This window comes from Phyllobates terribilis, unplaced genomic scaffold (genome assembly GCF_046119375.1).
Source record: "Phyllobates terribilis strain yellow unplaced genomic scaffold, ASM4611937v1 Scaffold_10__3_contigs__length_209671492, whole genome shotgun sequence".
Classification (NCBI taxonomy): Eukaryota; Metazoa; Chordata; class Amphibia; order Anura; family Dendrobatidae; genus Phyllobates; species Phyllobates terribilis.
This window is the reverse complement of record NW_027362770.1, coordinates 70,617,094-70,761,272: the sequence shown is the minus strand read 5'-3', so window position 1 is coordinate 70,761,272 and position 144,179 is coordinate 70,617,094. Positions and strand designations below refer to the sequence as shown.

Sequence of the window (144,179 nt, the reverse complement as noted above, 5' to 3'; positions counted from 1 at the left end):
GAGGATACAGTAGGTTAGGATAGAGCGGGTCGTGCAGCGGTATGGTGGAGCGGTGGTTACTGCAGGTTGTAGGTTTGTCAGAAGAGGTAGGTCTTCAGGTTTCATTTGAAGGTTTCCACAGTAGGCGAAAGCCTGATATGTTGAGGTAGAGTGTTCCAGAGTAGGGGGGGGATGCACAGGAGAAATCTTGTATGCGATTGTGGGAAGAGGAGATAAGAGGGGAGTAGAGAAGGAGATCTTATGAGGATCAGAGGTTGCATGCAGGTAAGCACCGGGAGACTAGGTCACAGATGTATGGAGGAGACACGTTGTGAATGGCTTTGTATTCCAAGATTAGGGTTTTGAACTGAGTCTCTGGGTAATGGGAAGCCAGTGAAGGGATTGACAGAGAGGAGAGGCAGGGGAATAGCGGGGGAACAGGTGGATCAGTCGCATAGCTCCCAACTGTCCCGGTTTCCGCGGGACTGTTCCTCTTTGAGGGCTCAGTCCCGCATCCTGTCATGGCTCAGCTGTTCTTCCGGCTGTGGAGGGTGGTGGGGCAGGTTGCGGCGGTGGAGCAGCGGGCACAGGTAGTAGCCGGCAGCTGCAGCTACCACATGTGCCCGCTGCTAAAGAAAATGAATATTCACTCCTCTCCATGCCCATGGGAGTGGAGAGGCGTGAATATTCATTCTCCTTAATAGCGCACACTGTCAATCGCAGCCGCCGGCTTCCTGCTGCGGCTCCGCGATCCTGTGTGCCTGCTATTAGAAAGAATGAATATTCACTCTTCTCCACTCCCATGGGCGTGGAGTAGAGTGAATATTGTTACGGGTCCGGATGGTGGAACCACTGTGCCGTGGTACAAGGAGGGACCAAAGGGACGTAACTAAGTGCCCACCCGGACCGACCCTGGTTACACGGTGGCTTAGTCCACTCTGTGAACCAAGAAGGGACCGGGAGGGTGGACCAGGTACTACTCTGGGACCAACCTCGTGCGAAAGAAGGCGACTCCCACGGAGCTGACAGCTGAAGCTGACAGGCACGGCGGAGGACTGGCAGGGCAGAGAGACAGACAGGCGGTAACAGCTGGTAGTCCGGCAGGCGGAGGAGGTGCCATTTTGGAGGAGGTGCCTTAAATAGAAGCTGTCATCTGGCCATTAGCCAGGGACATATTAGGATGGCGCACATGGCCCCTTTAAGAAGCAGGGAGCGCGCTCGCACCCTAAGCACAGTGTCCGGGGATCTGCGCGCGGTGCACGCACCCCGGGCATTCACAGCCAGTGGAGCGGAGGGCACCGGACCCGGGCCACGGCAGTAAGGGGATCTGCGTCTTTGCCAGGCAGGAGGCAGAGACGCTAGCGCTACAGTACTCACCTTTATGCCCCCTCTTCTTCAAGCCCGCAAGAAATTTTTCCAGAAGAAGAGGAGCATTAATGTTCTCCCTGGGTTCCCATGACCTCTCCTCAGGACCAAACCCTTTCCAATCCACAAAAAAAAAGGTATTTCCTCTTACCCTCTTGGTAGCCAAAATGTTCTCTATCTCAAAAACGTCCTCAGCGCTGACTGGAGCTGGAGCAGTACCCAGAGAAAGGATTGAGAACAACAGGCTTGAGGAAAGACACATGGAAGGAATTGGGGATCTGTTACGAGGCAGGAAGTTTCAACTTGTACGCCACTGGATTAATTTGGCACAGAATCTCAAACGGACCAATGAACCGCGGACCCAACTTGTAAGAAGGCATCTCGAAATGAATATACTTGGAGGAAAGCCAGACCTTGTCCCCTGGACGGAATAGAGGCGGGTCCAGACGCCTCTTATCAGCATATCTCTTCATCCGCTCATAGGATTTTAGCAATGCCGTCTTAGTGTCCTCCCAAATCACCAAAAAGTCTCTGATGAGGGACTCCGCAGCAGGATTGTCAACAGAAGCAGAAACAGGAAACGGAATATTGGGATGCTGACCGTACACCACAAAGAAAGGAGATTTAGCTGAGGATTCACTCACATGGTTATTGTAGGAAAATTCGGCCCAAGGTAGGAGCTCCATCCAGTCGCTATGATGAACGTTGACGAAATGCCAAAGGAAACTAGTGAGGATCTGATTGATATGCTCAACCTTACCATTCGACTGAAGATGATAGGCCGAAGAGAAGTCCAAAGCGACATTCAGCAGCTTACATGTGGCTCTCCAGAAGCGTGAAGTAAACTGAACCACTCTATCTGAGACAATATGGAGAGGTAAGCCGTGTACACGGAAGATGTGAAGGATGAAGTCTTTGGCTAGCACTGGCGCAGAAGGAAGACCAAGAAAGGGAATGAAGTGAGCCATCCTAGAGAAGCGGTCAGCGACCGCCCAAATGACAGCACAACCAGCCAATACAGGAAGATCCGTGATGAAATCCATTGTGATATGTTGCCAAGGAGCAGAAGGCAAGGGAAGAAGAAGAAGTCGACCAGTCGGAAGTTGTCTAGGTATCTTGTTACGGGCACAGGAAGAGCAAGCAGAGACAAAATCCGCAACGTCCATGTGAAGAGTCGGCCACAAATAATGTCAGGAAAATAGCAGAAAAGTCTTCCTCTGACCGGCATGTCCAGCCAGTTTGGAAGAATGACCCCAGAGTAAGACCCTCCTCCTATCCGGAGCTGCCACAAAGGTCTTACCAGGAGGAAGATGAGACAGGTCAAGCGGGGCGACAGTCATTATTCTGGAGGGGTCAATGATGTGCAGGAGTTCCTCACCTTCATCGGAAGACAGGAATGAGCGGGAGAGTGCGTTTGTCTTAATATTCTTGTCAGCTGGATGGAAATGGAGAGTGAAGTTGAAGCGAGCAAAGAATAGGGACCATCTAGCCTGACTAGGATTGAGTCGTTGAGCGGATTGCAAGTAGGAGAGATTTTTGTGATCCGTATGACCACTGGGTGCAAAGCCCCCTCTAGCAAGAACCGCCATTCCTCCAATGCTAGTTTAATAGCAAGCAGTTCTTGATCACCAATGGAGTAATTGTGCTCCGAAGGAGAGAAGAGCTTGGAAAAGAAGCCGCAGGTTACCATACGCCCAGATGAGGAATTCTGGGTGAGAACTACTCCGGCCCCAGAGGAAGAAGCGTCAACCTCCAGGAAGAACTGCTTGTTATAGTCAGGACAATGAAGCATCGGGGCAGAGGAGAAGGCTTGTTTCAAGGATACAAAAGCGTTTTCCGCCTCGGGAGTCCATTCCTTGAGGTCAACTCCTTTGCGGGTCAGAGCAGAGATGGGAGCTGTCTGGGAGGAGAAATGAGGAATGAACAGGCGGTAATAATTAGTGAAACCCAGAAACCACCAAATAGCCTTCAACCCCTCCAGTCGGGGCCACTTAAGAACTGCAGACATCTTTTTGGGATCCATCTTAAGCCCGGTCTCTGAGATTATGTACCCCAGGATGGGAAGAGAAGTCTGTTCAAAGACGCATTTCTCGAATTTGGCATACAGACGATTCTTCCTGAGCCTCTGCAGCACCTGTCGAACGTCTCTTCGATGCGAGGGCAGATCAGAAGAGAACACCAGGATGTCGTCCAGATACACTACCACGCACAAGTACAGAAGATCTTGGAAGATATCATTCACCAGTTCTTGGAAGACTGCCGGTGCATTGCAGAGTCCGAAGGGCATCACGTGGTACTCATAGTGGCCATCCCGGGTGTTGAATGCCGTCTTCCACTTGTCACTCTGGCAAATACGGATAAGATTGCACCACGGAGATAGAGCTTAGTAAAGACCTTGGCACCCTTGAGGCAGTCAAACAACTCAGAGATGAAAGGCAGAGGATACTTTTTTTTGATAGTGATTCAGGCCCCTATACTCGATACACGGGCGAAGAGAACCATCCTTCTTCTTGACGAAGAAGAATCCTGCTCCAGCCGGAGAGGTGGATTTCTGAATAAATCTCCTAGCAAGATTCTCTTCAATGTACTTGGATATGGCTCGGGTCTCGGCCACCGACAGGGGGTAAATTCGACCTCGGGGAGGTGAAGCACCAGGGATGAAGTCAATAGGACAGTCATATGACCTATGTGTTGGTAGTGTCTCAGCCTCCTTCTTGTCAAAGACGTCAGCATAAGACCAGTAGGGTGCCGGCAAGCGGGGCAAATTTGCAGGAGTGGACGGAGGTCAAGCAGGACGGACAGTAACCAAGCCGGTCTTGTGACACTCCTGACCCCAACGGAGCACCTCTCCCGAACTCCAATTCAGAGCCGGCTGTGTTTGAAGCCATGGAAGACCAAGCAGTAAAGAGTGGGAGAGGCCGAACAGCACGTTGAAGGAGATTTTCTCAGAGTGTAGCATTCCTACCTAAAGAACTACAGGCTCGGTGACAAACAAGATGGATTCTGAAAGAAGCTTCCCATCCACGGAGGAGACCGCTAACGGATCCGCAAGACGATGAATAGGGATTTGATACTGCTACACAATGGCCTGTTGGATGAGATTCACAGCGGCACTGGAATCCAGATAGGCAGTCTCGAAAACGTGTGTCTTACCGCAAGTGATCGATATAGACAGAGTCAGAGTTGGAGAGGAAGAATTTTTGCCCAGGATGACCTCTCCAAGTGATCCTAGGCACTGGGGTTTCCCGGTCTCTCTGGACAAGCGCAGATAAGATGTTCCGGGCTTCCACAGTAAAACCATCATCCCTCAACGCGGCGGGCCTCCTGGCGAGACTTGCCCATATTAACCTGGTCTACCTGCATAGCTTCAAGGGTCGAAGGCAAGGTGGAGGCCTGTAGAGAGACTAGCCTTTGGAAGGTTGGTGCAAGGCGCAGAGATTTTCTCTCATGGATCACTTCCTTAGAACACTCCTGGAACCGGACGTCGATCTGAGTGGCCAAAGAAAGACACCAGGTCGTCCAGAGAGGTGGGTATGTCACAACCGCAAGTTCATCCTTGATCCATCCAGAAAGGCTCTCCCAAAAGGTAGACACCAGGGCTTCGTTGTTCCAGGCCAGTTCAGATGCGAGGGTACGGAAACGCACAGCGTACTGGCCTACAGTGAGACTCCCTTGGCGTAGATGAAGAAGACAGGAGGCAGTTGAGGATGTGCGGCTTTGTTCATCGAAAATCCTCCGGAAGGTCATGAGAAAAGCCCGGAGGTCAGACACCAGAGGATCCCCTCTCTCCCAGAGGGGGTTGAGCCACGCCAATGCCTTTCCATTGAGATGCGACATGATAAATGCCACTTTAGCCCGGTCTGAAGTGAACTGATGAGCCATTAGCTCAAAGTTCAACGTGCACTGGTTGATGAAGCCCCGACATAGAGTGGGTTCACTGCCAAAGCTTGGTGGAGCAGATAGTCGGGGTCCTAAGCTGGATGTCACAGCGTCACTGGGTTCAAGTGCCACCGAAGCGGATGCCGCTTGGTTAGAGGCAGACACAGCCGGGGTGGACAGTGCGTCCAAGCGGGTGTTAACAGTCCGCAGATAGGACAGGATCATATCCTGTTGAGATCTCTGGCGGGAGACCTCTTGGTACAGGTCAGAGAGCGAGGGAGCCTGAGAGCCACTGGATTCCATAGCCTGTGCAAACTGTTACGAGTCCGGATGGTGGAACCACTGTGCCGTGGTACAAGGAGGGATCAGAGGGGCGTAACTAAGTGCCCACCCGTACCCACCCTGGCTACACGACGGCTTAGTCAACTCCATGAACCAAGGAGGGACCGGGAGGGTGGACCAGATGCTACTCTGGGACCGTCCTCGTGCGAGAGCAGGCGACTCCCACGGAGCTGACAGCCAAAGCTGACAGGCACGATGGAGGACTGGCAGCACAGGAAGACAGACAGGCGGTAACAGCTGGTAGTCCGGCAGGCAAGCACGGCTGGTAGTCAGACTAGCAGGCACGGCTGATAGACAGGCTGGCGGGCACGGCTGATAGACAGGCTGGCGGGCACGGCTGATAGACAGGCTGACGGGCAGCATGGTGACCTGAGAACTGGAGAGGCCGTTTCATGCAAGCAAACAACACCATTGCACAGGCACCTCCATTTTGGAGGAGGTGCCTTAAATATCAGCTGTCCTCTGGCCATTGGCCAGGGACATATTAGGACAGCGCACATGGCCCCTTTAAGAAGCAGGAAGTGCACGCACATGCGCCCTAAGCACAATGCCCGGGGATCTGCGCGCAGTGCGCTCACCCCGGGCACGCACAGCCAGTTGAGGGGAGGACGCCGGACACGGGCTGCGGCGGTAAGAGGATCGGTGTCTCGGCCGAGCAGGAGGCAGAGACACCGGCGCTACAAATATTCATTCTCTTTAGTAGCGGGCACAGAGGATCGTGGAGCCACAGCAGGAGCGCGGCCGCTGCTGTGTGCGCTATTAAGGAGAACTATTGACTCCTCTCTACGCCCATAGTACTGGCGTAGAGAGGAGTGAATATCCCCGCAGCTCACCTAGGCATCTGAGGGCACATTGTAGTGACGTCATGCACTGCTCAGATGCTGACATGAGCTGTACTCGTGTTCTCTCACTCTCTATTGAAAGAACATGCTGTAAGACTTTCAGGTGGGGTACTGTAGGTGGTGGAAGTTGACCACAGGTGTTACACCCTGGTAATGGCTGGGACCAGTAGGAAGAGATAGAGGAGTCTGACTCTTGTGGAGCGTAAATAAAGGAAACACTGTAAGGGCACAATTCTGGCTGGTGTGATGCTACTAGCCTGACAATCCCTTTGTCCCCACCATCTCTCCACTATTTCACCATTCTGGATTCTGTACAGTAAGTATAACACTTGCAATGTGTATATGCAAAAGCCCATGCAACTCTCTCAATGCTAGTTTCCATCAGTGTCTAAAGCACACAGATGATCACTAGACCTTAGGGCTAGTTTCAGGTCTTCAATTGGTGTCGTGGTCGTATCAGCTTAGGCTGGTCTGCATGAAGCTTACTCATGACCTCGCTCTACTGGTTATTTTATCTTCTGTTATTAGGGCAACTAGTTAGTCATTTTAAGGCCACATTTGGTCAGTATTTTACCTTGTAAGCTAAAACCAGGAGTTGGACAGTCAGAGGAAAAGTATAATAAAAACACGTCACCACTTCTGTATTTATCACCCACTCCTGGTTTTCGCTTACAAATACTGATGTAAAATACTGACTAAATACTGAACCTGTGAACGTGGCCTAAAAAATACACTCACACTTGATTCTTTATTATTTAGTCTTTATTCTACACTATTAAAACAGCTGTTTATCTGCAAAGCTGTGCGTCCGTTAGCACTGCAGTCAATTTGAAAAACACCAATTTTCAGTCAAAGACCATGATCGTGACTAGCCATGTTGCAGGCCTCACGTTAATAGCAAATGAGCTTTTAAACATAAGTAATTCATATGTTATCCATAGACAAATATTAACATGAGCTCAATTCCTGATGGGACTTATAAATACTTAAGTGAGAAGTGTACATTATAATGGTAAACAACAAAGGTCAGTATTTCGGTATGAAACTCCACCCCCCTAAGTCTTCACATTCCAAATCTAAAAATGGAAGTGCTATTTGAAGAAGAGCATACGCATTCCAGTCCAATGAAAATCAGTTCATAAACAAACCTTTTTTTACTAGTTTTTCAGTAACTAGTATATTAGATTAGGAACAAGCCTTACAAATGGACCCATCTGGGTTTATACACCAGTATATTCCATTAACGAAAATTGATTCAGTAAAATAAAGGATTTATGTGAAAATGAGAGTAAAATAAGAGAATCATGCGTCTCCTTGACATGGTTAACCAGTTCAAGACCAGGCTATTTTTCCTCCTTCCTGATGAGGCAAATATATTTTTTTCATACATGCAGTTTAAAGCACTGTAACATTTTTCCTAGTTTGCATATTCGGATAATTTTTGTATCTTTTTTTCGTTATAGATGGGGCTTCATATCTATGTTATTGTAACACTTTTTTGGCTGATATCGGGCAATATAGATAGGGAAAATAAAGGAAACATGTTTTTGTTATTCACGTTTTTAATTTTTTTTATAGTCATGTAGAACAACTTAGATACATTTAAAAATGTTAGCGATAATTTATTGGATAGGTATTTTTTTTTCAATGTTTCAGGGCTTTGAATTGGCAGTGTCTTTTTTTGTTTATTTTTTACCTGCTTTTTATTTGTTTTTCATATTTATTTATTTTTAATCTATTACACAAAGTGTGAAAATCTTTGGGTGGGATTTCAATACTTAAAGACTTAACTGCAAAGTAGAACGCAGACTACCTGGACATTTAGAGTCTATGAATATTCCTGTAGAAATACAATTTAAGCCACTAAGAAACATTTGTGTGTTTTTCTGTAACCCTAAGTTTGCCTCCTCTATATATCAGAATGAACTGTCTAGGCATTATAAAAACAGGGAAGAAGCCAGAGGAATTAACTCCTAATGCTTCTATCCTGTTCTTATGATTGCAACTATCATGTAGAATAAAACATGAGGAGTATGGGAAATGAGGGGGAGGGAAGAAATTAGAGGAGGCTGAACTAAAAAATGTCAAGCATGTGATGAAGCAGGAAAGGATGTATGAGCTCAGTAAGTGGGGAAGAATGAGGAAATGAGGAAGTGCCGGGACAGAGAAGAGAACATTTCAAGCATTCTGTAATGCCTACACCTATTCCTCAACAGTGGCTGGTCATTAATGCTGGCTTTTAAGAAGCTGCAGTGTCCAAACTGCCTTGAAGCCATGGATGTGAAACGCATTCATGTTTGGTAGCTGACATAATCTGGGTCCCACTAATATAATTATAAGCAGTATTTCTTGGAAGTGGTGTTAGCCTTGGCTGACATTAGTTACTGCTTGTGGCATGTGGGAACGCAGCTAATGGAGGCATTTTAGGTACGGTACATCACAAATGTATCAGCGCCTGGAAATAGTGATGAGCGAGCATACTCGCAAGTACTCGGTACTCGCCCGAGCATCTCAGTACTCGAGATGCTCGGAGCTCGCCGAGTACTTGCGAGATGCTCGGGCGGATGCTCGGGTCCCCTCCATGCAGGTGTGGCGCTCTTTGGAGCGCCAGTCAACATGCAGGGATTGCCTGCCACTCATTGTAATGCCACAGCCATGGTGGTTGTGGCATTACAGTTATTGGCTGGCCACACACAGCGTCATCAGGTCTATATCAGACCTGGCGCTGCCATGCTCGTCACAGTCACTCCGGAATCAGGCAGAGTAGGGAGAGGTGCTGCTGAGCTAGGGAGAGATTTGCTTGGGAGACAAACAGTCCTTCTGAGGACCAATCCATCTGCAGAGATATCAGGCAGACAGTATATATAGGCAGGCAGTGTATATAGCAGACTGCAGTGCATATAGCACAAGAGGCTCCATTCCAGTTCTGCCTTCTGCTGTTAGATATTTCTAGATAAAGGCCCAGGTCTCATGGGCCAGGAATACTTTTTTTGGATCTTAATACTCATTATTTGCTTATATGCAGACTGCAGTGCATACAGCACATGATGCTCCATTCCACTTTTGTCTGCTGCTGCTGTTACAGATATTTCTAGAAATAGCCCCAGGTATGAGGGGACAGAGATATGGGATTTTTTTTTATCTTAATCCTGATTACTTGGTAAAAAGCAATCCAGAGAACACAGTTTTTCTGCGCCATTTGCTTGTTAGCACTGCATAATACAGCCAGGTCCTTCCCATATTACAGTGCTAAAAATCCAGCTATTTAAAACCGTGTTTTCTCCGTCACACGGATCACATATACGTTTTCAGAAAATACTGCCATTTTTGGCCTACATTCAAATTTTTTTTCACTGTGTCAGCGAAGGTTGTGACACCGGTTTGCTGTTCAAAATAGTTACCTACAGGCCTGGTATTTAAAACTGTGTTTTCTCCATCACACATACGTTTTCCGAAAATACGCCGTTTCTGACCTCCATTAAAAATTTGTTTCAGTGTGTCAGTGAAGCAATTGGCACCAGTTTGCTGTTCAAAATAGTTACCTACAGGCCAGGTATTTAAAACTGTGGTTTATTCGTCACACAGATCACATATAAGTTTGCTCCAAATTCAGTCATCTGTAGTAAGCGTGGAAGATATTGTCCTCCATTTAAAATGGGCAAGGCACATGCAAAGGGATGGGGAACTGGACGTGATGGTGCTGGTGCATGCAGAGGCCGTGGGCAAGCTGAAATTGTGCCACAACAAACACCAACATCTTCTCGCCCGACCTTCCTGTCCCAATTCCCAGGGGACCGCAGCACACCACTATTGAACCCAGAGCAGTGTCAAAAGGTTGTTGGTTGAATAGCGGATAATGCTTTCAGTCACTTAGCCACTACCACCACCCTGTCTTCCACACGGTAAAGTCTCAGTAGCCGTGAGTCTGGACCACATATTCCTCACTCTGATTCTCCTTCCTCTCACCATGCCGAGTGCCCAGAGACAACTGATCCCACACTTGGACACTCTGAAGAGCTGTTTACTTTTCCATTTATAGATTCGGGCCTCTCGCCCGGTCCACTTGAAGCGGGGCAAGAGGAGATCACATGTAGCGATGCCCAAATATTTGAGCAGCCACGGTCACACGAAGGCGATAGTGGGAAAGTGTCACAAGAGGTGGACGATGATGAGACACAATTTCCAGAAAGTCAGGAGAAGGACCAGGGTGCGGAAGTGGAAGACGAGGTGGTGGATGATATAGTAACTGACCCAACCTGGCAGGAGGACATGCAGAGCGAGGAGAGCAGCACACAGCGGGAGGGAGGCAGAGCACCCCAACAGGCAGGAAGAAGCAGTGTGGTGGCCACAGACAGAAGGCAGGCAACCATTCCCCATAACACCAACACGAAGGAAGTTGCCAGTACAACTGTTAGGTCTTCCTGAGTCTGGCTGTTTTTAAAGACTCTGACAATAACCCCAAAAAAAGCCATTTGCACCACCTGCCAGGCCAGCATCAGCAGGGGTGGCAAAACTAGCAGCTTGACCACCACCAGCATGATCAGGCACATGGTAGCAAAGCACCCGACTTTGTGGGCCGAACCCCATGGTCCAGGAACAGTGTCTGCGGGTGGCACCATTGCTTCTTCCTTTTGGCTGTGCTGGACTTCAATGTTTGACTGTTTCTCTAGCCAGGTGCTTCTGTGCCTTTCTCTGTCAGTTTGCTTGGTCCTTCTGTGACCTCTAGTACTTTTTGTCAGTTTGTCTTTTTGTGTTTTTCAACTACTTTTCTGTTTAGGAGGTGTCCCATTTTTGTCCCAGTCCTTATTTCTTTTAGGGACCCCTCCCTTAATGCTATAGGTCTTCGTTCAGACTAGCCGAGGACTAAGGTGGGTCTGTTCGCTAGGAACAGCCAGCCTGCTACATCGTAGGGATTCAGCTTAGTCTTACTGTAGGGACAGCTTTCCCCTATCTTTCCTTAATTCATGTTGCAGATCATAACAAATAGAAAGCGATCAAATATGTAATTTGCCCGAAAATGGTACCAATAAAAAGGTCAACTAGTCCCGCAAAAAAACAAGCCATCACATGACTCTGTAGGCAGAAATATAGAAAAATTATAGCTATCAAAATATGGCGATGCAAAAACTTGTTTTTACAATAAAAAGTGTCTTTTAGTGAATGACAGCTGTCAATCATAAAAGCCCGATATAAATCAGTAATTGCAACGGCCTGCAGAATAAAGTCGTTTAATCACTGATACTGCTGCCTCATTATAGTGAATGGTTGTGTTAGGGTTGTGTTAGGGTTAGGGCTAGGGGTGTGTTAGGGTTAGGATTAGGGTTGTGTTGGGGTTAGGGTTGTGTTGGGGTTGGGGTTGTGTTGGGGTTAAGGTCGAGTTAGGGTTACAGTTAGAATTAGGGTTGTGTTAGGGTTGTACTAGGGTTAGGGTTGTATGAGGGTTGGTTTTAGGGTTGGATTGGGGTTGGGATCTTTTCAAAAGTAAAGAAAAAAAAATATGATGATATGGAAACTTGTGTTGAGCGCAAGTGCTCGCTACTTGAGTTTGCATAGGGTGCTCGGGTATGCACCGAGTATCACAAGACCTTGAGTAACATGCTCGAGTCTCTGCCCCATATGTTTCAAGGCGGTTATAAAGCTAAAAAAAACACGGGGATTGCCTGCCATACGCGAGCAATCCCTGCATGTTTTTTTGGGTGTCTAACAATCGTGAAACATGTGGGGAGGGGCCTCGAGCATGTCACTCGAGCACCCACGATACTTGGTGCATACCCAAGTACCCGATGCAAACTCAAGTAACAAGCACTTGCGCTCAAGACTAATGACAACTTAGTCAATATGATGACCTAATGTTATCAAATTCTGTGTCATACCTCTGGGTTCAAAAAGGTCACTGTACCCCTTGATAAAATCCTTGAGGAGTGTAGTTCCCAAAATGGGGTCACTTGTAGGGGGTTTCCACTGTTTAGGCACATCAGGGGTTCTCCAAATGCGACATGGTGTCTGCTCTTGATTCTAGCCAATTTTGCTTTCGAAAAGTCACACAGTGCTCCTTCCCTTCTGAACCCTGACGTGCCCAAACAGTGTTTCTTCCCCACATATGGGGTATCGGCATACTTAGGAGAAATTGAACAACAGTTTTTGGGGTCCATTTTCTCCTCTTACCCTTGTGAAAATAAAAAATTTGGGGTTAAAAGATCCTTTTTGGATCAAAAGTCTGATTTTATTTTTATTTTCACGGCTCTAGGTTATAAATTTCTGTGAAGCACCTGGAGGTTCAAGGTGTTCACCACACATCTAGATCCCTGAGGGATCTAGTTTCCAAAATGGAGTCACTTGTGGGGGGTTTCCACTGTTTAGGCACATCAGCGGCTCTCCAAACGCAACATAGTATCAGCTAATCATTCCAGCAAATTCTACATTCAAAAGTCAAATGGCGCTCCTTTAGTTTCAAGCCCTGCTGTGCGCCCAAACAGTAGTTTTCCTCTATATATTGGGTATCTGCATACTCAGGAGAAATTGCAAACAAATTGTATGGTGCAATTTTTCATGTTACCTTAGTGAAAATGCTAAATTTTGGGATAAAAAACATTTTTGTGGAAAAATTTGATTTCTTTATTTTCACGGCTCAACATTATAAACTTCTGTGAAGCACCTGGGGGTTCAATGTGCTTACTACACATCTATACAAGTTCCCTGAAGTAGTTTCCAGAATGCTGTCACTTGTGGGGGTTTTCCACTGTTTAGGCACATCAACGGCCCTCCAAACGTGACATGGCGTCCGTTAATTATGACAGCTAATTTTACATTCAAAAAGTCAAATGCTGCTCGCTCCCTTCCGATTCCTGCTGTGCGCCCAAACAGTGGTTTTACCCAACATATTGGGTATCGATGTGCTCAGGAAATGTTGCACAACAATTTTGGGGGTCCATTTTCTCCTGTTGCCCTAGTGAAAGTAAAAGAAAATGGGTTTAAAGTAAAATTTTTGCGAAAATAAGTTCAATGTTTATTTTTTCCTTCCACATTCTATTAATTCCTCTGAAGCACCTGAAGGGTTAATTAAGTTCTTGAATGTGGTTTTGAGCACCTTGAGGGGTGCAGTTTTTAGAATGGTGTCACTTTTGGGTATTTTCTGTCATATAGACCTCTCAAAGTCACTTCAAATGTGATGTGGCCCCTAAAAAAAATGGTTTGGTAAATTTTGTTGTAAAAATGAGAAATCACGGGTCAACTTTTAACCTTTATAACTTCCTAACAAGAAAAATGATGTTTCTAAAATTGTGCTGATGAAAAGTAGACATGTGGGAGATGTTATTTATGAACTATTTTGTGTGACATGAGTCTCTGATTTAAGGGCATAAAGATTAAAGTTTGAAAATTGCAAAATGTTCACAATTTTTGCCAAATTTCAGACTTTTTCACAAATAAACATAAGTCATATCAAATAAATTTTACCACTATTATGTAGTACAATATGTCATGAAAAAACAAACTCAGAATCACGTGATACATTGAAGCGTTCCAGAGTTATTACCTCTTAAAAAGACACTGGTCAGAATTAAAAAAATTGGCCTGGTCAGGAAGGTGAAAACAGGCTTCAGGGTGAAGGGCCCCCACATTAGCTCCCATACTGTATGAGGGCCCCCACAATATATGATGGCTCCCACATTAGTCCCCAAACTGTATATTGGCCCCCACATTAGCCCCCATACTGTATGAGGGCACTCCACAATAGTCCCTACAGTATATGATGACCCCCAAGTAATCATTCATACTGTATGATCGCCCCCACATTAGTTCCCATGCGGTATAATGGCCCCTATACTTTTAGGTGCCCCAACACTAGCCCCAAAAATGTATAAGAGCCCCCCTCCCAACTGTATGAGGGACTGCCATACTCTATGATGCCCCCACAGTCACACCAAAAGTTTTAAGCAAAATAAAAAACTTTATATATTCACTTAATCCAGGATCCCAACGAGCACACTGGGAAAACCAACGTGTTGATGTCCCTGCACTACCGCTTTCAGCCACGGCAGGAAGATGCAATAGCCGAGTTGCCGGTGCATGCACAGGGCATCAGAGTCCCAACGTGGCACGATGAAGTATCTACGCTGGGATTTTGACCTTCCTGTGTGTGCAACGGCATCTTGGTCATTGCATCATCCTGCCGGGGCTAAGAGCGGTAGTGCAGAGAGATCGTCTCTCCCTTCTTTACAACAGAGTTTAACTGTATCGGCGTGCTGCAGAACCTCCCCCATAATATACAGTACATTGCTGAAGAACCTCCCCCATAATATACATTGCTGCAGAACCTCTCCCATAATATACATTGCTGCAGAACCTCCCCCAAAATATACATTGCTGCTGAACTTCCCCCATAATATACATTGCTGCAAAACCTCCCCAATAATATACATTGCTCCAAAACCTCCCCCATAATATACATTGTTGCAGAACCTCTACCATAATATACATTACTGCAGAACCTCCGCCATAATATACATTGTTGCAGAACCTCTACCATAATATACATTACTGCAGAAACTCCCCCATAATATACATTGTTGCAGAACCTCCCCCATAATATACATTGCGGCAGAACCTCCCTCATAATATACATTGCTGCAGAACCTCCCCCATAATATACATTGCGGCAGAACCTCCTCCATAATATACATTGCTGCAGAACCTCCCCATAATATACATTGTTGCAGAACCTCCCCCATAATATACAATGCTGCAGAACCTCCCCATAATATACATTGCTGCAGAACCTCCCCCACAATATACAATGCTGCAGAACCTCCCCATAATATACATTGTTGCAGAACCTCCCCCATAATATACATTGCTGCAGCCCCCATAATACATTGCTGCAGAACCTCCCCCATAATATACAATGCTGCAGAACCTCCCCATAATATACATTGCTGCAGAACCTCCCCCACAATATACAATGCTGCAGAACCTCCCCATAATATACATTGTTGCGGAACCTCCCCATAATATACATTGCTGCAGCCCCCATAATACATTGCAGCAGACCCCCCACAATAATATACACTGCTGGGGCTCCGACAACAATATACACTGCTGCGACCCCGACAACAATATACACTGCTGCGGCCCCCACAACAATGTACACTGCTGTGGCCCCGACAACAATGTACACTGCTGTGGCCCCCACAACAATATACACTGCTGCGGCCCCGACAACAATGTACACTGCTGTGGCCCCGACAACATTATATACTGCTGCGGCCCTGACAACAATATACACTGACTGCGGCCCCCGACAACAATATACACTGACTGCGGCCCCCGACAACAATATACACTGGCTGCGGCCCAACAATAATATACATTGACTGCGGCCTCAACAACAATGTACACTGTTGCAGCCCCGACAACAATATATATTGCGGCAGCCCCCACAACAATATACATTGCTGCAACCCCCACAACAATATACACTGCTGCAGACCCTTATAATATTAGCCCTCCAAACAGCCCACCACAGTGCACAGTACATACCCTGCCCCTGTGACCACCTGTCACTACACATCCATCTTACCAGTAATTCACAGGCCAGGAGCTCCTTGTGAAGCATGAGGGAAGCTCTGAAACAGCACAGAAAGGAGGCAGAGCCAGCAGTCCTGCTCCGCATGGGGCCTGGATTGCAGAGAGAGAGGCAGCCAGGAATCCCCTCCTCTCTGTGACAGGACGTGGCCACGCACAGCGTGCTGCGTAGGCACGTCTGAGGCGACCAGGCAGTAAAACTGAAAAGTACAGTGCCGCCCAGTGCCTGATGAAGTAGCAGGCGGCCCTAAACAGCCGCTGAGTGACTGGCCCGGGGGGCATTTGCCCCGCCTGCCACCCCGGCCCAGCCCGCCACTGATCGTATCATTCTGGAAATTCATACCATTGAGCTGCTTTGTATTCATAATTAGAATACAACACATTTCTCTTAATAGGATTTTTTTTTACACTTTCCCCCTCTCGCAGGACAGCTCACCATTTTGATTCCGTGAGGTGTAAAACAACTTGTATAATTTTTGTGTGTATCTACAGTGTTTAGTTGCATCAGAATATGCATTATTGCCTATGTTGATGTTATACATTGCCTTGAAAAAGTATTCATACCCTGTGAACTTTTCCACATTTTTTCACCCACAAACTTAATTGCATTTTATTGGGATTAATGTGATATACCAACACAAAGTAGCAAGTATTTGTGAAGTGTAAAGAAAATGATACATAGTTTTCTAAATATTTTAAAAATATATACAGTATCTGAAAATTGTGATGTGCATTTGTATTCCTTCCCCGAGTCAATACTTTGTAGGACCACTTTTCGCTGCAATTACTGTGGCAAGTCTTTTGGGGTATGTATCTATCATTTTTGCACATTTAAGAGCTGACATTTTTGCACATTCTTCTTTGCAAATTAGCTCTATCTCAGTGAGATTGGATTGAGATCATCTGTGAACACCAATTTTCAAGTCTTTCCACAGATTTTCAATGGGATTTAGGTCTGGACTGTGACTGTAGCATTCAAACACATTATTATTATTTATTATTATAGCGCCATTTATTCCATGGTGCTTTACATGTGAGTAGGTGTATACATAGCAAAAACAATTACAATAATCTTGAACAATACAAGTCAGCGACTGGTTCAGGAGGACAGAGGACCCTGCCCGCGAGGGCTCACAATCTACAAGGGATGGGTGAGGATACAGTTGGCGAGGGTAGAGCTGGTTGTGCAGGGGTGTGGTGGAGCGGTGGTTAGTGTTAGAACCTTCCTGTTTATTTTTCCATCTTGTGTTTTGCGGTCATGTGACCATCTGCCTTTATATTCCAGCTCTGCCCTTTTGGCTGTGCTGGACTTCAGTGCTGTTTGACTGTTTTGCTAGCCAGGTGCATTTGTGCCTTTCTCTGTCAGTTCGCTTGGTCCTTCTGGGACCTCTAGTACCTTTTTGTCAGTTTATCTTTTTGTGTTCTGCAACAACTTCTCTGTTAAGGAGATGTCCCTTTTTTTGTTCCACTCCTTAGTCCTTTTAGGGACCCCTCCCCTTTATGCTATAGGTCTTCGTTCAGACTAGCCAAGGACTAAGGCGGGTTCGCTAGGAACAGGCAGCCCGCTACATCGTAGGGATTCAGCTTAGTCTTACTGTAGGGACAGCTTTCCCCTTTCTTTCCTTAGTACTTGTTGCAGATCATAACAGTAAGTCCAGCCCAAAAAAACTAAAAGGAGAGAAATTTGGGGATCAGTATGGCTTCCGTCCAGGTTTTGGCTCAACGCTTGCAGGGATTGTCTCTGGAGGTGGCCGAGCTCCAGCAACACGTGAGTAGCTGTTCTGGAGCGCATTTTGTGGAACCCAAGGTAGGACTGCCTGATGTTTTTTATGGTAAACAGCAAGATTTTTTGCCCTTTAAAAATGCTTGTTTGTTATATTTTCGTTTGAGACCAAGGTCCCCTGGGAAAGAATCACAGCGCATTGGTTTTATTATGTCACTTTTGCGCAACGAACCACAGGGGTGGGCCTTTTCTCTCCAACCTAATGATCCATGCTTAAGGTCTGTAGAAAAATTATTTTCTGCTATGGGTCTATAATATGACGATTCTGATCGAATCTCATCTGCTGAGGCAGAACTCAGGCGTTTGAATCAGGGGTCAGGTGATGTTGAAAATTATTGCACACACTTTAGAAGGTGGGCTTCAGAAGTCAAATGGAATGATCCTGCTCTGAAATGTCTATTTCTTGCTGGTCTGAGTGAAAGGGTTAAGGATTTGCTAATTGCATTCCCAGCACCTGAGAATCTGCAGGATGCCATGCAATTAGCTGTTCGTGTGGATAGGAGACTGAGATCTAGGCAGAATAAGGTAAAGACTCCTGTGATGCCAGGTCCTAGTCCTCAGAAAATCTGCTCAGACGGCGGAGAACCGATGGAGGTTGGGGCAAAGTCGCTCCCCTCTCAGGAAAGAGACCGGAGGTTCGCCGAGGGATTGTGTCTTTATTGTGGTAAAGCTGACCATTTGATTAAGTATTGTGAGCTTCGTTTAAGTAAAGAAAAAAAAAAGGTCAGGTACGTCCGTATAGCTTGTTTACGCTCTGCAGGAGTATTTCTTTCAGGGAGTACTACTTTGCAGGAAAATTTGATTGAATTTCAGGTATTTGTGGATTGTGGTTCAACACTTAATGTGATTGATAAAGGGTTTTTGGAAAAACTTGAATTGAAATCCAAACCTTTGTCATCACCTATTTCTGTGATTGCAATTGATAACACTCCCTTGAAATGTATTACTCACAAGTTTGCTGCATTTCCCCTCACTATCAATGGACTTCACCAAGAAATTTTGGACTTGGTTGTATTAAATAATTTACCCTCTCTGGTCGTTCTACGATTGCCTTGGTTAAAACTGCACAATCCTTTGCTGGACTGGTCTACTAATATGATAAAGTCTTGGAGTCCGAAGTGCTATGATAAATGTTGTAATAGTCGCATTAAGGCTGTGGAAAAAGGGGAATTAGCTGTACCTATTGAAGATTTTTGGAGGGTTTTTTCGGAGGAGAAGTCGCAAGTTTTACCTCCTCATAGGGATTATGATTGCGCCATTGAGTTTGTTCCGGGAGCTACTCTTCCCAAGAGTCGCTTGTTTAATCTGACTATCCCTGAAAGAAAGCCCTTGGAGGAGTACATACAGACTAGCCTGGCAGCTGGTCACATTAGACCTTCTAAGTCGCCTGTGGCAGTTGGATTTTTCTTTGTTAAAAAAAAGGACGGGGGTTTACGTCCATGTCTGGATTTTCGTGAAATTAATAAGATTACCGTACGCAATTCCTACCCATTGCCGTTAATTCCTGACATGTTTAACCAGTTAGTGGGGGCCAAGTGGTTCTCTAAGATTGATCTCCGGGGGGCATACAATTTGTTATGAGTGAAGGAGGGCGATGAATGGAAAACCGCTTTTAACACTCCGGTAGGTCATTTTGAGAATCTGGTGATGCCTTTTGGTCTTACCAATGCACCTGCATTTTTTTAGAACCTTATTAATGACATCCTGAGACCTTTGATTGGTAAGAATGTGGTTGTATATTTAGATAACATTTTGATTTATTCGCCAGATCTGGAGTCCCATTGGCAGAGTGTACGTGAAGTTTTGCAGTTATTGAGTGATAATTCACTCTTTGCTAAGCTGGAGAAATGTGAGTTCGCTGCTGCAGAAAATTAGTTTTTTGGGCTACATTGTCTCCAGCGAGGGCTTTCAGATGGACCCGGTGAAGGTTCTGGCTGTTCAGGAATGGCCTAGGCCTATTGGTTTGAAATCTATAAAGAGATTTTTGGGTTTTGCCAATTATTACAGGAAATTCATTAAGAATTTTTCTGTAATTGTTAAGCCTCTAACCGATCTCACCAGGAAAGGTGTAAATACGGTCCAGTGGACTACTGAGGCCATTGAAGCGTTTAAGTATCTCAAAGAGAGGTTCAGTTCTGCCCCTATCCTTATGCAGCCTGATGAGACCAAGCCTTTTTTGGTCGAGGTCGATGCTTCATCGGTGGGGGTTGGAGCAGTTTTGTCTCAGGAGAACAGGGATGGAGTACATCCTTGTGCCTTCTTTTAGAAAAAATTTTTGGAAACCGAACTGAATTATGATGTTGAAAATCGGGAGTTGCTGGCTATTAAACTCGCGTTTTAACACTGGCGTCATTTTTTGGAAGGCGCTAGATTTCCTATTCAGGTTTTCACAGATCATAAGAATTTGATCTATCTGGATGCTGTCAACCGCTTGAATGCCCGTCAAGTTAGGTGGGCACTTTTTTTTTCTCAGTTTCATTTTTCTGTTACCTATATCCCTGGTACTAAGAATGTTAAAGCCGATGCTTTATCTCGCAGCTTCTCTCCTACGGTCGGTGCCGAGGAGGAGGAGAGCATTTTACAGAAAGTAGTTGTGGTGGCGGCATTGGACTCCGTTTTGTAGAATGGGATTCTGAAAGCTCAAGATGATGCTCCATCTAACACTTCCCATGGGAGGTTGTTCGTGCCTAGAACCTTTAGGAGAGATTTGTTTGTGGAGTGTCAGTCGCAGTTTTTGGTGGCCTGGATGGCAGAAAGAAGTCATGAAGTGGGTGCGTCAATGTACTGTGTGTGCTAGGTCAAAGGCTTCACATCCTCCTGCTGCGGGTTGCTTTGCCCTCTGGAGATTCCTAGTGCACCTTGGACACATCTCACAATGGATTTTATTACTGATCTGCCTGTGTCGAGGGTTTTACTGTCATGTGGGTGGTCGTGGACCGTTTTAGTAAGATGTGTCATTTGGTTCCATTCATTAAGTTGCCCTGCGCCAAGACTCTCGCTAAGGCGTTTGTTAAGGAGTTTGTTAAGCTTCATGGCGTTCTCACGGATATTGTTTCTGATAGAGGACCTCAGTTTGTGGCTCGCTTTTGGCGTGCTTTTTGTGACAGGTTGGGAGTCCATTTGTCATTTTCGTCTGGGTATCATCCTGAGTCTAATGGACAAACTGAAAGAAAGAACCAGGATGTAGAACAGTTTTTGCATTGTTTTGTGGCGGACAATCAAGAGGTGTGGTCTGAGTTTCTGCCTCTCGCAGAATTTCCTGTTAACAATCATACATCCTCCTCTGCTGGGTGTTCTCCTTTTTTTTGTTGTACTGGGAGACATCGGTCTTTTAGTTCGTTCTCCAAATTGGGGTCGGCGGTGCTGGAGGAGGAGAATTGTTCCGGTGATTTGGAGAGAGTTTGGACTAATGTACGTTGCAACCTTCAAGAGGCTAACAAGAAGTCCAAGAAGTATTTTGACAGGAAACGTAACGAGGTTTTGTTTACTGTGGGTGACATGGTTTGGTTGTCCTCAAGTAACTTGCGGTTGAGGATTCCCTCTAAAAAACTGGGTCCTAAGTTTGTGGGTCCATTTAAAGTGCTTCAGGTTATTAACCCGTCTGCGGTTAGGTTGGATGTCCCTACTTCCTGGAAGATTAATCCTGTGTTTCATGTTTCCTTGTTGAAAAAGGCTGATGTATCAGATAGGGATGCCACAGTTCCTCCTGTGGTGGAGACGGTGAATATGAAATTTCTCGTATCTTGAATTCTAGATGGCATAGAGGGAGATTACAGTATCTCGTCTCCTGGAAGAGTTTCGGTCCCGAAGATAACTCCTGGGTAAGGGTGGATGATGTCTCTGCTCCTAGGCTTGTTAGAGCTTTCCACAAGAGGTGTCCGGATAGGCCTGGGCCTGGAGGATCCGGAGGATTCTCATAAAAGAGGGGGGCACTGTTAGAACCCTCCTGTCTGTTTTTTCAATCTTGTGTTTTGCGGTCACGTGACCATCTGCCTTTATATTCCAGCTCCGCCCTTTTGGCTGTGCTGGACTTCAGTGTTGTTTGTTTTGCTAGCCCGGTGCTTCTGTGCCTTTCTCTGTCAGTTCGCTTGGTCTTTCTGGGACCTCTAGTACCTTTTTGTCCGTTTATCTTTTTGTGTTCTGCAACAACTTCTCTGTTAAGGAGGTGTCCCTTTTTTGTTCCAGTCCTTAGTCCTTTTAGGGACCCCTCCCCTTTATGCTATAGGTCTTTGTTCAGACTAGCAGAGGACTAAGGTGGGCATGTTCGCTAGGAACAGGCTGCCTGCTACATCGTAGGGATTCAGCTTAGTCTTACTGTAGGGACTGCTTTCCTCTTTCTTTCCTTAGTACTTGTTGCAGATCATAACAGTTAGTGCGGCTTGTAGGCTTGTCGGAAAAGGTAGATCTTCAGGTTCCTTTTGAAGGTTTCCACAGTAGGCGAGAGTCTGATGTGTTGGGGTAGAGAGTTCCAGAATAGAGGGGATGCGCGGGAGAAATCTTGTATGCGATTGTGGGAAGAGGAGATAAGAGGGGAGTAGAGAAGGAGATCTTGTGAAGTTCGTAGGTTGCGTGTAGGTAAGTATCGAGAGACTAAGTCACAGATGTATGGGGGAGACAGGTTGTGGATGGCTTTGTATGCCAGGGTCTTGAACTTGAGCCTCTGGGCAATGAGGAGCCAGTGAAGTGATTGACAGAGGGGAGAGGCCTGGGAATAGCGGGGGGGACAGGTGCATTAGTAGGGCAGCAGAGTTTAGAATAGATTGGAGGGGAGCGAGAGTGTTAGAAGGGAGGCCACAGACTTGGAGGTTGCAGTAGTTGAGGTGGGAGATGATGAGGGCATGCGCTAGTGTTCTTGCAGAGTCTTTGCTGAGGACTGAGCGGATCCGGGAAATATTTTTGAGTTGGAGTCGACAGGAAGTGGAGAGAGTTTGGATATGAGGTTTGAAGGAGAGATCAGAGTCAAAGGTTACCCCGAGGCAGCGAGCTTGTGGGACTGGGGAGACTGGGCAGCCATTAACTTTGATGGATAGGTCAGATGGGGAGGTTGAGTGAGGTGTGGGAAAGATGATGAATTCAGTTTTATTCATGTTAAGTTTTAGAAATGTAGCAGAGAAGAAGGATGAAATAGCGAACAGACATTGTAGGATTCTGGTTAGTAAGGAGTTGATATCAGGTCCAGAGAGGTAGATCTGTGTCATCAGCATACACTGTGATACTGAAAGCCGTGAGACGCTATGAGCTGTCCTAGGCCAAAGGTGTAGATGGAAAAGAGCCAGGGCCCTAGAACAGAGCCTTGAGGGACACCGACAGATAGGGGGCGAGAGGAGGAGGTGGTGGTGTGTGAGTGGGAGACGCTGAATGTCCGGTCTGTTAGGTATGAAGAGATCCAAGATAGGGCCAAGTCTGTGATGCCAAGAGATGAGTCTGTAGTAAGAGGGAATGGTCCACTGAGTCAAAGACAGATGACAGGTCCAGGAGTAGGAGGACGGAGTAATGTCGCTTGGATTTGGCGGTTAGTAGGTCATTGGTGACTTTAGTCAGGGCAGTTTCAGTGGAGTGATGCAGTTGAAAGCCAGATTGTAAGTGGTTGAAGAGGAAGCATGAGGAGAGGTGGGAGGACAGTTCAAGGTTGACGTGTTGTTCCAGTAATTTTGAGGCATAGGGGAGAACTGATATGGGGCGATAGCTAATCAGATAGGATGGGTCAAGGGAGGGCTTTTTGAGGATGGGTGTGATTGAAGCATGTTTGAAACATGGGGAAGACAACAATTCTTAGTGACAGGTTGAAGAGGTGGGTTAGGGTTGGGATGAAAACTGTGGTAAGGTTAGGGATGAGGTGGGACAGGATTAGGAGTTTAAGATTTCTGCGAGGGTGTGCAAGTTTGTGGAGTGGGGATTGTGGACCTGGAGAGGAGAGGGCAGAGAATGTAAGTAGGTGGTGGTCAGAAAGAGGGAGAGGAGAGTTAAAGACATTAGATAGGGAACAGAGGCGGTTGAAGATGAGGTCTAGTGTGTGGCCATCTTTGTGAGTGGCTGCAGCAGACCATTGAACAAGGCCAGAGGAGAAAGTGAGGGATAGGAGCTTAGACACAGATGAGTGGGAAGTGTCAATGGGGATGTTGAAGTCACCTATGATGATAGTGGGGATGTCAGTGGAAAGGAAGTGAAGTAGCCAGGTGGTGAAGTAGTCGAAGAAAGTGGTGGCTGGTCCTGGGAGGCAGTAGATGACAGCCAGTTGGAGGTTGGAGGGGGAGTAGATGCGTACACAATGCACCTCAAAAGAAGGGAGAGTAACAGAGGGCGGTAGTGGGATTTGGGTGAAGGCAGAGTTATCTGACAGGAGAAAACCTACGCCTCCACCATGTTTGCCTCTGGGGCAGGGGGTGTGGGAAAGGTGGAATCTGCAATACGAAAGTGTGGCTGTAGAGGCCGTGTCAGAGGGAGTGAGCCAGGTATCGGCGATGGAAAGGAAAAAAAGCTTGTTAGTATTGAAAAAATCATGAATGTAGGAAAGTTTGTTGCAGACGGAGCGAGCATTCCATAGAGCTCCTGTTAGGGCAACTGGGGAAGCGGGGACTGGGTGGATGGATATGAGGTTAGAAAGGTTTCGAGAGTTTGTGTTAGATCGTGGACAGGAGGTAGAAGTGACTGTGGGGATGTGGTGAGGAGGACCAGGATTTGGAAAGATGTCGCCGGCAGTGAGGAGCAGAGAAAGTGTTAGTAGGTGGGAGTAGGAGAGGGCATGAGGTGGTTGTCTGTGTTTGGAGACACAGGATTGAATGTTGAGGAATAGTTCTGAGGAGAAGGTGAGATGGATGGGGAGGATGGAGGGAGAGATGAAGAGCTCATTACTACGTGTAGGAATTAAGGGGGTTAGTAGAAAGTAGAGGACTATAGGGGAAAAAGTGTAAACTAACAAAAACATTGTTAAGAGAGAGTAAGCATTCAAAGTGTGGGTTACCTGACTCCTGCCCTGACTAACTGCCTCTGAAATAACTGCCACTTATCGCCAAAGACACTTTGCGCAAGAAGATGCGTGCAACTACCGCACACGCATGCACCCCTTATACGCCCACCGATCACAAGCTATTTGCAGTGCATTTTGTATATTTAACAAAAAATTGCTATAATACTAAATAAAATGACTGGTACACTTTACAGAACTATATTAATTTTAATGCCGATCTCTGCTGGCAGACAGCAATCACAGACGGCTCCTGCCAGTGATTCATTGGCTTCTGCAGGGAGAAGCCCCCTGTCAATCATCAGGATGTTGGCAGTGATCTCCCATCAACAGAGCAGCCTGGGAAAAAAAAGATGCTCTGTTTATGTGAAGCAGCAGAATCACATACCAAAGCCTTCTGTGACCCCTCTATGCTAGCACTGGGTAGGACAGGCAGGAAGTTAGCAACAATCTGCCTTTTAGCTGATAGGCCCATATTTAAAAAAAAAGAAACAGTTCCTGATAATCCCTTAGAGTTTTGAAAAAAAAAATCAATTTCTCCTAACTACAGTATTATTACCTCCAATATGTAAAGTATTGAGAGTCTGGACCCCTTGATAAGTGATAGGCCGCGATAAGCACATCCAAATATGACGTATCAATGGCATAACTGCTTTGTGTTATATTTAGTTCTTAAATACCGAACTTACATTTATTGTTTAGATTTTATAATTGTGTTCTAAAATAGTAATAAATATAACAATCTATATCTTTACATAACATTGTTGCATTAAGACGGTGAGGGGCCCAGAAATATTTCTTGCACAGGGGCTCTCTGCAGTCTGTGTCCGCCCCTGCATAGGGTCCTGGGTCTTATATAGACCCGATGACGCTATGCGGCCAGCCAATCACTGTAATGCCACAATCAACATGGCTACGGCATTATACTGAGTTGCAGGCAATCCCCGCATGTTTATTCGCTGTCTAAAGAGCGGCAAACATGCGGGGTGGGGCCCCGAGCATTATCACTATATACGACCAATAGTTATCCTGTGGACAGATTCTCCCACTTGAACTGTGGATCTCTGCAGTTCTTTCAGAGTGACCATGGATCTACTAGCTGCTTCTCTAGTTAGTGCTTTCCTTGTTTGGGATGTTAGTTTAGATGAACGGCCATGTCTTGATAGATTTGCATTTGAACCATACTCTTTCCATTTTTGGATGATGAATTGAGCAGAGCTCCATAAAATGTTCATAGCTTGGGCTATTTTTTTTATAACCGAACCCTGCTTTACTCTCCTCCACAACTTTATCCCTGACCTTTCTGGTGTGTTCCAGGTTTTTCGTGATGCTGTTTGATCCCCATTCTCAAACCAACCTCTGAGGCCTTCACAGAACAGCTGTAGTTATACTGAGAAAAAATTACACGCAGGTGGACTCAATTTACTAATTATGTGACTTCTACCAGCAATTGCTCACTCAGGATTTTATTTAGGGGTATCAGACTAAAAGGGGCTGAATACAAATGCCCATCACAATTTTCAGATTTATATTTTTAAAATAATTAGAACACGAAGTATCATTTCCTTTACATTTCCCAGATGCTCGCTAATATGTGTTGCTATATCAGATAGAATCCCAATAAAATACATTTAATTTTGTGGGTGTAATGTGAAAAAATTCATAAGGTATAAATATTTTTACAAGGAACTGTATATATTATATACAGTGCATTGTGAAAGTATTTGGGCCCCCTTGAACTTTTCTACCTTTTGCCACATTTCTGGCTTCAAACATAAAGATATAAAATTCAAATTTTGGGGGGAAGAATCAACAACAAGTGGGACACAATCGTGAAGTGGAACGAAATTTATTGGATATTTTAAACTTTTTTAACAAATTAAAAACTGAAAAGTGGGGCGTGCAATATTACAACCCCTAGCAAAAATTATGGAATCACCGGGCTCGGAGGATGTTCATTCAGTTGTTTGATGTTGTTAAAAAAAAGCAGATCACAGACATGGCACAAAACTAAAGTCATTTCAAATGGTAACTTTAGGGCTTTAAGAAATACTAAAATAAATCTAGATTAAAAATGTGGTACTCAGTAAGGGTAATTTTTTTCAGACCAAGCAGAGGGAAAAAATTATGGAATCACTCAGTTCTGAGGAAAAAAATATGGAATCACCCTGTAAATTTTCATTTCCAAAACTAACACCTGCATCAAATTAGATCTGCTCATTAGTCTGCATCTAAAAAGGAGTGATTACACCTTGGAGAGCTGTTGTACCACGTGGACTGACATGAATCATGGCTCCAACATGAGAGATGTCAATTGAAACAAAGGAGAGGATTATCAAACTCTTAAAAGAAGGTAAATCATCACGCAATGTTGCAAAAGATGTTGGTTGTTCACAGTCAGCTGTGTCTAAAATCTGGACCAAATACAAACAACATGGGAAGGTTGTTAAAGGCAAACATACTGGTAGACCAAGGAAGACATCAAAGCGTCAAGACCGGAAACTTAAAGCAATATGTCTCCAAAACAGGAAATTCACAACAAAATAAATGAGGAACGAAAGGGAGTAAACTGGAGTCAATGTCTGTGACCGAACTGTAAGAAACCGCCTAAAGGAAATGGGATTTACATACAGAAAAGCTAAACAGAAAAGCAAAACATAAGCCATCATTAACACCTAAACAGACAAAAACAAGGTTACAATGGGCTAAGGAAAAGCAATCGTGGACTATGGATGCCTGGATGAAAGTCATATTCAGTGATGAATCGCGAATCTGCATTGGGCAAGGTGATGATGCTGGAACTTTTGTTTGGTGCCGTTCCAATGAGATTTATAAAGATGACTGCATGAAGAGAACATGCACATTTCCACAGTCATTGATGATATGGGGCTGCATGTCAGGAAAAGGCACTGGGGAGATGGCTATCATTACATCTTTAATAAATGCCCAAGTTTACATTGACATTTTGGACAGTTTTCTTATCCCATCAATTGAAAGGATATTTGGGGATGATTACATCATTTTTCAAGATAATAATGCATCCTGCCATAGAGCAAAAACTGTGAAAACATTCCTTGAAAGAAGACTCATAAGGTCAATGTCATGGCCCGCAAATAGTCCGGATCTCAATCCAATTGAAAATCTTTGGTGGAAGTTGAAGAAAATGGTCCATGACAAGGCTCCAACCTGCAAAGCTGATTTGGCAACAGCAATCAGAGAAAGTTGGAGCCAGATTGATGAAGAGCACTGTTTGTCACTGATTAAGTCCATGCCTCAGAGACTGCAAGCTATTATTAAAGCCAGAGGTGGTGCAGCAAAATACTAGTGATGTATTGGAGTGTTCTTTTGTGTGTTTGTTTTTCATGATTCCATATTTTTTTCCTCAGAATTGAGTGATTCCATATTTTTTTTCCCTCTGCTTGGTCTGAAAAAAAATTACCCTTACTGAGTACCACATTTTTAATCTTGATTTCATTTAGTGTTTCTTAAAGCCCTAAAGTTGCCATTTGAAATGACTTTAGTTTTGTGCCCTGTCTGTGATCTGCTTTTTTTCAACAACATTAAACAACTGAATGAGCATCCTCCGAGCCCGGTGATTCCATAATTTTTGTCACGGGCTGTATTCAGCCCCCTTGAGTTAATACTTTGTAGCGCCACCTTTTGCTGCGATTACAGCTGCAAGTCGCTTGGGGTATGTCTCTATCAGTTTTGCACATCTAGAGGCTGAAATTCTTGCCCATTCTTCCTTGCAAAACAGCTCGAGCTCATTGAGGTTGCATGGAGGGCGTTTGTGAACAGCAGTTTTCAGCTCTTTCCACAGATTCTTGATTGGATTCAGGTCTGGACTTTAACTTGACCATTCTAACACCTGGATACATTTATTTTTTAACCATTCCATTGTAGATTTTGCTTTATTTTTGGGATCATTGTCTTGTTGGAAGACAAATTGCCATCCCAGTCTCAGGTCTTTTGCAGACTCCAACAGGTTTTCTTCCAGAATGGTCCTGTATTTGGCTCCGTCCATCTTCCCATCAATTTTAACCATCTTCCCTGTCCCTGCTGAAGAAAAGCAGGCCCAAACCATGATGCTGCCACCACCATGTCTGACAGTGGGGATGGTGTTTTGAGGGTGATGAGCTGTGTTGCTTGTATGCCAAACATATCGTTTTGCATTGTGGCCAAAAAGTTCAATTTTGGTTTCATCTGACCAGAGCACCTTATTCTACATGTTTGGTGTGTCTCCCAGGTGGTTTGTGGCAAACTTCAAACGAGACTTTATATGGATATCTTTGGATATCTTTGAGAAATGGCTTTCTTCTTGCCACTCTTCCATAAAGGCCAGATTTGTGCAGTGTACGACTGATTGTTGTCCTATGGACAGACTCTCCCACCTCAGCTGTAGATCTCTGCAGTTCATCCAGAGTGATCATGGGCCTTTTGGCTGCATCTCTGATCAGTCTTCTCCTTGTTCGAAATGAAAGTTTAGAGGAACGGCTGGGAGATGTTTAAAACTTGGGAAATCTTTTTGTATCCAAATCCAGCTTTAACCTTCGCCACAACAGTATCTCGGACCTGCCTGGTGTGTTCTTTGGTCTTCATGATGCTCTCTGCACTTGAAACAGAACCCTGAGACTATCACAGAGCAGTTGTATTTATACGGAGACTTGATTACACACAGGTGGATTCTATTTATCATTACCAGTCATTTAGGACAACATTGGATCATTCAGAGATCCTCATTGAATTTCTGGAGTGAGTTTGCTGCACTGAAAGTAAAGGGGCCGAATAAAATTGCACGCCCCACTTTTCAGTTTTGAATTTGTTAAAAACTTTTAAAATATCCAATAAATTTCGTTCCACTTCATGATTGTGTCCCACTTGTTGTTGATTCTTCCCCCCAAAATTAGAATTTTATATCTTTATGTTTGAAGCCAGAAATGTGGCAAAAGGTAGAAAAGTTCAACGGGGCCAAATACTTTCACAAGGCACTGTATGTTAAGAGCCTGGATTCAGAACTGGAAATTCCAGTAGGTTTCTCTGGTAATTGATGTCCGCTGATGTTATCCTCCTCCAGCTGGAGCACAGTACCTTCATATAGTTCCAAACAAAACACACAGTACAAATAACTATTACTGCAAATAATATCATTAAACTAGGTCTAAATAGTAACACCACACCATGACCACTACATTGTGATCAAATATTAATACCTTATTCCTATGGAACAAAACACACTACACAAATACCAATATTACCAATAATATGCCTCTATATACTATCTACCACTACAGAGTGACTGAATTGTATCACTAAACTATTAGACTGTGTGCCCACGATGAGTTTTTTAAGCGTTTCCGCAGTGGCAAAAACGCTGCAGAAATGCTTAAAAAGTGAATGGTAGAAGGCCTGCCATGTTCCCCAATGATAATCCGCATGTGCTGTGTACATACTGCGGAAATTTCCGCTGCGGGGTTATCATTGTGGAAAAAACGCAGCACTACCAATTATCTTGCGGAAGAGCTGCGTTTTCGCCGCCATTGACTTGCATTGAATCGCTTGGATTCAGCATCACTGCATCTGTAGATGCGGAATCCAAGCGTTTCAATGTGCGGATGGTACCCGGGTCTGGAGGAGAGGAGACTCTCCTCCAGACCCGGGTACCATAGAACCTGTAAAAAAAAGAATAAAATAAAAAATAAATATCATATTTACCTTCTGATGGCCCCCTGTGTGCTTGTCTTCATTTGCCGGCGCTGACGTCATTTAGTCATGTGACGGCAGGTCCTTCAGTGTAGTGTACCGCGAGCTGCTGGCAAGCCAGGACGGAGAGAAGCAAGACTCTGGGGGCCATCGGAAGGTAAGTATAGATTTATTTTTTTATTTTTAAACATTCTTTAAGGTTACACTATATAAATCCATGCCGTTTGCATGGATTTATATATTGTGACCAAGTTGACAAGCACTTTCCAAGTGATGCTAAAATCGCTTGGAAAGAGCATGTCAACAGCATGCGGAAATGCATGTGAAGAAAGCTCCACATCCGCATGTCCCTGGCAGGAAAAACGCATGTACAATCCGCATGCGTTTTTTCTGCCAGGGAGATGCAGAAACGCTCAGGAAAAAATCCTGAGCATTTCTGCATCGTGGGCACATAGCCTTACAGTATAGTGGTAATATCGGTCTTTTAATAGTGGCTTTGTTTATTTAGTGAGCATATAGTTGTAGATTATGGCTCTACAGACTGTAAAAGAATATTACAGCACAGCTATAATAATTTAAGGTCCATTTACAATGCACAATATTCATGATAGAGCTATCCTAGTTACGCTAATCTTATGGTAAACTTGCAGTTTAAACAGGCTGACAATCACTCGACGAATAAGCAAAATCTTTAGTCGAGTGAAATTATCTTTTGGTTTGGCCAAATCATCATTCACAGCAGCACATTGTCCCATGTAAACAGAACCTGTAATGTCAAGAGCAACATCATAGTATACGTGCTGAACGATCTATTTCTGATCATTCAGTGTGCATCTGAAGTGGAAAAACGTCTTTTCATTATTTGTGTGTGCTTTTTTGTGTATTTTTTTGCACATTTAATTTTACTTTCTTTGCTTTTTCACTTAGTCACACTCTGGGACAAGAATATTTTTCACTTTTATTGCTGGTCACGTGCATTGTAGTGCTCATGCACTGCAATGCATGAGACATGTCAGTTCTTCACTGACCCAGCTTGTTAGACCCTGCTTGTAGCTGGACCTAATAGGCCACCATTGCCTGAGGTCACCAGATGACCTTGGGGTGCTATGGCAATTATCGACACCCGAGATTACGATCACCAGGAGCCAGTAGTGTAAAGGGGAGCCCCCTACTCCTTTTAACCACTTAGATTCAACTTTCGAGATTGACAGCTGCATGTAAGGGGTTAATCGTCCACGATCGATTCTAAAACTGGTCGGCGTCGATGCCACAATGTGTCAGCTCTCATATACAGCTGTTGACCATAGGATTTTCGCCCACTGGGGTCGCTACACACTTATTCCTCAGTACTGGGAAAAAGAAGCACTAAGGAATAAGGCCCCTTAACAGCTGCCATGAAAAGGCACATCGGCAGTCGAAAACAGGTTAAAACGTTACTCAGGTTAATACTTTGTAGCGCCACCTTTTGTGCGATTACAGCTGCAAGTCGCTTGGGGTATGTCTCTATCAGTTTTGCACAACTAGAGGCTGAAATTCTTGCCCATTCTTCCTTGCAAAACAGCTCGAGCTCATTGAGGTTGGATGGAGGGCGTTTGTGAACAGCAGTTTTCAGCTCTTTCCACAGATTCTCGATTGGATTCAGGTCTGGACTTTGACTTGGCCATTCTAACACCTGGATACGTTTATTTTTTAACCATTCCATTGTAGATTTTGCTTTATGTTTGGGATCATTGTCTTGTTGGAAGATAAATCTCCATCCCAGTCTCAGGTCTTTTGCAGACTCCAACAGGTTTTCTTCCAGAATGGTCCTGTATTTGGCTCCGTCCATCTTCCCATCAATTTTAACCATCTTCCCTGTCCCTGCTGAAGAAAAGCAGGCCCAAACCATGATGCTGCCACCACCATGTCTGACAGTGGGGATGGTGTTTTGAGGGTGATGAGCTGTGTTGCTTGTATGCCAAACATATTTTGTTTTGCATTGTGGCCAAAAAGTTCGATTTTGGTTTCATCTGACTAGAGCACCTTATTCTACATGTTTGGTGTGTCTCCCAGGTGGTTTGTGGCAAACTTCAAACGAGACTTTATATGGATATCTTTGAGAAATGGCTTTCTTCTTGTCACTCTTCCATATAGGCCAGATTTGTGCAGTGTACGACTGATTGTTGTCCTATGGACAGACTCTCCCACCTCAGCTGTAGATCTCTGCAGTTCATCCAGAGTGATCATGGGCCTTTTGGCTGCATCTCTGATCAGTCTTCTCCTTGTTAAAAATGAAAGTTTAGAGGGACGGCCGAGTCTTGGTAGATTTGCAGTGGTCTGATACTCCTTCCATTTCAATATGATCGCTTGCACAGTGTTCCTTGAGATGTTTAAAACTTTGGAAATCCTTTTGTATCCAAATCCAGCTTTAAACTTCACCACAACAGTATCTCGGACCTGCCTGGTGTGTTCCTTGGTCTTCATGATGCTCTCTGCACTTGAAACAGAACCCTGAGACTATCACAGAGCAGGTGCATTTATACGGAGACTTAATTACACACAGGTGGATTCTATTTATCATTACCAGTCATTTAGGACAACATTGGATCATTCAGAGATCCTCACTGAATTTCTGGAGTGAGTTTGTTGCACTGAAAGTAAAGGGGCCGAATAATATTGCACGCCCACTTTTCAGTTTTTAATTTGTTAAAAACGTTTAAAATATCCAATAAATTTCGTTCCACTTCACGATTGTGTACCACTTGTTGTTGATTCTTCCCCAAAAAATTAGAATTTTATATCTTTATGTTTGAAGCCAGAAATGTGGCAAAAGGTAGAAAAGTTCAACGGGGCAAAATACTTTCACAATGCACTGTATGTTAAGAGCTCGGATTCAGAACTGGAAATTCCAGTAGGTTTCTCTGGTAATTGATTTCCGCTGATGTTATCCTCCTCCAGCTAGAGCACAGTACCTTCATATAGTTCCAAACAAAACACAGTACAAATAACTATTACTGCAAATAATATCATTAAACTAGGTCTAAATAGTAACACCACACCATGACCACTACATTGTGATCAAATATTAATACCTTATTCCTATGGAACAAAACACACTACACAAATACCAATATTACCAATAATATGCCTCTATATACTATCTACCACTACAGAGTGACTGAATTGCATCACTAAACTATTAGACTGTGTGCCCACGATGCGTTTTTCAATAGTTTCCGCAGCGGCAAAAACGCTGCAGAAACGCTTAAAAAGCTAATGGTAGAAGGCCTGCCATGTTCCCCAATGATAATCCGCATGTGCTATGCACATGCTGTGGAAATTTCCGCTGCGGGGTTATCATTGCGGAAAAAACGCAGCACTACCAATTATTTTGCGGAAGAGCTGCGTTTTCGCCGCCATTGACTTGCATTGAATCGCTTGGATTCAGCATCACTGCATCTGTAGATGCGGAATCCAAGCGTTTCAATGTGCGGATGGTACCCGGGTCTGGAGGAGAGGAGACTCTCCTCCGGACCCGGGTACCATAGAACCTGTAAAAAAAAGAATAAAATAAAAAATAAATATCATATTTACCTTCTGATGGCCCCCTGTGTGCTTGTCTTCACTTGCCGGCGCTGACGTCATTTAGTCATGTGACGGCAGGTCCTTCAGTGTAGTGTACCGCGAGCTGCCGGCAAGCCAGGACGGAGGGAAGCAAGACTCTGTGGCCATCGGAAGTTAAGTATAGATTTATTTTTTTATTTTTAAACATTCTTTAATGTCACACTATATAAATCCATGCCGTTTGCATGGATTTATATAGTGGGACCAAGTTGACAAGCACTTTCCAAGTGATGCTAAAATCGCTTGGAAAGAGCATGTCAACCGCATGTGGAAATGCATGTGAAGAACGCTCCACATCCGCATGTCCCTGGCAGGAAAAACGCATGTACAATCCGCATGTACAATCCGCATGCGTTTTTTCTGCCAGGGAGATGCAGAAACGCTCAGGAAAAAATCCTGAGCATTTCTGCATCGTGGGCCCATAGCCTTACAGTATAGTGGTAATATCGGTCTTTTAATAGTGGCTTTGTTTATTTAGTGAGCATATAGTTGTAGATTATGGTTCTACAGACTGTAAAAGAATATTACAGCACAGCTATAATAATTTAAGGTCCATTTACAATGCACAATATTCATGATAGAGCTATCCTAGTTACGCTAATCTTATGGTAAACTTGCAGTTTAAACAGGCTGACAATCACTCGACGAATAAGCAAAATCTTTTGTCGAGTGAAATTATCTTTTGGTTTGGCCAAATCATCATTCACAGCAGCACATTGTCCCATGTAAACAGAACCTGTAATGTCAAGAGCAACATCATAGTATACGTGCTGAGCAACATCATAGTATACATGCTGAACGATCTATTTCTGATCATTTAGTGTGCATCTGAAGTGGCGAAACGTCTTTTCATTATTTGTGTGTGCTTTTTTTGTGTATTTTTTTTTGCACATTTAATTTTACTTTCTTTGCTTTTTCACTTAGTCACACTCTGGGACAAGAATATTTTTCACTTTTATTGCTGGTCACGTGCATTGTAGTGCTCATGCACTGCAATGCATGAGACCTGTCAGTTCTTCACTGACCCAGCTTGTTAGACCCTGCTTGTAGCTGGACCTAATAGGCCACCATAGCCTGAGGTCACCAGATGACCTTGGGGTGCTATCGCAATTATCGGCACCCGAGATTAGGATCACCAGGAGCCAGTAGTGTAAAAGGGAGCCCCCTACTCATTTTAACCACTTAGATTCAACTTTCGAGATTGACAGCTGCATGTAAGGGGTTAATCGTCCACGATCGATTCTAAAACTGGTCGGCGTCGATGCCACAAGGTGTCAGCTCTCACATACAGCTGTCGACCATGGGATTTTCGCCCACTGGGGCCGCTACACACTTATTCCTCAGTACTGGGAAAAAGAAGCACTAAGGAATAAGGCCCCTTAACAGTTGCCATGAAAAGGCACATCGGCAGTCGATAACGGGTTAAAACGTTACTCAGGTTTTCTAGGTATTGTGACAAAGTCACTAGCAGAATACTGGAGGGGAGATATGTTTCACTGAGGCTGTTAGCTTCAGTGATGTGAAACATGGAAGTCTTCTCCTGCATAGTATGTGCAGAGAGGTTTAAGAAGCTATATTTAAAAAGGTATGTTTTATAGGTGAATGACCAGAAGTATGGACGGGAGGTCATTCACCATATCTCCACCCCAGGGTGAGATCTGGGGGCTTTAAATAGTCAGCCTGTTCACTCAGATGTTGTTCAGCATCTGGAGGTCAGCTCCAGAGAGAGCAGCTTGTGTTTGTTTCTGCTAACCTAAACTTTGTGGTTTTTAGCTAATCCTGAGTGGCCGGACCCCAGCCGGTGCAAGGACTTTGCTGGACACTTTATTATATTATTTTGCCGTTATGCCAGATGGGCTGTGTTTATTTTTCAGAACTCTACATTGGTTTATGCCTCTTAATAAACCAACTGAAAATTTGGTCTGGTGCCTAGTCGAGGACCAGGTGAGTACCTCTGCTAGAACCCCAGGAAGTGAAACCATAAGAGAAAATAAGAAAACCCTGCTAAGATAGCAAAACCTAATGCTAGCACCACTCACCACCAAGCACATAGGGAACTACAATAAACAGCAAAGGACTGAGCACGGAGCAGGATTATATAGCCCGCCTAATGAACAGATGTTGATTACCTCCCAATCCTGCCCAGACAGCCACTCCCTGCTAGCTTCAACAGCAGACTGGACAAAATCCCACCATTGCTTATTGCCAAACAAAGCAGCGTCCTACGCTACTTGGCAACCAGGGAAGACAGCGTCCCATCTTCCCCGAGCAGAGAATCAGTGAGGGAAACGGTGTACCGTGTCCCCACACATCCCACAACACCAGAACTCAACGCTCAACAAGATTGGGACAGTTTCCCTAAACACGTGGTACCTGCGCCTCCAGGTTTAGGACAATGGCGGCGCTTGCGACTGAAGTAGCGCAGTTCGGATCTGCTCCATTACCAGGTGGCGCACAAAACCACGATTGTTAATATCAACCTATTTAAATCCAAATTATGTGTGACTATAAATATGTATAATTACTACAAATACTACTCATAATGTGAGCTGACTTACCATTCTGAACTGCATATAAAAATATACATCATATCATTCTGGAAATTCATACCATTGAGCTGCTTTATATTCATAATTAGAATCCAACACATTTCTCTTAATAGGATTTTTTTTTACACTTCCCCCCTCGCTCAGGACAGCTCACCCTTTCGATTCCATAATGTGTAAAACAATTTGTATAATTTTTGTTTGTATCTACAGTGTTTAGTTGCATCAGAATATGCATTATTGCCTATGTTGATGTTATACAATGCCTTGAAAAAGTATTCATACCCTGTGAACTTTTCCACATTTTTTCAAGTTACGAGCACAAACTTAAATGCATTTTATTGGAATTTTATGTGATATGCCAACACAAAGTAGCAAGTATTTGTGAAGTGTAAAGAAAATTATATAGTTTTCTAACTATTTTAAAAATATATACAGTGGTGACCAAACGTTTTGCTTTTTTTTTTTCAAGTGTGATTACTTCTGTCTAGTTGTTGTGATGCCATTTTCCTAGTGATGAATTGAAAGTGCATGAAGTTGTCATCATGTGAGACCTTAATTTTAACCAAAATGCTTTTGAATATAGGTATGGTCATTTAATTAAAGAAAACTGACTGCCAAAAGTTTTGCATATACTATTTATTGATCACAACATAGAGAGTAATTCATTGTTTACTATAACTTAGTATTTTGTAGCATAACCTCTTGCTTTAATTACTGCACCACACCGACGGGGCATTGAAGCTACTAGAGTATTCAAGACATTTTGAGAGATCTTGCTCCATTCTATTTGCAAACAATTCATCTTTATGGCTATGGGTATGGGCTCCATCTCGTCGCCCTAACTCATCCCAAAGGTGCTCTATAGGGTGTAAATCAGGTGATTGGCTTGGCCGTTGCAACGGGCGATCATTTTTCTTTGCTAACCAATTTTTGACTAAATTGGATGTGTGCTTAGGATCATTGTCTTGCTGGAATTTTCATCCCCTGTGTAACGGGTCTGGGAGGCGGAACCTCTGAGCTACTATACAAGGGGGCGGTCCTTGTAAGGGAGCGGGTGGCGACCAGGCAGGCAGTCACAGCAGGTGACCGGGACAGTCTCTGGGTGTACGGGCAGGAGGTCACGGCAAGTGACCGGGCAGTCTCTGGATGAACGGGCAGATGGTCACGGCAAGTGACCGGGGCAGTCTCTGGGTGAACGGGCAGATGGTCACGGCAAGTGACCGGGGCAGTCTCTGGGTGAACGGGCAGATGGTCACGGCAAGTGACCGGGGCAGTCTCTGGGTAAAGGGTTGGTACGACCTGTGGCGGCTGATGGTAGACGTGAGCTCCCAGGTGAGCAGGCGAGAGTCTCTGGATAAACGGGTGGTCACAGCATGTGACGGCGGAGCCTCCAGGAAGACCAACAGACAGGCGGCAGATGAGCGCTCCCAGGTGAGCGGGCAGAAGTCTCTGGACAGGCGGGTGGTCACAGCACGTGACGGCAGAGCCTCCAGGTAGGCTAGCAGACAGGCAGCAGATGAGCGCTCCCAGGTGAGCGGGCAGGAGTCACTGGACAGGCAGGTGGTCACAGCACGTGACGGCAGAGCCTCCAGGTAGGCTAGCAGGCAGGTAGCAGATGTGCGCTCCCAGGTGAGCGGGCAAGCTGGTCCATAGACAGACTGACAAGAGTTGGAAGGCAGACCGTCGGACCTCAGGCAAGCAGGCAGGTAGTTGATGTGCGCTCCCAGGTGAGCGGGCAAGCTGGTCCTTAGACAGACTGACAGGAGTAGTAAGGCAGACCGTCGGACCTCAGGCTAGCAGGCAGGTAGCAGAATATCAGGCAGGAATAAGACAGCAAGCAGGCAGGAATCTGGCAGGTATCTGGCAGGTAACTGGCAACGGGACCTGAGGGCTGAAGCAGAGTAGTGAACAGTGCAACAACATTGCTCGGGCACCTCCATTTTGGAGGAGGTGCCTTATATATGGTGAAGTCCTCCGGCCATTGGCCGGGGACTCCTTAGGACGGCGCGCGCGGCCCCTTTAAGAGGGAGGGAGAGCGCGCGCGCGTGCCCTAAGCACAGTGGCCGGGAAGGAGCGCGCGCTGCCAGCAGAGCGGGAGGAGGACGCCGGGCACGGAGCAGAGAGGTGAGGGGAACAGCGTCCCTGCCTAACAGAGGGCAGGGACGCCGGCGCTACACCCTGCCTACTTTGGTTTTACCATGTGGCAGCATTACATTCTCCAGTATATCCGTGTACATGGTAGCATTCATATTTCCATCAATTCTATGCAGAGGGCCAATGGCAGATGCAGAAAAGCAGCCCTAAACCATGACATTATCACCACCATGTTTCACTGTAGGTGTTTTATACCTTACATCAATACGTTTTCCAATTGGGTGGTATAGATAGTGCTTACCATCATTACCAAACAGATTGAGCTTGGATTCATCAGACCACAACACCTTAGTCCAATCTGTCTCTTTACATTGGCTGAGCCAGTGAAGGCAGTGGCAGAGAGGGGAGGCCGGGTAGCGGGGGGACAAGTGGATTAGTAGTGAAGCAGAGTTTATCATAGATTGGAGGTTTGCGAGCGTGTTAGAAGGGAGGCCATAGAGCAGGAGGTTGCAATAGTCAAGACAGGAGATGATGAGGGCGTGCACTAGTGTTTTTGCAGATCCTTGGTTAAGGAATGTACGGATCCAGGAAATAGTTTTGAGTTGGACTCTGCAAGAGGTTGAAAGGGCTTGGATATGTGGTTTGTAGGAGAGAGCAGAGTCAAGGGTTACCCCGAGGCAGCGAGCTTGCTGGACTTGGATAGAGTGGGCAGCCATTGACTTTGATGGATAAGCCTGTTGGGGGGGTTGAGTGAGATGGAGGAAAGATGATGAATTCTGTTTTTTCCATGTTAAGTAGAAATCGAGTAGAGAAGAAGGATGAAATAGCAGACACTCATTGTGGGATTCTGGTTAGTAAGGAGGTGTTATCGGGTCCAGAGAGGTAGATCTGTGTGTCATCAGCATAGAGAGGATATTGAAAGCTGTGGAACTCTAAGAGCTGCCCAGGCCGAAGTTGTAGATGGAGATGAGTAGGGGTTCTAGAACTGAACCTTTGGGGACATCGACAGATAGGGGCGAGATGAGGAGGCGGTGTGTGAGTGGGAAACACTGAATGTCTGGTCTGTTCGGTATGAAGAGATCTAAGATAGGGCATAGTCTGTAATGCCAAGAGATGAGAGAATCTGTAGTAAGAGGGATTGGTCCAATGTGTCAAATGCTGAGGACAGGTCCAGGAGGAGGAGGACAGAGTAGTGTCGCTTGGCTTTGGCAATAAGTCATTTTAGTTAGGGCAGTTTCGGTTGAATCATAAGGTCGGATGCCAGATTGTAACCGGTCAAAGAGGGAGCAGGAGGAGAAGTGGGAGAAACGTTCAAGATAGACATGCTGTTCCAGTAGCTTTGAGGCATAGGCGAGAAGTGATATGCGGCGATAGCTAGACATAGAGGATGGGTCAACGGAGGGCTTTTTGAGGATGGGTGTGATCGAGGCATGTTTAAAGCATGAGGGGAAGACACCAGTTGTGATAGCTTGAAGAGATGGGTTAACGTGGATGTCATAAGAGTGCAGTCCGATGACTTCCACACACCCATAGACTTGAATGGGTATGCAGCATTCGATTTGCGCTGTAAATCAGAGCCTTGATGCAATTTTTTTCTCATGCTCAAATGGTATGTGAAAAAAAACGCTGATCAGCACTGCCCTATAGAAGACTATTGGTACGAGTGCTACCACATAAAACATTGGATAGCACTCATTTGATGTATACGCTCGTGTGAGCGAGCCCTAAATCTCACAGAGCCTAGGCACAGTGAACACAGACAAGGACCCACAATACAAGGTCCCACCGGGAGTTATCAAAAAATGAGCAACATTCTGCCACCTCCTCACTACAGAAAGAGCAAGGCCTACCGTTCCATCACTATCTGGAGCTCATACTTACTGATGTCTACTTTCCCCTTTTGTGGGAAGAAGCAGCCAGGTGCACTCCCTCTGATCAGCAGACGCCTGCGCACATGGTGCAGTGTGGGCATGTCTGCTTTACTGTAATGTGGCTGAGCCGGCACATATATACAACTTAAAGTTTGTGCATATGTGCCAGGCCCCTTGAATTTAAAATAAGCTCTGAAGGCTGATTCTCAGGGAAATCTATGTCCGGCCAATTGATCTTAATAGCTAATTTACGTATTAAGAAAAACGTGGCTTTTTCTAGAATAAGACATAGATTGTAGATATCAAGGTATCATTTTAGTGAGCTTTCTATGACCTACATGCCCATATAGATGGCTTAGGATGGTGGATATTGCTGACAAATTCCCTTTAAGGTACAGTATCTGTCCCCTGGTGACCCTAAATAGCTGCTTGGGAACCAGTCGAGGGATATATGCCCCACTGCCTTAGTCTGCCCTAGTAATCACACTTATGTCTACCTACTCTGGACTCTTTGTAATCACACACAGCTCTGTAGTGAGATTCAGGAGAGCAGGCTGTCAGTCATTATGTGTCTCACACTGGTGATGCCCCTTTCATTTAAAAAAAAAAAAAAAAGCTCTGGAGGTAGATTCTCATGTAGATTTGTGTACAGCTGATAGATCTTAATAGCCCATTTACATATGAAGAAAAATGTGGCTTTCTCTGGAATAAGACAATGGATCGCAGATATCAAGGTATCATTTTAGTCAACTGCCTATGACCTACTCCCCCATACAGACATCTTAGGAGGGATAATCCTACTGACAGATTCCCTTTAAGAGTATATACACTGGTTGATCAATGTGAACTCGATGCTAGCATCACTCATTTCCCAATAATTGGCCATTGTTAACAGTCTGCCAGTTACCAGACAAACGAGAAAAATTCCTCTTTGCAGCACATTGTAATGTGTAAACAGGACATGTGCTGCCAAGAAAAATGAGTCTATGTGAACATAACGATCTTTAACAAACTGCTCTGAATGCATAGCAAATAACTGCTGACGGCTCACAAGTAACCAATTGGTGGTCGCTTAATGCCCTCAGGTCCTGCAGTGTAAGTGCTCCCTTATTCATCAAGAAAGGGGGTGATTGTAGGAGGCTTCGGTCAGCAGGGCAGCATATTGGATCTTTTTGTAGGAACTCTGCATCCAGCTGACCTAAGCTACAGACAGAACCTTATTTACTACCAAAACTAAGAAGGCTGAAGTTATTCCTTCAGGTACAGATTTAGGTGTTTTTAAGGTGGGGGCTACATGGCAGTGTAATGCAGGTGAACGGAGTGCATTGCAGCCCTTAGACTACTGCGACAAGCAATCAGATATTTTACCTCTTGTTGATCATGGTACCTTATAGGGCGCAGTGTGACCCCATTCTCCTACAATGAGAATGTAGCATAGCGATCAGTGCCAATACCACTAGTGCCAAAATCTCTGTGTAGCCCCAGCCTTATGCACGGTATGCATCTATAAGTCCCCATTCATACGCTCAGTATTTTACATCAGTATTTGTGGCCAAAACCAGGAGTGGGTGAGAAATACAGAAGTGGTGATGTGTTTCTATTGTACTTTTCCTCTGATGGTTCCACTCCTGGTTTTGGCTTATAGATCTGGATTAAATACTGAAGGTGTGAACATGGGCTAAGTGTAATAACAGGATGAGAAGTGTCAGTACACAGAGGACAGGGGAAGAATGCCGCTCACACAAGGCTGTTGTGAATAGGAGCTTCGTGTGAACCCCAGCATAGGGCTGCTGTCAGCGGGCTGCACCTTCCGCCGTGGAGCGCTGGTTTCTCTACTTCACCAGTCAGGACACCTCAGGGAAAGAACGGAGCGCGGCCACACAAGCAACCGGCTGAACCGGGGAAGCCGGCAGTGGGAACGCCCGGCCGCCCTGCTCGGCACCGACTAGAGCAAACAAGCTCTCCTCAGATAACAGCCACCCCGCCGTCACCAATCACCGAGCTCCGGGACCCTGCGTCCACACCTTAGCGACGACGTCACGTAACGTGAGCCGCTGCCAGGAGCTCACAAGTGCTCAGCACCTTCTCCAGCACAGACCGGACGGGCGGCCGGCGGAGTCTACGTGCACGGGTAATGTGCTCACACAAGCCTTCCTTCTTGGTGTGCGTGCCGTGGAGCTGGGTGTGGGGACATGTCAGGGAGTGGACGAGAGGCGGCTACACCATGTTATTAGGGACGAGGGCGGCAGCGCGGTCCTGCTGTGCATCTGCTGCTGTGCGCTGGGCGGGTGTGAAGGCTACTGCTTCCTCACAGCAGAGCTGTACTGTGCGAGAGAAGCCGCTGGGCATCCACTGGCAGAGGTAACACGGCGGGGCCGCTGTCAGCGAGGGCGCATACAGACATCACACCGCGGCACATCACACCGCACACTGCCGGCACATCACACCGCACACTGCCGGCACATCACACCGCACACTGCCGGCACATCACACCGCACACTGCCGGCACATCACACCGCACACTGCCGGCACATCACACCGCACACTGCCGGCACATCACACCGCACACTGCCGGCACATCCCACCGCGGCACATCACACCGCACGCTGCCGGCACATCACACCGCACACTGCCGGCACATCACACCGCACGCTGCCGGCACATCACATCGCACCGCACGCTGCCGGCACATCACATCGCACCGCACGCTGCCGGCACATCACATCGCACCGCACGCTGCCGGCACATCACATCGCACCGCACGCTGCCGGCACATCACATCGCACCGCACGCTGCCGGCACATCACATCGCACCGCACGCTGCCGGCACATCACATCGCACCGCACGCTGCCGGCACATCACATCGCACCGCACGCTGCCGGCACATCACATCGCACCGCACGCTGCCGGCACATCACATCGCACCGCACGCTGCCGGCACATCACATCGCACCGCACGCTGCCGGCACATCACATCGCACCGCACGCTGCCGGCACATCACATCGCACCGCACGCTGCCGGCACATCACATCGCACCGCACGCTGCCGGCACATCACATCGCACCGCACGCTGCCGGCACATCACATCGCACCGCACGCTGCCGGCACATCACATCGCACCGCACGCTGCCGGCACATCACATCGCACCGCACGCTGCCGGCACATCACATCGCACCGCACGCTGCCGGCACATCACATCGCACCGCACGCTGCCGGCACATCACATCGCACCGCACGCTGCCGGCACATCACATCGCACCGCACGCTGCCGGCACATCACATCGCACCGCACGCTGCCGGCACATCACATCGCACCGCACGCTGCCGGCACATCACATCGCACCGCACGCTGCCGGCACATCACATCGCACCGCACGCTGCCGGCACATCACATCGCACCGCACGCTGCCGGCACATCACATCGCACCGCACGCTGCCGGCACATCACATCGCACCGCACGCTGCCGGCACATCACATCGCACCGCACGCTGCCGGCACATCACATCGCACCGCACGCTGCCGGCACATCACATCGCACCGCACGCTGCCGGCACATCACATCGCACCGCACGCTGCCGGCACATCACATCGCACCGCACGCTGCCGGCACATCACATCGCACCGCACGCTGCCGGCACATCACATCGCACCGCACGCTGCCGGCACATCACATCGCACCGCACGCTGCCGGCACATCACATCGCACCGCACGCTGCCGGCACATCACATCGCACCGCACGCTGCCGGCACATCACATCGCACCGCACGCTGCCGGCACATCACATCGCACCGCACGCTGCCGGCACATCACATCGCACCGCACGCTGCCGGCACATCACATCGCACCGCACGCTGCCGGCACATCACATCGCACCGCACGCTGCCGGCACATCACATCGCACCGCACGCTGCCGGCACATCACATCGCACCGCACGCTGCCGGCACATCACATCGCACCGCACGCTGCCGGCACATCACATCGCACCGCACGCTGCCGGCACATCACATCGCACCGCACGCTGCCGGCACATCACATCGCACCGCACGCTGCCGGCACATCACATCGCACCGCACGCTGCCGGCACATCACATCGCACCGCACGCTGCCGGCACATCACATCGCACCGCACGCTGCCGGCACATCACATCGCACCGCACGCTGCCGGCACATCACATCGCACCGCACGCTGCCGGCACATCACATCGCACCGCACGCTGCCGGCACATCACATCGCACCGCACGCTGCCGGCACATCACATCGCACCGCACGCTGCCGGCACATCACATCGCACCGCACGCTGCCGGCACATCACATCGCACCGCACGCTGCCGGCACATCACATCGCACCGCACGCTGCCGGCACATCACATCGCACCGCACGCTGCCGGCACATCACATCGCACCGCACGCTGCCGGCACATCACATCGCACCGCACGCTGCCGGCACATCACATCGCACCGCACGCTGCCGGCACATCACATCGCACCGCACGCTGCCGGCACATCACATCGCACCGCACGCTGCCGGCACATCACATCGCACCGCACGCTGCCGGCACATCACATCGCACCGCACGCTGCCGGCACATCACATCGCACCGCACGCTGCCGGCACATCACATCGCACCGCACGCTGCCGGCACATCACATCGCACCGCACGCTGCCGGCACATCACATCGCACCGCACGCTGCCGGCACATCACATCGCACCGCACGCTGCCGGCACATCACATCGCACCGCACGCTGCCGGCACATCGCACCGCACGCTGCCGGCACATCGCACCGCACGCTGCCGGCACATCGCACCGCACGCTGCCGGCACATCGCACCGCACGCTGCCGGCACATCGCACCGCACGCTGCCGGCACATCACATCGCACCGCACGCTGCCGGCACATCGCATCGCACCGCACGCTGCCGGCACATCGCATCGCACCGCACGCTGCCGGCACATCGCATCGCACCGCACGCTGCCGGCACATCGCATCGCACCGCACGCTGCCGGCACATCGCATCGCACCGCACGCTGCCGGCACATCACATCGCACCGCACGCTGCCGGCACATCACATCGCGGCACATCACATCGCACCGCACGCTGCCAACTGCTGCCGCCGCCCAGGCATTCCATGTGGAAAGTTGCACTTTGGGACAGTCTGCAGGTTTCTGGGGTGGCAGATGAGATATTTTGGAAATTGGCTTTTAGTAAATTATGATTCTGACAACAGGTAGCACATGATTCTATGACTAAGGGCAAATCTGCCCAAAAAGCACATGTCCACTGGGAGCCCCCACTGATGGCTTATCCACACTAGCCATTGCTATAGTCACTTCCTAATATCGCTAATTTGATGCCCTATAGCAAACCCCGGCACAGTCCTCCAAGGCTCCTATATTTACAGAGGCCCCCCTTCTGTAATTAGGAGGTAGATATTAACCCCATAGTGACCAGGCCCCATTTTTCATTCTACCATGTCACTTAAAGTGGTGATAACTCTGGAATGGTTACACACAACGCAGTGATTTTATTTTCCTGACACATTGTACTTTGTTAGTGGTAAATTTAGGTCAATATGTTTTGTGTTTCTGAAAATATTTGGATATATGATAAATTTTAAAAAAATATTGCAATTTACTGACTTTGCTTATGTTCTTAAAGCACCACTCCGGATTATTATATATATATATATATATATATATATATATATATATATATATATATATATATATATATATATATATATATATTTTAACCCCTAGAGTGGTGTTACAAATATCTTCCCTGCCCATAGTAAAATACCAGCCGCCATCGTCTGTTCTTCCCAGCGCCACTCCGGGCCTGTTCCGCCATCTTGTGACTGGGAGTCAGTGGTAATGTGCACAGAAGGAGGCCAGCTCACCTGTTGCAGCTCAGTGTGCAGGAGCACGGAAATTTCATCTTGACAGACCTAAACCTTGGCAAGGGACACCGGAGTGCGTCTGAAACGCGTTGCATTATGTCTGTCGTACCTATGACCTTCTCTTCCATGCAAAGGATGTTTTAATCTAAGTTTTTTTTTTTCAATAAATTAACCTTTTCAACCAGAACTGGAAACATCCCATTTTTATCCTTAGCGGTAACGGTCACAAGCTCTCAGTGTAAGTCTATGAAAGCCTCGTTCTGGCTCTCATAGACTTGCATTGAGTTTTGACTTCCAGTCCACCCAGGAAACACTGGAGCTATCCTGCTAGACACAACTAGCTGACCTGGACCGGATTGGCACTGAGAACAGCAGAAGACAGAGGCTGGTAATTATTCTACTACAGGAATGGAACATACATTAGAGATACCTGTCACGGGGATACCATCACAGAGAGGGTCCAGAAGATCACGGCGTCTGGTTACTCGAACTGTTTCACCATTGTTCTAAACCGTGCAGGTTTTCTTTGCTCTGGCATTGCTAGGGTTAAATCAGTTCAGTTGATCTCCTGAAGCTCTCTATCATGGATTTCTTCAGCTGTTCAGTGCTGGCCACTCTCCTCTGGTATATATGCTCGCCACTGGCATTTGGGAATTGCCAGTGATAGTTCATTCTGCCTGGTTTAGAGTTGGAGGAATTGCTCGGTGTTTTGCGGTGGTGTTTGGAGAGTTGTTCTGGAGATTTCTGCATGGAATTTGCGTGTTCATCTTCTCCAATTTGGTTTCACCTTCCTATACCTCCCCTGTGTTCCACTCTGTTCGGTGAGTGTAATTTGTATGATTGTAGGTTTCATTTATCCCTGTCTGTCTTCCCTTGTCTGTCTGGTTAGTGTAATCCTATACACTTCGGCCTCACACCTTCCTGAGGAAGGGGGGGGGGGGGGGGCATAAGGATAAGTCAGGAGCTAAGCAAGGCACCTTCCAGGGAACAGGGATAGACTAGGGCGCCACCTAGTGTGAGAGATAGGGAAGGAGCTCCTTTTTCCTTAAACTGTAAACTGCCCCCATTGCATTGTTAGTGATGCAATGTGCATCGCTAACATGCATTTTTCATTTAATTTGGTGCAAATATAATGAGTATATAACATTTTATATACTTATCCTACCAGCTCATTCAGTCATAGTGGTGTGATTCTCCCATTCAGTCAGGACTGATGCCGCCCACGTATTTGAATTTTGCTCCTGATGAGCGCTGAAGTTATGGGGTGCGTGCGCAGTGGCAGTGAGGCTGTGTGGCTTCCAGCTTGCGCGCGCCGTGAGGCTGTGTGGCTTCCAGCTTGCGCGCGCCGTGAGGCTGTGTGGCTTCCAGCTTGCGCGCGCCGTGAGGCTGTGTGGCTTCCAGCTTGCGCGCGCCGTGAGGCTGTGTGGCTTCCAGCTTGCGCGCGCCGTGAGGCTGTGTGGCTTCCAGCTTGCGCGCGCCGTGAGGCTGTGTGGCTTCCAGCTTGCGCGCGCCGTGAGGCTGTGTGGCTTCCAGCTTGCGCTCGCCGTGAGGCTGTGTGGCTTCCAGCTTGCGCGCGCCGTGAGGCTGTGTGGCTTCCAGCTTGCGCGCGCCGTGAGGCTGTGAGGCTGTGTGGCTTCCAGCTTGCGGGCGCCGTGAGGCTGTGTGGCTTCCAGCTTGCGGATGCCGTGAGGCGCTGTGGCTTCCAGCTTGCGCGCGCCGTGAGGCTGTGTGGCTTCCAGCTTGCGCGCGCCGTGAGGCTGTGTGGCTTCCAGCTTGCGGATGCCGTGAGGCTGTGTGGCTTCCAGCTTGCGCGCGCCGTGAGGCTGTGTGGCTTCCAGCCTCACTATTCATGCACGGGCAGCCGCGTGTCATTGCATCACTAACAACGCGATGGGGGCAGTTTACATAGTAGATAATACATGACAGGTTCCCTTTAAGAAATCCTGCCTTGACAATACCATTACCATGTGAAATTTAAAAAAAACAAACAAAAAAACAGTGATGCTTCAAATATGACAGCTATGCAACACAAGATGTTAATAAATAACCTTGCCCATACATCTACTTAATGTCAACATAATTTTTCTAACGTCATTTTATTTTCTTCAAAGGTTTATTAAGAAATTTTCACTGTTTTCAAAGAAATGTACAAAGCTTGTATTTTTTTATGAACCTATTCAGATTTGAAGTGACTATGAGAAGCCTTTATATTGGACAATTCATCAAAATTGAATACCATTTTCAAAATGGCACCCCACAAAGTATTTAAAACTGCTCTGAGGTAGTTTAACTGTTCCGGTGCTTCACGTGAATTAACTCAAAATGGAATAAATAGAATAAAAAATAGTTTTCTTCTAAAATGTTGCTAACATACTAAAGGGCACCCTATCTGGTAGACCCTGAGGCCATTATTTGACCTCAAATTGCAATACCAACCATTGAGACAACTCAGTTGCTATATCAGGGTGCCAGTTGGGTTAAAGAGGTAGCTCACTCCCTATCTTGACCACTGTCGCTATTGATGGCAACCTCTAGGGGGTTAAACACCATGATCAATGGCAATTCCAATGCTGCAGCATGTCAGCTGTACTGTACAGCTGGGTTATAGGAAGTTTCGCCCCCAGGTACTTTTCGCCCCTATCATTTCGCCCCCAGGAAGATTCGCCCCCGGACGGGGGCGAACTGGGGGCGAAACATGCTGGGAGCGAAATGTACCCGGGGGCGAACTCCTGGGGGCGAAACATCCAATTCCCGTACAAGCTGACACCTCCAGCATTTTCACCCATCTGTGGATGCCAGTCTTTTATTCCTCAGGTTAGTAAAAAGGTGTGTTTGCAGTCATTAAGAGGTTAAAGTTATAAAACCAACACTCAACACTTTCAGCAGTCATCTGGGCACCACTGCAGTGCTCACTAGTCAGTTTTCCTGCTGTTAGCACACCTGCTATTTTTAGATGGACATTTTGTATATTACTAGCTGGCCAAGCCGGAATAATTTTTTATGCCTATATATTGTTCAACATGCTCCAGTGTAATATCTGTGACTTAAAGGAGTATTTTCAAGTTATTAAATTGCTTTAATTAGTTAAACAGCTTTAAAATAAGCAAGTTTCAATTGACTAGCTTTGTATATTTACTGCCATTCTCCTGCAATGTCAGTTTTTATCTTACATGTTGTACAGCTGATTTCCATGGAGCTCCACCACTAGTGCATGTCCAGAACATGGGAGAGTATGCAGTAAATACATTACAGAAGAGATATTAACTCCTAATATCCATGGCAATTCTCTCCAGCCAGTTGTTGATTTTTATACCACAGGTGCTCGCCTTCCCCTACGTCTGTTCCTGACCTAGCTGCTATTAGGCTAAGTGCCACGATGCTGAAATGCTCCGGATTTTTTCCTGAGCGTTTCTGCATCTCCCTGGCAGAAAAAACGCATGCGGATTGTACATGCGTTTTCCTGCCAGGGACATGCGGATGTGAAGCGTTCTTCACTTGCATTTCCGCATGCGGGTTGACAAGCGCTTTCCAAGAGATTTTAGCATCACTTGGAAAGTGCTTGACAACTTGGTCACACTATATAAATCCATGCAAATGGCATGGATTTATATAATGTGACCGAAAGAATGGCAAAAAATAAATATTATACTTGCCTTCTGATGGCGCCCGGAGTCTGTATTCGATCCGTCCTGGCTTGCCGGCAGCTTGCGGTACACAGGTTCTATGGTACCCAGGTCCGGAGGAGAGTCTCCTGTCATCCACACCCGGGTACCATCCGCACATTAGAACGCATGGAATCTGCATGTACAGATCCAGTGATGCGTAATCCATGCGTTCCAATGAAAGTCAATGGCGGCGAAAACGCAGCGCTTCCGCAAAATAATTGGTAGTGCTGCTTTTTTTCCCGCAATGATAATCCGCAGCGGAAATTTCCGCAGCATGTGCATAGCACATGCGGATTATCATTGGGGAACATGGCAGGCCTTCTACCAAGTGTTTTTTAAACGCAAAACACATCGTGGGCACACAGCCTTATATCTCACTCTTATCAATTCTGTAGAATCACAGTCCCAGAAATTCCCTGTTATCTGTGTGCAAATACAGTGATAGCAGTACACTCACTCCAGAACAAGCCACTGATTTTTGAATGTGTTATTGCTGAACTTGTACTGAGTTTTATAGTTCTACTGTTAACCAGGTCTGTTACTTAAAGGGGTTGTCTCATATTAAATATTTTTTAGTTTAGTTAAGCTACAAATTCTTAACCGCAACACCAACAAGTTCTTGAGGCTTTTAATACATTTCTAACAAGCCCACTAGGTTTCCCAAGCAATGCCATATACCTTTAAAAAATAAATAAATAAATAGTTTTTGAAATTGTTTGTTGTTGCATTGAGCACACAGTGGTCCAATGGGCATCTCTGGACCGTGCTCGGCGGCCCCTGTCTTCTTTATGACGTTGCCCTGTTGATATGGATTACGTTTTGTTCTTCATCCACACAGCCGACAAAGCCTCCTGTCTGTGCTTGTGCAGGCTCTCTGCTGGTTGTGTACATCAGTCATAAGTAGAGGGTGGCATTAGAAAGAAGTCCGAGACGGGGCGCCTAGCACGATCAAGACCATTGGACTGTTCGTGCACATTAGATGCCTGTGAGCGGCCAGTGATAGCGCCTATCACAGGCAGAAACAGCAGAGGAAGGTATTTATAAAGAAGCTTCTGTTCATCATAAAAATATATTGCGCTATTTTCAATAGTAGTTGACAACCCCTTTAATATATTGCAATCATATTATATTGCACTGTATCCTTATAATTGCTCATTTTGCCCTCTCACGCAGCTAATTCTTCTCTTTTCCATTTGGTCTATGACTTCATGTGATTAAAAACTGATTAGCTGAATCCTTCTAAGCTCTTTGTAGAAACTGGTATATTTTACCTGCATGAGTCTCAAGTCCCTGCAAATGTCTCGGGCAGGGGAAGATCACTCACTCAGCAGCAGACAGAAGTAGACACAGGTACGCTGTCTCTTTTAAATTTCATGTTTATTTATTAAAGTGCAGCATAAACCAACATTAAGTCCATAAAAGGAAACACAGCCCGCTGGGGAAAAAACAGGAAAACCAAAACAAAATGGCAACACAAAGCACAGTCCTTGTGGTAGCAGGGATCTGCCTGCTCAGAGTTTAGCAACTCCACCTGGTTCAGGTCAGCTCAACACAAACATGTCTGGAGTTTGCCTCCCCAGACTTGCTGAACACTGAATGCCTCAGCAGGCATAGTATTTAAAGAAGATGTCCATTATTTTTTATTATCCCCCCCCCCCAATGTATTCCCCCTGGGCCTATAAAGGTTTTTGTAATTACCTTGCGTTGCAGTTACTGCCTGTGAGCGGTGCTATCGCGATCCGCTCACAGGCATCACGTGCCTGCCACTGATGTCACGTCAAGTGAGGCGTGACATCAGTGACACGGTCCCCGTGGTGGATGCTGGGTTGTGGGCGTAGTTTCCCCACGCGTCACCCTCAGCATTCACCGCACGCTTTCCCAGTGAATGAGGAGAGGGACAGCGTGCGGTGGATTCTGGGTGTGATGCTCAGGGTAACCCTGCCCACAGCCCAGCATCCACCATGGAAAGCAGAAGTCACCCCCGGCTGCAGCCGGAACTTGACGTGGCATCAGCAAATGTCAGAGCCGGCTGCAGCCGGGGGTCACGTGATGCCTGTGAGCGGCCAGCGATAGAGCTGCTCACAGGCAGTAACTGCAACGCAAAGTATTTACAAAAACTCCTGGGCCCTAGGGGAATACATTAGGGGGATAATAAAAAGTATTGGACAACCAATTTAAACCCCAGACCACATCCTGGGGTGGAGATATGGTGACTGGCCCCCCCGCACTATAGCCATTCACAAAAAACTGGCTCATTTAAATATGTCTGATTAACTCTCTCAGCACATATCATGCAGGAGAAGACTTCCAGTTTCACATCACTGAAGCTTAGCGGCCTCAGTGAAATATATCTCCCCTCCGACACTCTGCCAGTGACTTTGTCACAGTACACAGTGCAATATAGTATGATGATTGCAATATATTAAGAGGATAAAAACTTTGATGCGAGTGCTTCTTTAACATGCTCAGTATATGGTTGTATCAGTTTCTATGCTACTGTAACAAGGTCACCGCAACATGCATTGGTAGATTTATATCGTTTTGCTAAAAGGCTCTGATCAATTTAGTTTATTGCATTGTCTATGCTATACTGACAGGCAGCCGGAGGCAGCTTTTGATGGCCTTCTGTACATGGTAAAACTGGAGGCCATTGTTAGGATTCCAACTGCCAAATCTAAACCCATTGGCACTGAATGATCGCATTTCAGGGGTGTTATGGATTGACAGAGAAACTTACTTTCTCTGTCACATTTCTTAGATATCACAGTCCATATTGACCTCGACTTCAAAATGGTTAAATGGTCATTGAAACTTATTGCAGATTGTCTTGTCTCAGCTCCTAAGTTCATGCCATAGATGTCAAATTCAAACACACAGATGGCCAAAATGAAAAACTTGGACAAAGTCACGGGCCAACCAGTATACTGTATAATGGTCCTCACATAGTCCTCCATACAGTATTATGGGCCCCACATAGTCCTCCATACAGAATAATGGCTCCACAAACAGGTGGTGGTTCTGGTGTCGTGGGCTAAATAAAACCACCCTGTGGGCCTGATTTGGCCCTCTGGCCAGTGTTTAACATGTATGCTATAGAGGATGAACCGGATTGCCCTGTTATCCAGATGATCAGGTGGTTGTCCAACTTCTAGCACCCTAAAGATGGTCCATCAATATTAAATCCAAGTAAAACCCTTTCTAGTGCTTCTTCACTTACATTGCTCATTTTGGGGACCGTGTTCAAGTGGTGTATTCTCTACATAAAGATGCAATATTTTCCTTGTGCCACTTTGGTTAATAGAAGAGCGGCTCTGTCCCTGTACTATGCTACCCTTACATATTGCAACAAAGTCTGATGACAAATCTCCTGTAAACCATTATAGTGAGCACAGACCTCTGAGTGTTGATGAAGCTGGAATACAACGCCAAAAAGCTGATGTTTTACAATTTTTTTTTTTTTTTAAGTTTAGCCTAAACAAGGACAAATTAAAAGCATAATGCATGTGTTTGTCATTGGAATAGATTTTCCATAGCCATGTAATGTAATCATTAACTGCTGGCCTCATTCTATGATCACTATTTGCCTAGGTAAAACAGTGCTACACCCAGTACTGAGCAGGTGACTCATTGATGTGTAATATCATTATAAGGCTGTTATCATCTGCATGTGACTGATAAAGTGCTCCTTAAAACACTCATTATGTGATACTGATTTAATCTGCTACTTATTAAATTATTTATTACTCTGGGAGTAAAAGTACCCCTACACCTTCTATAGCTCATTCGCCGCTATTCCTGCAACCCATCTTATAACTGCATACTCTGTAATGTGTGCATGTGTTTTCAATATGGACAGAGGAGTAAGCAATTTGCAGACACCTCTTGGAAGAATAAATTCATCATGCTCAACCCAGTCATATATATTTATTACAACAACAGAGCTATGAAAAGGGGAATGTCTTTACAGGTTTTACATTACCTAACGCTGCAGATATTTTAATTCGGTAAAGAGAGCATTTTAATTGGAAATAACAGTCGTCCTTGAAAGCCCACTCTGTCTAATTAGGTATACTTTACAGACGAACATGTAACAGGCAGCTGTATATTACATACAAATGCTGTTATCGCTTTTATGAATAACACTTATAAAGCTAATATTAAATTATCAAATATACAGATTGGTCCAAAATTAGGTGGACAGAAAGTGCAATAAGGTTATGAAGGGGGAGATTTATCAAACATGGTGTAAAGTGATGAAGCTTCTTTCAAATTCTCCGGCCATATTAACAGACATAATTGTATTTACTGGTATAATGAGAACATGCATTTAACATTAGAGCAACAACTAAATGAGCCTGGTGTCAATGTTTGGGGTATTTCAAGTTTTGGTGATGTAGGACCAATATTTTTTGATGGAACAGTCACAGGAGATAAGTATCTCAAAATTCTAATGAATCAAGTTGTTTCCCAGTTACAGCAACAGCCTAATTCAAATGACCTTTACTTCCAACAAGATGGGACCCCTCCACATTATTCAAGAGTAGTCAGCGAGTATCTTGATGAAACATTTCCTAATAAATGGATTGGCCGAAGAGGCCCACGTGATTGGCCGGCACGTTCACCAGATTTGACCCCAATGGATTTTTTCTTTTGGGGAGTACTCAAGGACAAAGTTTATAGTCAAAAACCAAGAAGTGTCAGTGATTTGAAAAATTACATAAGAGATGCATTTCAAGAAATTAATACCCAAAGAGACTTGTGCAAAAAAGTTTGTCGAAGCGTAAGAGGCAGACTTCAAAGCTGTGCAAATTGTAATGGAAACAGTTTGAGCACCTGCGTTGATAAAATTTAAGGGCTTTTGTATTATTGTTCAGAATAAAATTTAATTGTCAATGTTATGCATGTGTTAGTAAATATAATTTTATATATAAATCAAAATAAATGTTATTTTCTGGCCACCTACTTTTGGACCACCCTGTATATATGTAGATTTGTCTAAAATAATAATCAAAACCAAAGTATAAATATTTACAGACAATTTATCCATCAGCTACTTCCCCATGCTATGGGAGCCTGGAGGGGACAAATTCCGTTCACTGAAAGATAGCTTGTTTGTAAATCTCATATGTAATGAAAGGGTAAATGCATATAGTCTTTCACAAGTCTGGGCCGAATCTGTAAACCACAACTTGTTATTGTCCAAATTTCCATGGTTGTTTTCCTGAAAACATTGAACATCAAAAATCATAGAAGTGCTTTCACACCCTTCCTAGTCCTCGGAGTGTGAGCATCACAGGCTTTATTGGAATCTCACCTACTGGAAACTTCTTAGCACTGTGTGTTATAAAATGTTATAAATGTTTTAAGCTACCCTTGAGATTTATCTGTAACCATGGACTCTGCACCCACCCCACAGTCTGTACCGGTGCCACATGGCTGCTGGTGAGGTTTCATCCTTCGTAATGGGCAGTATCAAAAGTCTCTTTATGGAAGCAGCTATAGTTGAAATCCTCATATGGGGATAGGGGCATTGCGAGACATGTCGTTGTAACAGAGGATATTGGGCTATGGGTGCATATCCAGCAGCTTTAGGAACGTCTTTAAGATAAGATAAGATAAGATATACTTTATTTATCCCGGAGGAAATTGCGGTATCACAGCAGCAGAACACAGATCTCGAACATGACACATATGATAACAAAACATTTGGAATACTTTAGACATTGCTTTTCAGACATTTGTTAAACACCCCCATAGCTGTTGGAACAAACGATCTCCTGTATTTTTCCTTTTTACACCTTAGTTGTATTAGGCGATTGCTGAATGTGCTCTTCTGTTTCGCAAACAGTTCATAAAGCGGGTGTGTGTTGTTGCCCATTATAGCTCTGCACTTCTTCTTAATCCTATCCTCTACCACCTCTTCAAAAGTCCCAAGCTGTAGGCCCACCGTCGCGCTAGCCTTCTTTATAAGTTTGTTGAGCTTGTTGGCGTCAGCAACACGCACACTGTTACCCCAGCAAATTATTGCCGCAAAGGTGGCACTAGCCACAATGGATTGGTAGAACACCTCAAGCATTTTGCCACACACATTAAAAGACCTTAACTTCCTTAGGAAGTACAATCTACTCATCCCCTTCTTGTAGACCTTCTCCATGTGGCACTTCCAGTCTAGCTTGCTATCCAGGTAAACCCCCAAATATTTGAAACTGTCCACCATCTCCACATCCTGACCGTCAATGGTAACAGGTAGGCATACCTTCTTGCACCTTCCATAGCTCATCACCAACTCCCTGGTTTTCTTAACATTTAGTTCTAGATGGTTAGCCTGGCACCATACTACAAAGTCCGCAACCACCCTTCTATATTCCTCTTCGTCCTGGTCCTTCCCAATACCGCCAACTATCACAGAGTCATCCGAGTACTTCTGGAGGTGACAACGGTCTGATTTATACTGAAAGTCAGCTGTGTACAATGTAAAGAGGAATGGCGACAGCACTGTTCCCTGCGGGGCTCCGACACTGCTCAGTACACTATCTGATGTAGCCGTCCCCCACCTAACAAACTGTGGCCTATCCGACAGGTAGTCAATTATCCAATTCACAAGTCCCTTTAGAAACTTTGTCTCGCAGCAGGACTTGGTGGTACTTATTAGTTTGTTTGTCCCAGTCCTCTCCTCTTTTAGTACATAATTGAGAGTTAGGGCAAGGGATGCAATTGCCATCAGCATGGTCCAAAGGGGCAGGGTCATCATCTTTGCTGCTGCTGGAGATCAGGACCTTTTTCAGTGGCTGGTGTGGATCCAAGTATCTTTGCCTTGGAGCTTGACAGAAGTGGCAGTGGTCAGTAGTACTTAAAATGTCTCACTGTATCTGGGCTCAGTGGTCTCCTCATATGTCTCTTTACCACGACCCAGTCTCCTGGTACCAATGTGTGTGTCGCTTATGCAGTTGGCATCTGGGTTGGAGGTAAGAACACTGTTAGAAGTAACAGTCAAATGTTTGTGCAACTCCAAGAGATATTCAGCGAGATAACTGTAGGTGGCCTGCAGCTGCTGTGAGAAATACCACCCTGTCTCAGGGACACCACCAAACAGTATTTCATCTGGGACAGCTTCTCTCTATACCTTGGGGCGGTCTTCACTGAATATAATGCAATGGGCAAGGAAATCTACCCAGGACAAGTGTGTTTCCTCCATGCACTTCTGTATTTTTAATTTCAGAGTACTATTAAGGCGTTCCACCTTCCCACTACTTTGTGAGTGATAGGGACCACGGAAAATCTGTTCTATCCCCAGAGTGGCCATGATCTGTATATCAGTTCTCCAGTGAAGTGTGTGTCTCTGTCACTCTCTATTGTTTTGGTTACCCCATATCTACAAACCACCTCACTTATCAAAATTTTGTTTTGAACTTTGGTCATGGCTCAAGCTTCAGGCAACCAAGGGAAGAGATCGATGCATACCAGGACGTATTCATAAGTACCCACCTTAGGTAGCTGTATGTAGTCCTCCTGCAGTTTCTGAAACGGGTAATCTGGTTTTGGCGTGCATTTTGTGGGACTCGAATAGGTCTACCAGGGTTATGTTTCACACAAACGAAACATACTTTGAAGCCGTGTTCGGGAACCCTGGGGCGCACCAGTTTTGTAGCACCTCTGCACACATAACACCCTTTGAGTTGTGCACCGGGGAAATGTGCTAGGGCAACCATCATGGGGAACAGGCAGCGTGTGAGGCAAATCCTGGTGTTTACCTACCATACCCCTGCCTCTGACCGTACTGCACCCGCTTTGGCCCATGCGTTTTGTTTGTGTGGGGAGCCTGGGTCTGAAAGACCTGCAGCAGTTCATGATCAACGGCCACTGAGGCCGGTGCGGTGACAGGAGACTGTGAAAAGGTAGCTTCCTGCACTCTCGGTCACTGAGTACCCTAGCTGGGCCGTGTCTGCTATGGCCAGTATTCTAGTCAGAGGTAGTCATGCTGCTTCCTTAGCCGCCTGGTTGGCCAAGGCAATCCCTACAGCAAGGGGAGTTTGTTCCCATGTGTGCGCCAATAGCTGCCCTTCGGGGAAGGGTGAGTGCTGTGAGTAGCTGCTCTACCACCTCATAGGTTTGCCAGCAGAGGTCAGAAAATTATGGCTCTGCCAAATGGCACCAAAGTAATGTGTGGCCTTTTAAAACATATCTCGAGTCCGAAAATACATGAATCTCTTTACCTTTTCCCAGATTGCACGCTGCAGCGAGTGCCTTCAGCTCAGCCTCTGACTTAGAACCGCTGTAGGAGACTGGTTCATGTATTACTGCCTTACCATTGTGGACTACTGCATACCCTGTGATGAACCGTCCTTGATCACTGTCCTGTACATCACTGAGCCTAGATATGTGGCCCGATATGCCTCCTCAATACCATGGAGACGCATTCTAAAGCCCCCGTCTCACATAGCGAGATCGCTGCTGTGTCACGGTTTTGGTGACGCAACAGCGACCTTACCAGCGATGTCGCTATGTGTGACACTTTGCAACGATCAGGCCCCTGCTGTGAGGTCGCTGAAAGCTGCAAAGTGTCCTGGACCATTTTTTGGTCGTTGCCCTCCCGCTGGTCAGCACACATCGCTGTGTGTGACCAGCGGGAGCAGCGATCAGGCTGGTAACCATGGTAAACATCGGGTTACTAGGGGCACACGCGCACCTAGTAACCCGTTGTTTATCATGGTTACCACTCTGCTACAGTGAGCGGGAGGTTACCACTCACTTTAGCAGGCTCGTAACCATGATAAACAACGGGTTACTAGGTGCGCTTGTGCCCCTAGTAACCCGATGTTTACCATGGTTACCAGCCTGCTCCTGCTTCAGCAGGCTGGTAACCAGGAGTAGGACATCGTGGAAAGATTCTTTCCACGATGTCGCTGCTCCCCTGATCGTTGGTGAGCCTGCCTGTTTGACACCTCACCAGCGACCACATAGCGACATAGCAACGATCCCTGACAGGTCGTATCGTTGTCGGGATCGTTGCAGCGTCGCTAAGTGTGACGGGGCCTTAAATGTTAGGGAGTCCAGGAGCTGGGTACAAAGAGCGATGAGCTCAATGGGGGACCAGGCCATTGTATTATTGGCTATACCTATGGTGGATCATGTACCAGCAAGTTATTTTCTATCCTTGGAGGTAGAAAGTGTACATGACTCATGGTCCTCATAGGGGCAGAGGCACCTTGGGCATCCATGGAAATGGGGACCCACAGGACACAGTAATTAACCCCAGGGTGATTCTGTACACTATCTGCAATTCCTGCATAAGGCAGCAGTGTCACAAAGGATGTAAGTTTTACATCAAGTACAGAGACTACAGGGATCTCTGTGTTTTCAGACTATCATAGATTACATACACAGTTCTATGTCTATTTTCTCTGATTTATGTTCGCTCATTGAGAGATGCTTTGAATACTTCTAACCAAATCCTAGCCAGCTCAAGTCTGCTAACATCTAGCTTCCAGTAATCATTTCCAATTGCAAATACACTTCTCCCATTCCTTCTTTAGTCTTTTCACTATATCGCATGCATGGGCAAAGGTGGTACCTCTCAGATTGCTTATTTCCTTTCAGTTGCCAGTCCTCATGACTGCAACTTTAATGCCCACAGTTAACCGAAGAACTGAATGGGCCCACAGAGTCTTAACCGTAGAAGACTCTACTCTACTCCCAGCTTCCATTAGCTCACAAGAGAAGGAATAGGACATTTTAGGAAATATCAACATCAGGTAACAGCCCTATGTACCCATGCAACTTTGATACATAAACAAACAAATAACAATCCAAAAACTATACTACAAATAGTTATTACAATTACTTCCACTATTCAACATAACATGTCATGGGAGAATAAGTTCTTTTTCTACAAAACCTTTGTCCACCTCTGATTCAGACAGATTACATCTAGGACAAAAGAGTAGGGGTTACTTAGATCAGAGCATCATGGCAGGTTTTAAGTACTTTGAAGTTCCCTTCAACATCCTGCAGGGGGCACAGCTTGACAATGAAATCTTTGTTGCGTCTTCCCACTCTGGATATACTTGCTTGATGGACTACAACTCCTCCTAATATTACATTTTCCCTCTTGAGTTCACACAGCACGGACACCAAGGATGATGATTCATCAGAACTAGTTCATAAAACAAAGCACAGGCACTGAGAACAATGATTCTGATTCATCAACACAACTTTACAGTGCAGCACTATCTCTTTAAAAAACCCCATAGATTTCTCAGCACAGAAAAGTTCCACACAGCTAAAGCAAATTCATCCCTGCATGCAGCAGCACCAGCCCCTCCCTTCAACACAGCTCGGAGATAAGAATGCAGCAATTATGTCAGTTTCTTAACAGAGTTATTACATTTGTTCAGCATAAACACAGAAACTCCAAAATTTCCACATGAAACGCCTGTAGTACTCATGCCTGGCATACTACACTCAGGGTACCACTTCTGTGAATTTTTACCAGAATAACAAGTGAAAATTCTTTTTTTTTTTTCACGTAGAATCCCGTATCCCAATCACTCCGCCTGTTTCAACTCACGCCTAATGGGACTTATTTCAATCCAGCACTTATTTGTCCCTTTATACTCGGTTACTCATCCAACTTCATTCAACAATTGTTATATATATCTCTGAAATCACATTGAACCACATAATAAACAACAAATTATCTTATAACTCTATAGGTTCAATCATACACTCAAAATCCAAACAATGGCAGAGGTTTGATAACAATGGTCTTGTAGGACCACTACGTACCCGTGTTGAACCACCAGAAAGCGGTGAAACTTTGTAACACAAAGGGCTACTCACCGCGGAATTATTTCAGTGATTTATGGAAAGATCCGTGCAGTCGGGTCACAGAGAGGTCCAGTTAACCATCCCTGTTTTCAGCACCATGTAATGTCGTGGTAGCCCTTCCAAGAAGAGATAATTTGGATTGAGATAAATTATCTCCTAAATCTGTCTGCCATTTTTGGTTCTAATTGGATATATAGAATCAATACGATGCATCAGAGAAAAGAAAACACACAGCCAGTGTCTGAGTGTACAATTCTTGTCTGAGTCTCAGAAACCCAGTCACATATATCTATTACAACAACATAAATATGAAAAGGGGAATGTCTTTAAAGGCTTTACATTACCTAACGCTGCAGATATTTTAATTGGGGAAAGGATGCATTTTAATTGGAAATAACAGTCGTCCTTAAAAGCCCGCTCTGTCTAATTAGGTATACTTTACAAAAACAGACGAACATGTAGCACAAAGGCAGCTGTATATTACATACAAATGCTGTGTTATCGCTTTTATGAATAACTCTTATACAGCTAATAATAAATTATCAAATATATATATATATATACATACATACATACGTACGTACGTGTGTGTAGATTTGTCTAAAATAATAATCAAAACCAAAGTATAAATATTTACCACAACATGAGGCAGTCAGGAGCTTTACACCTTAGATCAGACCTGGGCTAAATGTGTCCTTCTGGATGTTCCAGTCTGCCCTGCAGACCGAGACAGCCGAAGGCCTGAAGACAGTGGCCCATGGGCTGCACTATGCCATCTGCCTCCAGGGTCCCAAAATCACTGCTATCTGTGCCGTCGGGATGTCTATACCAGTGAATACATTGATGCAGGACAGAGCTGCTGACTCCTTCTTCCACCGGCCAGCATGTGCGACTGAGACAGCAGACGTGATGACGTCATTACATCGTGTCTACTGTGTGAAGAGTCAGTGCATCAGAGCAGAGCACCAGGGGAACGGGAGCAAGGTGAGTATTGTCAGGGAGTCCCATGATCCCGATTAATCACAGAAATCACCCACTGTGATCTCAGGGGTGAACAGCTCTCTGCTGCCCCCTATCATCTGGACAATTGCACAATTTGCTGACGATCAACAAAGGGGGCCACAGGCTGTTTTCACTAATGAGTTATCAGAAGGCTAACAGTGCGCGTATGGCAACAGAAAAAACTGACGGCACTTCCAAAACAAGAAATGGGTGCGAACAGGTGCTTACTAGGAGCAGCTACCTCCATATAAAAATAACAAAGCAGCACACTGTAACTCTAAGTATGCAAACATGAAATATATACTTAGCGTTACAGTGTGCTGCTTTGTTTGTTATTTGTATATTGAGGAAGCTGCTCCTAGTAAGCACCTGTTCACACCTATTTCTTGTTTTGGAAATGCCTTTAGAAACAAAAAAAGCTATGTTTAAGCTTTGACTGAGACTGCACCCCTACCACAGGTGGTTTTAATTGCAATAGGATCTTACTTTCCCACATATAAGCAGATGTATTTTGTGGGACGCATTAACATGGCTACTAGGTACACATGAATTAGCCAATTTATGCACTAAGATTTCTCATTTATTTCTATTTTCTACAGCAGTAATGCTATTCAAATTTCATATATTTCATGTATACTTGGCGTTCCAGTGTGCTGCTAGTGAGCGTATGGCATACACACCTCCGGATTCCAACACATGGAATATCTATAATATAATCGGCTAAGCGTGTCTGTCTGAAGCCTTTATAGACTGCGCATGCGTGACGTGCAGTCTGGCTCCAGACAGAAGACCGCATCCAGCCGTTACAGGTAAGAGGAGTGTATGGCGCCGGAGATCCCGGTATACGTAGACACTGAACGCATACCGCGATCTCCGGCGCCATACTTGCATACTTACCTGAGGAGTGTTGCCGCGGCGCCTCTCTCTTCGCCGGAGACCGAGGCAGGAGTGAGGCGTCGGATCGGCGCATGCGCATAGCGCTATCCGGCGCAATTTTACTGAAGACACATTTGCAGTGTGTCTTCAGCAAAATGGCGTCGGACAGCGCGGTGCTCCGGTGCCTCACTCATTCCCCGGCCTCTGGCAGAACAGGACACAGAAGCGCTGGAGCACAAAGAAGAAAGGTGAGTATAAGTGTTAATTTTTATGTATGTGTGTACAGCGTGAAAGGGATGAGGGGGACCATGCATACCAGGATTGAGGGGGTGAGGGGGCCACGCATACCAGGATTGAGGGGGTGAGGGGGCCACGCATACCAGGATTGTGGGATGAGGGGACCATGCATACCAGGATTGGAGGGTGAGTGTTAGAACCCTTCTGTTTGGTTTTTCCATCTTGTGTTTTGCAGTCATGTGACCATCTGCCTTTATAGTCCAGCTCTGCCCTTTTGGCTGTGCTGGACTTCAGTGTTTTTACTGTTTCTCTAGCCAGGTGCTTCTGTGCCTTTCTCTGTCAGTTTTCTTGGTCCTTCTGGAACCTCTAGTACCTTTTTGTCAGTTTGTCTTTTTGTGTTCTGCAACAACTTCTCTGTTTAGGAGGGGTCCCATTTTTTGTCCCAGTCCTTAGTTCTTTTAGGGACCCCTCCCTTTATGCTATAGGTCTTCTTTCAAACTAGCCGAGGACTAAGGCGGGTCTGTTTCATAGGAACAGGCAGACCACTACATCGTAGGGATTCAGCTTAGTCTTACTGTAGGGACAGCTTTCCCCTATCTTTCCTTAGTTCATGTTGCAGATCATAACCATGAGGGGACCATGCTCACCAGGATTGTGGAGTGAGAGGACCATGCATACCAGGATTGAGGGGTGAGGGGGCCACACATACCAGGATTGTGGGGTGAGGGGATCATGCATACCAGGATTGGGGGATGTGGGGACCATGCATACCAGGAATGGGGGTGAGGGGTGCCATGCATACAAGAATTGGGGATGAGGGGTGCCATGCATTCCAGACTGAGGGGTACCATACATACTAGAATAGGGATGAGGGGCGCCATGCCAACTGGGATTGGGGGATGAGGGGCGCAATGCCTACTGGGATTGGGGGATGAGGGGCGCCATGCCTACTGGGATTGGGGGATGAGGGGTGCCATGCCTACCGGGATTGGGGGATGAGGGGGACAGGAAGGGGGTAGCACATACCAGCATGGGAGACCATATACCAATAAAAATGCTCGCCACCCGGGCGTAGAACGGATTCAATAGCTAGTATGTATATACCCTCATATGATCACTGCTAACACCACTATAACACAGGAAAGATTATTAGCTGCCACCACCAATCAGTTTCTTAAAAATCTAGGCCTATTGGACGCCTTATAGGTAGCGTGTGGCTCTGGGACGAGGCACGATTACAGAGCAAAATAAACAACTAATAAATTTTATATTTAATCCAAAGGGAGGCAGTGTTTTTGAAAAATATTCAAAATATTTTACAAAGGGGACAGAACAATACAGCATATACAGTTACAGAAAATAAAAGGGATTAGCAGAAGAACTTACTATACGGATCGCAGAGACGATTCAGTTTAGCCGAAGGAGAGCACTTCGATTTTGCCGTTTTTGTTAACTGGGTCCCTGCATACACGAAAAAATGGATCTCTCGGCACAAACCCAGATCATAATTCGGCTGGATCTTTTATGCGGAATTGGGCCCTGCCCACACATACTCCCTGTGATGACCTCACATGGGCTGGGTTGTGGGTTGGTCTCCGCCCTTCATGGTTTTATTAAATCCACAATTTCTGCGATAACTCCTTGCTGGATGATCGCAGAAGTTAGCAAGTGACGTCATGTTTCTTCATTGGGATTTTACCTTTCCTTAGAGATCATACATGACCCGTCTGCTGTCAGTTTTCTTTTCACTGTTTTGAGTTATAGCTCACCGGCAGGGCTCACAGATATGAAAAAATATGCATACTGTTCCCCAATTAGCCCTTGCGCTAAAAATATATATCCCATTACAATCGTAATTATAGAAATTCCACTATTCTATGTTTTCCTTTGTTGCCTCATTGTCCGGCAGATGTCTAGGGATGAAAGGAATGTTCATGAGTGTGATACATTCCCTTTGATGCTTAACGAGATGTTTATCTGTTTCAGGTTTTGTACACTTTATCTCTAATCAAATACACAACTCATTCAGTCCCTGGCCCATATGTTGAAAGGAGTCTATTTGTCACACATGTCTCTATTACTAGGCACAATGTACATCTTTCTAGTCTTTGTGCTACCATGGGATAGGGGAGGGGGACGAGGTGTTTAGTGAAAGGTATTTCAGAGATTTGTAATATTTTCTAACAAGTATGTATTACTAGATGGTGGCCCGATTCTAACGCATCAGGTATTCTAGAATATGTATGCGGCCGACCGGGCGCAATCAGCAGAACGTTGTTTAAATTTGGCGGCAATATCGGTGATTGGTCGCGGCCGCCACCCACGACCAATCAGCAAACTGTGTTAGTGAGGGCCGGAGAGCTTGTTTAAATTTGGCGATAAAATCGCTGGTTAGTCGCGACCACGACCACTCATCAGAGCGTTGTTTAAATTTGGCGCCAATCTCGCTGATTGGTCGCGGCTGGCGGTGGCGACCAATCATCAGAGCGTTGTTTAAATTTGGCGCCAATCTCGCTGATTGGTCGCGGCTGCCAGCCGCGACCAATCAGCGAACCGTGTTAGTACTGCAGAGCGAGTTAAAATTTGCCGCTCATGTCGCTGATTGGTCGCGCCTGGCGGCTGCGACCAATCAGCGTCGTATTAGCGAGGACCGGGGAGCGGCGCTGCCTGTGCTGGTACTTCCGCTGCGAGGAGCTGGGAGATGAGCGGCTGCTCGCAGCAGAAGCATCCTGACTGGCGGCGCCGTTCCTCCGATCTTCCGACGTTAGCCGCATGGAGGTCAGCGGCGCCGCTGGTCGGGGTAGTTCTGCTGCTAGCGCCGCTCATCTCCCGGCTGCATCGCCGCTGACCTCCGTCCGGCAGATGACCCGCTAACGGCTGCCATCTTTTTTCTGAAATCCCGCGTCGCTGATTGGCCGCGGCCAGACCAATGAGCGACGCGGGATTTCCTGGACAGACAGCGGCCGGGCCAATGAGCGACGCGGGATTTCCTAGACAGACGGACGGGATAAGGCAATTATAGATAGATTATTTTATGTGTATAGGATGTGTGCCTGTATATAGGGTAGCTATTTGCGGTCTCGTACTGTATGTGGGAGTCTATATGGGGATTCATACTGTATATAGAAGCCCATACTGGAGATGGGGGGGGTTATATGGAGGATCATACTGTATATAGAGGGGATATGTGGGGGCTCATACTGTATATAGGGGAGCTGTATGTGGACTCTAATGGTATTTTGGGGGCTGTCGGCATACTTAATTCTGCTTAATATCAAGTGATAGAATTAATATAAAGATGATGATTATTATTGTGAATTAATTTCAGCCTATTGTTTCGGCCATCCACAACAGTCACTGTTTCTCATGTGGCCCCTTGGGAAAATCAATTACCTGCCCCTCTGGTAGATAGTAACCGTCTTCTCAACTTTATGACAAAAAAGTATAGGTATAAATTTCAGTATTCATCCTGCTATTTATATTCACAGCTGCATTACCAGCAGCCACCTGCGACCCATTTACATTGACAGCTATACATGCCCGTACCCCAACCCTGTCTACCACATTTGACATCTGCTTTGGAACCCTTTATCATCTTCATACTGTTTTGATTCTCATCATTCTAGTTTATAGGGAACCTGTCAGCAGGTATTTTACACCCCATATTGTCCTCTCTGTAAAGTCGCTTTAATGTTCATTAAATCCATACCTTTGTTTTAGAAAACTTTGTTTCCATTTTTTAGAAATAGATATGTGAATTTTTATGCAAATGAGCTGTAATTGCAGTGGGATTGGCATCGGAATTACTGCTCTCCAGCCTCTCTTCCTATTTCCCTGCCTTGGCTTCTGTCAGTAACTAACGGGTCACTCTTGTCTCCATTCCTCCTCCTCATCCCGAGATCTTGAGCAGGCTGCATCATTCCCTTCAGCGGTGCATGTGCAGATCAATAGTCCCGCTCTCACAACATCAGGACCTTGCCTTACTGCGCATGCAGTGACCCAGGGAATGACAGTACCTGCATGAGATTTCACTAGGGAGAGACAAGAGTGACCTGTTAGTTGGGAAAATAAGGGAAGAGGCCGTAGCCCAGTGCCAACCCCGCTCATTTACTTAAAAATTTGCTGATGATTTCTCAAACATTAAACTAGAATTTCCAAGTCAAAGGTATGGATTAAATTAACATTACTGCGACTTTACATAGATGACATTAGGTTGGGATGTGTAAACCTGCTGACAGGTTCCCTTTAATATGTGCATAGAATATTTTTATAAAACTGAGCAGGTTTTTTTGCGTTTCTGCTTAAAGTCAAATCTAAACTTCTTGTTCTTGCTTGTTGCACACTTGATTTACATTCATAAAGGCAGCTCTTGATTGTAGACATACGCTGATCCAACAGTGAAAAGTTGCGTTTTAAAGTTGTCTGGAAGTGCCTTTTTATGTGACTGTGCACTTCGAGCTTCTTAGCCTCACCCTATATTTCCTACATAGCAGCACACACCCCTGGCTCATTGACCAGTCAGAGGCCGTGAACCAGAGCAAATGATCAATCCGCTAGGGCTGCTAGGTAGAAAGTACAGTGAGAAGCTAGAAGTGCGTTGCCATGTCCCAAATCACTTCGAGAAACTCTTTCAAAACGCAATCTTGCGCTGCTTGAACAATGTTTTTGGGTTTTATAGGGTTTCAGTGGCTTATCTTTTAACGAGTTACATAATTATATTAATGGCTTGTGTGATAGGGGGGAAATTAAAGGGAATCTGTCACCACTTTGGAGTTATCAGACCTCTACTATGGCCATACCGGATATAGAAAAGTAAATCTATACTTGCCTGTATGGCCCATAGTAGAGGTTTGATTGCAGAGAAAAGCGCTTTAATGAACTCTATTTTGTACAGACTTGGCATCAGGGGCACGTCAAGCAATCCCCGCCTATGTGCTTATTATTCCCCCAAATCCCCACCTATATGCTTAATTAACATATTCCCCGCCCCCCCTCCCCTGCAGGGCCCTGTGACTGGCACTGTGACGTGCACTGTGCTCCCTGACTTTCTGGGCATGCACAAAGCGCCGCTCACATAAAGCGCGCTTTGCTTCATCGCAGCCTGTCTCTCCGTGCACTGCTCCGCAGGGTTCTATTGCGCAGGCGCCAGGGAGTCACTGTCACTTCCTGGCGCCTGCGCAATAGCACCCTGCAGCGCAGTGCACAGGCAAATGGGGCCAGGATGAAGCTTTTACATATTGGACTAAAGTCGACAAAATGCTGATTATTGGAAGGATAGCCGACAGACCGTAGATTCTGGGAGAGAACGCATTCGACTAGTGGCTAATCCTGCCAATATCAGCATATTTGGCTGACTTTTAATGGGTATAGAGGGCCTTTTCCTAGCTGTTGTGCAGGACTTTTTCGCTGCAAAGTAAGGTATTCTGCATTCACTTAACCCACCCAAATTTTAAAATCTGATGTGTTGCTAACTGTGTTTATCTATCCAAGTGATTCTGAGACTGTTTGTTTTTTTCCTGACAGGTAAGTTGTTAGTGGTAAATTTTGTTTTAATATGTTATATTCATAATTGCAGAGTTTACCAAAAAAAAGGATAAATTTGAACTTTTAAACAACATTCCATTTTTTTTTTTTTTTTTTTTTTTAAATTTAAGGTGATAAAAACAGTTGTAATAGAAAGTTATAAATTTAGGAGCAGCTTTTCCCATGCCCAAGAAAATTTCCTAAACCCATTTTTTTTTTTTTTTAGGGTCCAATTCTCTGTTCTGAAGTAACTGCAGTTCATATTAAAAACCCACAATCAACGGTAGGTACGGGGGAGGTTCATTGCGAAGATGTCAAATGCTTTAATCTATCTGCTAAAACGAGGGGCACATTTTCTTACCTTAAACACCAGCATTGTAATTAAATCAAAGGAGTTGTCAAACACCATCTCATAACGGGTAATAAAATCGCAATGACAGGATTTTTTTATATGTGATAAAAAAAAAAATTCTAAATATCTGTTGAAATACTCAGGTGGATGTGGTTATGTTGACCAGCCTGGTAAAAAAAACAACTGAATGAACTTAAATCTACTACTAGATTGTATAAAACCACATGATGAAAATATTAGTTAGTCATCAACAAAAGTTTGGGGGTACATCTGTGGCTTGGCATTTTTATGAATGCCGACATAATGTGAATGAACTTTCGTTGATGGGCATTAGAAGAAATTTCTACGATGTGGGATATGGCCACCAATAAGAAAAAATTGTTGCAATGTGGAGTATATTGGACAGCCCAGCTTGAAGTTTTGTAACCAAAATGGTTAAATGAATGCTGCAATTTCTATGTTCTTCTAGCATCACTTCTATTTTGCTGGGGATTTGATGTGGTTATAATATATAAAACTGTTTTGATATTGTATTTGTACTTAATAATGTTTATTGTCCTGTGAAATCGTGTAAGACTCTGCATATCAACGGTTACCGCTTTTTGGCTTAATTAGTAACGAATGAGAACTATGTCCATTGAAGATTGTGAGATGTAAGTAGTCGTTCCTTAAAGGATATATCCAGGACTTTAAGGAAAAAACAGAAAATGAGACTAGGCACTAACAGGCAGACAATTGGAACTTACCTGTGCGTTTGTGCACGGCACCGTTCTTCCCCGACACAGAGCGGTCTGTCCGCTCCAGCCGGAGATTCAGCTGCATCTGTGACGCATCAAGGTGTAACTTCCGACATCATTCTGACTGCCGGCTCCCCCAGTTGGGCAGTGAGGATCCAGCTGTCAATTAGAATGACATCAGAAGTTCCACCCCGTTTACAAAGCGAAGCGGAAAAGAAGCCCTTGCTATGTACGCTTGCCGTCAAGAAAGATACAAGAAGCAAAATGAACATAAACCCTGCTGTAAATGAATAAAAAGCAAGTGCATTTAAATAAAATAGGGTTCTTAGTAACACTGTTTTTTGATCAAAAAATAGTATATAAGCCATCCTACCATCGACCAGGTAAACCCGTACGGGACAGTCCTACACTGTCTAATATTAAAAACCTTACCATGTGTCAAAGTTGACCTCAATGTGTGAATAAGGGCAGAGAAAGGACTGGGTCCCAAACTGTGAACACCATCCTAGGAAAGCTTTAAATGTATTATCCAGCTCTAGGAAGGGAGGCCACACCCAGGTTTGCACAGAATGCAAAAAATACAAAGAAAAAGCACAAAATTTGAGCTTGGTTTAAGTTGGTATACATGCAGCACATACACGCGTGGTCAAAATTATTGGTACCCCTCGTTTAATGAAATAAAAACCCACAATGGTCACAGATTTAACTTGAATCTGACAAAAGTAATAATAAATTAAAGATCTATGAAAGTCAGACATTGCTTTTCAGCCCTGCTTCCACAGAATTTAAAAAAAAAAATTAAACTCATAACATAGGAAAATAGGCCTGGACAGAAATGATGGTTCCCCTGAAAATAATGTGACAAAAGGAACATGTTAAATCAAGTTGTGTCCACTAATTAGCATCACAGGTGTCTACAATCTTGTAACCAGTCAGTGGGCCTGTGTATAGGTCTGCTGATACTCACTGTGCTGTTTGGTGACATGGTGTGTACCACACTCAACATGAACCAGAGGAAGCAAAGGAAAGAGTTGTCTCAGGAGATTAGAAAGAAAATTATAGACAAACATGTTAAAGGTAAAGGTTATAAGACCATCTCCATCAGCTTGATGTTCCTGTGACTACAGTTGCACATATTATTCAGAGATTTCCGATCCATGGGACTGTAGCCAACCTCCCTGGACGTGGCCTCAGGAGGAAAATTGATGACAAATCAAAGAGACTGATAATACGAATGGTAACAAAAGGGCCCAGGATAACTTCTAAAGAGATTAAAGGTGAACTTCAAGCTCAAGGAACATCAGTGTCAGATCGCACCATCCGTCGTTGTTTGATCTAAAGTGGACTTCATGGGAGACGACCAAGGAGAACACCATTGTTGAAAAAAAAATAATAAAAAAGCCAGACTGGAATTTTCCAAACTACATGTTGACAAGCCACAAAGCTTCTAGGAGAATGTCCTATGGACAGATGAGACAAAAATTGAAGTTTTTGGCAAGGCACATCAGCTCTATGTTCACAGACAGAAAAATGAAGCATATCAAGAAAATAACACTGTCCCTACTGTGAAACATGGAGGAGGCTCTGTTATGTTCTGGGGCTGCTTTGCTGCATCTGGCACAGGGTGTCTTGAATCTGTGCAGGGTACAATGAAATCTCAAGACTATCAAGGGATTCTAGAGAGAAATGTGCTGCCCAGTGTCAGAAAGCTTGGTCTCCATCACAGCTCATGGGTCTTGCAACAGGATAATGACCCAAAACACACAGCTAAAAACACCCAAGAATGGCTAAGAGGAAAACTTTGGACTATTCTGAAGTGACCTTCTATGAACCCTGACCTAAATCCTATTGAGCATCTTTGGAAAGAGCTGAAACATGCCGTCTGGAAAAGGCAACCTTCAAGCACGAGACAACTGGATCAGTTTGTTCATAAGGAGTGGACCAAAATACCTGTCGAGAGGTGCAGAAGTCTCATTGACAGTTACAGGAATCGTTTGACTGCAGTGATTGCCTCAATAGGTTGTTCAACAAAATATTAAGTTAAGTACCATCATTTCTGTCCAGGCCTATGTCATGAGATTAATTTTTTAAAAAATTCTGTGGAAGCAGGGTTGAAAAGCAATGTCTGACTTTCATTTGTTCATTTGTATAGATTTTTAATTTATTACTTTCGTGAGATTCAAGTTATTTCTGTGACCATTGTGGGTTTTTCTTTCATTAAATGAGGGGTACCAACAACTTTTACCACGTGTGTAAATGCATGTTTCACAATGGCCATGAATCAGAAAAACCTACAAGAAGCAAAATGAACATAAACTCTGCTGTAAATAAATAAAAAGCAAGGATCTGGCTGTCGATCAGAATGACGTCACTCAGAGATTTAGATGTAAACCCCGATGTAAGTGCTTTGCGTAGAGCACCGGATAAATATGATCTCAAACATTATGTAAAATGTTCCGAATAAAAGCTTCAACTAAATCCACAAAAAAAAGCAAGTCCCCACTCAGGTCTGTCAATGGAAATATAGAGGGCTTCCACGTTACTGGTAGTACAAAGGCTCTGGCTCTGGAAAAGCGCTATGCCTCCTCGGCCTCCAAAAGAAATCCACAAATTCTGTGCTCCCAAATCCAAATGCCCCCTCTCTTCTGAGCCCCAGTGTGCTTAAACCACATTTAGCATCCAAATGTTAGGCATTTCTGTAACGTTGAGAGCCTGCCTAATTTACGGGTGCATGTCTTCAGAAGTACGAGCTGGGCACTACAACGTGCTGGTCACTACAACAGCAGTTTGCAATTTTCACCCAGCAACAACCACTGCTGCTTGTTTCTGGAAAGAGCCTATGGAGTCAAAATTGTCACTATACCTGTAGATAAATTCCCAGAGGGGTGTAATTTCCAACATGGGGTCACTTAAGAAGGGGATTCTGCTCTTCTGGCACTTAGGGGCTCTGTATATAGAGTCCACAAACTATTCTACAATAATTTGTTCTCTGAGAGTCAAATAGCGCTCCGTCCCTCCTGAGTCTCGCCGTGTGGTTAAGCAGTACTGTGCAGCCAATTATTATTATAAATAATAATATAATATTATTATTTATAGCGCCATTCATGCCATGGCGCTTTACATTTTTGAAAGGTATATGTGGCAAACAACAAGTACATAATTTGAACAAAAACGAGTCGGCGACTGGTACAGGAGGAGAGAGGGCCCTGCCCGCAAGGGCTCACAATCTACAAGGGATGGGTGAGGATACAATAGGTGAGGGTAGAGCTGGTCATGCAGCAGCATGGTGGAGCGTAGGTTGCTGCAGATTGTAGGTTTGTCGGAAGAGGTGGGTCTTCAGGTTCCTTTTGAAGGTTTCCACGGTAGGCGAGAGTCTGATATGTTGGGGTAGAGAGTTCCAGAGTAGGGGGGATGCATGGGAGAAATCTTGTATGCGATTGTGGGAAGAGGAGCTAAAAGGGGAGTAGAGAAGGAGATCTTATGAGGATCGGAGGTTGCGTGCAGGTAAGTATCGGGAGACTAGGTCACAGATGTATGGAAGAAACAGGTTGTGAATGGCTTTATACGCTATGGTTGGGGATTTGAACTGGAGTCTCTGGGCAATGGGGAGCCAGTGAAGGGATTGACAGAGAGGAGAGGCTGGGGAATTGCGGGGAGACAGGTGGATTAGTCGGGCAGCAGAGTTTAGGATAGATAGGAGTGCGAGAGTGTTAGAAGGGAGGTTGCAGTAGTCGAGAGGTTGCAGTAGTCGAGGCGAGAGATAAGGGCGCATATTGGGTATTGCCAAGTTTAGTAGAAATTAAAAAAAAAATCACTACTCCCCCAAGATGAATTCCTTAAGTGGTGTAGTTTACAAAATGGGGCCACTTGCAGGGGCTTCAGCTGTTTTGGCATGTCAAGGGCTTATCAAATGTGACATTGTGTCCTCAAGCTATTCCAGCCAAAATAGCGCTCCTTCCCTTCTGAGCCCTACAGTGCTCCTTTTTTTTTAAATTTCTCGGCTCAACATTCTATAATTCTGTGAAGCCCCTGAGGGTTCAAGGTGCTCACCACACATCTAGATAAATTTCTTGTTGTATAGTTTCCAAAATGGGGTCACTTGTGGGGGTTTGCCACTGTTTAGGGACCTCATGGGCACTCCGAATGAGACATGGTGACCGCTGTCGATTCCAGACAATTTTGCAGTCAAAAAGTCAAATGGTGCTCGTTCACTTCTGCGCCCTGCCATGCGCCCAAGAAGTAGTTTTTCACCACATATGGGGTATGGGAGTACTCAGAAGAAATTGCACAACACATTTTGGGGTCCATTTTTTTTTCTTGCTACCCTTGTGAAAATTAAAAAAAATTGGGGTTAAAATAACATTTTTGTGGGGAAAAAGTTAAACTTTCATTTTTTCCTTCCACATTAAATTGAAAACTTTGTCCTGGTCAGGAAACATGAAAACAGACTTTTGTGGGAAGGGGGCACACAAAGCTACTTTGTTTTTGATATTTCCTGATACTTGACTTTGACAACTTTTTGATACAGTTATGTGTGATTTATATGCAGTGTTAATGCTTTTCAACAGCGGAAACTCAATAAAAAAACATGAACAAGGCTCCATAGCCTTTGGACATCGGATTTGGGAATAGTCATGGGAATGCCATGGACTACGTTTGACCTGCTTGGTGTTATTTTTTTTCAGAAATAATTTTATGAACCAGGGAAAGTATAGGGAAGTCTTTATTCAAATAACATTTTTTTTATTTTTTTCATTAGTGGGTTAGTAGTGATGGTGTCTGATGGCGACTCTCCATTACTAACCACAGGGCTTGATGGCAGATGTAATTTTTAACAATTCACAGCTGTCATCAACCCCAACTATCATTATCTTGATTGCCACCGCACCAGGGCAATCGAGAAGGGGCAGGCAAAGCGCGATCTAATATGATGCATCAATTTTAGGGCCGCTGCGGGCTGGTATTTTTAGGCTGGGAAGGGCCCAATAACCAGGGACCGTTACAGCCTGATAATATCAGCCCGCAGATCTCTGCTTTACCTTGCCGGGTTACGAAAAATAAGGGGGGGGGGGGGCGGGCACCACATCTGTATTTTATTTTTTTTTTTCATTTATTAGCGTAAACACCCTTTAGTGCCACATAAACTTGCACCCTTTAGTCCCTTTTATTATATGTAGTATAGAAGTGGACGGAGTGCTGTCACCGGAAGCGTAGCTAGGGTTTTGGTTTGGGATAGTGAAACTTCTGAGTGGGCCCCTAACCAGGTAACCCTGATTACAACTACGGTGGTGCACCCTAATAGTACATTTAGGAGAACCTCAGGAGATGACTGCACTGGTACTAAAAATATAAAATACTCCATATAGTCTAATGCACTCCCCATTGGACTCCATATAGTCTAATGCACACCCCATTACGCCATACAGTATAATGCACTCCCCATCGGACTCCATACAGTATAATGCACTCCTTGTTCTCCCACTGCTTCGGTCTCTGTAGCGAGCGCCTGCACATCTCAGCACAGTGGGCTCGATGTAGTGACGTCATTGTGCCCGCTGTCAGTGTCTGCATCAGTGACGTCAGATGCAGGGGGGGATTGATGGGAGCATCACGCTCCCTCACTCAACATTGCTTTCAACTGTATCGGTAACCAGTCAATACAGTTGAATTTGCGAGGACGGGCGGGGCGCCCGGAGCTGGGCCCCTCCTCCCACATCGGCCACGTGGCAGTGCAGGGAGATCATGTCCCCTGCTCTGCCGCAGAGTTTAACTGCATCGATGCAAGTCGATACAGTTTACAGTAGTGTAGCTCCGGGTGAGCCTCTCAGAGTGTGGGGCCCGAGGCAACCGCCCACTCAGTACACCCCCCCCAACTGGATGTCACACACTACGCCACTGCTCCCATAGATAGTGGATGGAGTGGGGTTGCTGAGCTCAATATTTAATCCCATCATGTGATACACTACATTGAGCCCTATATCTAATCTCGGCATGTTCCTCTACGCGTATCTAATCACACACACACTCCGCGTATCTAATCCCAGCTTATGATACAGCTAGCAGCACCATCTAACAAAATCTGCGCTGCCGGCCGTCCTCAGTGACACTGTACTTGTCATCAGTATCACTGGCAGTCACCAGCAAAATGGCTCCACAATGTGATCCTAAACTTCATCCTCTCTTATCCTGTTTACAAACACCCAGAAGGGGAGGGGAGGAGAGGAGGAGACGTCGCGCATGTGAGCAGATCCTGGTAACATTTACTGCAGACGTAATGTGAGCTAGTTGTACACTAGGTTTTCATGGCAAATTTCAGTAGCTGCTCCCCCTAGTGTGTAAAAGTGGAAATACCAAACCTTTTTTCATATTTTACTTCATTAAAAACAAATGATAATATTTAAAAAAAAAATTCCATTGTTGAATTTTTTTTTTTTTTCATGCCACCTTCCTTTCAGGCCACAGCCCCACTAGAAGTATTTGGTCAGTAATTGGTCAGTAATTTTTCTCAGGAGCCCAAACCAGATGAGGAACAATCAGAGAAAAGATATAATGGAAACAAGTCACCAATTCTGCATTTATCACCCACTCCTGGTTTTGGCTCCCACTCCTGAGAAAAAATACTGACCAAATACTGATAGTGGGGCCGTGGCCTTAAAAGCAGCATTGGCGCATAAACTGAACCAGGCCACATACCATATCCCCCACTTCCTTCCTAACATACTTCATCACTGTGCAGAAGAGGGAAAATAAGTGTTACCACGTATAATCACCTAAGTACATGGTCATAGGCAGATGAATACTCCTCTTTAGCCTTTAGTCTCTGTGCACATGGTGTGTTTTTGATACGTTTTTCCACGCAGAATTGGCCCCAAAAACGCATTGGAAACCTTTATGCCATCAATGTCTATAAACATTCTAAAGAGCTGTGCACATCAGGAATTTTTCTATCAGGATTTGCAGTGCGTTTTAATCTGTAGAAGTGAATTCTTTGTGCGTTTTTTGCCTGTGTTTTCCCTATTGAATGCATTGGAAAAAATGCGTGGAATTTGCGCAGCGTTTTTGCTGCCAAGACGTGCAGAAACACTGCAAGAATTTCTGCACAAAATACTCATCTTGCGCACATACCCTTAAAGGCAACCTCTCACCTGAAGAAACGCTATTAAGCTGGAACTCTCTGGGAGAGGAAGTGGTGATGTCCAACTCACTTAATGAGTTCAAGAGAGGCCTGGACGCCTTTCTTGACAACAATAAAATTACATCTTATGCTTAGTGATAGTTAATTAATCCAGGGATTTAATCTGACTGCCAGATTGGAGTCGGGAAGTGAATTTTTCCTCAATGATGTAAATTGGCCTATACAGCATGTTTTGTTTTTTTTTGCCTTCCCCTGGATCAACGCTGCGGAATAGCTGCAGTGCACAAGAAATAGGCTGAACTGGATGGACCCTTGTCTTTTTTCGGCCTTATAAGCTATGTAACTATGTAATCTGCGGGTTTATAGCACTGTGAACCAGCCCAGCGCCAGCACTTAGACCTCCCGCTGCTAGGAGGAAATTAAATTTTATTCCTGCATTCAGGTCCCAGTCATAGGGGAGGCGACGGCGCAAATTCAGTCACCACTGTGCATGGAGAGCGACTGCTGTAACCTCGGCCCCCGGCACTGACTAACAGCCAGCTCAGTATTAGGGCCGGCTGTCAGTCAGTGCTGGGTCGCAGTTACAGCCACCCGCTCACTATGCACAGAGCTGTGACTGAACCTGCTGATTGGAACCCGAACGCTGCCTTGAGGAATAAAGTTAATTTCCTCCCAGCAGTTTCCCGCTAAGTGCCGGCACCGGGTAAATTTACAACACTGTTGACCTGCAAATTAACCCCATATCTGCAGGTTAATACCGTTTTTTTTAGGTGACAGGTTTACATTAACTTTTCAACAAAAATTTATAGCAAGCCAAAAATTAGATCAAACCAGATCCCTAAACCAATTCAGACCCCAAAAAGATTTTTAACCCCTTAAGCCCCGCGGGTGGTTTGCACGTTAATGACCGGGCCAATTTTTACAATTCTGACCACTGTCACTTTATGAGGTAAGTACTCTGGAACGCTTCAACGGATCCCCCTGATTCTGAGATTGTTTTTTCGTGACATATTGTACTTCATGATTGTGGAAAAATTTCTTCGATATCACTTGCGTTTATTTGTGAAAAAAACGGAAATTTGGCGTAAATTTTGAAAATTTAGCAATTTTCAAAATTTGAATTTTTAAGCCCTGAAATCAGAGCGATATGTCGCACAAGAGTTAATAAATAACATTTCCCACATGTCTACTTTACATCAGCACAATTTTGGAACCAAAATTTTTTTTTGTTAGGGAGCTATAAGAGTTAAAAGTTGACCAGCGATTTCTCATTTTTCCAACAAAATTTACAAAACCATTTTTTTAGGGACCACATCACATTTGAAGTCACTTGGAGAGGTCTTTATGACAGAAAATACCCAAAAGTGACACCATTCTAAAAACTGCACCCCTAAAGGTGCTCAAAACCACATTCAAGAACTTTATTAACCCTTCAGGTGCTTCACAGGAATTTTTTGAATGTGGAAGAAAAAAATGAACATTTAACTTTTTTCACAAAAATGTTACTTTAGACCCAATTTTTTTTATTTTCACAGGGGTAACAAGAAAAAATGGACCCCAAAATTTGTTGTGCAATTTACCCTGGGCACGCAGATACCCAATATTTGGGGAAAAAACACTGTTTGGGCGCACGGCAGGGCTCGGAAGGGAAGGAGCGCCATTTGACTTTTTGATTGTAAAATTTGCTTGAATAATTAGCGGACGCCATGTTGTGTTTGGAGAGCCCCTGTGTGCCCAAACTTTGGTGCTCCCCCACAAGTGACCCCATTTTGGAAACTAGACCCCCCAAGGCACCTTTATAGATGCATAGTGAACACTTGGAACCCCCAGGTGCTTCACAAATTGATTCGTAAAAATGAAAAAGTGAAAAAAAAAACACTTTTTCATTTTTATGAATCAATTTGGGAAGCACCTAGGGGTTCCAAGTGCTCACTATGCATCTAGATAGGTGCCTTGGGGGGTCTAGTTTCCAAAATGGGGTCACTTGTGGGGGAGCTCCAATGTTTGGGCGCACAGGGACTCTCTAAATGCAACATCGTATCCGCTAACAAATTGAATGGAAAATCGGCTCAAATTGTTAGCGGACACCACGTTGCATTTGGAGAGTCCCTGTGTGCCCAAACATTGGAGCTCCCCCACAAGTGACCCCATTTTGGAAACTAGACCCCCCAAGGCACCTATCTAGATGCATAGTGAGCACTTGGAACCCCAGGTGCTTCCCAAATTGATTCATAAAAATGAAAAAGTGTTTTTTTTTTCACTTTTTCATTTTTACGAATCAATTTGTGAAGCACCTGGGGGTTCCAAGTGCTCACTATGAATCTAGATAGGTGCCTTGGGGGGTCTAGTTTCCAAAATGGGGTCACTTGTGGGGGAGCTCCAATGTTTGGGCACACAGGGACTCTCCAAATGCAACGTGGTGTCCGCTAACAATTTGAGCCGATTTTCCATTCAATTTGTTAGCGGATACCATGTTGCATTTGGAGAGCCCGTGATGTGCCTAAACAGTGGAGCTCCCCCACAAGTGTCCCCATTTTGGAAACATGCTCGAGTCCCTGCTCCGCATGTTCCACGGTTATTAGACACCCCAAAAAAAACATGCGGGGATCGCTCGTGCATGGCAGGCAATCCCCGTAAAGTTTTTTGGCCGCGAAGCATATGGGGCAGAGACTCGAGCATGTCACTCAAATACCCACGATACTCAATGCATACCAGAGCACCCGATGCAAACTCAAGTAGCGAGCACTTGCTCTCAACACTAGTCGCCATATCGTCATCTTTTTTTCTTACTTTTGAAAAAAATCCCAACCCCAGCCCTAACCCTAGCACAACCCTAGCCCTAGCACAACCCTAGCCCTAGCACAACCCTAGCCCTAGCACAACCCTAGCCCTAGCACAACCCTAGCCCTAGCACAGCCCTAGCCCTAGCCCCAGCACAGCCCTAGCCCCAGCACAGCCCTAGCCCCAGCACAGCCCTAGCCCTAGCCCCAGCCCTAGCCCTAGCCCCAGCCCTAGCCCTAGCCCCAGCCCTAGCCCTAGCCCCAGCCCTAGCCCTAGCCCCAGCACAGCCCTAGCCCCAGCACAGCCCTAGCCCCAGCACAGCCCTAGCCCCAGCACAGCCCTAGCCCCAGCACAGCCCTAGCCCCAAGAGTTTACTTTTGACGCTGTTCCTTGTGCGGTATAAGTGATTAGACGACTTTATTCTTCGGGTCGGTGTGATTACAGCAATGCCAGAATCATATGGGGTTTTTATGACTGACAGCTGTCACACACTAAAAGACGCATTTTTTGTAAAATCTAGTTTTTGCATCGCCATATTTTGAGAGCTATAATTTTTCCAGATTTTGGCAGACAGTCATGTGACGGCTCGTTTTTTGCGGGATGACTTGACGTTGTTATTGGTGCCATTTTCAGGCACGTGACATTTCTTGATCGCTTTCTATTCCGATTTTTGGGAGGCGGAATAAACAAAAACCAACAATTCAGGAATTGTTTTTTTTTTTTTTTTTTTTTAATTCTGTTCCGCGTGTGGTAAAATTGATGAGGTATCTTTATTCTTCGGGTCAGTACGTTTACAGCGGTACCATATTTGTATCATTTTTCTATGTTTTGGCGCTTATACACAATAAAAGCTATTTTATAGAAAAAATTATTTTTTAGCATCGCTTTATTCTGAGAGCTATAACTTTTTTATTTTTCGGCTGATGGAGCTGTATGGCAGCTTGTTTTTTGCGGGACGAGATGACGTTTTCAGCGGTATCCTTTTTATTTATATGCGTCTTTTTGATCGCGTGTTATTCCACTTTTTGTTTGGCGGTATGGTGATAAAGCATTGTTTTTTGCTTCTTTTTTTTTTTTTTTTTTACCGTGTTCACTGAAGGGGTTAACTAGTAGGACAGTTTTATAGGTCAGGTTGTTCCGGACGCGGCGATACCAAATATGTGTACTTTTATTGGGTTTTTTTTGTTTTTTTTTTATAATAATATTTATTGATGGGTACATTATATTTTTATTTTTGCAAATTTTTTTTAAATTTTTTTTTCCACTTCACACAGTTTATACACTTTATTACTTTGTCCCCCCCTGGGACTTTCACTTTTTTTTCTCTGATCGCCTGCATGGCACAGGAATGCAGCACCATCCCTATGCCATGCAAGCTGTCAGAAATGCACAGTGTGAAGATTGCTTGGAGATGCACTGCGCATGTCCAAGCAATCTTCCTGCTGTCTGGTGACCCGGATGTTGTCATGACGACATCGGGTCGTCATGGCAACACCCGGGAAGCCTTTGCAGACTGCGCTGGAAGCCGGAAGAGGAGGTGAGTATCGGCGATCACCTCCCCTTGCCCCCGCAATGCCGCGATCGACTTCGATCGCAGCATCGCGGGGGTTAATGTGCTGGGAGCGGTGCAGGACCGCTCCCTGCACAGAGTACCGGGTGTCAGCTGTGACAATCAGCTGACACCCGGCGGCGATCGCGCCCGCACAGCCTGTGTGCGCGCGCGATCGCCATGACGTACTAATACGGGTCTGGCTCTTAAGTCCCAGGGCACAGACGCGTATTAGTACGGCAAATGTTGTTAAGGGGTTAAAGAGAAACGGTCGCTATGATTTTTATTCCATAAATCAATAATACACATGAAAATAAGCAACTTTGTAATACATCTTATAAGAGAAATCTGCTTCTTTCTGCGCCAGGACTGATCATTCTCTAAATTCTGAGCTCATGTGTAAAAATCTTTGTTCGTTGAAGACAGACTTTTACATTATTGAGATGACTGTTGTTTTTTTTTTTTTTTTTTAAAGATTCTATGTAAATGGGAGGAGCTCTGCCTCTAGCTCCTCCCATCTATATTGGAGATGACAGTTGCTAATAAGATCCTATCTCAGTAATGTAACAATCTGCTTTCACTCAGTACAGATTTTATCCATGAATTAAGAATTTTAAAAATTAAATGGAGTCCTGGAAGAGAGAAGCAGATTTCTCTGACAAGATATCTTACAATGTTTCTTGTTTTCACATCTACTATTGATTTATGACCTAAATGTGATGATGACTGTTGTTCTTTAAATTAATCCTAAATTTAAATGAACAAGTCTCAAAAAGAAAAAAAAAAAAAATCATGAATTGAGATATTGATCTGTGTATAATAAACTTAAATTTCTCAATTTTTAGGACAATATTTGTAGCTGGCTCTAGTGTATGGTCTCAGCAGAGTGCATATTATGTGGGGGGATACTATGTTGCTGACACTAGTGTCTGAATATTATCTGTTATTGTTTAGGCTATGCTTCTGTCCCAGTACCTTTATATAACTGGCTCTAACTTGATATTTCTGATGCTGGCTTCACACAGTTCATTTGTCATATGCCCTGGAATGATAAACTTACCCTTAGGGCTGGTATGTGTCCGTTTACCTTTTTTTCTGAAGTACAAAAAATAATTTTTCTATATTGAAGTATCAATTATGGAAAAAAGTCAACTTGGTAGTAGACATTTGTTTTGTACATGGGAATCTGAGTGCCATATCCTGCTATATACATATATAGCAGCATCTATTAGAGGAATGCCTCATGAAATCCTCCTGATCTATATCTGAGCATTTCTATGTAGCCAGTACTGTTGTATCAACATTTACAGCTTGTTACTCTTCAGGCACTCCTTTATTGCTGGCATAATATTGTGTGTACTGCTATGTAGCTTGCTTTAACCCCTTTACCCTACCCCGAAGGCTGTTTGCACGTTAATGAACAGGCCAATTTTTACAATTCAGATCAGTGTCACTTTGAGGTAATAACTCGAACGCTTCAACGAATCCCACTGATTCTGAGTGGGTTTTTTTGTGACATATTGTACTTCATGATAGTGGTAAAATTTATTCGATATAGCTTGCGTTTATTTGTGAAAAAATTGGAAATTTTGGCGAAAATTTTGCAATTTTCAAACTTTTAATTTTCATGTCCTTAAATCAGAGAGATATGTCACACAAAATAGTTAATATATTACATTTCCCACATGTCTACTTTACATCGGCACAATTTTGGAGCCAAATTTTTTTTTTTGTTAGGAAGTTATAAGGGTTAAAAGTTGACCAGTGATTTCTCATTTTTCCAACAAAATTATCAAACCATATTATTAGAGACCACATCACATTTGAAGTGACTTTAAGGGGCCTTTATGACCTAAAATACCCAAAAGTGACACCTGTCTAAAAACTGCACCCCTCAAGGTACTCAAAACCACATTCAAGAAGTTTATTAACCTTTTATGTGCTTCACAGGAATTTTTGGAATGAGGAAGAAAACAATGAACATTTAACTTTTTTTTCACAAAAATGTTAATTTAGACCCAATATTTTTTATTTTTGCAAGGGTAACAGGAAAAAATTGACCCCGAAATGTGTTGTACAATTTCTGCTGACCACGCCAATACCCCATATGTGGGTGAAAACCACTGTTTGGGCACACGGCATGGCTCGGAAGGGAAGGAGCGCCACTTGGTGTTTGCTAATTATTCAAGCAAATTTTACATTCAAAAAGTCATGTCGCATATGGAGAGCCCCTGATGTGCCTAAACAGTGGAAACTCTCCACAAGTGACACCATTTTGGAATCTAGACCCCGTAAGGAACTTGTCTAGATGTGTGTTGAGCACTTTGAACCTCCAAGTGTTTCACAAAAGTTTTATAACTTAGAGCCGTGAAAATAAAAAAAATCACTATTTTTTCCACAAAACTGATCTTTTAGCCCCAATATTTTTATTTTCACAAGGTTAACAGGAGAAATTGGACCCCAAATATTATTGTGCATTTTCTCCTGAGTATGCTGATACCCCATATGTGGGAGAAAGCTACTGTTTGAGCGCACGTCAGGCATCGGTAGGGAAGGAGTGACGTTTTGGAATTCAGACTTTAATGGAATGGTCTACGGGCATGGGCGTCATGTCGCGGTTGCAGAGTCCCTGATGCACCTAAACATTGGAAATGCCCAACAAGTGCCCCCTTTTTGGAAGCTAGACTCCCCAATGAATTTATCTAGATGTGCGGTGAGCACCTTGAACCCCCCTGGTGCTTCACAGAATTTTACAACATGGATCTGTAAAAATTAAAAAATATATACACTGCTCAAAAAAAATAAAGGGAACACTTAAACAGAGTATAACTCCAAGTAAATCAAACTTCTGTGAAATCAAACTGTCCACTTAGGAAGCAACACTGATTGACAATCAATTTCACATGCTGTTGTGCAAATGTAATAGACAATAGATGGAAATTATTGGCAATTATCAAGACACACTCAATAAAGGAGTGGTTCTGCAGGTGGGGACCACAGACCACATCTCGGTACCAATGCTTTCTGGCTGATGTTTTGGTCACTTTTGAATGTTGGTTGTGCTTTCAGACTCGTGGTAGCATGAGATGGACTCTACAACCCACAGAAGTTGCTCAGGTAGTGCAGCTCATCCAGGATGGCACATCAATGCGAACTGTGGCAAGAAGGTTTGCTGTGTCTGTCAGCGTAGTGTCCAGAGGCTGTAGGCACTACCAGGAGACAGGCCAGTACACCAGGAGACGTGGAGGGGGCCGTAGGAGGGCAACAACCCAGCAGCAGGACCGCTGCCTCTGCCTTTGTGCAAGGAGGAACAGGAGGAGCACTGCCAGAGCCCTGCAAAATGACCTCCAGCAGTCCACAAATGTGCATGTGTCTGCACAAACTGTTAGAAACCGACTCCATGAGGGTGGTATGAGGGCCCGACGTCCACAGATGGGGGTTGTGTTCACAGCCCAACACCGTGCAGGACTCTTGGCATTTGCCACAGAACAGCAGGATTGGCAAAGTCGCCACTGGCTCCCTGTGCTCTTCACAGATAAAAGCATGTTCACACTGAGCACATGTGACAGACGTGACAGAGTCTGGAGACGCCGTGGAGAGCCATCTGCTGCCTGCAACATCCTTCAGCATGACCTGTTTGGCAGTGGGTCAGTAATGGTGCGGGGTGGCATTTCTTTGTAGGGCCACACAGCCCTCCATGTGCTTGCCAGAGGTAGCCTGACTGCCATTAGGTACCGAGGTGAGATCCTCAAACCCCTTGAGACCATATGCTGGTGCAGTTGGCCCTGGGTTCCTCCTAATGCAGGACCTCATGTGGCTGGAGTGTGTCAGCAGTTCCTGCAATATGAAGGCATTGAAGCTATGGACTGGCCCGCCCATTCCCCAGACCTGAATCCAATTGAGCACATCTGGGACATCATGTCTCGATCCATCCACCAACGTCGCGTTGCACCACAGAATGTCCAGGGGTTGGCGGATGCTTTAGTCCCGGTCTGGGAGGAGATCCCACAGGAGACCATCCGCAACCTCATCAGAAGCATGCCCAGGCGTTGTAGGGAGGTCATACTGGCACGTGGAGGCCACACACAATGCTGAACCTCATTTTGACATGTTTTAAGGACATTACATCAAAGTTGGATCAGCCTGTAGTGTGTTTTTCCACTTTAATTTTGGGGGTGACTCCAAATCCAGGCCTCCATTGGTTAATAAATATGATATCCATTGATGATTTTTGTGTGATTTTGTTGTCAGCGCATTCAATTTTGTACAGAACAAAGTATTCAATGAGAATATTTCATTCATTCAGATCTAGGATGTGTTATTTGAGTGTTCCCTTTATTTTTTGAGCAGTGTATTTTTTAAATCAACATGATTTTATTAGAGACACCAAAAGGGACAAAACATATTAAAGTACTGTGAGGCAGTGAGGGGAATTACAGGTGCTTCTCGCAAAATTAGAATATTATCAAAAAGGTCATTTATTTCAGTTTTTAAATTCAAAAAGTGAAACTCATATTATTTAGTCATTACAAACAGAGTGATCTATTTCAGGTGATTATTTCTGTTAATGTTGATGATTATGGCTTACAGCCAATGAACACACAAGTCATTATCTCGGTAAATTAGAATAATTTGCAAAAAACACCTCCAAAGGCTTCCCATGCATTTAAAAAGGTCCCTTAGTCTGTTTCAGTAGGCTCCACAATCATGGGGAAGACTGCTGATTTGACAGATGTTCAGAAGGCAGTCATTGACACACTCCACAAGGAGGGTAAGCCACAAAAGGTCATTGCTAAACAAGCTGGCTGTTCAGAGTGCTGTATCCAAGCATATTAATGGAAGTTAAGTGGAAAGAAAAAGTGTGGTAGAAAAAGGTGCACAAGCAACCGGGATAACCGCAACCTTGAAATGATTAAGAAAAGGCCATTCAGGCATTTGGGGGAGATTCACAAGGAGTGGGCTGCTGCTGGAGTCATTGCTTCAAGAGCCACCACACACAGACGTATCCAGGACATGGGCTACAAGTGTCGCATTCCTTGTGTCAAGCCACTCATGACCAATAGGCAGCGCCAGAGGCTTCTTACCTGGGCCAAGGAGAAAAAGACCTGGACTCCAGTGCTTTCTCTCAAACCATTTTATAGTGCTTTTGGAAGTGTGTTTTGGGTCATTGTCCTGCTGGAAGACCCATGACCTCTGAGGGAGACCCAGCTTTCTCACACTGGGCCCTACATTATGCTGCAAAATTTGTTGGTAGTCTTCAGACTTCATAATGCCATGCACACGGTCAAGCAGTCCAGTGCCAGAGGCAGCAAAGCAACCCCAAAACATCAGGGAACCTCCGCCATGTTTGACTGTAGGGACCGTGTTCTTTTCTTTGAATGCCTCTTTTTTTTTTCCTGTACACCCTGTTGATGCTTTTTCCCAAAAAGCTCTACTTTTGTCTCATCTGACCAGAGAACATTCTTCCAAAACGTTTTAGGCTTTCTCAGGTAAGTTTTGGCAAATTCCAGCCTGGCTTTTTTATGTCTCGGGGTAAGAAGTGGGGTCTTCCTGGGTATCCTACCATGCAGTCCCTTTTCATTCAGACCCCGACAGATAGTACGGGTTGACACTGTTGTACCCTCGGACTGCAGGGCAGCTTGAACTTGTTTGGATGTTAGTCGAGGTTCTTTATTCACCATCCGCACAATCTTGCGTTGAAATCTCTCGTCAATTTTTCTTTTCCGTCCACATCTAGGGAGGTTAGCCACAGTGCCATGGGTTTTAAACTTCTTGATGACACTGCGCACGGAAGACACAGGAACATTCAGGTCTTTGGAGATGGACTTGTAGCCTTGAGATTGCTCATGCTTCCTCACAATTTGGTTTCTCAAGTCCTCAGACAGTTCTTTGGTCTTCTTTCTTTTCTCCATGCTCAATGTGGTACACACAAGGACACAGGACAGAGGTTGAGTCAACTTTAATCCATGTTAACTGGCTGCAAGTGTGATTTAGTTATTGCCAACACCTGTTAGGTGCGACAGGTAAGTTACAGGTGCTGTTAATTACACGAATTAGAGAAGCATCACATGATTTTTCAAAGGGTGCCAATACTTTTGTCCACCCCCTTTTTTAGGTTTGGTGTGGAATTATATCCAATTTGGCTTTAGGACAATTCTTTTTGTGTTTTTTCATTGAAGACAAATTAAATGAAGATAATACCAAAGAATTTGTGATTGCAATCATTTTCAGGAAGAAACTGAGTATTATCTGACACAATTGCAGGGGTGCCAATACTTTTGGCCACCACTGTAGCTGTGGTTGCAGAATAAAAGTAAGTTTGGACTTGGTCAAGCCATTTGACCAAGGCTGATTTAGTAAAACCCGGCATGGGCTTTTATTGTTGGAGTAGACTACAGGATGGCCCTGGGGCGGTTCACTCTCTCCAGTCGGGTCTTGCATGTGGCTCATGTCCACAGTTTTCATTTAAAAACCTGCAGCATAGGTTTGGGTGTGTCAGTTTTGTGTTTGCAAGCTGCAGAGCTGGAGGCTCTGCAATACTGGCCTGTGTGACAGGAACACAGAGCCCAAGAAGGCAAAACTCTGATGCACCTCAGAGTGATATGGCAGTGCAGTCGCCCACTGCAACGGGTCTGGAAACGGACTGTACTTCGACGGCCCGGCTGCGATCTGGCGGATACCAATTACCGTTACTTTGTGAGTTTCTGGAGAAAAAAGACATTTGATTTAAACTTTTCCTGGGTCACTGCCTCATTACCGCACAGTGTGAACACCGCCGCACTACAATACACAGAATGACATGACATAAAAACCATATGATTGAAAAAGGAGGCCGTGCACACAAGCAGCAAAAATCAATAGATATAAAGTGCAAATGCACAATGGCCTTAATTCAAACACAAAAATAATAAGCTTTACATAAAGTGCAGTGCACAATAAAGAGGACGACTTCATCGTTACTCTTGTTGTCTATGGTGACTTACCTTTATTGATGGACTTTATGATAGCTGTCTGTTGGTATATAATGCACCTTAATTATTATTGATTTTTTTTCTTGCATATCTTTGTTTGTTCACTTATTTAAATTTTTGAACAAATGTGTTTTTTTGTTTTCTTTGCTTCACTCATTCACTATTCTCAGCACATGCACTTTTTCTTTTCACAAATCTGACTTTTAACCCTTTAGCTTCTCTTATATGTACATTTGCGATATTTACATTGATACATATATTTTTTTAAATGGCGCACTTCACCTATTTACCCATCTTCACATACATTTTCACTTATTTCATAGCCGACATGGAGACCATTGTTGACTCTCCGGTTGCCAAAGCAACCCATGATCGCACTGCAGATGTGCCAATGTGCTGGCAGAAAGAGTGATCTCCCTCTGTCAAACTCCTCACATGCCACCGTCACTTGTGCTAGAGACATGTAAAGGGTTTAAGAGATGTAATTTAAGACATGTAAGAGATCTCAGCCAGCTTTGGTCCCAGCACTAGCAGCAAAAGTTTTGTTGTGTATTACAGCTGACTTGTGCTGTGGAATGCATGGACACCACTCCTTTGCCTGAAATATTTTTGGGAAATGTTTGTACACCCAATTGTGGTAAACTACTTGCAGTCTGGATGTACAGTTATGCCCTTTTGCAGTAGGGAGCTGAATGGCATGGAAATAAAGAAGTTATCCTTTTTTAAATTGCCCTATGTATTCAGCATGTGGGCATAAGTATATTTGTAAATACCTTGTGTTGCTGATAGAGCGGCTCACAGGCATTATCGGTGGCCGCTCACAGGCATTACATGACTCCGCACTGACGTCACGACAAGTGAGGCGTGACTCAGCTCTGGGGTCCCCGCTGTGGCTGCTGGGTTGTGGGCGGGGTTATTCCCTGCGTCACACTCAGCATCCACTGCGCGCTTTCCCAATGAATGGGGAGAGGGAGAGAGTGCAGTGGATGCCGGGTGTGACGCAGGGGAATAACCCCGCTCCCAACCTAGCAGCCACTGGTGGAATGCGGAAGAGGGACCCCCGGCTGCAGCCTTGACTTGTCGTGACGTCAGCGGATGTCAGAGCCGGCTGCAGCCGGGGTTCACATGATGCCTGTGAGCGGCCAGTGATAGCGCCGCTCACAGGCATTATCTGCAACAGAAGGTATTTACAGAGATACTTATGTCCACATGCTGAATACATTGGGCAGCTTTAAAAAAAAAATAAAAAAAAGTACCCGACAACCTCTTTAAGAAACCTTTCTGACACACACAGGGCACTAACTCAATTTTTGACTCTAATTCATAGCTATACTGAGGTTCCTCTTCAGCACGCTGACTCTCACTTAGCTTATACAAGTCCCTTTTGGATGCCAGTAATCTTGTAATTGTCTCCACTAGTCACACGTTCACTAGGTCCATAGTTCACTTGCCTTCTGCAGTACACAAACGGCACTTTCCTGATGTGAGCTCTACCTCCTGGAGTTTTCTAGAAATGTGTGGTGCCCAGGTCCTATTGAACCATGTTTTTAGGTCGTTCTCTAGTGCCCTCAAGCCTCCCATCATTATATAATTTTCCGAATTACTTTTTTTTTTTTTTTAAATCAGATATTTTTTATTAAAAAACTTTTTATAACATTATACATAAACAGTGAGGCATCACTAAACTAGCAGTGCCTCTTAAGACCCACCCGTTCCCCTTCCCCCCACCCATAACAGCCCCAAGAACCATATGGCAAAAGCAAATTTTTGTTACAGACGTATACCATCATAAAGCTTATCCGACTGTTAAAGCATTAATAATTTGATCCATGGGTACAGAGCTTAATATCTGATAATCAGTAATTAGTTATACAGAACATGAGAGACCACAACATTTCAGACTCAAGTGATATTTAAAATGGACATAATATGATAACCATGAAACATATTCCATTTACCCCAGATTTTATCAAATTTACGTATAGCCTTCCGCTTTTTGTACACTCCCTCTTCTAATCTCAATAAAAGACGCATTCTATCCAAAAATTCCTGGAGCCTGAGAGGGATCCAACCAATGTGCAGCTATAAGCTTTCTGATCTGGTATAGAGTCCTCTTAACAGCTATTATTTCATCCTCTTCACATCCTATTATTTCTACAAGGCCTAATACACACACTTTAGGATATAGGGGTAAATTACGCTCAAACACATCATTAATGTATTGCACACACTCATTCCAGAATACAGCGACCTTTCTACACGTCCACATCATATGCATAAGATCTGCTCCTTCCTCTCCACATTTCGGACACATACTGTCATTCCTTACCCCAATGCGCTGTAGAAATTTGGGGGTTCTATATACCCTATGTAATAAGTACAACTGTGAAAGTCTATGTGCCTCACATGTAGATAGTATCGGAACGCTCCCCACCACATCTTCCCATTCTTCCGAGGTTATAGTACCAATGTCGCGTTCCCACCTCTCCTTAACATTTAAGGGTCTGTCCCACTGAAATTGCTGCATAAGTATCCCGTAAATTCTGGAAATCAATCCCTTCCCACCTCTATGGCATAATAATGTGTTAAACAGTAGATGATGTTGGATTTTACTTTGCATATGTCGCGGCTGTACAAACCATGCATGCCTCAATTGGAGATAAAAGTAAAAACTAGTTTGTGGAATACAATATTCTTCTTTTATCTGTTGGAACGATTTAAATATTTCCCCCTCTAATATTTGCGCCACATTAGTTATTCCCAATTTTTCCCATATTCCGAATCCTTTCAATTTATGGATCTCTGGAAGGCCCACATTATGCCACAACGGGGTAAACGGGGTAAAGCCTTTTATTCCCAACAACAATTTGATTTTCTGCCACGTTTTCCCCATAAGTGTTAGGGTCGGGAGGTGTCGCCTAGCATCCCACCCCGAGGTTCCTATTTCTAGAAAGGAGGTAATTGGCAGATTGTGTGAGAGTAGACGTATCAGTTTATCTAGGTTCCCCTGGATTAACCAGAGCTGTTGCATTTGAGAAGCTAGAAAATATATCCATGGATTAGGTGCGGCTAGTCCCCCCTGATCTTTGGGCCTTTGAAGTGTATCCAAACTGATTCTGGCCACCCCTTTTTTCCAGATCAATTCCCGAAATAGTGCCTGAAATTTATAAAATATTCTCATGGGGATCCAAACCGGTGAATTATGAAGGATATATAATAATTGGGGCATTAACACCATTTTAATTAAGTTAGTTCGACCTACCATTGATAGGGGAAGTTTGCTCCAAGTATTGGCCTTTTGTTGAAATTTAGTAAGCAGTTCAAGTAAATTTAAAGGAATATAATCTCCGATAGATGTGGTCACTCTAACTCCGAGATATTTAAATTCTCGCACCACCTTCAAGCAAGTACTCCCTACCCTAGTATTCTGAGACAAACCATCAACCGGCATAAGAACTGATTTGTCCCAATTAATCCGTAAGCCAGAATGATCTCCAAACTCCCTTATTAAATTCATAGCTGTCATCAGAGATTGCTCCGTGTCACCCAAAAACAACAGAAGGTCGTCAGCGTATAGGGCCACCCGCTCCTCCAGTGTTTTGTAGCGGAAACCCTGAATTTCACTGCTGGAACGAAGCTTAACAGCCAATGGCTCCACAGCCAGGGCGAACAGTAGGGGAGACAACGGGCAGCCCTGACGCGTGCCCCTGCCCATTTCAATGCTACCAGAAAGATTACCATTAATTCTAATCCGAGCTACCGGATTGTTATATAGAAGCCGTACCCAGGCCCGAAATCCAGTACCGTGCCCCATTTTTCGCAAAACAGCCCATAAATACTCCCATTCGACACTATCAAAAGCCTTAGCGGCATCAAGTGATAGTACTGCCCTACCACCTGCATTTTGTGACTGCATTTGTAGATTAAGAAAAAGCCGACGCAAGTTAATTGCCGTCGACTTGGCCGGTATAAACCCAGTCTGGTCTTCTTCAACCAGATGTGTAATAACCACCACCAATCTGGTAGCCAAGACCTTAGCTAAAATTTTTACATCTACCGAGAGTAAAGATATTGGCCTATATGATTCGGGGTTTAGTGCATCCTTTCCAGGTTTTGGCAAAAGAACTATGTTAGCCTCCCTCATTGAAGCCGGCAAGGCCCCCCCCCCTCCCTCGCTTCTTTAAACACTTCCAGTAACCTGGGAAGTAAAACCCCCCCCCCCAGCCTCCTTATGAATTTCCGCGGGGATCCCATCAGCACCAGGGGCTTTGTTATTTTGAAAATCTTTTAAAGCTTCCTGCATCTAGTTGCTCTCTCTGGCTATCTGTTAGGCATGGTATTTGCATATCATGAAGGTATAGACCTATGTCCCTTTGCGCCTTAGTCAGTTTGGAAGCATATAATTGTCTGTAGAACTGAAAAAAATCTTCCATTATAGCCTTTGAATCAGTAATTACCGCACCCCTAGTATCCCTGATAGCTGCAATCATAGGAGCCCCAGTCTGGGCCTTTGCTATAGTGGCCAGCAAGTGCCCTGCACTCTCTCCCTCCACATAAAATTGCTGTTTAAGAAAAAACCGTTTATGTTCTGCTTGTTTCAATATATGGTCATTTAGTGTAGCCTGTGCCCGTGTCCAGTGTTCCCTATTCTCTATGATTGGAGACCCAACATACCTCTGTTCCAATATGTCTACTTCCCTCCGCAACTCCTGAGTACGAGCCCTATTTTTGGATTTGATCATGGAAATTTCCTTAATCAGGATCCCCCTTAAGAACGCCTTCATGGCTTCCCATACCGTATTTAAAGGAGCAGAGCCTATATTGTCTTTAAAGAAATGCTCCAATTTACCTGCTAAATCTAACTGTTCCCCGAATACGTCCAGCCAGTAGGGATTAAACCTCCACAGTGCCCTTCTGTTTATGGTGCCAGGATCGACCCCCAGAACAACCAATAATGGGGAATGATCAGATAACAATCTCGTGCAGTATTCTACTTTAGTGACTAGAGGGACTAGATGACTATTTCCCAGAGCCAGGTCAATTCTGGACAGAGGAATAGGATGCTGAATAACACGAATACTGCTTAACATTTGGGAAACGAACCCGCCACACATCTACCAGACTGATTTCCTGCAGGACCCTTGCCAACGATGTCTCTTGAGCAGCCCCTCCCCCCACATTACCCCTATACTTATCAAGCTCAGCATGTAGATACATATTAAAATCACTGATAACTAACAGGGGTATGGTAGCAAATTCCGTTATCCACGGGAATAGTTGGCGCAAAGTCTGTATAGAGAAAGGTGGAGGAATATATAGAGCAATTAGGCAAATTCTAAGCCCAGCCACTCTGCACACTAGACATACATACCTACCCTCCCTGTCACAAATACTTCTCTCACATTCAAAGGGTAAATTAGGATGAATCAATATACTAACCCCCCTAGAGTAAGTACTATGTATAGAATGATAGGCCGGCCCCCTCCAAAGCTTGCTCAGTGCCGCAGCGGCCCCCGTATTGCAATGCGTCTCTTGCAGACAGATTATCGACTCCTGATATTCCTTAAGATATTTAAGTGCCGCAAATCTTTTGTTGTGATCTCCCATACCTCTAACATTCCAGGATACTACATTAATCTGCTTAACCATGTTTTAACGATTGAAAATGAACTGTCACATGCCCCCCTCTGTACACACTTGTGTGTCTGATCATCAAGATTATGGTATTGTAATAATACACAGTCTGCACCAATCAAAGTAAGTTCTGTTCTTTTACCCCCCATCGCTACCTCATTTAACACCCCCCCCCCCCTTAATCAAATGAATACCATCAGCCGTAACATGAGTCTGGTGTTTAGCCTCATGCAGCCTAGTAGGCCTTAAGCACACGAGGCGCCCCGACATAAGTTGCATCACAGACTCCCTCATTTCCCCCCCACACAACGTTCCCAGAACATTCAAACGGCAGAGTGTCTTAACCCTGCCTATACATTGTAGGTGAAACCAGTACCTCAACAACCATATAAGTATATTGGCCTGCCCGAGGTATATATGAGAGCCAGGTTATAAGCAGTATACAAAAACTGAAAAATAATAATCATAACATTTATAAACAGAGATTCATTAGCCAACAGCAGAGTATTATCCACTAGAATTCAAATTTCTTGAATTATTATATTATATTCTGTCAAGAATCTTCTCAAAATTGGCGTCAGCCCGTCCGGATTTGTCTCTCTTTTAAGTCCATCCACTTTGCAGCCTCCTTTGGTGAATCAAAGAAATGAGTTTCACCCAGTGCTGTGACCCGCAGCCGTGCAGGATATAGCATTGCATAGGGTACTTGAAGTGCTCTCAATCTGCGCTTGATATCTTGAAATTGGGCTCGTCTCCTTTGAACCTCCACCGAAAAATCAGGATAGAAGGACACTCTCGCCCCCTCTATACATAAGTCATTAGCCGACCGCGCCAATTGTAGGATTTTATCTCTGTCACGAAAATGCAGCATTTTGATTAAAACTGTACGTGGCAGTGCCCCAGGCGGTGGAGGTCTGGTGGGGACCCTGTGTGCCCTCTCAATAGCGAACATTTTAGAGAATTTATCTTTTCCAAAGGATTGCAGCAGCCATTTCTCAAAAAAGTCCACCACCTCTCTGCCCTCTGCTTTCTCAGGCACACCCACAATACGCACGTTATTTCTTCTTAGGCGATTTTCAAGATCATCCGCTTTGTTGAGTAAATAGTTAATAGTCAGTAGCTGTTTTAAGTGTTTTAGTCATAGGAGACACGGTATCCTCCAAATCCCCCACTCTGCCTTCTGTTTCAGTGAGGCGCTCCCTCATTTTCTGCATGTCATGGCGTATATGAGATATGTCCACTTTCACAGACCCTATGTGTTCAGTGAGATCTGCTTTACTATGTGAGATGGCCAGCAGCACATCCTTTAAAGTAGGCTCATCATCCTCTGCCAGTGAGTCAGCACCACTGGTAACCTGAGCCTCTCTGCTGGGGGTAGTTGTTGTTTTAGCAGCCTGCACATTCGTCTCATGTGCCTCCCCCGCTGCCTTCTCCACATCCCCCTCAGTTACTGTGCTTTTTAACCCCTTACTTACCGGGGACGTATTAGTACGCATATTTGCGTGCCCCGGGTTCAGTGAGGGCTGCTGCGCTGAGCCCTCACTGAACGGAGCACATGTCAGCTGATTCTTACAGCTGACATGTGCCCGCAACAGCTGCGGGTGGAATAGCGATCCACCCGCAGCTGTTAACATGTTAAATGCCGCTGTCAATCTCCGACAGCAGCATTTAACGCGCGCTTCCGTGTAGCGCGTCATAAGCCCCGCCCACCGGCGAACCCGTCACGTGATCGCGGGTCGCCGATGGGTGTGCATGACAACCCAGGGTCTGCAGCAGACGCCTGTGGTTGTCATGATCTTGTCGCTATGAGCGCCACCTAGTGGTCGGCGCTCATAGCACAGGACCATTTCTGCTGCATGCAGGGGACCTGCTCGTCCCCTGTATGTAGCAGAGGCGATCGGATAGTTGCTGCTTCTAGTCTCCTATGGAGACTATAAAAGCATGCAAAAAGTAAAAAAAAAAAAAAAAAAAAAGTTTTTAAAAATATAAAAAAAAAAATAAAAAAATAAAATATGTAAAAAAAAACCCACATACACATATTTGGTATCGCCGCGTTCAGAATCGCCCGATCTATCAATATAAGAAAAGAATTAATCTGATCGGTAAACGGCGTAACGAGAAAAAAATTCTAAACGCCAGAATTACGTTTTTTGGTCGCCGCAAAATTGCAATAAAATGCAATAACGGGCGATCAAAACATCGGATCTACCCCAAATGTTATCAATAAAAACGTTTGCCCGGTGCGCAAAAAATAAGCTATCAACCAGCCCCAGATCACGAAAAATGGAGACGCTACGGGTCTTAGAAAATGGTGCTATTTTTTTATTTTTTTTTTTTACCAAATTTTGGAATTTTTTTTCACCACTTAAATATAAAAGAACCTATACATGTTTGGTGTCTATGAACTCGTAATGACCTGTAAAATAAGAAGGTCAGGTCAGTTTTAGCATTCAGTGAACGTGGTAAAAAAAATAAATAAAAAACAACTGTGGTATTGCACTTTTTTTGCAATTTTACCGCACTTGGAATTTTTTTCCCGTTTTCCCGAACAGGATATGGTAAAACTAGTAATGGCGTTGAAAAGTACAACTCGTCCCGCAAAAAATAAGCCCTCACATGGCCATATTGACCAAAAAATAAAAACGCTATGGCTCTGGGAACAAGGGGAGCAAAAACGAAAATGCAAAAACGGAAAATGCTCCGGGGCTTAAGGGGTTAATGACTGCACATTCCGGTCAGGTGTAAGCTCCTCCGCCATGCGCATATTTGGAGAGCCTGTTCACCACCTCCATGCGCTTCTCCCGCTGCCTTGGAGTTTCAGTTCCCGCCTCAGAGGCCACGACACCATTTTGGCCCTCATGCTGTGATGAGCCAGCCGCCTGCCTCTGCTTGCTATCTCGCCGGGTCATCTCGTTCTGCACCACCGACTGCTCCCCCGCACTCCTGAGACCCCAGGCCACCTGGTGAGATCTTTTAGAAGCAATGATTCCCTCGGGCAGGAAGGATTACAGGACAGGGTTATAGGAGCTCTTCTGCCTCACTTCTACTCACGTGCCCGGCCAGGCCACGCCCCCTCCGAATTACTTTACTAGTAAACTATACATGCCTATCACGTATTGGTGTGTGTTTTTGCAATGATCTTTTACGTTATTTTTTTACATTACATTAACACCTTACCGACCACCGATATGCATTAAAATTCCAGCTGCTAAGGGGCCTTATTCCCTCATCGTTGTTTTAAAATGACGATCGGGAATTGTCTATAGCGCTCCCCAGAGTCCGAAAATCTCCAGGGTCTCGGCTACCAAAACATGCGGGGTGGGGACTCGAGCATCTCACTCGAGCACCCTCGATACTTGGTGCATACCTGAGCGTCCCATGAAAACTTGAGTAGCTTAAACTTGCACTCAACACTAATGGCGACATATTCAGTATGATAACCTAATGTTATCAAATGCTGTGTAGTACCTTTTGGGTTCAAAATATTTACTATAACCCCGGATAAAATCCTTGAGGGGTAGTTGACAAAATGGGGTCAGTTGTTGGGGGTTTCTGCTGTTTAAGCACCTTAGGGGCCCTGAAAAATATTAAACCAATAAATCCGTATATTTATGCAAAAACAAAAAAAGTACACATATTTAGTATCGCCGCGTCCGTAACAACCAGATCTGTAAAACTGTCACACTAATTAACTCCTTCTGTGCACACCGTAATAAAAATAAATAAAAAACGGAGCAAAAAACTATGCTTTTTCATCATATCGCCAAACAAAAAGTGGAAAAAAATGCAATCAAAAAGCAAAATGGAAATAAAAATGGTACCGCTGAAAACGTCATCTTGTTCCGCAAAAAAAAAGCCGCCATACAGCTCCATCAGCCGAAAAATAAAAAAGTTATAGCTCTCAGAATAAAGCGATGCAAAAAAATATTTTTTCTATAAAATTGTTTTATTGTGTAAAAGCGCCAAAACATAAAAAAATGTACAGTAAGTGTAGTATCGCTGTAAACGTACTGACTCGAAGAATAATGCTGCCTTATCACTTTTACCACACGCAGAATGGCATAAAAAAAACCTCAAAAAAAACAATTCCTGAATTGTTGGTTTTTGTTGATTTTACCTCCCAAAAAACGGAATACACTGTTCCAAATTATTATGCAAATAATATTTTCTCAGATTTTCCCAAATTACCTATATGAATTGCAGGCATTGTAATTTTCCAGTCAAATAACTATTAGAGTACAATTGAAAGGTTTTTGTACAAACTGCCTATGATAACAGTATATTTTTAAAAAAATAAACTCAAACTGCACTCAAAATGCGTGTTCCAAATTATTATGCACAGCAGAGTTTTCAACCTTTTCATTTTAATAAAGAACAAAAAAATGGTCATTTTTGAAATTATAAGCATTAGCAGGTTATTACAAACTGAAATCAAACAGTTTTCAACTCAAAACTTTATTCTAGGTGATGTTACATTTGCACATAGGACCCCTTGTTCGAAAGGAGCTTCTGAACTCTCTCGTCCATTGAATTTGTCAGGTTTTGGATGGTTTCTGCTTTAATTGTTTTGCATGAGGACAGAATACCCTCCCAGAGCTGTTGCTTAGATGTGAACTGCCTCCCGCCATCATAGATAATGCCCCGTCTCATGCTGCACATAACGCATCTGCATCTCTGGCAGCTATGGGCATAAAAGGGGACAAACTTATGGTGTGGCACCCATGCTCCCCTGACCTCAACCCCATTGAGAACCTCTGGAGCATCATCAAAAGGAGTGTCTATGATGGCGGGAGGCAGTTCACATCTAAGCAACAGCTCTGGGAGGGTATTCTGTCCTCATGCAAAACATGAGGACAGAATGGACGTCTTCAAACAGAGGCTGGACAGACATCTGTCTGAGATGATCTAGTGAATCCTGCTTTGAGCAGGGGGTTGGACCAGATGACCCAGGAGGTCCCTTCCAACTCTACCATTCTATGATTCTATGATTCTATGAATTGAAGCAGAAACCATCCAAAACCTGACAAATTCAAAGGACGAGAGAGTTCAGAAGCTCCTTTCGAACAAGCGGTCCTATGTGCAAATGTAACATCACCTAGAATAAAGTTTTGAGTTGAAAACTGTTTGATTTCAGTTTCTAACAACCTGCTAATGCTTATAATTTCAAAAATGACCACTTTTTTGTTCTTTATTAAAATGAAAAGGTTGAAAACTCTGCTGTGCATAATAATTTGGAACATGCATTTTGAGTGCAGTTTGAGTTTTTTATTTTTTTAAAAATATACTGTTATCATAGGCAGTTTGTACAAAAACCTTTCAATTGTACTCTACTAGTTATTTGACTGGAAAATTACAATGACTGCAATTCATATAGGTAATTTGGGAAAATCTGAGAAAATATTATTTGCATAATAATTTGGAACACAGTGTAGAAAGCGATCAAAAAATGTCACGTACCCAAAAATGGTACCAATAAAAATGTCAACTCGTCTCGCAGAAAACAAGCCATCACATGACTCTGTCGGCCGAAATATGGAAAAATTGTAGCTCTCAAAATATGGCGATGCAAAAACTAGATTTTGCAAAAAAAGCGTCTTTTTAGTGTGTGACAGCTGTCAGTCATAGAAACCCGATATAAATCTGGTATCTCTGTAATCGCACCGACCCGAAGAATAAAGTAATCTCATCACTTATACCGCACGAGGAACAGCGTAAAAAATAAATAAAACCAGTTCTTCACCTGCCACTGATTTGTTTATTATGTCTCCCAAAGATCGCAGTAAGGCTCTGCTCACATTTATCCTGCGCTTTGCGCTGAGCACTTACACCAGAGTTTCCGTGTAAATCTCTGAAATACGTGATACAGACGGCAAAAGATTCCCTGTAATGAGGCAGATATAGGCTACTGTGGATGCCGTCTGGCCTGTGATCCCCACTGTGTTAGGTTTTTTTAGGCGTGCATAAAAGTGCGGTTGGCCACAGTTTTGTGCACTTCTGAAAAAAAGGACACCGCTAAACAGAGGCCAGACGGAGTCCAGAGTAACTCTGCTGCCTCATTACAGTGAATGGATCCCGCAGGGGTTTCATCTGAATTACATCACTTGGAAATTTAGATGGAAACCCCGATGTAAGTGCTCAGCCTAGAGCGCCGGATAAATGTTACGTAAAATGTTCCCAATAAAAGCTTCAACTCAGTCCTCAAAAAAAGCTAGTCCCCACTCAGGTCCGTCATCTGTTAAAAATATAAGGGACTTCCAAGTTACTGGTAGCAGAAAGGCTCTGGAAAAGCAAAATGGCCCTTGCCCCCCAAAAGAATTTCTGAAAATTTTGTGCTCCCAAATCCAAATGCCTATTCTACAATAATTTGTTCTCCAATTGTGAAATAGCGCTCCGCCCCCCCCCCCCCCCCATATCTCGCCGTATGGCTGAGCGGTACAATACAGCCACATATGGGGTATTGCCACTTTTAGAAGAAATTGTGTGACACATTCCAGCACCATTTTTACCCATTGCCCTGTGTGAATATGTAAAATCTGAGGGTAAAACATTTTTTGTGGTAAAAATATAATTGTTTTCTTCACTGCCCAATGGTATAAATTTAAAAATTAAAAAATACTCACTACTTCCCTAGATGAATTCCTTGAGAGATGTAGTTTACAAAATTGGGTCACTTGTGGGGGTTTCTGCTGTTTCGGCATGTCAGCGACTTTTCAAATGTGACATGGTGTCTGCAACCTATCCCAGCCAACATAGCGTTCCTTTCTCTTCCTGCCGTACACCAAAGCAGTGGTTTTCCCCCACATATGGGGTATCGGCGTACTCAGGAGAAATTGCACAACAAATTTCATGGTGCAATTTCTCCTGTTATCCTTATGATAATGCAAAATTAGGGGATGAAAAACATTTTTTGTGGGAAAAATGTGAAAATTTTATTTTTATGGCTCAATATTATAAACTTCTGGGGGTGCAAGGTGCTCACCGCATATCTAGATAAGTTCCCTAAGGGGTCTAGTTTCCAAAATTGTGTCACTTGTGGGGGGTTTCCACTGTTTAGGCACATCAGGAGCTCTCCAAACGGAACATGACGTCCGCTAATTATTCAAACAAATTTTACATTCAAAAAGTCTAATTGCGCTCCCTCCCTTCCGAACCCTGCAGTGCGCCCAAACAGTGGTTTTCCCTCACATATGGGGTATCAGCGTTTTCATGAGAAATTGCACTACAAATTATATAGTCCATTTTTTCCTGTTACCCTTGTGAAAATAAAAAAATTGGGTCTAAAGTAACATTTTTGTGAAAAAAAGTTAAATGTTCATTGTTTTCTTCCACATTCAAAAATTCCCGTGAAACATCTGAAGGGTTAATAAACTTCTTGAATGTGGTTTTGAGCACCTTGAGGAGTGCAGTTTTTAGAATGGTGTCACTTTTGGGTATTTTCTGTCATAAAGGCCCCTCAGTCACTTCAAATAAGATGTGGTCCCTAAAAAAAAAAAAAAAAAAAAAAAAAAATGTTTTTGTAAATTTTGTTGGAAAAATGAGAAATCGCTGGTCAACTTTTAACCCTTATAGCTTCCTAACACAAAAAAATTTTGGTTCCAAAATTGTGCTGATGTAAAGTAGACATGTGGAAAATGTTATTTATTAACTATTTTGTGTGACATATCTCTCTGATTTAAGGGCATGAAAATTCAAAGTTTGAAAATTGCAAAATTTTCAACATTTTCGCCAAATTTCAGATTTTTTTCACAAATAAACGCAAGTGATATCGAAGAAATAAGTGACCGTGGTCAGAATTGAAAAAATTGGCCTGGTCACGAAGGCAAAAACAGGCTCTGGCGCGAAGTGGTTAAGGATATAAAGATTAAAAGTGTGAAAATTGCGGTGTTTTTTGTTTAATTCCCAAAAGTTTTCTCAAAATAGCGATATTTTCACAAATAAACCCAAGTCATATCAAACAAACAAATTTTATCACCATTATGAAGTACAATACATCACGAAAAAACAATCTCAGAATTACTGGGATACATTGAAACTTTCCAGAGTTATTACCACATAAAGTGACACTGGTCAGATTTAAAAAATTTGACCTGGTCATTGAGGTCAAAATTAGCTTGGTCACTAAGGGATTAATCAACCAATTTTCCTCCTGTTTTGACTCTAAACAGGCCTAGCCTGTTATAATGTGAGTTCTATCTGTTATGATCTGCAACATAAACTAGGGAAAGATGGGGAGAGCTGTCCCTACAGTAAGACTAAGCTGAGTCCCTACGTTGTAGCGGGCAACCTGTTCCTTGTGAACAGACCCGCCTTCGTCCTCGGCTAGTCTGAATGGAGACCTATAGAGAAAGGCAGGGGTCCCTAAAAGAACTAAGGACTGGGACAAAACTGGGACACCTCCTAACAGAAGCTGTTGCAGAGCAAAAGTACTAGAGGTCCCAGAGGACCAAGCAAACTAGAGATAGATAGGAACAAAAGCACCTGGCTAGAGAGACAGTCAAAACAACACTGCAGTCCAGCAAAGCCAGAAGGGCGGAGCTCGAATATATAGGAAGATGGTCACATGACTGCAAAACACAAGATAGAAACAAAAACAAACAGGAGGGTTCTAACAGTACCCCCTCTTTTATGAGGATCCTCCGGATCCTCCAGGCCCAGGCCTATCCGGAAATCTCCTGTGGAAAGCTCTGACAAGTCTAGGGGCAGAGACATCATCCGCCTTTACCCAGGAGTTATCCTCGGGACCGAAACCCTTCCAAGCGACTAGATACTGCAATCTCCCTCTATGCCCTCTGGAATTCAGGATACGAGAAATTTCATATTCGCCGTCTTCCACCACCAGAGGAACTGTGACAGTGGCCTCCCTATCCGATACATGAGCCTTTTTCAACAAGGAAACATGAAACACAGGATTAATCTTCCAGGAGGTGTGAACCTCCAACCTAACAGCAGACTGGTTAACCACCTGAAGCACCTTAAATGGCCCCATAAACTTCGGACCCAATTTTTTAGAGGGAATCATGTCACCCACAGTAAACAAAACCTCTTTACGTTTCCTGTTAAAATACTTCTTGGACTTCTTGTTAGCCTCTTGAAGGTTACAACGTACATTAGTCCAAACTCTCTCCAAATCACCGGAAAAATTCTCCTCCTCCGGTACCGCCGACCCCAATTTGGAGAAGGAACAAAAAGACGGATGTCTCCCAGTACAACAAAAAAAAGAACACCCAGCAGAGGAGGATGTATGGTTGTTAAGAGCAAATTCTGCGAGTGGCAGAAACTCAGACCACCCCTCTTGATTGTCTGCCACAAAACAACGCAAAAACTGTTCAACATCCTGGTTCTTTCTTTCAGTCTGTCCATTAGACTCAGGATGATAACCAGACGAAAATGACAAATGGACTCCCAACCTGTCACAAAAAGCACGCCAAAAGCGAGCCACAAACTGAGGTCCCCTATCAGAAACAATGTCGGTGGGAACGTCATGGAGCCTGACAATTTCCTTAACAAACGCCTTAGCGAGTGTCTTAGCGCAGGGTAGCTTAATGAATGGAACCAAATGACACATCTTGCTAAAACGGTCCACGACCACCCAGATGACAGTGAAACCCTCGGACACAGGAAGGTCAGTAATAAAATCCATTGCCAGATGCGTCCAAGGCGCACTAGGAACTTCCAGAGGGCAAAGCAACCCCGCAGCAGGGGTATGTGAAGCCTTTGACCTAGCACACACCGTGCATTGACGCACCCACTTGATGACTTCCTTCTGCCACCCAGGCCACCAAAAACTGCGACTGATAAGTCTCTTAGTCTCAGAAATTCCTGGATGACCTGCCAACCGAGACTCATGATACTCCACAAACAAATCTCTCCTAAAGGTTCTAGGCACAAACAACCTCCCATGAGGAGTGTTAGATGGGGCATCCTCTTGGGCTTTCAGAATCCCATCTTCCAAAACGGAGTCCAATGCTGCTACCACAACTCCTTCCTGTAAAATGCTCTCCTCCTCCTCCTCGGTACAAACCATGGGAGAAAAGCTGCGAGATAAAGCATCGGCTTTAACATTCTTAGTACCAGGGATATAGGTAACAGAAAAATTAAACTGAGAAAAAGTGCCAACCTAGCTTGACGGGCATTCAAGCGTTTGGCAGCATCCAGATAGATCAAATTCTTATGATCTGTGAAAACCTGAATAGGAAATTTAGCACCTTCCAAGAAATGACGCCAATGTTCAAACGCGAGTTTAATAGCCAGCAATTCCCGATTACCAACATCGTAATTAAGTTCGGTTTCTGAAAATTTTTTCGAAAAAAATGCACAGGGATGTACTCCATCCTTATTCTCCTGAGACAAAACCGCACCGACCCCCACCGAAGAAGCATCAACCTCGACCAAAAAAGGCTTGGTCTCATCAGGCTGCATAAGGATAGGGGCAGAACTGAACCTCTCCTTGAGATACACAAAAGCTTCAATGGCCTCAGTAGCCCACTGGACCGTATTTGCACCTTTCCTGGTGAGATCGGTCAGCGGCTTAACAATTATAGAAAAATTCTTAATGAATTTCCTGTAATAATTGGCGAAACCCAAAAATTTCTGTATCGATTTCAAACCAATAGGCCTAGGCCATTCCTGCACAGCCTGAACCTTCACTGGGTCCATCTCAAAGCCCTCGAGGCCTAGGCCATTCCTGCACAGCCTGAACCTTCACTGGGTCCATCTCAAAGCCCTCGCTGGAGATAATGTAGCCCAAAAAACTAATTCTCTGCACAGCGAACTCGCATTTCTCCAGCTTCGCAAAAAGTGAATTATCACTCAATAACTGCAACACCTCACGTACGCTCTGCCAATGGAACTCCAGATCTGGTGAATAAATCAGAATGTCATCCAAATACACAACCACATTCTTACCAATCAATGGTCTCAGGATGTCATTAATAAGGTTCTGTAAAAACGCGGGTGCATTGGTAAGACCAAAAGGCATCACCAGATTCTCAAAATGACCTACCGGAGTGTTAAAAGCAGTTTTCCATTCATCACCCTCCTTTATTCGTAACAAATTGTATGCCCCCCGGAGATCAATTTTAGAGAACCACTTGGCCCCCCACTAACTGGTTAAACAAGTCAGGAATTAACGGCAATGGGTAGGAATTGCGTACGGTAATCTTATTAATTTCACGAAAGTCCAGACATGGACATAAACCGCCGTCCTTTTTTTTAACAAAGAAAAATCGAATGGCCACAGGCGACTTAGAAGGTCTAATGTGACCAGCAGCCAAGCTCGTCTGTATGTATTCCTCCAAAGCCTTTCTTTCAGGGATAGTCAGATTAAATAAGCGACTCTTGGGAAGAGTAGCTCCAGGAACAAACTCAATGGTGCAATCATAGTCCCTATGAGGAGGTAAAACTTGCGACTCCTCCTCTGAAAAAAACCTTCCAAAAATCCTGAGTAGGTACAGGTAATTCCCCTTTTTCCACAGCCGCAATGCGATCATTACAACATTTATCATAGCACTTAGGACTCCAAGACTTAATCTCATTAGTAGACCAGTCCAGTAAAGGATTGTGCAGTTTTAACCAAGGCAAACCTAAAACGACTGGAGAGGGTAAATTATTTAATACCACCAAATCCAAATTTTCTTGGTGAATGCCATTGATAGTGAGGGGAAATGCCGCAACCTTGTGAGTAATACATTTCAAGAGTGTTATCAATTGCAATCACAGAAATAGGTGATGACAAAGGTTTGGATTTCAATTCAAGTTTTTCCAAAAACCCTTTATCAATCACATTAAGTGTTGAACCACAATCCACAAATACCTGAAATTCAGTCAAATCTTCCTGCAATGAGGTACTCCCTGAAAGAAATACTCCCTTAGAGCTCAAACAAGCAATACGGGCGTAACTGACCTTTTTTATTTTTTCTTTACTTAAACGAAGCTCACAGTTCTTAATCAAATGGTCAGTTTTACCACAATAAAAACACAGTCCCTTGGAAAACCTGCTGTCTCTTTCCTGAGAGCGGAGTGACATCGCCCCAACCTCCATCGGTTATCCGCCGTCCGAGCAGACCCTCTGGGGACTAGGAGCTGCCATTGCAGGAATTTTTTCATCATTAACCCTGGCACGCAGTCTCCTGTCCACACGTATAGCTAATTGCATGGCTTCCTGCAAGGTCTCAGGTGCAGGAAATGCAATCAGCAGATCCTTAACCCTTTCACTTAGACCAGCAAGAAAAAAACATTTTAACGCTGATTCATTCCATTTCACTTCTGAGGACCACCTTCTGAAGTGTGTACAATAATTTTCAACATCACCTGACTCCTGATTCAAACGCCTCAGTTCTGTCTCAGCAGATGAGACTCTATCTGGATCGTCATACAATAGCCCCATAGCAGAAAAAAAATCCTCCACTGACCTAAAACACAGATCATTAGGTTGGAGAGAAAAGGCCCACCCCTGTGGTTCCTTGCGCAAAAGTGACATGATAAACCCAATGCTCTGTGATTCATTCCCAGAGGACCTTGGTCTCAAACGAAAATATAATAAACAAACAAGCATTTTTAAAGGAAAAAAAATCTTGCTGTTTACCATAAAAAATATCAGGGAGTCCTACCTTGGGTTCGACAAAATGCGCTCCAGAACAGCTACTCACGTGTTGCCGGAGCTTGGACACCTCCAGAGACAATCCCTGCAGGCTTTGAGCCAAATCTTGAACAGCAACCATACTGATCCCCGGATTTCTTTCCTTAAGATTTTGGTTTGGGCTGGACTTACTGTTATGATCTGCAACATAAACTAGGGAAAGATGGGGAGAGCTGTCCCTACAGTAAGACTAAGCTGAGTCCCTACGTTGTAGCGGGCAACCTGTTCCTTGTGAACAGACCCGCCTTCGTCCTCGGCTAGTCTGAATGGAGACCTTTAGAGAAAGGCAGGGGTCCCTAAAAGAACTAAGGACTGGGACAAAACTGGGACACCTCCTAACAGAAGTTGTTGCAGAGCAAAAGTACTAGAGGTCCCAGAGGACCAAGCAAACTAGAGATAGTTGGGCACAAAAGTACCTGGCTAGAGAGACAGTCATAACAACACTGAAGTCCAGCAAAGCCAGAAGGGCTGGAATATATAGGAAGATGGTCACGTGACTGCAAAACACAAGATAGAAACAAAAACAAACAGGAGGGTTCTAAAGCCCCCGTCTCACATAGCGAGATCGCTGCTGTGTCACGGTTTTGGTGACGCAACAGCGACCTCACCAGCGATGTCGCGATGTGTGACACTTTGCAGCGATCAGGCCCCTGCTGTGAGGTCGCTGATCGCTGCAAAGTGTCCTGGACCATTTTTTGGTCGTTGCTCTCCCGCTGGTCAGCACACATCACTGTGTGTGACCAGCGGGAGCAGCGATCAGGCTGGTAACCATGGTAAACATCGGGTTACTAGGGGCACACACGCACCTAGTAACCCGTTGTTTATCATGGTTACGAGCCTGCTAAAGTGAGCGGTAACCTTCCGCTCACTGTAGCAGAGTGGTAACCATGATAAACAGGTTACTACGTGCCCGTGTGCCCCTAGTAACCCGATGTTTACCATAGTTACCAGCCTGCTCCTGCTTCAGCAGGCTCGTAACCAGGAGCAGGACATCATGGAAAGATTCTTTCCACGATGTCGCTGCTCCCCTGATCGTTGGTGAGCCTGCCTGTTTGACAGCTCACCAGAGACCACATAGCGACGCAGCAACGATCCCTGACAGGTCGTATCGTTGTCGGGATCGTTGCAGCGTCGCTAAGTGTGACGGGGCCTTAACACTATCAGTAAACAAACATTGTTCTCAAATCTCCAGGGATTTGGTGGTTTTTGTTTTTTTTTTAACGATTTGTCCACAGTTGTTGCAAGAGGTTATGCCAAAAGAACCAAAGTGATTTACAGTGCTGGTCACCATTATTGGCATCCCTTAATTTTTTCATAAGACTATACAATATCTTCAGAAGTAAATGGGAATGTACCAAAGTTGTACCCTCAGGATTTTTTAATTAGTGGTACAAAGTAATACAACAATAAAAAATTGTTTTTTCAACTTCCATATTGCAATTTCAAAGAAGAAACAGAATAAACGGCATGTGCAGCAATAAAGGCACCCCTAATTAATACTTGGTTGCACATCCTTTGGCATTGCTGACAGCCTTCAAACGTTTCTTGGAGCAATCTATAAGCTTCTTGCACTTCTCAGCTGGAATTTTCTCCCACTCTTCCTTTGCAGTTTGTTCAAGCTCTTGAATGTTTGCAGGGTTCTTTTTCTCAATAGCAGTTTTCAGCTCACCCAAAAAATTTTCAGTGGGATTAAGGTCAGGACTCATTGCTGGCCATTGTAAAACAGTCCATTTTTTTTTCTTTTTCAACCATTTCTTTATACTTTTTGGATGTGTGCTTTGGGTCATTGTCTTGCTGGATCTTTGACTCAAACCAAGTTTTCTTACACTAGGTAGGACATGTCGCTGTAAAATCTCTTGATAATTCTATGATTTCATGATTCCTGTGATACGGTGTACCCCTACAGTACCAGACACCGCAAAGCAACCCCACAGCATTATGGATTATCCACCATGCTTAATGGGGTTGTCCACTACTATTAATAATTGGCCATTCTATTTTTACGTTGAAAATAAGTATCTTTGTAAACACCTTGCTTTGCAGTTACTGCCTGTGAGCAGCTCTATCGCTGGCCGCTCACAGGTATCACGTGACCCCCGGCTGCAGCCGGCTATGACATCCGCTGATGTCATGTCAAGTTCCGGCTGCAACCGGGGGTCTCTCTCTTTTGTGTGGGTGCTGGGTTGTGTGTGGGGTTACCCCCCGCATCACACCCAGCATCCACTGCGTGCTCTCCCACTCCTCATTCATTGGGAGCGTGCCACTGATATCACGCCTCACTTGACGTGACATCAGCGGGGGGTCACGTGATGCTTGGGAGCGGCCAAGGATCGCGCCACTCACAGGCAGTAACAGCAACGCAAGGTATTTACAAAGATATTTATTTTCAACATAAAAATAGAATGTCCAAATATTAAAAGTAGTGGACAACCCATTTAACTATTGGTAAGGTGTTATTTTCCTTATAAGCTTCATTGCGCCGTCTGTAAACAAACTATTGCTTTGTATTGCCAAAAAGTTCTATCTTTGTTTGATTTGTCCACAGAACATTTTCCCAGAGGGATTGTGGTTTGTCAAGGTACTCTTTGGCAAATATCAGTCGTTCCTTTTTATGTCTTTTCTTCAGCAATTGTTTATTCCTTCTCATTCACCCGTAAAACTCTGCTTGGTTTAGGGTGCATCATATGATAATTGAAACCATGACCCCACACTGTTCCAGGTTGGCCTTAAGGTCTTTGGATGTTTGATGTTTAGAGATGAGAAAATATGTTTGAAAAACGATAGCCAATTTCAACGGCACAAATATGGCACATTCGGATTCGTGATCGGAAACACAAGCAATTTTTCTTAAATCTGTACAATTCGGTAAAAGTTTGGGAAATGATTGCTTTGTCACTCAAGTATTTTTAGCACTTTAGCTAGGATAGCGGTGGTGTATGACGAGCAGGGGGGACGTGTTTGATGAGGGGAGGGGTTGTGGAGAGCACAGAGGAGCAATGTGCTTGTAATCTTTTTTTTTTTTTTTTTTTTTTTTTTTTTTTTCCCCCCCATGTTGTGTGCTAATGGTGGCTAGCTAATCAGGGCGCAGGAAGCATCCACACTGACCAGACACAAGGGCTTGTGCCATTGGCTGCTGAAATCACATGTCCCTCTCTCTATATAAAGAGCGGACATGTTTTAGCCCCATTTTGTCAGTATATCAGCTCAGAGAGGATACTTCTGACACTGGTCACGATACTGAGAGATTTTATCTAGTTAGCTAGGCGGTTGCCTCCAAGTCAGATAGTTTAGGTAACTAATGTCCTGTGTGGCTGTGAAATCGACCTTCCAGCAGATTTTGTATTTCTTGTGCCATTAGTGAGGTCCAGACAAAGACAGAAGTGCACATTTCATAGAAGTGTGCTCTGCACTGCTTCTATTGTGCTCCATGCACGAGTACACCTTTTTAAAAATTTTTTTTTTTTTCAGTTGCTAACATGATTAAGCTAGCCATATTTAACCTTGTCATTTAGTGACTTTGAAATTCAGCTGTGTGCAGAGCTGGTGCAGAGTAAAAAAATCTAATTTTTGTTGCTAATACCACACTATCTGAGCAACATGAGTGGGGGAAAAAGGTCGTAATGAAAGGGAGAATAGGCTTGGTGTTCAAGGTATACTTGGGGTAGGTGGTAATGTTAATGAAAGTTCTAGTGAACCGACACTGTCACGTCCTATCCAAAGACAACTGACAACTTCTGTTACATTGGCTTTAGTAGATTAGGTGTTAGGGGAGTATACTGTGTTTTGTATTTTTAACTAAATGAATAAAACCGTGTGGACTTTTATTTCAAATAAAGGATTTTTTTCAGGCTGTGTGTTTACTTAAAAACCTTTACTATGGGGTTAGTAATGAGGTGTGTTATTGACGCCTCTCCATTACGAACCTGGGCTTCATGTCAGCTGCCAATACAAGGCTGACATGAACCTCAACCGTATTACCCCACTTGCCAATGCTCCAAGGCTAGTGGGGAGAGCGAGGCTAAGCACCACATTTGGCGCATGTTAAGGATGCTCCATTCCTGGGGCCGCTGAGGGATGATATTAGCCTCAAGTATCCATTGCCCCTTCCCTGGCTATTGATATCAGTTCACAGCTCTCTGTTTAACCTTTGTTGGTTAGAATTTATAGGGGGACCCCATGTCCCTTTTTTTTCTGGAGCCCCCTGTAATCTAGCAAGTAAATGCTAAGCAAACAGCTGTGAACCTTTAGGAATAGTCAGGGAACATTTTTGGCTAATGGCCCCTTCCCTGGCCAGTAATATCAGCCCCCAGCGCTCGGCTTTCCCTCTGCTGGTTATGAAAATGACGCTATTTTTTTTTTATTTAATTCTTCATTTTCTTTCATTTAGAAGAAATCCCTTGCCCACTCTGCTTGTTTTTGACACTGTGTAGACTCACCCGCAGCATGTCAATTTCTTGGTCTCCACTGCAGATTTTGACTGATTGAAATGTCATTACATGCTTTGGATACGCATGTATTGACAAAACATTAGAATGCTGAGTTTTGGACGCAGCGGAAATACACTGCGTCCAAAGCGCTGCTGTTTGCTAATCGTGGGGACGTAGCCTAAAGGCTAACCAAACAGCTGTGAGCTGTTAATAGCCAGGAACATTTTGGCCTAATGGCCCCTTCCTAGGTTAAAAATAGCAGCCCTCAGCAGATATGACCCTTTATATTTGAATGGGTTTAGGGGTAATGGGATTAGGTGTTGCTGACACCAAGCCCTAGGTTTAGTGATGAAGAGGTGTCAGCTAGACACCCTCACTACTAAACTTGTAAGTAAAGAGTTAAATAAGCACACACACGGAGAATAAAACACTTTATTTGAAAGACAACAGACACCTTCCTTAATCATTTAAATTAACCAATATACTCTGTAATCCAAGGGTTAAAGCGATGTCCCATGTTTCATTTTTCAAATATCTTTATTCCTCTCCAAAAAGCATTTATTGCTGTACAAAAACGCATGCAATAACGCATCAAAATCGCTACAAAACGCAATATTTTTTTTCTGCAACTGTAGATGTAGAAACCTTGCAAAAATTTCTGCAACCAAATACTCAACGTGCACACACAGCCTTAAACATTTAGAGAAACCGCTTTTAACTGTTAAAGTTTAAAAACTTTGTAATATACCTGATCAGCGAAATCTGTTTCTTTCTCTACTGGTACTGATCTGTCATTATCAAAATTCTCAATTCCCAACTAATCTGTATTCAGTGAAGACCAATTATTACATTATTGAGATAGGAGATGGCAGTTGTTACTAGTGAGATTCTATGTAGACTAGAGTAGCTCTGCTTCTTGCTTGTTCCTGCTTCTCCTCTCTACATAGAAAATTATCAGCACCAACTGCTTTCTCCTGTCTCAGTAATGTAAAAATCTGTCTTCACTGAATACAGATTTAAGAAGGAAATTGAGAATTTTGAAAATGAATGATCAGTCCTGTCTGAAATTTAAGCTGATTTCTTATTTTCTAAAATAAAAATGAAAATGACAGGTCCTTTTAAAGAGTAACGATCACCAGGTAAAAAGTTTTAGTTTTTGCTGTTATTTTACTCCTGCTGCTCCCCTGGGTATTCGGATTCCAGAGATGTGGGCCTTTTTATTTCGTGCTAATTTTTATGTTGCTCACAGGGTGATATAGAGCAGCCTGAATACATGTCTCAAGAGAATCCAGTGAGCCCCCCTGGTAAAGACCACAAAATTAGCACTGAACAAATATACCCATATTTCTGAAACAGTGTGGCAAATTTAAATGAATAAACAGAATACTCAGTGGAGCAGCAAGAATAAAATAAGAGCAAACACTGACCACTTTTCTGATGACAGATCCTCAGATTTTATTTTAGATTTTCGCTTCACAAGTAGACTTGAACATGCAATCATTTGATCACATTGATAATGCTCTGAAGTACTTATGTAGTGCAGAGTATTATCAAACCTGTCCGTCTTATACTGACAGGCAGATTAATAAACTGTGCCTTTGATCTATGGCAGAACTGCAGGCCAGTGTTAGGCCATGGCAACCATTGGCATCCCACAATTTAACTGTGGGAAGCTGAGGAAGTGACAGAAGGAGCAATCTTCCTCTGTCATACTCGCATGCAGCAGTTGCTATTGACTGTGGCATGTAAGGAGTTAATTGAGCTATTGCAGACACTGACTGAACTCAAGTTCGTTTGTTCAGTTCCTCCTATCAACAAAGGTACAGCAATGTCAGCAAGTGGTAACCCAGGGTAAAGTGCCACTGGCCTTTTTATGTCCTAATTGAAAATGGCACATTAGAAAGCCAGTGAGATGACGGGTTGTAGTTAAAAAGCATGATTAAGACATTAATGAACTGTTTGAAATTTTGCTAAATGGCAATAATTAAAGATGTCTTCCACTTTTATTTTGATGACCTATTCTATGGTCTGATCTGCAGTACCCGGTAGTAGGATAGGCTATGAAAATAAAAAGAACCTGATAACCCTTTTAACCTTGGTTAGCACTTTGGAAAATGTTATAAGTTATTTGAAAGTATAATTCCGTAAGAACTCTTAAAATTCTAATATTCAATTTATGGATTACAGTTCATCATGAATTATGAAAATCCTCCACCATACACAGGAGTTAATCAACCTGGACCTTATCCACCGTATGGACAGCCACAAGGTGGCCCAGCTCCATATCCTGGTTATCCACCTGGTCCTGTAGGATATCAGCCCGGGCAGCCAGGTTATCAAGGATATCCCCAGCCTGGTTGGCAAAGTGGTCAGCCTCCAGCACCAGTATATATGGAAGCTCCAAAAAACACAGGTATGCAAGATATGAATAAGACACCCAAAATTGTATTTCTCTTAGAAGGCACAAATACACAATATACTGACTATGTAGTATTTTTTTTAACTTGGTCCTAAATGTCACCTTGTGTGTACAGTACATACTTTTCATTTCAAGACAATGCTGCTCTTTATTGGTGCCTCACTAATATGAACTAAAATTTATATGCCTAGGTGTCAGAATTCTTGTTGTCCTTCTATAGTTTGACCATTAGCGGCTGCTATTCTTCTCCTTAATTGTGCTGCAATCCCACTCCTTACCACTGGAGGCTGCTGTTGGGTTCTACAATTGCCCTTTGCTAAAATGGCAGATTCTGAACCTGTGGTATCCATCTTGTTTCCTGTTTGGGACTACTTAAAGCCGCATGGATCTCTCACTCAATGCTTGTGTATTGTTTCTAGCTGTTAGCCTAGTTCCAGTCTCCACTCCAGCTCCTGAACATTCTTACCCAGTCTGTTCTCACCTATCTACAGATTGTTTCCTCCCTTTGCTAACTCCAAGAACTTCTACTACCGCTTGCTGTTCCTGCTCGTGCTCCTTCGGCCACTGGTTTCCAGCAGTACTACGCCAGTATCGCAACAGGATACTCAAGCCTTCATCATGGATACCACTGAGGGAAATTTGGAGGTTCCTGTAAATAAGATGAACTGTTTGCATATCTGCATATATGTTGGTAAGCAAACACTAAAAACAAAATACATTGAAACTCAGACATCTAATACCATTCAAATATTTGGGAAAGCTACACAGGATCTTCAGAATATTGTGCAAGATCTAAGCAATAAAATTACAATGCAGTCTGAACAGATCCTTTCAATTACAAAATCAACATATTGCTCTGGCCCCTCCACCCACCCTTAAATTCCCACCTTTCAGGTTTGGTGGAGACCGTGAATCAACCAGTGCAGATTGTACTTTGGTGCACACCCTACTTAATTCCATACTGACAGATGAAAAGTATTGTGTATCATTATGCTACTGACACATAAAGCTTTAGCTTGGGCCAGCCCCCTTATTGAAACTCATGATGATCTGATCGACTTAATGATCTGGAGGCTTTCCTAGTAGCCATGAGCCGGATGTTTGATGGCTCTAATCGTTGTGCAACAGCTTCAGCTATACTGATGGTGCTACGTCAGAGTAAATGCTCTGTTGCAGAGTACGCCACAGAATTCAAACGGTGGGTGATTGATACTGAATGGAATAATGCTACAAAATTATAATTTTTTAAGAACTGGCTCTCCAGGGAACTCAAAGATCATAGAATCATAGAATGGTAGAGTTGGAAGGGACCTCCTGGGTCATCTGGTCCAACCCCCTGCTCAAAGCAGGTTTCACTAAATCATCTCAGACAGATGTCTGTCCAGCCTCTGTTTGAAGACGTCCATTGAAGGGGAACTCACCACCTCTCGTGGCAGATGAACTAGCCTAAGCCTATGCTCCCAAAAATTTTAGTGACTTCATTCACCATTGTATTTGTATAGACAACTGATTATCAGAGAGAAGATTGGAAAAGTGGAATTCAAACTGGTCTCGCAACAGTAATAGTTATCCACCGGTTTCAACCACCAGTCCCAGAGATAGTCCTCACATATCTGAAGTTCAATCCATGCAGGTTGACAGCCTGTTAAAACATGAAAGTGCTGAGAGAAAAGAACAGAGACTTCGGGAAAATCAGTGTTTTTATTGTGGCAAGACTGACCACTTTATTGTCAATTGTCCTTCTCGACTTCGTAAAACAGAGGCAGTGGTAGCGAATCCCAACTTTTCTGGCGAAGAATCAGTCTTGTCAACCAACACCTCCAGTGAATGTTGTCATCCATTCAATTTTTTTCTATTGCACCCAACATTAAAAAAGAAAACAAGGACTCTCATTGCTTCATTTCTTTTCAAAATTCTTTTTATTATCAAAGAATAAATTACATATACAGGTTTGAGACTTAAGGCTCCGTCACACATAACGAGATCGCTAGCGAGATCACTGATGAGTCACGTTTTGGTGATGCAATAGCGATCTCGTTAGCGATCTCGTTATGTCTGACAGGTAGCAACGATCAGGCCCCTGCTGTGAGATCGCTGATCGTTACAAAGCTTCCTGGACCATTCCTGGGTCGTTACGCTCCCGCTGGGCAGGGTGCATCGCTGTATTTGACACTTTGTCAACGACCTCACTAGCGATTCAGAACTGAAACACGTAGAGGTGCATAAATTGGACTTTTCTGCGTTCATCGTCCCCGATTGGTGGTCGCTACTGCGTCCTTGTTTTTTCAGATCCCACCAGCGTTCTCCGGCTGTGACTCCACTTTGAACAAATCAGACATCTTTAGCGAAGTAGGTATTGTTTGGGGTCTCAAATGAGTTTCCATTTTTAATTCATTTATAGGACATCTACCAATTATCTGCTATCATTGCTCTTCAGGGAGGGAGGGCTTGGCTTCTATCTGTATATATATGCTTTTGCATGGGCAGATATTTTAGGGGTCTCGTGCACACACACCCACACAGCACGTTTTCTGACACGCTGTCGTGGCCAACCGCTTCAGAGTTTTTCATACGCCAATTAACATGAAGCTTAAATCAATAGACTCTGTTCTTTTGGCCTGTTGCACACTTCAAAACTTTCTTCGTCGACGTGATGCAATTACGTACTGTCCGCCTGGCTTTGTGGACTCTGTGGACCGAGCCAATGGGGAAGTGGAGCTCGGTGAATAGCGTGCAAACAATCCTGCAATTGCAGGCCTTCAACCAGTGGGACATGGCAGAAACACCCATGATGCGAAGACCTGCCGCGACAACTGCTGCCAGTATTTTAACGGTCCTGGTGCCCCGTCACACATAACGAGATCGCTAACGAGATCGCTATTGAAGCCAAGCCCTCCCTCCCTGAAGAGCAATGATAGCAGATAATTGGTAGATGTCCTATAAATGAATTAAAAATGGAAACTCATTTGAGACCCCAAAACAATACCTACTTCGATAAAGATGTCTGATTTGTTCAAAGTGGAGTCACAGCCGGAGAACGCTGGTGGGATCTGAAAAAACAAGGACGCAGTAGCGACCACCAATCGGGGACGATGAACGCAGAAAAGTCCAATTTATGCACCTCTACGTGTCTCAGTTCTGAATCGCTAGCGAGGTCGTTGACAAGGTGTTAAATACAGCGATGCACACTGCCCAGCGGGAGCGCAACGACCCAGGAATGGTCCAGGAAGCTTTGTAACGATCAGCGATCTCACAGCAGGGGCCTGATCGTTGCTACCTGTCAGACATAACGAGATCGCTAGCGAGATCGCTATTGCATCACCAAACCGTGACTCATCAGCGATCTCGCTAGCGATCTCGTTATGTGTGACGGGGCCTTTACTCATGGAATAAAGTTAAGTACAGAATAATAAATGATTATTAAGCAATATGGTAACAAGCAAGAAGAAAAATAGAGCTCGCACTATGACATTATTTCAGATCTCGGAAAACCAGACGAGCCGGTTGTATTGCGGGTTGTAAGTCTAATTCAAGGGTGGAGTAGAACATATAAAGTCCACTTATGCGTTCTAAACTTGCCTGAAAAAACAAGGTATTTAGAGTCAGCAAAAAGCATAAATTTAAATAGATATTAATAGAGAGTAAGATAAAGGAGAGAAAAGAGATGGAGGGTAGATACAGTAAGGGGGGGGGAAGAGAGGGATATGGGAAGGAGGTGGGAAGGGGGGGGGAGGCACAATGTGTCATGGAGTGTGACAAAATAAAATTAAGTTAATTTATTGGGAGAGGGATCTATAGGTAATCCACGGTTGCCAAATGTCTATGAAGGAAGCCGGAGTGTGGTTCATCAGCGATATTGTTTCTGAAACGTGATAAAGCAAATGAACTTTGTCCTGGTGGTGCAGTAAAGTGGGAAGGGTAGTGGTTTTCCAGTGAATCGGTATTAACAGTTTGGCCGCGGCAATAATATGTTGGGCCAAAATCGATGTCTTTCTATGATCAGGCCAGATCAAAAAGTTCAACAAAACGGTCTCTGGTTTCAGACGCAAGGTTTTCTTTACCACAATGTGGATAAGGTTCTCAACTTGTTGCCAGAAATTGAGGATGATGGGGCATTGCCACCAAATGTGAAAATAGCTACCAGAACCAGTTCCGCATCTCCAGCACGAAGTTGATGTTTTTGCACTCCAGCCAGAACTCCGAAGAGGTGTATGAAACCATCTCGTGACTATTTTGAAAGAATTCTCTTGTGCACGTACACACTAGATCGGGCCATGGGAATGCTTATAGATATAGAGAGTCTGGGCCGGTGTGAAATGGTAACCTAAGTCTCGTTCTCAATGAGAAATATATGCTCTCTTTGGGCAGGTGTCAGAGGTTAGTAGGGTCTGGTAGATGGTAGAGAATATTTTTTGGGGTCTAGTGGTCCTAGTGCAAAGCATTTCATAGTTGGTTAGAGCTCTGGAAAGATTGGAATGCTTAATATGTCGTTTAATAAATTCTTTAATGGAATCGTATTGGATAAAGTTTAGCGACGCTAAGGATGGATTAAGCTGTAAATCCGATAGTGGGGCTAGCGAACCATCCCATAGTAAATGTTCGATAGAGATGTTAGAGTATTTTAGACGGTCTCTAGTTTGCCCTGAGCGTGGCATTAAATGGTTAGAATGTCTGAGAGTCTAAGTATGAGACGGGGTTAAAATGTCACTGGAATCTTGCCAAACTTTGAGCGTCACCCTAGTATGAGGGTTTGGTATAGAGGTGTTAGGTCAGATGTGAGACTGTGTTAGAAAAAGGGATCTAAGAGGGAGAGGGGCGAGTGCTTCCTCCACCTCAACCCATTGCTTATCAGAGCATCTAACTATGTCCACCGTTCTAGTCAGAATTGCGGCTCTATAGTAGCGCCTGATGTCTGGTGCACCCATTCCCCCACATGTCCTTGGTAGGGCCAACAAGCGGTAAGAGATGCAGGCCTTTTTACTCCTCCAAATGTATGAAGAGAAAAGATCCTAGTTACTTACCGGTAACGGGATTTTACAGAGCCCATGACAGCACCACCTGAGAGAGTATCTGCCCACCAAGGAAAGGAACCTACTGAATAAAAAGGCGGTACCTCTCTTCCGCATTAGTTTTTGTTTCAGAGCATGAGAGGGCCTCCGAAAACAGGTTAATACATAACTGCCACCTCAACATTTGTAATAGACACCTTAAAAAGTGCACACCATAGTGATAAAGGGGAGGGAATTAATAGGGTGCTGTCATGGGCTCTGTAAAATCCCGTTACCGGTAAGTAACTAGGATCTTTTCCCCTTCTCCCATGACAGCACCACCTGAGAGATTTATAGAGATCAGACACCAGAGGGGAGGGATCACCGCTTGCAACACCTTCCTACCAAAGGACAGATCAGTAGAAGAGGAAAGGTCAAAACGGTAATGTTTGTAAAATGTAGCGGGGGATGACCAAGTTGCCGCCTTACATATGATGTCGATGGGCACATCCGCTTTCTCCGCCCAGGAAGCAGCTACCGCCCAGGAAGCAGCTACCGCTCTGGTGGAGTGGGCCTTCAGGTTCTCAGGAACCGGCAGATTGCTAGAAGAGTAGGCTAAGGTAATAGTATCCCTGACCCATCTAGCTATGGTCCCTCTTGTAACCTTAAGTCCTTTCCTAGCCCCCTGAAAGGATATAAATAAGGCGTCACTCTTCCTCCAGGCTTTTGTCACCTCCAAATACTGGACTAACACCCTCCTAACATCTAAGGTGTGAAGCTTATGTTCCTCAGAATCCCTAGGATTAGGATAGAAGGAAGGGAGAGTGATTACTTGTGTCCTATGGAATTTGGAGGCTACCTTCGGAAGATAGGCTGGGTCTGGTCTTAAGATTACTCTATCCGTACATAGTTGAGTGAATGGATGGTTAACAGTGCGTTTAAGTCACTGACTCTACGAGCTGATGTCAGGGCTACCAGTAGGGCAGTTTTTTAAAGTTAGGATGTTTTTCTGAAACTTCCTCTAAGGGCTCGAAGGGAGGTTTGGTTAGTGCCTCCAGAACCAAATTAAGGTCCCAAGGAGGCATCCTTGGAGTAGGAATAGGCCTGGACCTATCACAAGCTTTAATAAACCTAATGATCCACCTATTCGCCGCCAAGTCATAATTATATAATGCCCCCAGAGCTGATACTTGTACCTTAAGAGTACTGGTGGCTAGACCCATGCTTAGCCCCTTCTGGAGGAATTCTAGTATGGCCCCGATAGGAACCCTCCCTTTGGCGGACTGACCCGAGGTAGACAGGAACTTAGCCCAGGTTCTACCATAGATCCTAGTTGTTATCGGCTTTCTACTTGTCAGTAGGGTAGTAACCAGATCCGGAGAAAACCCCCTTTGTGTCAATAGCGACCTTTCTAAATCCAGGCTGTCAAATGCAGGCCCGATCTTTGGGGATGACAGACTGGGCCCTGCCTGAGGAGATCTGGGATGTCCGGAAGAACCCATGGATCTGCTTGGGACATTCTCTTCATCCAAGTGAACCATGGTCTCTTGGGCCAGAACGGGGCGATCAATATAACCCTCGCCCTTTCCTCTCTTATCTTCCTCAGGATAGTAGGGATCAGTATTAAAGGGGGAAAGGCATAGGCTAGAGTAAAATTCCAAGGAATCTGCAGCGCGTCCACCACAAATGCCCCCTCTTTTGGATTCAGGGAGCAAAAGATTTCGGTCTTTCGATTGAGTCTGTTTGCAAACAGATCTATTTGGGGCTGTCCCCATCTGCCCACAATCTGCTGAAATACAGCTGGATTCAATTCCCACTCTCCTTGTTTTAAGATGTGACGACTCAGGAAATCGGCAAACCTGAAGATCTGATCCGCTACTAACATCAGAGGGAGAGACCTGGTACCCCCCTGATGATTGATGTAGACGACTGTCGATCTGTTGTCTGACATTATCCGGATGTGATGACCCCGAAGAACAGGACTGAACTTTGTTAGAGCATTTTTGGCTGCCAACAGCTCCCTCATGTTGGAAGAGAGACTTGAGTCGCTGTCCGACCAGAGGCCTTGTACAGCATGATCTCTTAGGTGAGCTCCCCAGCCTTCTGCACTTGCATCTGCTGTAATTGTATCCGAAACCTGGAAGGTCCAAGGAACCCACAAAGATAGATTGACTGGAGATCTCCACCAGTCCTGGGAGTTGATTACAACTTCTGGAAGAGATATTTTGCCATTCAGGCGACCTTTGAGCCGCCTGTCCGCTGCCAGGATCTCCTGCTGAAGACATCTGGAATGGTACTGGGCCCACTGAACCGCCGGGATGCAAGATGTCATTGTACCCAACAGAGACATTGCCTTCCTCAGGGTCATGGTCGGATTGCTGATAACCCGAGATATTAGGGATCCGATCTTCAGCTTCTTTTCCTCTGGTAGAAGACAGGTTTGGTTTTCTGAGTTCAGAATGAGACCCAGGAAAGACTGGACCCGCTTTGGTTCCAGCCTTGACTTCTCTAAATTTAACATCCAACCCAGGCTTTTTAGACTGGCCATGACGTCCGCCAGGGCTAGAGCACAGAGTTGTCTTGATCTGCCCACTACTAGGAAGTCGTCCAGATAAGGGATGACCAGAATATCTCTTTCCCTCAAATGTGCTGTGACCTCCAGGATAATTTTTGTGAAGACTCTCGGCGCCATGGAAATGCCAAAGGGAAGAGCTGCGAACTGAAAATGCCTTACGTGCTTGCCGAACTGTACAGCCACCCTCAGAAACTGTTGATGATCTGCCAAGATCGGGACGTGGTAGTAGGCGTCTTTCAGATCGAGGACGCACATATAACAGTCCGGAAATAGCATCCTTATGGCCAACTTTGTTTCCATTTTGAACGGCCTGTAGATTAAATGGTTGTTCAGCTTCTTCAAGTTGGCAATGATCCTGAAGGAGCCGTCCGGCTTCTTTATTAGGAAGAGAGTTGAATAGAATCCCCTTCCTTGCTCGGGTGCAGGCGTTTCCACCAGAACCCCCTTCACAAGCAGAGAGAGAACTTCCTGCTGTAAGGCTATCTGCTCCGCTAGACCCCTGGGGGCTGAAATTTTGACAGTGTTCCTGGGACTGCTCTTGAACTCCAATGTGAGCCCCCTCCTGATTATCCCTAAAATCCAAGAATTGGATGAAAATTTTCTCCCAGGCGGGCAGGAAGTGGAACAACCTTCCTCCCACCTGGGGGGGACTGTCACTTACGGGCCTTCTTATTCTCGGAGGAGGGACCCCCGAACATGAAGCCTCTGTTATACGGCTTCCTGTCTTTCCAGGTACCTTGGTCTCTAGGAGCTTTACTGCGACTGTACTTCCTCTTCCGAAAGGAGCTTTTAAACTGGGAACCAGACACCGTGGGAAACCCATGTTTTTTGTCTCTGGCCTTATCCAGGATCTCATCTAGACCTTTGCCGAACAGAAAGTCCCCCTCACAAGGGATTGAGCATAGCTTAGTCTTTGATTGCACATCCCCTGGCCAGCTCTTGAGCCATAATGCCCTACGAGCTGCATTAGAGAGATTTGCAGACCGGGCAGCCAGCCTCACTGAATCTGCCGATGCGTCTGCCAGGAATGCAGCCGCCCCCTGCACAAGAGGAAGGTCCGACAAAATCTTCTCCCTCGAGACATTCCCCCTAATCTGGTCTTCCAATTGTTGAAGCCAGATCATCATAGATCTAGCGGTGCAGGTGGCTGCCACCGCCGGTTTAAGGGCCCCTGCTGACGACTCCCAGGCTTGTTTAAGGAAAGACTCCGCATTTTTATCAAGCGGGTCTTTCAAGGCCCCTAAATCCTCAAAGGGCAGAGTGTATCTTTTTGAGGACTTTGCAATGGCCACATCAATCTTAGGGGTTTTGTCCCATTTAGCCGCATCCTCTTCCTCCAAAGGGGTATCTCCGCTTAGAGGAGGAAGGCAGCTGACCCTTCTCCGTTTTTTTCCATTCCTTTTCTATAAGCGATTTGATCCTCTCATTAACCGGGAATGTGCGTCTCTTCCTCTGGTCCAAGCCCCCGAACATAACATCCTGGACTGTTCTGGGAACTTTGGTATCAGTAATACCCATAGTCACTCTGACGGCTCTAACTAGTCTCTCAGTATTATCTACCGGAAAACAAGGCCTACCCCCCCCCCCCCCCCATCATCATCCGAAGATTCCGATGATGATGAGGAGGGATTAGAGGAGGAAGGCAGTTCTCTTGTAAACCGGGACTCTACAGATTCCTCTGATTCTGAGGAAACTAGCTTCTGCTTCTTCTTCCTGCGTGAGGTTAAGCTTTTTAAAGAATCCCTGACTTCTGTCTGGATCAGATTCTTTAATTCCATAGAAAACCTGGGGGACTCTTCCGCTATGGTTTTCTGAATACAGTCCGCACACAGGTTTTTGACGTAGGAGGTGGGAAGACTGATTTTACATAAAGCACACTCCTTGTTTTTACTCTTAGCGCTACACTTCTTTGGCTCCTAACACCCCAAGAATTGAAAGGAGAAAAAGAAGAATACAGAGAAGAGCACATTACTCAAGGTGAGACTTTCACGAAGATCACTCACCACACTGCCGTTCAGACTAGGGTACCGGAGGCGGTGGCTGCCGTTCACATGAGGGCTCCCATCTGGCGGAGGTGGACTGACGAGGTCTTTTCTGACCGGTTCTGCCGGAACTCGTACGCCCTCCACTGCTGTGGCTTTGGTGATGGGAAGATTCTTGAACCAGTTTCTTAAGCTGCTTGTGCTGCTTTGGCGGCTGTGGCTGCTGCTGTACCTCCTGCGGTGGTGACAGCTGCTGCCCAGGTGACTGCGGCTCCTCACTCATTATGACGGGGATGCAGACGCCGCCATCTTGATTCCTCCCCATCCTTTAAAAAGCAGTAGGGCTCCACCTCCTTTAGGCTCCTCCCCTTCCGGCAGCGTGCTCATTCTTTCTTTTTTTTTTTTTTTTTTTTTCAAATTTGGCCACCCGGCGCGCTTGCAGCGGGATGTCGGCCTCCCACCCGCGCATGCGCAGACCCGGCTTCCGGCGCACTCTGTGATAGGGCGCATCACCACCCTGCGCGTGCGCAGCCCGGACTTCGGCGCGCTCCGTCACAGGGTGCGACGCGACCCCCACGTGCGCAGACCCGGAAGTCCTGCCAGCCGGCACGCGCTCAGTTTAGTCCATTGTGAGGCACAGGACCCGGCGCACGCGGGGAGGACTCCGGAAGGCAGCCCCCCCACACGCAGACCCGGGCAGCAGCCAGATGGGCTGAGAACAGGGGCCTTCTGCTGCTTCCACGGCCTCCAGGCCGCACCGACCCCGGAATCCATGGTCCAGGTACGTGAGGTACCACCTGGCGAGGCTCCCATCAAGGACAGGAACCAAAAACTGATGCGGAAGAGACGTACCGCCTTTTTATTCAGTAGGTTCCTGTCCTTGGTGGGAGGATACTCTCTCAGGTGGTGCTGTCATGGGCTCTGTAAAATCCCGTTACCGGTAAGTAACTAGGATCTTTTCTCTTCATACATTTGGAGGAGTAAAAAGGCCTGCATCTCTTACCGCTTGTTGGCCCTACCAAGGACGTGGGGGAATGGGTGCACCAGACATCAGGCGCTACTATAGAGCCGCAATTCTGACTAGAACGGTGGACATCGTTAGATGCTCTGATAAGCAATGGGTTGAGGTGGAGGAAGCACTCGCCCCTCTCCCTCTTAGGTCGGATGTGAGACTGTTAGAAAAAGGGATCTAACACCTCTATACCAAACCCTCATACTATGGTCACGCTCAAAGTTTGGCAAGATTCCAGTGACATTTTAACCCTGTCTCTCTCCCCCATACTTAGACTCTTAGACATTCTAACCATGGGAGAAGGGGAAAAGAGAATTTACCCTCTGAAGATAGGACAGAGGTATTTTTATGGGCAGCATCTGAAATAAGTAGGTAAATTTAGGCAGAATCAAACTTTTCAATATATTTTTCCTCCCCATCCATGATAGATAGGTGTCTCTCCATTGCTTAATGAGATTTACTGAGGAGTCAAACAGACGGGGAAAGTTCAATTTTAAATAAATCTCCGTCCGTTCTGCCCATCTTCACCCGAAGGTATGTGATATGGGTCTTAGGCCAAGTGAATGGGTATAAGTTTTTCAATTTTGCTAGGGAGTGTGTGGGGACATGAAAGTCCAGAGCTTCCGATTTGGAGAGATTTATTTTGAAATTAGAGAGACTGCCATATCGCTCCATCAGCACCATCAAGACAAGGAGACCCTTTAGAGGATTGGTTAAGAGGACCAGAGGTTCATCAGCAAAAGCTTCCGTTTTAAAATTTGAGTTGTGAATTATGATGCCCTCTATCTTCTGATTTTCTTGTATTGAGATTAATAAAGGTTCCATAGCCAAGACAAACAGTGGAGACAACGGGCAGCCTTGTCTGGTCCCATTATGTATGGTGAATGTGTTTGACAAGGAATCGTTGATTTTGATGCATGCAGTTGGGTTATGGTACATAGCCATAATGGCAGTAACCAGTGCTGGTGATAAGCCGAAGCGTAGAAGTGTCTCCTTTAAGTAGATCCAGTCCACCCTGTCGAAGGCTTTCTCAGCATCTGTACCCAGTAATACCAAAGGGGTCTTGTGGGCTTTGGCATATTGAAGGAGGTGCAAAATTTTGTGAGTATTGTCCTTTCCCTCTCTCCTGCCCACAAATCCAGTTTGATTCAATGAGATAAGATTTGGCAAGAACTCGGCAATCCTACGTGCAAGCATACTGGCCAGCAGTTGCAGGTCAACATTCAATAGGGATATAGGTCTGTAGCTGCCACAAAGGGTCGGATCCTTGCCATCTTTATGTATTAATAATATTTTGGCTTCGAGCATTTGCTGTGGAAGGGGTTGACCCTCTAATGTTTCATTACATATCGTCAGAAGATGGGGCAAGAGGAGAGGGGCGAAGGTTTTGTAGTATTGCGCAGAGAATCCATCTGCACCAGGGGCTTTGCCTTTCGGGCACTTCGACAGGGTGGACTGAAGTTCTCCTAGTGTGAAGGGTTTAGATAGTTAGTTAGTTAGTTTGTTTTGTTGAGATGTTGTTAATATGGAGAGATTCAATGTATGCAAAAAGTGAACAGTATCTGACTTTCTTTGTATCTCATGAGCTTCTGTGTCATTTGGTCGAAGATTGTATAACTGAGAATAGTATTCCAGAAAGGCCGCCTCAATGTGGGTGGGGTTCTGTGCTGTAACACCTCTGGAGTTCATAATGGAGTGGATGTGGGTGCGGGCTTGCCTTTTGCGAGCCGGGATAAAAGAAATTTGGAGGCCTTATCTCCGTTTACAAACATCATGTTTTTCCACGACGCATACAATTTCGCAAAACTGACATTAAGAATATCTTTCAATTTTTGTCTCTTACTAGTGATGGTGGCCAAAGTTATATTGTCATTGTTTTTTTTTGTGGTTCAGCTCCAGCTCTGCTATATCGTCGTATAAGTTTTGAACTTCCTAATGTCTCTTCTTATTATAGTAAGATGCAATGGAAATAAGTTCGCCTCTTAGCACAGTTTTATGTGCTTCCCATTGCTTCATTTCTATCAAGTTTCAAGTTGATTCTCAATGGATTTCTACATCTGCCATGGTTCAGGAGCAAACGGAAATTTTCTGGACATCTCTTTCGCAAAGGAACATGGGGTAAAACTTTCATCCATTATCATGGAAACTGTTGACATATCTCTACTAAATTTGGGACCAGTGAATCAAGAGACTGAACCCCTAGAGATAGTTATGGAACCTAATCAGCATGAGGTTTTATCCTTCCTACTAATCCAGGGGTCGACAAAGTTGTTCAGAATCTAGGAGCCAGCCAAAAAATTTAGGAGCCAGAATTTTTTTTGTTGACAAACTGTACATATAGACCCCCTCACACACGGCGTCTCCCCGGGGAGCACGGCCTTTGTATGTACTTACACAGGTAGCGGGAGATGAGAACGGGCCCCCGGCCACAGCGATCCTTCCCCCCCAGAGCCGGCTCCAGGTTTTTCTGGGCCCCGGGCGAAAGAGTCTCAGTGGGCCCTTTTAACACATACACGATTCATGATGCACAGATACGGCGGAGAAATATATAATATTTATTACACATGGCCCAGCCTGCCCCCTCATCCTTCACATACGCAGACATATGCGCGCGCACACACGGTACGCAGACATACACATAGATAAAACAGACAAATATATATACACAGTCATATACACTGACATTCACATACATGCACTCACACAGACCCATTACTAATATTTTTAATATGGGGATTGGGGAAGCCTCACTCACCTGTCCCCGGTCCAGTGTCCTGTCCAGCAGCTCCTCGGGTATGGGGCAGTGCAGGGCCCCCGGCGTGTCACAGACTTCATGGCCCTGGAACATCAGAGGGGCCCACTTGCGGTCGGGTCCGGGCCCCTCCCGCCCATCTGTGCAGGACCTCCGCTCCGATGGTGTTTGATTGCCGGCACTCCCCCAGACATGGCCGCGCGCTGTCCGACTGTGTCTGCTAGTAATGACGCGGCAGGAGCGACACACAAGCACATTTAAAGGTGCAGTGCCGTCGACCCTGCCGTGTCATTACTAGCAGACACAGCCGGACAGCGCGCGGCCATGTCTGGGGGAAGTGCCGGCAATCAAGCAGCGCCTGCGTCCCTGAACAGGTGCCGAGGAAGCGGCCAGGGCCCCGACAGTGAGTGGGCGGGTGGGTGGGTGTGTGGGCCCGGCCCCGACAGTGAGTGGGCGGGTGGGTGTGTGGGCCCGGCCCCGACAGTGTGTGGGCCCGGCCCCGACAGTGAGTGGGCGGGTGGGTGTGTGGGCCCGGGCCCCGACAGTGAGTGGGCGGCTGGGCCCCTCTGATTTTCCAGGGCCCCGGCACTTGCCCGGGTACGCCGGGTGCTGACGCCGGCCCTGCTTCCCCCGTAACCCAACTCTCCCTGTCCAGTCCCGGAGCATAAGGGGGGCGGAGCAAAGTGGAGAAGGCGGCCTGAGCGATACTGTCCCTGCTTCCTCCGATTGGATGACTCCGTGCAGGAGGTGGGATTGGATTGAGAGTATTTTTTTTTCTTCTCAACTCCTCAACTCCTCAAGCACCAGGCAACATTTTCTAGGCGCCACTGGCGACCAGGCGTCTGGGTTTGTCGAGCCCTGTACTAATCGCCTCTTCAGATTTTCCAATAATCCTGGGGTTGCCATGGCTACAAACTCCAAATCCCACAATCAATTGGGAAACCTGAGAAGGGTCTTTTCAATGTACTGTACACTTCCCACATGCTTTACCAAATTAAGAGGTTGTAGAGGATCCTGAACAATCTTCTAAACTACCATCTATGTATAAGGAATTTGATGATGTATATGACAAGAAAAACTCCTACAAACTCCCTCCTCATCGGCTATGATTGCCCAATTGATCTACTACCTGAAGCCGCAATACCGTTTAGAAGCATTTACCCATTGGCAGAGCAGGAATTAGACACTCAAGGAATACATTGATGAAAATTTAGCTAAAGGGTCTATTCTTCCATCTTCATGACCAGCAGGTGCGCCTATATTTTTGGTAAAAAGACTGTTCCTTAAGACCCTGCGTTGCTTACAGAGAATTACTGTAAAGAATAGTTACCCTCTGCTTTTGATCCCTGAATTGCTGGACAGAGTTTGTCATGCAAAGTTGGTCACAAAACTGGATCTTCGAGAGGCATACAACTTCTTTCATGTAAGACCAGGTGATGAATGTAGAACTGCATTCAGATCACATTATGGACACTCAGTATTTAGTCATGTTGTTTGGACTGTGCAATGCTCCTGCAACGTTTCAGCATTTTGTTAGACATTTTCAGAGACTTGCTTGATCAATTTGTAGTCATTTATCTAGATGATATACTAATCTTTTCTAATTCTGTAGAAGAGCATCAGAATCCTTTGAAAACTGTACTAGAGCGTCTAAGAACCCATCATATTTATATTAAGCTGGAAAAATGTACGTTCCATCAAACAGAGATCCAGTTCTTGGGCTATATAATCTCTACTCAAGGATAGTAAATGGACTCAAGCTATCACGGAGTGGCCAACACCAAAGAACGTAAAAAGTCCAACAATTTGTGGGCTTTGTCAATTTTTACAGATGTTTCATTAAGAATTTTTCAGGTAGAATTGCACCAATCACCAAATTAACAAAGCAAGGCATATTGTTTGTTTGGTCTCCTCAAACACAAGATGCTTTTTCTTGCCTGAAGACGAAGTTCACCACAGCTCCTTTACGAATTCATCCCAATCCTGAACATGCCTTTTTTTTGTAGACATGGATGATTCAGACTGTGCAGTAGGGGCCATTCTATCACAAAGAACAAGAACAAAAGATTTGCTACATCCTTGTTTTATTTCTCCAGAAGTTTGATCGTGCCAGAGAAGAATTGTGGGGAACAAAGAGCTCTTAGCTATCATTGCTGCTTTCAAGGAATGGAGACATCATCTAGAAGGAGCAGCTCAACAAATTGTTGTTCTAACTGACCACCGTAACCTTGAATTTATCAGGTCTGCCAAATGTTTGTCCCCCGCCAAGCTCGATGGAGTCTTTCTTAAACGATTCAACTTTATCTCTTACAGACCTGGCTTCCATAACTGTAACACTGCTGCTTTGTCTAGGATCGTTTCCAAAGATCCTTCTACAGCAGCACCACCAACCACTATTCTGCCAGAGTCCAATTTCCTGGGGGTGATCCATAACGAAGACTTGCTTGAAGTTATACAGGAAGCATACGAGACAAACCCAATTCTTCTGCATCCACCAGATGATATATCTCTTACCTTTCAAAATAAAGTATGGACTCCTAATCATTGCATCTGTGTTCCAGAAACTGTGAGACTTAAAATATTAAAACTAATCCATGACTCCAAGTTAGCAAAACACAAAGGAATTAAAAAAACACAAGAATTTGTCTCGTTTCTTTTGGTGGCCCAATTGCCAAAAAGATGTTAAACCATATGCATCTTCCTGTAGCACCTGTGCCATGTAGAAAACTCCCCGCACATCACCAAATTCCATTTCGTACTTGGGGCTCTATATCTATGGACTTCATTGTGGAACTACCAGTTTCAAGGGGAAAGGGTTCAATCCTAGAAGTGGTGGACCGACTCGCCAAAGCTGCACATTTTGTCCCCTGCACTGGTTTACCTTCTGCTAAAATGCCTGATATTGTAATTCAAAATGTTTCGTCTTCATGGGGTTCCAGACGAAGTCGTTTCTGATCGTGGAACACTGTTTACATTGAGATTCTGTAAGAATTTTTGTGCAGCATTGGCCATTGCTTATTTTCTGCATTCCATCCTCAAAATAATGGTCAGACTGAACGCACAAACTAAACCTTAGAGCAATATCTCAGCTGCTACAATTGTTGTCTCCAGGATGACTGGGTTAATTTGCTTCCTATGGCAGAATTTTCATACAACAATTCTCAAAATGCTTCGAATTAACAAACACCATTCTTCGATAAGTCTGGGTACCATCCAAGTATCCTTCCTAATTTTCCAAGAGAAACGCCTAACCCTGTTATCATCGACATAATACAATCCCTGCAACAGAATCTGGAAATACTAAAAGACACTTTAAGAAATGCCCAAGCTTACAAGTGGGTGGTGTAGTATGGCTTTCCATGAAGAATTTGAAACTCCATAATACCCTCACCAAAACTGGGTCAAAAATGTATGGGTCCTTTTTAAAATAATTTGGACAAGTTAGCTCCGTAGCTTTTCGCCTTCAACTGCCCAGAACAATGAAGATACATACAGTGTTCCATGTCTCCTTCCAAATCCTTTTCTAGGGCGTCGTCTACCTCCTCCTGATCTTATTCAAGTGGATAGGCAAAAACATTACACAGTTGAAAAGGTCCTCGATTCCAAAATATTCAGAAACAAGTTGTAGCACTTAATAAAGTGGCAAGGGTAGGGCCCTGAAGATAACTCCTGGGAACCTGTAGAAAATATCAGTGCTCCTCGACTGGTTAAAGAGTTTCACCAAAAATACACATATAAGCCAAGCCGAGCATCGTCCGGAGGCCGCTGTTGAAAAGGGGGGAGTAATGTGAGCGTTCATGTTGTCCTTCGACAGTTTGACCATTAGTGGTTGCAATTGTTCACCTTTTAATAATTGTTCTGCAATCCCACTCCTTACCACTGGAGGCTGCTGTTGGGTTCTGCAATTGCATTTTACTAAGATGACAGATTCTGAACCTGTGGGATCCATCTTGTTTCCTGTTTGGGCCTACTTAAAGCCGCATAGATCTTTCACTCATTGCTTGAGTATTGTGTCTAGCTGTTAGCCTAGTTCCAGTCTCCACTCCAGCTCCTGAACATTCTTACCCAGTCTGTTCTCACCTATCTACAGATTGTTTCCTCCCTTTGCTAACTCCAAGAACTTCTACTACCGCTTGCTGTTCCTGCTCGTGCTCCTCCGGCCACTGGTTTCCAGCAGTATTATGCCAGTATCGTAACACTATTTGACCAACAATTTATCCCCAAAATAAGTTACCAAAGATGTTTAAAAAATAATAAATGGCCTAAACAAGTTAAACTATTTTGTCTTTAGAATATGATTTATTAAGAGGTTATCCGCTACTTTAAAATCCCATTCAAACTGGGCCCATTATGGTGGTAAGAATAAATAAATCTATATTCACCTGCCAGATCAGCACTGCTCCTATGTAATCTGCACTGTATCCTCTGCCAGTCTCCTGGCCTATTCCAGCTGTGCGTGTCACGTGATCGCTGTAGCCATTCAATGAACTGGAGTAGTTGCATCCTTCACATTCCAATCAAGCCAGACGAAACAATTGCTGTTCCAACTTGGGTGCAATCTAATGGCTGCTGACAATCAACAGCCTCTGATTGCCTGCAGTGGTCACGTGATGCCCTTTTGTCTGTGGACTGAATTAGAACATAGTGCAGAGTACGGAGGAGTGGCAACTGGGAAGTACTTTTTATTTTTTTCACCACCAATACCATTTAGAATGGTCACTACTGTAACACCCCTTAATCACCGCCAATACAACTTAAAAGTGACCTGCGATATAAAAGACTATCATCCTCTGACAGGTGACAATCCATCAGCTATCAGCTGTACACTATAGCTGACAACTTGCTGCATCAACCACGATCATTGTCCGCACCGACCATGGCCATTTAACTCCTTAAATACTGCTGGCAATAGTGACTACAGCATCTAGATGATTAACAGAGTGTGGGGGCTCCCTCTTTAACCCCATTGGCACCCTGAGATCTTGATCGTGTAGTCCTGATGTTTGCCATGGCAATTTAAAGCCAAATAACTGCCTTAAAGTGTTCCAGCTATAGTGGCCTGTTAAGAAGATAGAGACATTTAAGTGGTTAAAAATACATTTTTTTTCATTCCTTTCATGTCACTTTGCATTAATTCCTGAAAAGCACCTCAAGGGTTAATAAACTACTCGACAGCAGTTTTGAATACGTTGAGGGGTGCTGTTTTTAAAATGGTATCCCTTTTTGGGATTTCCAATATATAGGACTCCCAAGTGATTTCAAAACTGAATAGGTCCCTAAAAAAAAAAAAATATTGTAAATTTCCTTGAAAAAAAATGAAGACTTACTGCTACATTTTTAAGCTTTAAAAAATGTTCACAAAGTAAAACCACATCTACCTGGCTGAATCCTTCGCTGGAGATTTTTTTTTTCTTTGGAAACATTTTACAAATGATACTGTTGTAAAGGAGACATGAGGGAAATGTTATGTAAATGTTTTTTGTGTGGTATGTCTATTCAAAGTTTGAAAATTGCAAATTTTTTGAAATGTCACGTTTCTGATATTTTTAAAAATAAGCACAAAACATGTCAACCTAAATTTATCACTATAATAAAGTATAAAGTGTCCCGTAAAAACAATCTCAAAATCAATGGGATATGTTGAAGCATTCCAGAGTTATTACTACATAAAGTGACACATGTCAGATTTCAAAAATTTGTCTGGCCTGGTCATTAAAGGGAAGGTGCCCTAAAAAAAAAAATTCAACAATGGAAAATTTTTCAAGTATTTAATATTTTATTTTTTAAAATATTATTTGTCTTTAATGAAGTAAAATATGAAAAATGATTTAAAAAGGTTTTGGTATTTCCACTTTTTGAACACTAGGGGAAGCAGCTGATGAAATTTGCCATGAAAACCTGGTGTACTGGCTCACATTACGACTCCAGTAAATGAGGGCTGTATCTGCTCACATGTGTGAAGTTTCCTACTCTCCTCCCCTTTGTGGAGCCATTTTGTTGGTGACTGCCAGTGATACTGACAAGTACAATGTCACTGAGGACGGCCGGCAGCGCAGATTGTTAGATGGTGCTGCTAGCTGTATCATAAGCTGGGGTTAGATACGCGGAGTATATCACGTGTGTGATTAGATACTTAGAGGAACATGCCGAGATTAGATATAGGGCTCAATGTAGTGTATTACATGATGGGATTAAATATTGAGCTCAGCGAAGTGCACGCAGTATCTAACGTATGTAAGATGTGACCCTACTCTGTCCACTGTGCTGTAATGTGTGACACCCAGTAGAGAGGGCAGAGTGGGCGTTTGCCTCGGGCCCCACGCTCTGAGGGGTTCACCCAGGGCTACTGTAAATGTATTGACTTGCACCAAAGCAGTTAAACTCTGCGGCAGAGCAGGGGGTCATGATCTCTCTGCACTGCCGCGTGGCCAATGTGGGACCCGTGAGCCGCCTCCAATCCTCGCAAATTCCACTATATCGACTGGTTGCCGATACGGTTGAAAGCAATGTTGAGTCAATCAATTCTCCCCCCCCCCCCTCCCCCCCTGCATCTGACGTCACTGATTCAGACACGGTCAGCGGGCACGATGACGTCACTACATGGAACCACTCTGCTGAAATGTGCGGTTCCTCGCTACAGAGACCGTTGCAGTGGAAGAACAAGGATTGCATTATGCTGTATGGAGTCCGATGGGGAGTGCATTATACTATATGGAGTCCGATGGGGAGTGCATTATACTATATGGAGTCCGATGGGGAGTGCATTATACTATATGGAGTAATTTTATATTTTTAGTAACAGCGTGGTCATCTGCTGAGGTTCTTCTAAATGTACTATTAGGGTGCACCACCGTAGTTGTAATCAGGGTTACCTGTTTAGGGGCCCACTCAGAAGTTTCACCATCCCAAACCAAAACCCTAGCTATGCTTCTGGTGAGACCACGCTGTCCACTTCTATGGGAGTAGTGGAGCAATGTGTGACCTACGCTCCATCCATCATATTATTACTCCCATAAAAGTGGACCGAGTGGGTTCACACATTACACCACTGCTCCCTTTAGAAATGTGTAACTTTGCTCTGTCCACTTATATGGGAGTAGTGGAGCAATGTGTGACCCACGCTCCATCCATCATATTATTACTCCCATAGAAGTGGACCGAGTGGGTTCACACATTACACCACTGCTCCCTTTAGAAATGTGTAACATTGCTCTGTCCACTTCTAAGGTAGCAGGGGTGTAATTGAATAAACGTCCAGTAGATATAGAATTTCACAATAATACATACTACATATAATAAATTTGCACCCTTTAGTGCCTTGTATGTGGCACTAAAGGGTGTTTACTCTAATAAATGAAAAAATCAGATGTGATGTCCCCCCCCCTATTTTTCATAATCCGGCAAGGTAAAGCAGACAGCTGCGGGTTGATATTATCAGGCTGCAAAGGTCCCCATAGTGCCTCACAGTATAATTGCCACATATAGTGCCCCACAGTATAATGGTCCCATATAGTGCACCACAGCGTAATTGCCCCATATATTGCTCCACAGTATAATGGCCCCATATAGTGCATCCTGGTATATGCCCCCCCATCCTTGTATATGGCCCCCCATCTTGGTATATGGAATATGGCCCCTCCATCCTGGGTATATGGCCCCATATATTCAATGCAAAGAAAAAAAAAAGAAACGCTTCTACTCACCTTCCACGCTCCCACGCAGCGCTGTGTCTGTGTGGCCTAAAGATGTGAGCGGTGATAACACCTGACAGGCTGAGATCACCGCAGCAGCCACAGATACTCACCTGGACCTCCACTCCAGGCACGTCCTCCCCAGCAGCTCCTGTCATGGCACACATTGCTTGTGCGTGCAATGACGGGAAATGTGCAGCTCGCAGCTTACACTGCGAGCTCAACAAAGATGGCCACGATCTCCTCCCACGACTGCGACCTGGACAGCCCAGGGAGTGTGCCCAGGTTGCAGCTAGAGGCAGGAGGAGCGGCCTCTAATGCTAGAGATAGGGTGGGTGTCCGACCGCAGTCTCTCATGGCAGGGGCTGCCCTAAGTGAGGTGTGTAAAAGTGCTTCTGTGCTTCAGACCCCACAAATAAAAATGGCAGCCCCCAGTAGCCAATGTAAAAATTAATGAATAAATGTACCACTTTATTAGTTTATTTTAATACAAAATTAAAAAATTGATTACATAAATTCCGCCATATATTATGTATCTTTTAGAACAATGCCCTGTAAAAGACTATTAAGAAATAGACTGACATTTCCTCTTTTTTTTGTTACTTTTACATTTTTTTTATTTTATTTTTGGTGATTACTGGTAATTTTAAGCAGTTAACTGGAACATCACTGGAGATATCGTAATTAAGGGGAACATTTATGAATAGCTGGTGTCCAAAGAGTACTTTTTTTTTTTTTTTTTTTAAATCCGATACATTTTTATTCATTTAAAGAAAAAATAATGAAATACAACTTCAACACAACAATTTTCCATTTTCTTATTAGCAAAAAGAACCCCACCCTCAACCCCCCCCCCTTAACGGACAACAATAATCCATCAACTTTATATAAGATATGGTCCAATATCACACAAAGCATTCTATAACCATTTCAATGCATTTCGTAGTGTATTCACCGGAATCTTCCCTTCAATAGCATTAATCACACCTTCCATGGCGCCCATAGGTTGTCACTGAGTTTGGCATTTTTCCTTTTGAAATAGATTTTCTCCTCCATCCATACCACATAATCCACCTGCCTTATACACTATTGTCTATAGGGAGGTCCCATTCGCACCCAATACCTATCTATTACCTTTCTAGCTGCATATAAGAGTCTGGCAATTGCCAATTTTGCAACATCATTCCCCACAAGTTCCTCTACATATCCCAACAAGCAAACCATTGGATCTCTAGGAATTATACAGTGATAACGCCCTTCAATTAGGGCAGCTACTTCAGACCAATAGTTTGCAAGTTTTGGGCAACTCCACATAACATGTAGTATACCTGCAGCTTCTGACCCACATCTCTGGCAATCCGAAGTCTCCCGTACCCCTATTCTGAACAAAAAATCGGGCGACCTATACGCTCTGTGAACAAGAAGTAGTTGAGACATTCTGGCAGGTTCACTTAGAGACAACTTGGGGATATATTCTAATATGGATTCCCATTTTTCATCTTCAATGGTACCAACACCTGCTTCCCACTTTCCCTTCGCCAAGACAGGATAATTCAGTAGAAAAGTGTGAAGCAGATCAGCATACACAGTAGATATGACGCCTGTTGTACATCCCCCCCCCCCCATACAAATATAATCAATGACGATATCCCTTTGAACAGATAGGTTCCTCATTTTCCCTTGTTTAATAAACGCATGTTTAACCTGTGTATACTGATAGCTGTGTCCGACCGATAAGTGAAATTCCTCTTTCAACATCTCTAGGGTTTTGATTATCCATCAGTTGGTAGATGTATTGTACACCCCTTGCCACCCAGCCTCTCAGCTCACTTATTTTGTAAAATTCACATAGGTTTTCGTTATCCTAAATAGGAGTATACATAGTTAGCCCCACTAACTATGCCTCTAATCCTCTTCACCCTTGTCCACAATTTATGGACTAGGCCACAGGTCGGGTATGACTTGCCCATCTTCCCAAAAAGTCCTGTCTCTAGACCCATTACCAATGGACTCTTTTTAAGATGAAGTTCCAGAACCGCCTGAATAGTCCCCTTCACTGCCCTCTGCGCCCACCCTCTAATATGCTGGGACTGTGCTGTCAAGAAATATACCCATGGGTTTGGTAGGGCGAGACCCCCCTCTTTCGGCCTCTGGAGAGTCTCCAGCTTAATCCTAGGCTGCCCTCCACCCCAGACCAGCTCTCTAAATATTGCATTGATGCACTGGAACACCGGCTGAGGAATCCACACAGGGGAGTTATGTAAGACATACAACAATTTGGGCATCAGCACTATTTTAAGATTGGTGCGTCCCACCACCCAGAGGCGCATTTTGCTCCATGTAGATGCTTTATCTTTTAATTTCCCCAGTATCGGGTATACATTCAACTGAAGGTACTCCTTTACTGGTAATGTTATTATAATTCCAAGATGCTTAAATTCTCGTACCAATTTAAGTTGTGTACGCTCCACCTGTTCAACATCTAAACTATCCAGGGTATCTATTTCCATAATATGAGATTTATCCCAGTTAGTTTGTAACCCAGATAACAAGCCAAATCTACTGATGATAGCTATTGCACCGTGTAGTGACATCTGCGGGTCCAGTAAGATTAATAAAATATCATCTGCGTACAGCGCTATCTTCTCCTCCGCCACACCATACCGGAATCCCCTCACCACATCTGACTGTCTCAGTACAGCAGCCAACGGCTCTATGGCCAGGGCAAATAACAGCGAGGAGAGGGGGCAGCCCTGTCTGGTTCCTCTTGTCATATCAAATTTATCTGACTGTTCCCCATTTACTCTCAACCTGGCCACCGGGCGTGTATATAATAGTTTTATCCATGCCACAAAAACCGGACCAATTCCCATCAACTGGAGAACACGCCAGAGATGGCTCCACTCCACACTATCAAAGGCTTTCCGTGTGTCCAATGAGACCACAACTCTATGCCCAGCATTATCAGCGGCCAATTGCATATTAAAGAATTGTCGCCTCAAGTTAATGACCGTCGATCTATCCGGCATAAATCCTGACTGATCCGGGTGTATAACACCAGAAACCACCCGGCTTAGTCGGTTAGACAATACTTTAGCTAAAATTTTAATATAAGCCGGTAGTAGGGATATGGGTCTATACGAATCTGGCTGTGTCCGGTCCTTATCTGCCTTGGGCAAAACCACCACCGTAGCCTCCCGCATTGACTCCGGTAATTCTCCCACCTCCAGGGCCGCCAAAAACATATCTTTCAATTTTGGCAATAGTACATCTCTAAGATGTTTATAGAATTCTGTTGGTAGACCATCTGCTCCTGGGGCTTTATTATTTGCCATTGAAGCCAAAGCTTCCTCCAACTCCTCCACAGTCAGGGGGTCCTCCAAGCTATCCCTATCCTCCTCACTAAGCCTAGATATCGGAGTTCCCCTCAAAAATTGGTCTATATCATCTCCTGTGTTCCTTAATTTAGAGTTATATAGGTCGCTATAGAAGTCCCTAAACACCCTCAAGATATCTCGCGTTTCAGTGACTAGGGTGCCAGTTGGATCCAAGAGACCATATACAAATCCCGGTTCTCTCTGCGCTGCCGCTATAGTAGACAACAGGTGACCAACTTTTTCACCTTCTTCATAAAATGCAATTTTTTGGAATTCCCTCTTCTTTTCCCCATTGGCTAGAAATATTTTATCCACCCCGTTTTGAGCTTCCTTCAGGTTCTGTTGGGCCTCTACGGTGGGATTAAGCACCAACTCCTCCTCTGCCCTCCTCAGCGCAGCCAATGCCTCTCTTTCCTCCACTCTGCTCTGACTTTTGCATCTGGAGATATCTCGAATCAGTAAACCCCTAGCATAGGCCTTCATTGTGTCCCACGCAGTTCCTATGGCTGTACTTCCCACGTTATTCTGGAAGAATTCCTCCACCTCTCCTGCTATTTTCTGAATATCTACCGCTTCCAGCCATACCGGGTGAACCTTCCACTCTTTCAGTCTACCGTCTCCACACATACCGAACCTCAGCTCCACCAACAAGGGACTATGATCAGAGAGTATCCTAGGCAAATATTCAATATGAGCAATGCTTTGGTCCACCATCCCATTTCCCAAGGCTAAGTCTATTCTAGACATAGATTTGCGGAGAGTGAGACTCTATCAGACCCACCTCTGACACATATTTAGCAAATGGTGTCTCCCCCTCTCCGTCAGTTCTTCCCGGTTGCCTACTAGTTTTGTCCCAAATTTTATTCATTATATTGTTAACATCTCCAGTCAGCAATACAGGAGTCCCTGTCCAATGCCTCGTGAGCCCTATAATCTCTTGCAGTTTCGTCCCAGTAAATGGCGGTGGAAAATACACTGCCACCACACAATATAATTTGCCATAAAGTCTGCAGACTAGAAAAACGTACTGCCCATCTTTATCTATTTTAATCTCAACCTCCTCAAATGGAGTCCCAACATGCACCATGATGGAAACCCCCCTCGCATATGCAGAGTAAGTAGAGTGGTATGCTTTTTGAACCCATTTCCTCGCCAAGAGCCCAATTTTGTCCCTCGTCAGGTGTGTTTCCATGAGGCAGATAATGGAAGGCCCTTGGGCCATAATATTTTGGAGAACAGTGGCCTGTCTGTTACGGTCCGCCAAACCACGTATGTTCCAGCCTAACGCCTTAACCATACCCGCCATTGTTTATCAGATTCAACATCTGTGTATATGACCATATCATAAAGTGTCCCCCATTCCGTCCCTCTCCGCCCCCCCCCCCCCGCATCCAACGCCCACCCCTCATACCCCAAACCAAAACTCCTCTGACCACCCCTATCTCCCCCAATCCACCTCCAAATTTGTCGTTCTGTTCTCTCTATCCGAGAGTGGGTGAATGAAACCGGCCTATTCCACCAGATGATCTCTCCCGCCTAAACTGCAGAAAAACAAAAATCCATTGTCTTCCCCAAGGCCTCTCCCGCCTTATGAAAAACATATTATATAAAAGGTATATAAAGTGTATGCACCACCAGTACGCCGCTCCAGTCCATGATCAGACTTGTATCCTGCAACAAATAGTTAAATGCAACCGAAAAAGGGTAACAAAGGATAAATATAAATCACATGCACAAAAACACAGTCTGCATCTCTTCAGCTGTCCTTGTGCTCCCGCACTCGTCTAGAATTCTTTTCAATCCAGTCCAATGCTTCTTCTGGAGATTGCAGGAAGTGTATTCTACCCAGTGCAACAAGTCTCAACTTGGCCGGATACATCATAGAAATACGCAAGTCCCATGTCTCTCAATTTTTTTTCTTTACATCTCTATAATTCATGCGCATTCTTTGCACCGTGGGTGAATAGTCTGAGTAGAACGAGATGTCTTGTCCATCAGTTGTTAAATCCTTGATCTTCCTCGCCGTACGCAGGATAGTGTCTCTATCCCTGTAATTTAAGAGCCTAGCCAACCTGGCTTGGGGAGCTGCTCCTGGAGGCTGGGGTCTCAGTGGGACTCTGTGAGCTCGTTCTACAACAAAGACCTTTGACAGTTTATCAGCTCCAAATTTTTCCAGCAGCCAATTCTCAATAAACTCTGTAGGGTTTGATCCCTCTGCTTTTTCCGGGACCCCCACTATCCTGACATTATTACGTCGCGACCTGTTTTCCAAGTCATCATTTTTAGCAATGACATCTGTTAATTGCTTGTCCTGCTTTTTCTGAGCAGCTTGTAAAGATATTATAGTGTCCTCAGCCGTGCTCACTCTTTCCTCTACCTCTCCTGTGTGGACATCAGCTTTCTGCATGGCAGCTTTAATATTAGTAATTTCTGCTTGCACACCAGTAACCTGTTTTGACAACTTTGTAAGCGCCTGTTTGCAATATGACACCACAGTGAACACATCTTTCAAAGTGGGCTCCCCCACAGCAGGATCAGCAGCTGACTCCACATTTTTGTCCTGTACATCATCTCCAGAGTCATCAGCCTCACAGTCCACGGTGTTCACCTGATCCTCCATAACATCTTCTGCCCCAGCCTCCCGCTCTAAGAGTCCAGCACTGTGCTTACCCACTTCCACTCTCGCAAACCTCTCAAGGCGTGCAGCAGCCGACATCCTCCTGGAGCACGCCGCATTTTCTCTGGCCGCCTCCTCCTGGGCCTCGGCGCCATCTTGGCCCCTTCCTCCTCTGCCAGGGCCGGGATCTCGCTGCCTGGTGCGGGTCATTACTACTTTCCTGCTCGCCAGAAACTCTCCCTAGGGCGGCAGGAGAGCTTCCCACAGGATGTGGCGGTGTTTGAAGGGCTCGGCGGTACACCGGCTCGGTGCACACAGCGATAGTCGGTGGGAAAGCTCCGGACCACGTCTGCCTACATCCCTAGCTAGGCCACGCCCCCGTCCAAAGAGTACGCTACTCATTTGGTTCTAACATTGACTGTTGCTCCGATTGGTCTACAGTTAGGATGGCTAGAGCTAAGTGTGCAGGAAGCAGGCATAGGCGGACTAGTATGCATATAGACTTTCTGGACAAGCCAACAGTCTATTTGTTTGAGGGCCTCCTGACTCTTCCAACAGATGATGTTGGGCGAGATAAGGATAAAGCATTGTCAATCTTTACACTTAACCCTTATTGGTAGGCAGTGGATTTTTCCAGTTTCCCTTTAGAAAAATTATGAAAGTATGTGGGAGTTGAGTGATGGCTGAGTGCAGAATGAGCACCAGTCATCCGGTTTCACATATGTATGGCTGCCTTTACACTTGTTACATGTGCACATGACTACAGAATATACACACTATATGAGAAATGGTATAATAAGCAAAACACATTGAGGATTGCTTTTCTAGATCAGTTAGTACAAAAAAAGTGTGTTTTTTTTTTTTTTTTTTTTTTTTTATGGGCATTGTCCCATTCTGTTCTGAAGTAGAGTGTAACACGGTGTTTCGGTTCCACCTGAAGTGTTTCTTTATTTCTAGTACTGGTCCTGAGGAAACAGTACAGTAATTACCTTTATTCACTGCCTCGCAGCAATAGGCATATTATGGTATACAGTCATAGCCGAAAGTGTTGGGACCCTTGAAATTGGTCCAGAAAATTAAGTATTTCTCCTAGAAAATTATTGCCGTTACACATGTTTTGTTACACACAAAGGAAATATGTTTATATTGGAACAACACAAAAAAAAGAAAGCAGGAAAGGCGAATTGAACATAATTTCACACTAACCCCAAAAACGGGCAAGACTAAATTGTGGGCTCCCTCAACTTCATATTTGGTTTCAGACACTTGTGAATGAATAACTAGAATCGAACGCTTCCTATAACAATCAACAAGCTTCTTACAACTCTCAACTGGAATTTTGGGCCGCTCTTCTTCTTCTTTTGCAAACTGCTCCAGGTCTCTCATATTTGAAGGGTTCCTTCTCCCAACAGCAATTTTAAGATCTCTCCACAGGTATTCAATAGGATTTAGATCCTGACTCATTGTTTGCCATGTTAGAACTCTCCAGTGCTTTGTTTCCATCCATTTCTGGGTGCTTTATGTTTGGGGTCATTGTCCTGCTGGAAGATCCATGAGTGAGGACACAAACCCAGCTTTATGACACTGGGGACTACATTGTGACCCAAAATACTTTTGATAATTTTCAGATTTCATGATGCCTTGTACACAGACAAGGCACCCAGTGCCAGAGGCAGCAAAACAACCCCAAAACATCTTTGAACCTCCACCATATTTGACTGTTGCTACTGTGTTCTTTTCTTTGTAGGCCTCATTCCGTTTTCGTTGTGCTTTACGAAACCGCTCTATTTTGGTCTCATCTGTCCACAAGACGCTTTTGCAGATGAATTTTGGCAAACTACAGTGTAGCTTTTTTATGTCCGTATCAACAGTGGGGTCCTCCTGGGTATCCTGCTGTAGGATTTAATTTCATTCAAATGTCGACAGATAGTTCGCGCTGACATTGATCCACCCTGAGGCTGCAGGACAGCTTGAATTTATTTGAAACTTGATTGGGGCTACTTATCCACCATCCGGCTGCAACCTTTCATCAATTTTTTTTCTGTCCATGTACAGGGAGAATAGGTACAGTGCCATGGGTTGTAAACTTCTTGATTATGTTGCGCACAGTGGACAAAGGAACATCAAAATCTCTGGAGATGGACTTGTAACCTTGAGATTGTTGATTATTGTTCAACAATTTTGGTTCTCAAGTCCTTACAGTTCTCTTATTCTCTTTCTATTCTCCATGGATAGTGTCACACACAGACACACAATGCAAAGATTGAGTCAACTTCTCCCCTTTTTATCTGGTTTCAGGTGTTATTTTCATTTTGCCCACGCCTGTTACTTGTCACATGTGCGTTTGAACGAGCATCACATACTTGAAACAAAGTTGTTCACCCACAATTTTGGGACATTACCAACAATTTTGTCCTGCCAATTTTTGGGGTTTAGTGGGAAATTATGTCCAATTTGCCTTTTCAGTTTTTTGTGTTTATTTCAACATGCATAAAGGACATTAAACATGTGTATAACAAAATGTGTAATTTCAATAATTTTATGGGAGAAATACCTCATATTGTGGAACAATTTCAAGGGTGCCAACACTTTCGGCCATGACTGAATGTTTTGTATGTGGGTAGAGGAAGGGGAGCTGTGGGGTCCATAATGTTGTATGTGGTGGGGGGTCTGCGTCCATTATGCGGTGTGTGTGTGTGTGTGTGTGTGTGTGAGCTGTGGGGCCCATTATGCTTTGTGTGTGGAGGGGGGATCTGTGAGGCCCATTATGCTATGTGTGTTTGTAGTTGGGGTGGACCTCTGTGTTCCATTATGCTGTGTGTTTAGGGGGAACTGTGGGGTCCATTATGCTGTGTGTGTGTGGGGGGGTAGCTATCAAGTCCTTTTGGTTGTGGGGTGGGCGAGGAGGCTGCGAGGTCCATCATACTGTTTGTGTACTCGAACTGTGGGAGAATGCTATTGTTTGAGGGATGCTGTGGGTTCTATCATCCTGTATGTAAGTTGTGGGACATCATACAGTGTGGGCGTGACTTAAGGGCATCATATTGTGTATGTGGGCATCATGCTGTGTAGGGGAAGCATTTGATCAAGGTACACGGGCTACATTATAGGAGCAGAATAATTTTCTGCTTTTTATAAACTTTATAAAAAGCAGTAAATTATATGGTTTTGATAATCTGCTAATGGTAAGTATACATATTACAATGGGAACTTTCATAACTTGTATTAGTCATCAACAGACATAATTGTGCTCAATATTAAGTGATACAAATAAATATAATCTAATAATAACCAGAATTAAGTACAGTGGTTTGGTTCAGCACTCCATAAGGCTATGTGCCCACGTTGCGGAACTGAAGCATATTTTTTACGCTTCTCCCTGGTGGGAAAATCGCATGCGGATTTTACATGCGGTTTTCCCGCCAGGTAGAAGCGGTTGTGAGGCGTCTTTGCAGCGTTTTTGCATGCATTTCCGCATGCGGGTTATCAAGCGCTTCTCCAAGTGATTTTAGCATCACTTGGAAAGTGCTTGACAACTTGTTCACACTATATAAATCCATGCAACCGGCATGGATTTATATAGTGTGACCAAGTAATAGTTAAAAAAAAAAAAAAAAAAAAAAGTTTATACTCCCCTTCCGATGCATTCTCTGCCCCGTCCGGAGTCTTGAGCGGCTCACGCTGTTGTGTGCAGGACCTGCGGTGACTTCATTGAGTCATGTGATGACACAACAGCGCGACGGCGGGAAAACACCGGGAAGACATCAGAAGATAAGTATAAACTTTATTTTTTCTTTTTTTTACAGGTTCTTTGGTACCCAGGTCTGGATGAGAGTCTCCTCTCATCCAGACTTGGGTACCATCCGCACATTGATTCCGCTGCGCTTCCGCAAAATTAATGAACATGCTGCGGATTTTTGACCGCAGCATATACGCTGCTTAAAAATCCGCA

At 44.7% G+C, this 144,179-nt stretch overlaps 1 long non-coding RNA gene across 1 annotated transcript; it reads left to right on the top strand.

The window, feature by feature from the left end:
• The first annotated feature begins 42,718 nt into the window (after nucleotides 1–42,718).
• LOC141164398 (uncharacterized) lies at nucleotides 42,719–113,082 on the top strand. Its single transcript, XR_012250898.1, has 3 exons — nucleotides 42,719–42,914; nucleotides 68,818–68,874; nucleotides 113,002–113,082. It is a non-coding gene; the product is annotated as an uncharacterized lncRNA (long non-coding RNA).
• Nucleotides 113,083–144,179: the final 31,097 nt, after the last annotated feature.